The sequence below is a fragment of the Carcharodon carcharias genome, chromosome 25 (assembly GCF_017639515.1).
Source record: "Carcharodon carcharias isolate sCarCar2 chromosome 25, sCarCar2.pri, whole genome shotgun sequence".
Taxonomy (NCBI): Eukaryota; Metazoa; Chordata; class Chondrichthyes; order Lamniformes; family Lamnidae; genus Carcharodon; species Carcharodon carcharias.
The window spans coordinates 8,120-152,298 of record NC_054491.1 but is presented as its reverse complement, the minus strand read 5'-3'; the positions used below and the strand labels follow the sequence as shown (position 1 = coordinate 152,298).

Below are 144,179 nucleotides of genomic sequence, written 5' to 3'. Positions count from 1 at the left end.
CAGAATCACACAGAATCACAGAATCACACAGAATCACAGATTCACACAGAATCACACAGAATCACAGATTCACACAGAATCACACAGAATCACAGAATCACGCAATCATACAGAATCACACAGAATCACAGATTCACACAGAATCACACAGATTCACACAGAATCACTCATTCACACAGAATCACAGATTCACACAGAATCTCACAGAATCACACAGATTCACACAGATTCACACAGTATCAGACAGAATCTCAGAATCACACAGAATCACAGAATCACACAGAATCACACAGAATCACAGAATCACACAGATTCACACAGAATCACAGATTCACACAAAATCACAGAATCACAGATTCACACAGAATCACAGAATCACACAGATTCACACAGATTCACACAGAATCACAGAATCACAAAGAATCACAGAATCACACAGAATCACAGAATCAAACAGAATCACAGAATCACACAGAATCACACAGATTCACAAAGAATCACACAGATTCACACAGTATCACACAGTATCAGACAGAATCACAGAATCACGCAGAATCACACAGAATCACACAGATTCACACAGAATCACAGAATCACACAGATTCACACAGAATCACACAGATTCACACAGAATCACACAGATTCACACAGAATCACAGAATCACGCAGATTCACATAGAATCACAGAATCACACAGTATCACACAGAATCACACAGAATCACATAGATTCACACAGAATCACAGATTCACACAGAATCACAGAATCACACAGAATCACACAGAATCACAGAATCACACAGAATCACAGAATCACACAGAATCACACAGATTCACACAGAATCACAGAATCACACAGAATCACACAGAATCACAGAATCACACAGAATCACACAGATTCAAACAGGTTCACACAGAATCACACAGAATCACAGTGCAGAAGAGGCCCTTCAGCCCATCAAGTCTGCACTGACACATGAGAAACACCTGACCTACCTACTTAATCCCATTTACCAGCACTTGGCCCATAGCCTTGAATGTTATGACATGCCAAGTGCTCATGCAGTACTTTTTAAAAGGATGTGAGGCAGCCTGCCTCCACCACCCTCCCATCAGTGCATTCCAGATCAACTACACCCTCTGGGTAAAAAAGTTTTTCTTCACATCCCCCCTAAGCCTCCTGCCCCTCACCTTGACTTTATGCTCCCTTGTGACTGACCCTTCAACTAAGGGGAACAGCTGCTCCCTATCCACCCTGTCCATGCCCCTCATAATCTTGTACACCTCGATCAGGTCACCCCTCAGTCTTCTCTGCTCCAATGAAAACAACCCAAGTCTATCCAACCTCTCTTCATAACTTAAATGTTTCATCCCAGGCAACATCCTGGTGAATCTCCTCTGCACCCCCTCCAGTGCAATCACATCCTTCCTATAATGTGGCAACCAGAACTGCACACAGTGCTCCAGCTGTGGCCTCACTATGGTTCTATACAACTCCAACATGACCTCCCTACTTTTGTAATCTATGCCTCGATTGACAAAGGCATGTGTCCCATATGCCTTTTTCACCATCCCACTAACATGCCCCTGTGCCTTCAGAGACCTGTGGACACACACACCAAGGTCCTTTTGTTCCTCAGAACTTCCTGGTGTCATGCCGTTCATTGAATACTTCCTTGTCAAATTACTCCTTCCAAAGGATATCACCTTACACTTTTCAGGGTTAAATTCCATCTGCCACTTATCTGCCCGTTTGACCATCCCGTCTATACCTTTCTGTAGCCCAAGACACTCAACCTCACTGTTAACCACCCAGCCAATCTTTGTGTCATCTGCAAACTTGCTAATCCTACCCCCGACATAGTCATCTATATCGTTTACATAAATGACAAATAATAGGGGACCCAGCACAGATCCCTGTGGCACGCCACTGGACACTGGCTTCCAGTCACTAAAGCATCCTTCTGTCATCACCCTCTGTCTCCTACAACTAAGCCAATTTTGAATCCACTTTATCAAATTACCCTGTATCCCATATGCATTTGCCTTCTTTATAAGTCTCTCATATGGGACCTTGTCAAAGTCTGCTGACATCTATATAAACTACATCAACTGCACTACGCTCATCTACACAGCTGATCACCTCCTCAAAAAATTCAATCAAATTTGTTAGGCATGACCTCCCTTTGACAAAGCCATGCTGACTATCCCTGATCAAACCTTGCCTCTCCAATTGGAGATAGATTCTCTCCTTCAGAACTTTCTCCAATAGTTTCCCTGCCACTGACGTGAGACTCACTGGCCTATAGTTCCCTGGCTTATCTCTATAACCCTTCTTAAATAGCGGAACCACATTAGCTGTTCTCCAGTCCTCTGGCACTTCCCCTGTGGCCAGAGAGGAATTAAAAATTTTGGTCAGAGCCCCTGCATTCTCTGCCCTTTCCTCCCTCAGCAGTCTGGGACACAAATCATCCGGACCTGGAGATTTGTCCACTTTTATGCCTGCCAACACCTCCAATACCTTGTCACTCCCTATATCAATTTGCTTAAGAACCTCGTAGTCTCTCCTCCCGTGTTCGATATCTTCATCCTCATTCTCTTGGGTGAAGACAGACGTGAGGTACATTCAACACTCTAGCAATGTCCTATGGCTCCACCCATAGATTGCCCCCTTGGTCCCTTATGGGCCCTACTCATTCCCTGGTTATCCTCTTCCCATTGATTTCCTTATAGAATATCTTGGGATTTTCCCTACTTTTACCATCCAGAGCTTTCTCCTATCCCCTTTTTGCTCTCCTAATTGCTTTCTTAAGCTCCACCCTGCACTTTCTGTACTCTACTAATGCCTCCGCTGAGTTGCTTCCCTTGTACCTGCTAAAAGCCTCTCTTTTCCTTCTCATCGTAACCTGAATATCTCTGGTCATCCATGGTTCTCTGGGCTTGTTACTCCTTCCTATCACCCTAGAGAGAACATGTTGAGCCTGTACACTCCCCATTTCCTTTGTGAACACCCCCCACTGGTCCTCTGTAGATTTCCACACACGTAACTGTTCCCAGTCTCACTTGGCCAGATCCTGCCTTATTTTACTAAAATCTACTCTTCCCCAATCCAAAACATTTTTTTGCAACTTGTCAGTTTCTTTATCCATAACAAACTTAAACTGTACCATGTTGTGGTGGCTATCGCTAAAATGCTCACCCACCTCAGCCACCTGTCCGGCTTTATTCCCCAGAATTAGGTCCAGCACTGCACCGTCCCTTGTTGGACCCTCTACATATTGACCTAAAAATTTCTCCCATACACATTTCAAGAAATCCACTCCATCCAAGCCCTTAACACTATGTTGTCTATTCCAATTAATGTTGGGAAAGTTGAAATCACCTAATATAATTACCCTATTGTTATTGTTTTTACACACCTCCACAAATTGGGCACATATTTGCTCCTCAATTTCCTGCTGACTATCTGGGGGTCTATAATAAACACCTAATAATGTGGCTGCCCCTTTTTTATTCCTAGGTTCTACCCACAAAACTTCATTCGATGCCCCCTCCAAGATATAATCTCTCCTTACTGCAGTAATTGACTCCTTAACTAATAATGCAATGCCTCCTCCTCCCTTACCCTCTCCCCTGTCTTGCCTGAAGATTCTATATCCCGGAATGTTGAGCTGCCAATCCTGCCCTTTCCTCAACCATGTATCAGTGATGGCTACTCTATCACAATTCCACGTGTCAATCCTCACCCTTAACTCATCTGTTTTACCTGTAATAACCCTGGCATTAAAGTAGAGGCCATCCAGCCTTGCCTTACTCCCTTGAAGATTAATGTAGCTGTACTCCCTCTGACTTGATTGTTTTACTGTATTATGATGTGTCCCTATTCTGCTAACATTCTGTGTCCCCTCCCCCGCTGAGTTAGTTTAAACTCCTCCCAACAGCACTAGCAAACCCGCCCGCAAAGATGTTAGTCCCGCTCTGGTTCAGATGTAGACCGTCCCGCTTGTCCAGGTCCCACTTTCCCCAAAAACGGTCCCAGTGATTCAAGAATCTAAAACCCTCCCTCCTGCACCAACTCTTAAGCCACATATTTATATGTGCTATTCTCCTATTTCTGAGCTCACTAGCACGTGGCACTGGGAGTAATCCAGAGATTACAACCCAAGAGGTCTTGCTTTTTAGACTACTGCCTAACTCCCTGAATTCTTGATGCAAGGCCTTATCCCTCTTTCTACCTATTGGTACCAACATGTACCATGACCTCTGCCTTATCACCCTCCCCCTTCAGGATGTCCTGCAGCTGTTCAGTAACATCCTCGGCCCTGGCACCAGGGAGGCAACATACCATTCTGGAGTCATGTTGATGGCCACAGTAGCGCCTATCTGTTCCCCTGACTATAGAATCCCCTATTACTATTGCTCTTCCTCCCTTACTCCCCTCTGTACAGACAGGCTGCTTGTGATGCCAGAAGCTTGGCTCTGTCTGCACTCCCTGGAGGAACCAGCCCCCTCATCAGCTTCCAAAATGGAATACCGATTTGTGAGTGGGACCCCAGGGGACTCCTGAACTACCTTGGACTGCCTGGTGGTCACCCATCCCCTTCCTTCCTCAAGTCCCTTCAGCTGCGGTGTGACCACCTCTCTAAACGTGCTTTCTATGATGCTCTCAGACTCGCGGATGCTCCACAGTGTCCCCAGCCGCTGTTCCAGCTCTGAAACCAGAACTTCCAGAGCTGCAGCTGGACACACTTCCTGCACACATGCTGGTCCTGGGCACAGGAAATATCCCTGGCTTCCCATATGGAACATGAGGAGCACACCACGGCTTTGAATGCTACTGCCATGACTTATCCCTTTAAATTAAACCTTTTAACTCAATTGCTCTAGGGCCCTTCTTTCCTGATCCTCATTACTGTAGAATATGCAAACTGTAAACCACAAAAAGACTTTAAACTACAAGTGATTAAAATAGTAAATACCTTACACACTACTTACCAGTGATTCCTTTCCCTTATAGCCTCTACTGCTGCAGCACGCTTTAAGGATTTAAGAAGTTGGATAGCAAGGAAAAAATGCAAAGAGCATCTCGTCCCCTATGCACCGATTTCCTGCTTTGCAACAAATTGTCAGTACCCACTCTGGCTGTGCCCCACTCAGGGTGTGCTCTCTCTCCTGTTCGTGTGCAAGCACAAGCTCCTCTCAGGGTGGTTCGGGTGAGGGAAGCAGCTCCTCCGCCCCTCTGCCAGTGACCTTGTCATCCCATGAGGCTGCGGCGACTGGGGATAAGCCAGCTGTGGAACTGGCCGCTCCCTCCCCAGCAGGGCCGTCAAAGACTCCGTGGGCCAGAGGGTGACCACCAAGGTCACCGAGGCCAACAGGACATCACTGTGAGCAGGCTGTCTCAAATGCCAGTGCCAGAGAGGGGAGACCACCTATATGTAGCACCCGTAAGCGTAAATTTAAGGCACATTAGGCACACCACAGGTTTCTCACTGGTGCTTTTATATTGCCCCATAATCATTCATTTAAGACCTGGTGTGATGTGCAACACCGGTTATTTTTGATGTCTGAAGTTAATCTTTTAACCTCATCAAATTTTGACATGTTGCCATGCCTCAGGATGATTCCTTACTTCTGCAGGTGGACAGGAACCAATGATGTTATGAGTGAGTTGTTTGACATTGAGCTTTATTGACAAGGAGTTAATGTTATTATCCAGGCTGATTTAGCACTCAGCTATCGAGTGTGGACTCCGCAGCCCTGGCGTGTGTTGAAGATCCATCTGTGGTGGGCGAGCTGAAGGTTCGTTGGATGAGAGGCTCCCGGGTGTCTCTCCCTCCCTGGAGTATGCCCGGGTTGGTGTCCACCCCTTAGCATTCTCCTGTGTGTGCTCATCCTCGGACTCACTGCTGGACTCATCGTGTGCATCAGGAGCAACTGCATCTACATCTTCTTTGTCTGGCACCAGATTGTGGAGAGTGCAGCATACAACCGCTATCAGTGACACACAATCTGGAGGGCATTGTAGTGTGCCCCCTGAGCGGTCCAGGCATCGGAAGTGCATCTTGAGAAGACCGATGGTTCTCTCCACCACAGCCCTTGTGGTGCCGTGGCTCCTATTGTACCGCTGCTCAGCTTCTGTTCTTGGATGGCATAGAGGCGTCATGAGCCACCTTCTGAGGGGATAGCCCTTGTCACCCAGCAGCCATCCATCCAGCCGGGCTGGAGCACTGAAGAGCCCCGGCACCTGGGAGTGTCTCAGGAGGTAGGCATCATGGAAGCTGCCTGGGTACCTTGCACAGACTTGCAGAGTCTGCATCCTGTGATCACACACTATCTGCACGTTCAAGGAGTGAAATGTCTTCCTGTTGACGAAGGCACCGGGCTCACCCGCTGATGCCTTGATGGCCACATGTGTACAGTCGATTACATCCTGGAAGCAGGGAAAGCCAGCAATCACTGCAAAGCCTCTGGCTCATTCTGTCTGGCTGGCCTCGTCCCAGTGGTAGTAGGTGAAAGCCCATGCATACCTGAACAGACCATCTGTCACCTGCTTGACACAAGTGTGGGTAGCTGACTGGGAGACTCCGCAAAGATCATCACCCACCGACACCTGGAAAGAGCTGGAGACATAGAGGTTGAGGGCAGCCGTGAACCTTAGCGCCACTGGCCTGGGTGCCCACCCACACAATTGGCGCAGATCTCAGGATCTATCACCTGACAAATGGAGGTGACTGTCTCCCTTGAGAGACGGAGCCTCCTTCGGCATTGCACCTCAGACATATTGAGGTAGCTGCTTCACTGCCTGTAAACCCTGGCAGCAGGATATTGGCGTCTTCTGTGGCCACTACCACTTTGGACTTCCTCTCAGCCCTGCACCCCTTGTGCCATAAAAGACCACAAGACATAAGACATAGGAGCAGAAATTAGGCCATTCGGCCCATCGAGTCTGCTCCGCCATTCAATCATGACTGCTAAGTTTCTCAACCCCATTCTCCCACCTTCTCCCTGTAACCTTTGATCCCCTTAGCAATCAAGAACCTATCTATAAAAACAAAAAAGCTGCGGATGCTGGAAATCCAAAACAAAAACAGAATTACCTGGAAAAACTCAGCAGGTCTGGCAGCATCGGCGGAGAATAAAAGAGTTGCCGTTTCGAGTCCTCATGACCCTTCGACAGAACTTGAGTTCGAGTACAAGAAAGAGTTGAAATATAAGCTGGTTTAAGGTGTGTGGGGGGGGGCGCGGAGAGAGAGAGAGAGAGAGAAGTGGAGGGGGTTGGTGTGGTTGTAGGGACAAACAAGCAGTGATAGAAGCAGATCATCAAAAGATGTTATTGTTGTTGACATCTTTTGATGATCTGCTTCTATCACTGCTTGTTTGTCCCTACAACCACACCAACCCCCTCCACTTCTCTCTCTCTCTCTCTCTCCGCCCCCCGCCACGCACCTTAAACCGGCTTATATTTCAACTTTTTCTTGTACTCGAACTCAAGTTCTGTCGAAGGGTCATGAGGACTCGAAACGTCAACTCTTTTCTTCTCCGCTGATTCTGCAAGAACTTATCTATCTTGGTCTTAAATACACTCAGTGACCTGGCCTCCACAGCCTTCTGTGGCAATGAATTCCAGAGATTCACCACTCTCTGGCTAAAGAAGTTTCTCCTCATCTCTGTTCTGAAAGGTCTTCCCTTTACTCTGAGGCTGTGCCCTTGGGTCCTAGTCTCTCCTATTAATGGAAACATCTTCCCCATGTCCACTCTATCCAGGCCTTTCAGTATTCTGTAAGTTTCAATCAGATCCCTCCTCATCCTTCTAAACTCCATCGAGTATAGACCCAGAGTTCTCAAATGTTCCTCATATGTTAAGCCTTTCCTTCCTGGGATCGTTCTCGTGAACCTCCTCTGGACCCTCTCGAGGACCAGCACATCCTTCCTAAGAGATACAAGGCCCAAAATTGCTCACAATATTCTAAATGTGGTCTGACCAGAGCCTTATAAAGCCTCAGCAGCACATCCCTGCTTTTATATTCTAGTCCTCTCGAAATAAATGCCAACATTGCATTTGCCTTCCCAACTACCAACTCAACCTGCAAGTTAACCTTAAGAGAATCCTGGACTAGGACTCCCAAGTCCCTTTGCGCTCCAGATTTCTGAATTCTCTCCCCATTTAGAAAATAGTCTATGCCTCTATTCTTCCTACCAAAGTGCATGACCTCACACTTCCATCTGTCACTTCTTTGACCATTCTCCTAACCTATCCAAATCCTTCTGCAGCCTCCCCGCCTCCTCAATACTACCTGACCCTCCACCTATCTTTGTATCATCTGCAAACTTAGCCAGGATGCCCTCAGTTCCTTCATCTAGATCTCAGGGTGCCTGTGTCTATCCTCCCAAAGGTGGCTCTTCTGGAGGCTGAATGTGGACTCCTGGCCTCCTCCCCCTTCTGGCCCTCCCTTCCTCCTCAGAGGAGCTGCCTTTAGTGGATAGCACAACTCCCATTCCCAGGTGAAGTGAAGGCTTCCTCTAGCCTGCAGCCCCAAAAATGATCTTTACTGTAGAGTCCTGACCTGAAGCCTGTTACTCCTGTCCATGCAGCTGGTCTGAGTTTTAAACTATTCATGCTCACACAGCAGTAACTTTCACAATTAAATGTCTAACAGATACCATTTACAACACCACTCATTCCTCTTATCATGCCCGTCTCCTACCCGCCTGTCCATTGCGCCCGTGTGACAACCTGAAGATTGCATAGGCCCTGAAAAATTGCAGACAATTGCTGCCTCAAGGGCCTTAAGCACATGATTAATGAATGGCGGGTGTACATTCGAGAACATCACGCACCCACCCACCTAAATATCGCAGTTGTGTGCGGTGATGTCGGGACACTCGCCCAAAATCACTGTGCATCATTTTACTCGTCGGCGTTCAGGGCCCGACCCCACATGCCAATGGGAAAATTCTGGCGATGGTTACCTTTCAGGAATGCAGGTGGGAGTTTGCACTCAAATTGGAAAGGCCACATTCATGAGGAGTTAAAGCGAGGCTGAAAGATTCACCTCGCTTGCACTAAAAGAAAACTCTCTGTAGAAAATACCTCACTGTGAAAGACAATTCTGAGATTAAAAGCTTCCAAGCGGAGAAAGGAAAAGAACAGAAGCATATCCTGCTAGCAAGCTGAAATTTCATGACTTCAGTCTGACCACCCACTGCAGCATGAGGACGTTGGGGGGCTTCTGCTCATGCTGCAATGGAAGCTGAGGGATCGGCTATCAGATACTGTAGCATGGTTGGATCTGCGAGTGCTCTCATGGAGTTGGCTATCTCTTACAAACACTAGAAAGGCTAGGCTCCAAGCTCTGAGTGAACAGGCATGGGTTAATCACATACGGCGATCTTATGTCTAATAACTGACCTTATCCAATTTTACCCTCTAGGTGGTTTTGAAAGGAGTTGGTTATTGAATGGAAAGAACTATGTGTGAAAAAAAATTAAGTATCAGTTATCAGAATCTGATGAGTTCACCCAGATTATTGCATAGAATTTGTTTCCTTTTGTTCCGCCTAGGTCAGGTCTTTTATTTTACATTAAGGGATGGAGGTGAGGGACATGTTGCTTATCATTATGAATCTGTAACCTTTCTTAAATTCTCTTCATGTTCGTCAGACATTTAAAATCATCAGTAAATTTTCTGCAATCTTCACATTATGAACGCCTTGAAGAACTGAGAAAACAGCTATGAGCCAGTAAAACATTCTCTGATAATTATCATTTTCCAGCTCCTATGCTATAAGCTAAATCCTTTGCATTGTTCAAGTGATAATGATCTAAATTGAAAAAATAATGGCAATTCTTTTATTCAAAGAGTCCTTAAGTCCACCAGCCTTTTTAAATTTAAATATTTTACACACTTTGATTCAAAAATATTAGATAGAGTGATATGTGTGAGAAATGCGGTTATTTTAAAATTATTTTTGAGGAATATTGTGTTATTCTGTGAAGAAGACTGTGTGTGTGTGTGTGTGTGTGTGTGTGTGTGTGTGTGTGTAAATGATTTAATAAAACTGGGCAGAGGAAGACAGGTTGTTAGGGGATTTAAAACATGAAAGGATAGAGGCATTAGCTTTGAGGCACAAGTGAATGGGTTGGATTTTGTATTTTTAGATAAGTTGAGAGTTTGTTTGAATATCAAAGGGAAGTCAGAGGTGGAAAGAAACATGTTTGTACCTTGCAGGAGTTCCATAGGTTTACAGAAGAGGGTATATTACATTTTATTGACCCAAAAGTAAAGGCAAAATAGAAACATGAACAGTTTTATATTTGGAGGGATTTAAGTTTCAAAGGGGTGTGAGAACAATGGAACCTGAGATAAAACAGGGTGAAAAGTATTTTACAGTTGCTGTAGCTGTGAGATGTGGCTGAGATGGGAGCTGTTAGCTGTTAGCTGTGTGAGGAAGATCTCCTGGAAATAGCTCTAGGTTGGGAGAAGATATAGTTTGAATCAGCCTTCTAGTCATGCCAAAAAAGTCTTGGGCTGCAACAAGCAGCTTTGTTCTGAAGTTCTGGATTTACACAGCAGAGTGGGAGAAAGTTAATAGGTCATGCAGTATGCTACAAGTTTACCTTGGGTAATTTTACTGGATTTTTATAGTTAAATGTAAGGGAGTGTTGCCTGCGACACAGTTACTTGTGGATCTGACAAAGTAGAGAGTCTTTTTGGGGGAATGTTTTGCAAGATTAATTTTTAACTGTAACCGTAATCTTGTGTGCTTAAGTTTTCTTTTATTCTTTTTAATAAAGCTTTTATTTTTTAAAAATCCCAAGTTACTGGACTTCTTGCTGCTGAGATGAGTACATCTTCATTTCGTTTTCAGAGTACAAAAAAAAGAGTATGGCCCCTAAGCCAGGTTTCCATCTGGGATTTGGTTTGTGCAGCAATTAACATTGGCTGTGGTCATAAAAAAGTGGGAATTGACAGAGAAAGACATTCTTGGAGGAACTCCTGCAATCAAGAACTGGAGAGAAACAAAGCAGCATTAGCTAAATCAAAACTGCTACAAAATATCTAACTATAAAGCATCATAAGTTTTCAAATAAAATGCACACCAAGATATCATATGCACTCCGATTTTCATGAATGAAGAGGCAAATGTCCTCTGTCACTATGTATAATACACAATATAAATTTTTGCGATGCAATGGTCAATGTGACCCTTTATTGGCAAAAGTAGTGAGAGTACATATTAAGCTAATTCCTACATATTAAGCTAATTCCTACCCTAATTTGCTGAGCATCCGGTTTCCACACCCATGCAAAATGTGCAATACTCAAGTAGACCAAATGAATCAGCAGTGTTTATCAATCAACTAAATGTAGCACGTGACATGTAGATAAGACTTTCGGGGCAGCAAGGCAGGATTCTTTGTACTAATGTTAACATGGCAGGCAAAAGAGCAAGTTATGTGACAGCTTTCAAATCCAAGGTGATAGAAGCTGCTGATAAGAGTGGCAGCATGGAATTTTGATGTTAGTGGGGCAAATGTTAGGCTTTGCTGAAACTCAAAGGACAAGCTAACGTCCCAGCCCATCTTTTGGTAGACAGCACTGCTGAGGTAGACAACAAAGCTGCAGACAATGCCTGTGGTGATGCCACTTACAGTAATGAGGCAGTAGAGAAGCTTTTTGTGGAGAGCAATTCAGGCACAGCATTTCAAGATTTTACTGAAAATGATCCGTAGCTTTGAATATTAAAAGTAGTAATAGCTAGTTTTATTTCCAAACATTTCCAAGTGCACTTCAATTCATGCAAATAAATGTAAAATATTTCAAGGCTTAGCTTCCTGATCATTTCTTTCAAAATTAAGTTTAGAAATGCTGAAAATTAATGCAAACAAGAAAAGGCTCTCATATATGCCTTAGAATCAGGAAGAATTTGAAAGAAATGCCATTGAAATGCAACATTCCTAGTGTGTGTGCAGAATTTTTTTCTTGATAAGCTGAAAAAATCCATTGTGATTTGTTACATACCCTAATTTATAGATAATTTTTAAAGGAAAATCTAGGTTATCTTATTCTGCCAAATCCACTGGGCTAGGGTGCTTTCTAAAATGCTCTTCCAAAATCATTTTCCCTCACCATCTCCCTCCCTTATTTCAAAAGATTCCAAAGACATGTTCCTGACCCTTAAATGCAATATAATTATATACAATATACATTATTTCCTTTTCAAAGTGCTTCTCAGTCAATTTATAACTTTAACATGGAGCGTTCATTTTAACTGGACAAAAATGGCAGCCATAACGTAAACAGCAAAATCCCACAAATTATACAAATCACCAGTTAACCTATTTTAGTGGTTTTGCTTAACAAGACACCAGGCAAGAGCACCAGCAGAGCTCCCCGCTACTCATCTAAAAAAAAATTCCCATGGAGTTTTTGATATTCATCTGTACGCTGATAAAGACAACAGGGTCTCAATTTAATATTGTACCCAAAGGATGGTATCTTTGAAAATTCAACACCTGTAGATAGGCAATTAATGCTTATGTTCCCAACATACCCATATCTCAAGGACTCATTTTATATAGAACTCCTTCACTATTGTATTGAATTGTCAGCTTAAAGCCCTGGAAACAGATGACATTAGCTTTTCCATCTGTGGGAGTAGTGAATAAAATTATTGAAGGTGAAGATCTGCCAAATGGAAAACATACACACCAGGCTTAATTTCCTTGTGCCTGTAGTGACAGGCTTGGCAGTGGGGGGTGGGGGGGTCAGGGAAAATGAGGGAAGCCAGCCCGAGATGGTTCCCTAATTCATTCCCTGCACTGGGAAACTTTACTGGGAAGTAGATCTGCGGCTCATTGCATGGAGGAGTTAAGGCCTCAATTAGGGGTGATTTTGCAGCTTCACAGGCACAGAAGAATAAGGGTCCACAGGGCATGTGGCCCCCAGCATGTTTGGGAGTCTGGCAGCTCAATGGAGGCAGCCTCCCTGCAACAGGCCAGAGGGCCATCAGAGTTGGGGGCCTTGTGCCCCAAAGGTGAGAGCACGGCCAGGAAAGGCCACACCTGTGGCCCTAACAATCCAACCATAGGAGAGTTTCCCTTCAAGGGTCCTAGCAGCTTCAAAACCTGATGATTTTTCACTTACCTGAAGGTCTCCGAGAGTGCCTTCATGTTGACCTGCCGGGACTGAAAGCTTAATGGCAGTCAATTTAGAAAGTTACCCCCAAGAAGATTGTTACAGCAAGTGCTGCATCCAGGTGCCCATTTTGTTCCATCATCAGGGTCCTGTTATGAAATCAATTCATTCTGTTTCTCTGTGTGCTATGTAAGCTTGTAGTCTGTGGAGGTTGTAACATTTAAGGTATAGTATGTTCCACTGCTTGTTACATTTGTTCCTGCCTAGTAACAAGGATGGTACCCTCTTGGAATGTTGTGATAGGTCACCAGATCAGTTCAAGGGCCAGTGAACAGCAGTACTGGGAGTCAGTTTTTAGTCATTGAGTCAGTTTTTGGTCAATCAGCCACCAAAAGTCTCAGGTAAGGGATGAGGGAGGGGGCAGAAAGAGGTGCCAGTTGAATTTAAAAGCATGAAAAGAGCTGCAGTTAGCAGATTTTAAGTGAAGCGGGCTCAGGAGAAGTCCTGAAGATCCAAAAAGGTAGCCAAAGGTTGGTGACCCTGTGCTGAAGGCCATTGGGGCAAAGGTACCCCTTTTGACTAGTGGTGTTCTGCTTGGCACGGCCAAACATCTGAAGTTGTGCTTGTAAGTTGATGTTTGAGTGTACTCGGAAATCCAGGGGAACATAATCTCAGAAGACGAGATTGAAACCCTGCGAAGGTTGGTCATCGTTGAAGCCATCTGAGTTGGAGCAGCTTTTTGGAGAGAATCCCAAGGAAAGATCTTTGAAGGTGAAGATTGGAAACCCTCATGAGAAAGATGAAGTTTCAATGAGATTGGCTGGCTCACAGTGTGACGAACTTCTGGGTGAATTGTTGAGAAATCCCCTGAATCCATTTTGGTCGCATTTAGCATTTATTCAATAGTGTGATGCATGTGACCACAGATTGCCTGTTAATTCTGATCTACCTCATACTTACCCTGGGTTTTAGAGTATAAAATAGATATTGTAAGTTGTTTTATCTTTCTGAACTTGTATAGTAAAGTTAATTTTTGTTTGTTGAAAACATGTGGAATCTTGTGGCTTTATTCTATTAGCAGGTGTCTTAAATCTCAAACTTTGTTTACTTTAACCAAAATGTTATTGGTCCCCGAACTGGATCTCCCCCACAACCCAGGGTCCGGCCAAGGATTGTATCAGTCCCAAAGCCCACTGTATATGTGTGCCTACATAATACATGCATATACTTACATAGCTTGCAACACAGCCATAAGCATGGTTTCTATACTGGAAGGTGATGCTCAGAAATTTTCCACTGTGAAATAGCATTGTCCCCTGATTCAAACACCGAGAGTAGGGTTTAAACCCATAACTTGTATGGGCTTGAGTGCTACCCACTGAGTCAAGTAAATAAGAAAACCAACATTGACATTCAGCAGTCAGCAAATGGTTTGAATCATTTTTTCCACTTTATAAACTCAATGATACCCACTTAGAGGTATGAGATTAGAATCTTGTTGTGCCAAAATGTTACAAGTACCTTGTTGGTGAACAAAAACTTGATTAGCAGTGGTGTGTTTTTAACCTATTCTGTTTTCTCTTTCATATTTAAAGTTTTACAAAATTTCTTTATATATATATGTTCAAGTTTTACAATTTTTTTTTTCAAAAAATTAAAGTTAAACCATTGCTTAGAATAGATATATAACAAAATTCAGAGATAGCCCTGGTATGAACTGAAGCAAGCAGCAATAACAGATAAAGTCAGGAAGCTTCCACTATTAAGTGACGATGTCCTAGAAGACATGGGGAACACTGGGACATGTCCATGCAGTGGGGCCTAGACAGGAGAATTCTGCTTCTGCTCAGGATGTGACAGATTGAAAATGAAAACATTTTGTGAACAACTCAATATGGGCTCAAGATTTAGATGGAACTTTGCAGTGAACTTTGTGGGGAGTTGAAGTTATAATTCCAGACAGCTTGACAGGTTTTCAAGTTACTCATGCACTATAGTAACAATAGGTTATGCATCCCTGGGACTACATGCTAAAATTTGGATTAATGTAGCACATGTAACATAGTAATTGTGACTTGCTTCTCTCTATATTTGTATGTCAGTGCAGCCAAATCTAGACTGTGACACTATATCCACCCATCCTAGATTGGCTGTAAATTATCGACTTTGCTTTTTTCTCTTCCATGATAGCTTTCCTTATTGGGCATGCCAATTTTCTGTTACTGTGTAACTGTGGGAAACTGGCTCATCCATCTTTACATTTTAAACCAGTAACAGCAACGTTTCTCAAAACAATCTTATTGTGCCTTCCTGTATTCTGGTGGGGTCAATTTCTTCAACCTGATACGCTTAACCACACAGTTAGCTGAGACATTCATTTGTGGTCTGGCCTTCTCCATCTTCTCACCATCTCTGAAATAATACTACCTGCTACTTCCTTTTACATTTGTGGGGACAGCTGATGGATAGGCAGATGATGAAAAATAAAGAAAGCCTTCCATTCTGTGGCATCTCTCCTGTCCTCAAGATACAACAGGGAATGGACAGAATTTAATGCTCTGCCATGGGAAGGAACTGGGTGATGGTGGGTGCATATTGGAAGACAATGCTAGCAAGGGAACAAACTCAGAAAGTTTCCATGGTGAAATAGCATTGTGCCCTTAGATAATAATTCAAACATCTAGAGTAGGATTTAAACCCATCAGTTGCTACCCACTGAATCAAGTAAATAAGAAAACCAATATTGGGACTCAGAATTTAGTAAATGGTTTGTATCATTCTTACAAACCCACTTAAAGGTATGAGATTACAATCTTGTTGTACCTAAATGTAACCAATACCTGGTTGTTGAATATAAACTTGATTAGTGGTGGCGTATTTGTAACTTGCTCTGTTTTCTCTTTTATTTTTAAAGTTTTACAAAATCAGGGTGGAGAGTGTGATTCCTTCCCAACTCCCTCAATTAAGTAAGAGGGATGGAAGGTTGGAGTCAGCTTTCATGTCCCTAAGTCAATTGAAGCCCTTAAGTAGCCAATTAAGGACCACTTAAGGGTCTCATCCTGCTGGCACTGGTAGAACACCAGTGAGTGCCTGCTGACTTGGGAGGTGGGGCCCTCCAAATCAGGCACCCTGTCTCCACTGTAAGAGCCTTTGCTGCCTTCTGCACCTAGCATCCCCCTCCTCTGGCTGGGACCCTCCTAACAAGCCTTGGTGAGCCCATCCCACTCGCCCCTCTCCTGGGGCCTCTAGTGATGATTCTGGTCCAAGGCCTGCTGCATACCCCAGCAGTGGCCACCACTCCCAGTGGCACTACAGGGATTGAAGAGCTACTAGCATCTGATTGGTTGGCAGCTCTTAAAGGTGGGCTCTTGACCTTTAAAGTTAGGGGAACCAGGACAGCAGGCAATAGACTGTCTGATTGTCAATTAATTCCACGGACACTCATGGAATTGGATGCAGTGGGGTTGGCCCTAGCTTTCCAGCCAATGGAGGGGGTGCAATGAAATGTTTCTGAAGAATAGCCACTATTATCATATGGGTAAATACGGAAGGCAAATGGAATGTAGCAAAGTCCAAAACACAGCATTGAGATAAATGACCTATTAAACTGTTTATGGTGATGCAGTTTCATGGACAAATGTTGATCAAGATACCAGGAGAACTGCCCAACTTTTCATCAAATAGTGACATGGGATCATTTACATCTGTACGAATAAGTAAACAAGGCTTTTGGTTAATACCTCACCCAAATGACATCGCTCCCAGCAATGCAACAGCCCCTCAATTCTTCACTGCATGGTTGGTCTAGATTACATGCTCAAACCACAAAGGGGAACATGAACCCCTGACATTTGAGTTCAGAGGTTAAAGTGCAATAACAACAAGTTGCATTTTTACCTTGTTTTTAACATGGAAAAGCATCCCAAAGTGCATCACAAAACATCACAAACAAAAATGGACACCAGGGCAAAGGAAGAAATATTTAGATGGATAACTACTTCATCAACAAAATGGGTTTTAAGGAAGGCAGTAAAGGGAGAGACGGGAGAGGTTTATGGAGGACATTCACAGTGTGCAAGACCTAAACTGTTGAAGGCAAGATCTCCAATGACAGCTGAAGTATGGGAGATAGAGATGCACAAGACGGCAGAGTTGAAACAATGGATAGCTTGGGGAGATGTGGGACAATGGTGTAGGGCTGGAAGAGTTAAACAGATAGGGAGGGGTTAAACTATGAAGGGATTTAAATGAGGATGAGAATTTTGAATTGCAGGTTTGAACTTAAGTTGTGTCAGTGCCAACATAGTTCAGTTGTATGTTTAAAATGGTAAATTTTAATTGAAGAAACTACATTTTTACCAACATAGTTCAGTTGTATGTTTAAAATGGTAAATTTTAATTGAAGAAACTACATTTTTACTGAAACTGGCAGATATCCAACAGATAGAATTGAAGGAGAACGCTTAAAATCATATTGGTCAGGAGGTAATTTCCAGTATGAATTGTAGATGACTTCTTTGACAATAGCTTCCAAACCTGCAACTCCATTACGGAGAAAGCCAAGGCCAAGTCCAAGTCACTGAATATATTTCAGAAGAAAATAGATTTCTGGACTCAAAAGGTGTGAAAGAGTATGGAGAGAATGTGGGAGTACAGCGTTGGGATAGAGGATCAGCCATGATCATATTGAATGGCAGGATGGGCTCGAAGGGTTGAATGATTTACTCCTGCTCCTATTTTCTATGTTTCTATGCCTATATGGACACCATGGTTCAAGAAGGCTCACCACGACCTCCTCAATGGCAACCAGGGTTAAATAACAGTGACACCCACATCCCAAGAAAGAATTATAAAAAGTCATGTGCAATTGAGAGAATACTAAATGTGCACAGAAATTCTGAAGGGAAAGGGAGTATTTAGTAAATCCATCTTTGATGAAGCAGTTGATCACCTTTCTAAATATCTCTTTCTTTGCCCATTTTTTTGTCTTTGGGTTTTGGTAAATCCTAAGTTTTACTATCCAAGTCGCAACACGATATGGATATATTATTGTACCTATAGTTTCTTGTTCAACTGCCAGTCACAGCTTTTGTCCATGGGTTTCCATGTACAGTACCTGCAAACCCAATTTGTCACAGGACTCCATTTGAGAATAGTGGACAAGCATGTTATTTATGTGCTTTGCTATGTGGTTCATTCATACCTTTTCACACTTGTACTTGTGGAACTTTTATATAGGAAATGCCTTTCTTGCAACATAATGAAATTCAAAGGTTAATCCGTTACCTGATTAACAACTGCAGTATTGAGTGAGAATACGCCTTTTCCCATTGACTTCCACACTGCGAACAGAGCCCCGGTTTACTGTAAACACACCTAAGAAAGGGACTTTGTTTTTCCAATGATCAAAACAGCCAAAGTCTTGCTTTGGTTTCCTGTGTGTGATTGCTAAATAACATTTTAAATACCTATACTGGGTGCAAGAGGTATTCTGCAAGTTAAGTGTTTCATGCACAGCAATCAAAAAAGTTCCTTATTCTTTCAAAGTTCAGCAGAAATGTAGCTCTTGTAAGATTAAGATTAAAATAGAAAACAAATGACTAGTCTGACATTAACCAACATATTCAGATGTTCCCAGTGTACCACAGAAAGCTTTAAAATTTGCATCTTTCAGCACATTCCACATTACTCAGTAACACTTGGGGGCCCCAAGCAAAAGAGCTGGCAAAAACATTGGAAAAATATGTGAGGCAGCTCACAAAAACCAACAGGGGATGGTCGGGGGGTGTGGGGTGGAATTTGCTAGCTCCCCAAAACACATTGCAGCACAAGTAACTTCCTCAAAGGGTCAAGTGGAAAGCCAAACTGCACTCATTGTGACTTTGGATACCAATGCTCAATGTTAAACTGCACCCATTTACCATGATACAGGCAGCATGTTAAATGTGTGCTTGCTGCCTGCTATTTAAATGATTCCTGTGTGCAGGCAGTTCTACTAGCACTGTTTATTAACACACATCAACAAGAGGCCCAATATCATGAGTAGCTTGCACTACCTAAAAGCAGCCTACACCTCTTAAAGGGGATGTGCATTGTAGCTCAAATAGGTGTTGGGTGTCCTTTGTGAACTGAATCTGTGCTGATTGGTGAATGGCTAAACATGGTTATGATTGTGCACCAAGGCTTTTTGATAATGCTTTGGAGACCTTGGTAGAAGGGGTGAAATGCTGGAGAGATGCCCTCAATCTATCTGTAAGGCGGCAGAAGGGTCTCCAGATGCATATTCAGGAGATAGTGGGAAGAAATAGCAGTGGATGCCAGTGCCAGGTGTGCTACTCCTCAAACATGGAGGTACTGCAGGAAAAAGTTTAATGATCTCACATGACTTGCCAAGGTGAGTGAGTTCATCTTCAAATGGTTTATCTTACTAACTGCAACAATAACCTCATGCACTGTCCAATTCACTACACCCCCATCACTCACCCACCGATAATCTCTATCAATCAGGTTTCAACCCTAACATTCTTATGTTGCACCTCACCCTCAATATTGCAACCCTCACATCCATAATTCACAGCTCATGCACAATGGCAGCTATTTAACCATTTAATCATATTTGACGCACATTAACACATCTCAATTCATTGATTTCCGAGGTGATACATAACCATAGGCAGAAGGAAAGTACTAGAGGATGACCACTCCTGCACTTTTTTATGCTGAAGTAGGAGTCAGTACTGGCCATCATGAGAAAGGGCATCACTGAAGTCATAGTCACTGGCAGCACTGAAACGATTGATAATGAGGGTATCTGCATACCCAATCCTCATTGTCTCACTGTCCCTTCTCCCTCATCCACCAATTTCTCCTGAGTGAGAAGCTGCTGATGATGTAAGCAAACACCTCTCACTTCTTCCAACTCCTAGAACCACAAACAACTCCTGTCTCTTTTTCATTTGAAATGCCCAAGAACTGAAACCTGCCTAGTCAGCGGAGAAAGTGAAAGAAGATTTTGAAGATAAAGAAATGCCATGACTCGATCTTACACTGATAGACACCAGCTCAGATATTGAGACTGTGTTTGTTTGAGGCTAGGAGAGAGGTGTGATCTGCATGTGGCGAGACACCAGCCACAAGTGTGCAGAGCCAGGGCAGAGGGATGGGATAACACAAGAGGAAGCTCCCTGGAGGGTAAGGCTACAAAATAGATTTGCTGAAGATCGAGAACTCAAATGAGGACTCCAATGGTCCAGGCTACAGAAGAAGGTTGATGAGTATACATACCAAAATGCTTTGTGCACTGTTAAGTTTGCCAGAAAGCTTGAATTCAGTGTTTTGGAGTATTGAGGAGACAAGCACTAACTTGTCACATGGCTTTAGGCAGAGCTTTCCAATGTGTAACAGGTAGGCACCTCCATCAGCACACCCTTAGAACCCATCATGCTGCAGTGTTTTATGGCCAATTTCTCAGTTTCCATTACAACACATGTAGCTTATTTAAAGGGTTGAGGACTGTAATGGAAAGCCAGACTTCTGCCATTGTGAATTTGGAGATCAGTGTTCAAAAGAGCTTCCAAGGATCACAGCATCTGTTCCCCAACAGATTGCTAGGGTTGCTGAGTCACCACCCCAGGACAGTGGCAGTGGCTCCATGCAATATGAACCTGCTGCCTTCTCAGGATGACAATATTCATGCTCCCTCCCCTGGCATTCCACCAGTGCCCTGTCATTGCTTGTCAGCCAACCAGCCCTGACAACTACAACCCAGGTTGAGATGATGCAGTTCACAATCAGACCTTTAGGCCCAGAATGACTTGAGATTGTCCTTGAAGACCATCCAAGGTCTCTTAATTGAAGGTCAGCATTCTTCCATCACCCATACTGCAGCCATTGGGGAAGGACTTCACAGGAGCACTAAGAGTAACAAATGCACCAAGGGAATGCAGAACATTTTATTTTTGTCTGCATTATTATGTCACGACTTAATTTAGATTTGATTGGAATGTGAATATTCTTTAACACTTGTGTTGTCGGAAAGAGAACAATGTGGTGGTCCGTGACGGTGAAAAGATAAGGGTTGTGGGACTGTTGGTGAGTGGGAAGGTTATTCATTCTGTGTGGAACCCACGCATGTGTGCACACAATGAGAGCCATGTTGCCACATGGAACATTATACAGCACACCATTGGTGTCCTCAAACAATGTTTCCATCGGTTTCTGCACAAGTCTTTAAACCCGCAGAAAGGTACTTCAGCACCAGCCAGACTACTCCCTGTAGATAGTCAAGCTTCAGGCAAATACAGGAAAGCTCAAAAAAGGCAAAGGGTTACACCAGCAGTAGAAGAAATAATCCACCATCTTATCTGTAAGTAGTCCATTGTTCCATGAAGCAGTACTGGTGGGTGGTCCTTCATGCTGTTCAAAATTATGTACAGCTGTATGAGGTGAAGAGAGGGCACAGGCTGGTCCGTGACATTCAAACTTGACAGCGCTGGCATCTAATGTTGTACACCAGCTGACATCATAATTTGCCTGTCCTGCATGCTCCCAGAAGTTGTTAGGTGTGCACATTTGGAAGTGGCCTTTCAGAAATGTGCGCACACATCTTGGATCTCATATTCAAGCATTAAGAAGGCAATTAGTGCCTAAAATGTTGGATGCTATAGAGCCCAATTTCTCCCTCAATGGATCTAAAAATGAAATACAGGTTTTACACAGCTTGACCTAACAAAACACTTTTAATGTTCTCAATGCTCCCTGGAGTGGCTCAGTAACTACTCAAAATTTCCATGGTAACTAGTGATGGGCAAGAAATGCAGCCTTGTCAGATTTATCTACAAACTAAGCAAAAAATGTATATCTTTATTTCAGCACATGAAGAATGTAAACATATTATCATGTACTACGTGACAGAAATTTGCTTATCTGTGAACCATTATGAGTGGACAGTTTGCATTGTGCATATTTAAGGGACCTTCCTATTGGTCAGCCTTTTTGATTCCTTCCCATTGTATTGAATGCTACCTGCTTTTTGATTTGTTCTTACATTTACAGCCATTAGCAGCTGCTGGTAACACTGTTCAGAACAAGGATTTTTACAAGCTCAATGGTGCCACCCATTGATACTTCAATGTTCTTGCACCTGGCTTTTAAATGTCCATGGGCTATTTACTGCATGAAATAAAGTTATTTCATATTTCATGAAGGGTTTCTTTGAATTGTTAACAAGTCACTAAGAACAGGAAACACATTTTACAAAGAAAGATGCTCTCTAGCTGGGTATTTAATTTTATTATTTAGGAAAAGAGATTTTATTGATCCATTAGTTATTTAATGATGGGGTTAAATATGAAGAATAAAAATAACTGGAGTAAAGGAATGAGAAGGCTGAAATGATATAATCAGATCCTTAAAGGGCATTAATAATGGGAGGAACTAAATACATTCCTTAAAATACAGAAATCCCTCAGCAGCCCATCAGAAAAGTGACAGGATTGTATGCAATGCTGAGCTTACACTCCACTGAAACCAATGAAGGTTAACAACGGGGAGGGTAATAAGAGCACCAAGCCACCTCATCCTGTGGCTTACCATTTGAGAAATTGCAACCCCCTCCCCCAATCCCACCAACCACCATCACTACAGCATTGAACTCAAATATTTTTCCCTTTGACCTGGAAGCAGTACAGTAAGGAACATCTGTATCTTCTTTCAAATGGAATCTGGTATTGTTTTTAAGAATGTTTGTAAAGGAGTTTTATGAGGCTAAATCAATTGTAAAGGGATTGGGGGTTACCATCAACCAGAAACTAAATTGGATCAGCCACATAAATACTGGGAATCCTGCAGAGAGTACCCCACCTCCTGACTCCTCAAAGTCTGTCTACCATCGACAAGGCACACGTTAGGAGTGTGATGGAATACTCTCCAATTGCCTGGGTGAGTGCAGTTCCAACGCCACTCAAGAAGCTCAGCGCCATCCAGAACAAAATAGCCTACTTGATTGACACCCCCTCCACCAACTTCAACATTCACCCCCTCCACCACCTACGCAAAGTGGCAGCAATATGTACCATCAACAAGATGCACTGCAGCAACTTGCCATCACCTTCCAAACCTGTAACCTCTACCACCTAAAAGGACAATAGCAGCAAACACATGGGAACAGCACCACCTGCAAGTTTCCCTCCAAGCCACTCACCATCCTGACTTGGAACTATATCACAGTTTCTTCACTGTCGCTAAGTCAAAATCCTGTAACTCTCTCCCTAACAGCCTTGTGGGTGCACCTACACCATATGGATTGCAGCAGTCAAAGAAGGTGGCTTACCACCAGCCTCTCAAGGGAAATAAATGCTGGCTTAGCCAGTGATGCCCACTTCCCGTTGACAAATGAAAAAGGAATCGATTGAAATTTTTTGGAGAATAAGAAATTATGGTTAATGTGACCTGATGACTTTTGACCTGGAAACAGTACTAACTGGAAGAAGGTTAAACAAACTGTGGGGCTCCACAAAGGTAAGCTGCAGAAACAAAGGGCAGCTGCAAGCAGAGGAGCTGGAGATTGAAGGTGATCAGCACACAGATACAGGCACAAAGAGAAGACAGACAGAGATCAAAAAAGGAACACAGACAATTCTTATGAGGAGAAGAAACAAACCACCCTCAGAAAGAACTCAGGTTTTCATTTAACAGAAAAGGAAGCAGGATCGGTCTTGGAGATATTGTGTAAGCTGACTAAAAAAGTGTAAAACATATGTGAACAGTTGAGAGATGCTAAAGAGCTGGCTGTTTTCCAAGAAGTGAATCAGGCTGTTATTGCTTGGTTCATTGAAAACAAACTCTGGAGCATCTGGACTGTAATGACCCGAGGGAGAGATGCCTCATAGCAGTGTGCCTTACTGATGATACCTGTTCCTATGAAACTCAAAGGTGAAAGCTACTGTTGGTGAAACCTACATAAATAAAGAACAACATATTGTGGAACGGTGGAGCTACCTAGTGCCACATTTTGGGGGGAGTATTCAGGTGCTTATGGTCAAGTAATATCTATCTGTATTGTATTAAATATTTATAGTGAAATTAACTTTTTTTATTTGAAATATCATTCACCTGCTAAATCATGTTTAATTTACTTTGATTTTGATTCGTGTTAGAAGTTACTAAAAATGAAATCTTGTTGGTAATTTCTTCTTTTGGGGTCATTTTGTAAATCGGGTTATTTTGGTTTATGGATCCCCCATGGGGACCGGACTAAGGTGCAGTCAAGAAGTGAAAGGAGTTTTAGTAAACTATCTTGAAGAGAGCCATCCAAAATAAGAAATCCCACTGACTAAAGCCACAATGAGTAGCTAAAATAAAGTCAAACAAGGTTCAAACACCACAGATTGTGTTTGGGTACTAATTGAGTCTGAGACTGATCATAAGACCATAAGACATAGGAGCAGAAATTAGGCCTATCAGTCCACCGAGTCTGCTCTGCCATTCAATCATTGCTAATAAATTTCTCAACCCCATTCTTCTGCCTTCTCCCCATAACCTTTGATCCCCTTACCAATCAAAAACCTATCTATCTCGATCTTAAATACATTCAATGACCTGGCCTCCACTGGCTTCTGTGGCAATGGATTCCATAGATTCACCAATCTCTGGCTAAAGAAGTTTCTCCTCATCTCTGTTCTAAAAGATCTTCCCCTTACTCTGGTGTGCCCTCGGGTCCTAGTCTCTCCTACTAATGGAAACATCTTCCCCATGTCCACTCTATCCAGTATTCTGTAAGTTTCAATCAGATCCCCCCTCATCCTATTAAACTCCATCGAGTATAGACCCAGAGCCCTCAAACGTTCCTCATATGTTAAGCCTTTCATTCCTGGGATCAGGGTGTCCAAGCAGTGATGAGATTAACATCAGTATCTGACTTCATACCTCTAGCAGGAACCTTGAGTGTCAGAACTGATCAGAAATTCTGACACCCTCCGTTAACAAGTAAGATTTCCACCAGGAGTGCAAAATCACCAAACTCCCCCTGAACAAGTCAGCATGGGGTGCTTATCACTTAATCTTTGTCATTATTAGATCAAAACCTTTCACAGCAAGGGCTTTTAACTGGGAGTCAGTCTCTCTTTTCCTGAAGGTGCTAAATCTCACTTGGGTACAGTTTCTGGTCGCTTCCTGGTAACTTAGCCAATTGAGCCCTCTTCAGTGATCAACCTACAGTGATGCTAACAAACTTTTCAAAGAATAAAGAAAAGTACATCACAGGAACAGGCCCTTCGGCCCTCCAAGCTTGCGCCGATCATATTGCCCGTCAACTAAAACATTTTGCACTTCCGGGGTCCCTATCCCTCTATTCCCATCCTATTCATGTATTTGTCAAGCTGCCTCTTAAACACCACTATCGTACCTGCTTCCACTACCTCCTCTGGCAGTGAATTCCAGACACTCACTACCATCTGTGTAAAAACTTGCCCCAAACATCTCCTCTACAGTTTTCTCCTCTCACCTTAAATCTATGTTCCCTAGTAATTGACTCTTTCACCCTGGGATAAAGCTTCTGATTATCTACTCTGTCCCTGCCACTCATAATTTTGTAAACTTCTATCAAGTCGCCCCTCAATCTCCGTCACTCTAGTGAGAACAATCCGAGTTTCTCCAACCTCTCCTCATAGCTAATAACCTCCAGACCAGGCAGCATCCTGGTAAACCTCCTCTGCACCCTCTCCAACGCCTCCATATCCTTCTGGTAATGTGGCGACCAGAATCACACGCAATATTCCAAGTGTGGCCTAACCAAGGTTCTATACAGCTGCAGCATGACTTCCCAGCTTTTATACTCAATACCCCTGCCAATGAAGGTAGGGGTATTGAGTATAAATTTCAATTAGTGGGCCCTTAATTTCCTACTAGACCCTTGCTGCTGTACTGGTTAAGGTCAGCAGAGACCAGGGACTAAGGGTGGAATTTTCCGTGCCCACTGGCGTTGGGCATGCTTGGTGCTATGAGCGGTGAAGACCAGAAGTTGGTTTCACGACGATTGTCCGCTCAGCCCATCGATGGCGGGCCATGTACCTTACCTTCGGACGCTGGGAAATTCATTTTAATACATCTGCATATCATTATAAGGCCAGCCCGCCAGGATCATCACCCCTCCCTGCTGGATCATCCACCCACATCGGCATGATTACAAACTGGCGCAGAACACGTCTTGTCAAGTATGACGTGCAGAAGTCGTGAATTACCGCCAGGGCCTTACTCATTTCACGGACATCCAAGGAGAGAAGATGCTGGAGCCCAACATCAATAGCACACTGGAGGAACATCCATGGCTGACTGGATTCTCATGGGCATGCATCTGCTGTGAAGCAGCCTACGGAAGTTGGAAAGTCACTGTTGAGGGTTGGCTCACAACAGATGATGGTTGAGGGGGTGGAGAAGAAGGTCCTGCTGAGTTTGGAAGAGGAAGATGTATCGGGGGTGGGAGAGAAAGGTCTAGGATAGACTGGGAGAGGAAGAGGTGTCAGGATGGGGTGAGGTTGAGAAGGGGGGATAAAGGTGTCAGGATGGGGTGAGGTTGTGAAGTAGGGAATGAAGATATCGGGGGAAGGTTGGTGGGGAGGGAGTATGGGGGAAGGGGGGTGTAACAGGGGAGAAGACAGTAACTGGGGAGGTAGTGTAAGGGGGGTGTAAATTGTAAGGGAAAGAGTTCAGAACAGGGAAGGAGTGCGGAGACTGGAGGGAGTGTGAAGGAAGGAAGAAGACGGAGAGGGGAGGGAGTAAGGCTGGAGGAAGAAGTAAGGGTGGAGTTGGGAAGGGGGAAGGAGAAAGCCGGGATGAAGTCCGGGGGTAGAGGACCAAAGGTGGGGGACTCTGGGAGAGGGGGGAAGGGGTTCCAAGGGGAGAAGGGATTCCAAGTGGGGAAAGGGTTCTAAGATGTAAGGGGTCCGGAGGGGGGGATGTCCAGCTGAAGGTGCAAGGGAGGGCTCTGATGAGTCCATGACTGCCTCCTGAGGATGGGCATGGAACAAAGAAATGGTGAGTATGACCAAGGACAGAGTGAGACAGTAGGGTGGGAGGAGGGTTCAACGGTTACGGTAGAAGGGACGGTGTGGGTGGTTGATGGGGACTTGGAGGCAGACACAGACCATGGGGGTAGGAAGGTAGAGGTCAGGGTGGTGAATGTGGATAGGGTAGGATCTTCGGGAAGGAAGTTAACATACATGTTCACCTGGACATCCCCAAAGGAAAAGAGTTGTGGCTCGTAGGTCACGGAGGAGAGGTGGAAGGTGTTGCCGGGGAGGGGGGTGGGGTGGGGGGGGGGCATCAATGAGGGGGGAAAGGAAATGGGTGAATGTCAGGGGAGAAAGATGGGGGAGCGCATCAAAAATTGATTTAAAACCTTGCTGTCTAAATCGAAGGTCAAATAAGTCGTGGTTGGAGAGATCAGGAGCTGCATGGGAGTGTGACCAGTGGGTGGGCAGAGATGCAGGTCAGCTCAGATGGACGACTTAAAGCAAAACCTAGCAGGCAGCATTGAAAATGCTTAGGACAGTGAGACCTGTGTGTTATGGGAAGGATGTGGGAGAGTACTTGCACGAGGCTCCGAAAGGCCCTGCCACATTCTCCCTCCAGAATCACTCATTGGCCAGCTGTTCCCTCAGCGGTGACAGAGGACGAGGTTGAGGGGTTCACAGACAAAGGGTCTCGGGGGGAGTGGGCAGACTCTGAGATTCCTGAGTGAATGATCCAGGGGTGTCCAGCTGCTGCTCCTCCTCGCTTCAAGTGCCTGGGGCCCTGGCCTGTCTCCTTGAGAGGAAGGAGCATCTGGAGGGAAGTCAAGGTGCCCTGTTTCCCTCTCATGCTCCCACTGTAGGAACTCATCCATGGCTCCCGCGATGGAGTGCAGGTCTGCACACATATCCACATTCTGCTGGACCAGGGTCTCCATGGCATCTACCATCCTCCCCATGGAGACTCCCACTTGCGCATATGTGGGCACCACTTCATCAGAGATCAGGTGGATGTACTCATCTGACTTGAGTGCCAACAGCTCTGCATGATGTTCCCATGCCTCCTACAGACTCTCCACAATGAGTTGGAGGGCCAAAACCAGAGGCTCAGCATCTGACTTGGACCTCACAGATTCTCAGCAGTCCTCAGAGTCCCAGGGAGCTCAGCTGAACCCGGCTCCTCCTGCTGTGCGCACGTTCCATGAGGTGACCACCAGATTGTGAGCCTGCTCTAGATCTAGGTCCCACCGAGGTGTGTGTCTCTGTGCTGGTGCAGGGTGTGGGTAAGCGCTGTGATGGGTCTTCCAGGCTGCTTATTTGCATCTCTTCAATGGAGAAGGTGTCCTCCTGGCTGGAGGTGAGGACCTGGGTGGAACTGAGGAACTGGCTGGCTGAGGGTGTCTGACGCTTGGCGAAGCTCCTTGCAAACCAAAATAGAGATAAGTGCATGGCAGCAAAGTCAAAAACAATAGAGAGAGTACTCACATCTGCATTGAGAGAGGGAGGATGTGGTGCAGAACCTCACATGGTTGTTCGCCACCGACCTCACGGTCACCAGAGGCAGTGTCCACGTCCTCACCAGTCAGCATGATGGCACACTCCGCAAAGTGAGTGAGGGGCCTAATGTGGGCCACTCCACCCCCGGTCTGGGACCTCTCCCTGCTGTTGTGAGCAGGCTTCTGCTGTGTGGAAACAGATGAAGATCATGTGAGCGGGACACATGGCACTGCGTGGAACGTTTGCGGAGCCATGGACAGGATGAGGACACGAGCTCGTGAGGGTATGAGCCTGATGGAAATGTGAGGCTGTGTGTGAGGGCTAGCCGTATTGTCCCTTGAAATGTGAGATTCCTGTGGATGTATAATAGGTTTGTGAGTTTGTTAGTTGAGAGTGATGAGAAAAGTAAATTATGCTGGCGGAATGGATGAGACCATTCATCCTTTTGTGGCGCTGGGTGGCTGTCCTCTTTTGCAGGGTATTGGCGCTGACCACTGCTGCCTCCACCTCCCATGTTGGATTGGTGTTGCAGCTGACCCCTCCTGTGGTCAGAGCGAGGGTAGAGGGTATCATGGTGGGCCTCCATGCCAGCGTTCAAAAGGTGCTCGAGGGATGCATCACTAAAGCAGAGGGCTGCAGTCTTGTTGCCTTTTGGGGCTACCCTGTCTTCTGTGCAGCAGTTGTGGGCTGGAAGCACTGAGAGGTGTGTGCACGGCTGAACTTTAAATATGGTGCCCAGCGTGATGAAGCAGCGAGGTGATGACATGGTAGGCGAATGGCAGCCCGTGGGTTTCCTGGGAATGCATAATTAACGCAGTGTGTCTGGGACGATACGACATGAGAAGCCGCCATTGCGTCCGGCAGGTAAATCAGTGTAAATATGTGATGATTCCACTCTAAGCCAGTGCTCCATAAGGCTTGGTACCATACTAAGCAACTGGAGTATCAGAGAACAGTACAGTACACATTGCAGTCTAAAAACCACTTGATTTACTTCACACATAAATAGCAGATTTATCTTAAAGTACAAATTTTCCACTATCGGCACATCAGTGAGTAAGAAGCTAGGCGTTTAACTCTAGCTTATGGGAACTAGCACCTGGTCAAGATACCATTTACAGTGCAATAATGTGCACTTCAAGCTAACCACCCCCATTTCCTGCTCCTGTACCATTATACCAAGCCTTGTTGTTCTGGCTAGCAGCTGCTGATACACTTTACCACAGTGTGTTTAAGTTATAACTGGTGCAGGAAACTGGAGGGAATTGAAGCTTTTTTCATTGCGCTGTTTTTAAATTTCAAATTGATAAGCAGCTTGGATTGTGCTGGCCCACTTTGAATTACAAGCCTATTATAAAGTAAGTAGTCTCTAAATTTCTGATTAAGGAACATAGGGGCAGGAGGAGCCTTCAGTCGCTTGAGTCTCTTCCTGAGTCTTTACAGGTCATGGCTGATCTTTACTGCATTTGCCAACCTTTGCTCCACATTCCATGATGCTCTTTGCTTAATAAAAATCCATTGATCTCAGTCTCAAAAATTTCAACTGAACGAACATTTACAGCATTTTGGAGGAGAAAATTCCAAATTTCCCCAAACCTTTGCGTGAAAAAGTACTTCTTGAATAGAACTGGTTTTCCCTTACTCAGAGCAGAGGTCATGCACCATTAGAAAGAAGAATCAAGACATAAGTGCATCCTACAGCCGACACTCACAACATCAACTTAATGCTTGCAATACAAAAGGAAAAAATTTAAAATAGCTATTCTCTTGGATTAAAGCTGTTTTAGGGGCTTGCCCAGTTTAATAAAACAGTGTCATAAAACAGATCCTTAAAGGTTAATAGCTTGAACATTAGCATTAGAAAATGAATTCTAAAAAGGAATCATGCACAGCTTAAATACAGATAAGGATCTAGTCAGTGGGCTACAATGACCTGCAACAGAAAGAACATTTCAAATATAACAGAAAGGCAGAGGCTGAATTGTGGAGATGTTAAACTGCTGTTAAACTGGGTCAAAGTTCAATTCTCAAGGAGAGAAATTCATTCGTGTAGCACCTATATAGACTTACTGGCTCCCCTGGGTAGGCAGTGCCAAACAGGATGTTGTGGGTCTGGCCTACATGGCATTCTTAAATCATATAAATGAAGATTGTCCCATGAGCCACACAGGTAGGCAGCACTGTCTACCCCGGTGAGTGAAGGTCAGTGGGCGACTGACTTCCTCTCCCTCAGGGCCAACGATATAAAGTAATTCACCTCTTGATGGAATTTATTTATCACTCAGTAATATAAATGTAATACTCTGCTGATTTAGGTATGAAATGACCTCAACCACTTCAGGTTACCGCTATTCCGTATTTGCATCAATATTAGGAGTTTAATTTTATTTTGAACACTAAATATAAAAAAATGGCCTGTGGCTCTGCACTTTCTGGGAATTTTTTGATGTTTTGCACTAAAAATAGCTGTAATATTAATGAAACACTCACATAAATAAATGCAGAATACAAAATTCAGGCCCTCAAATTTACACACCCTCTTGTTAACATCCATAGCCAAACCAGTGAGTTTAAAAACTGATATAACCTATGTGATCCTTTTTTAAAGTCTGAAATATTTAATTTGTTTGATCGTCCAAATGTTTATTTAGTCTTGTTAATGTTAATTATACAAAAAATTGCACTGTACTTTATTTGGGTTGTTAAATATTGCCATGTATCATACAACCAGAGGACAAAATCTGTCCATGAAATCACACCTCAAGTCAACTCATTTCTCAATATGGCTTGTTCCTCAACGTGAATCACAGTGCCTGGAATCTTATAGCAGGGGAAGAGGCCATTTGGTTTTGCCTCATCTTTGAAAGAGCTACCTGATTCGTCTCACTCGCCTGTTCTCTTCCTGTAACCCTGCCGTTTTAAAAAATTTTTTTCAAGTATTCCCTTTTGAAATATATAATTGACTCTGCTTCCATTACCCTTTCACAAAGTGCATTCTAGGTCTTCACAACTTGCTGCATTCAAAAACATTTCATTTTCCCTCTGGTTCAGAGTGTCAAGAATTCTGTGTATCTCCTTCCCAACCAAATGCATGAGTGGAGATTCTTTCCTACTCTCATCATTTCATCTTGAAACCTCGGGCCAAATTTAATGCCCCCACTCCACCAATCCCACCCCCCTGCCCCCCCACCCCCCCAAAGACAAGTTCAGGGGCTGGGGGAGGGAGTGGGTGGGAGTGGGGGGTGATGAGTGTGATCAAACCGGAGGGTGTGGAATGGAGGTCTTGCTGCCTTCCTGCCTCTTTCTCATTAAGTCCGGGGTGGGAAGGCTTGCAGGTGGCCTACCCACCCAAAGGTCACTTAAGGGCCTCATTCTACCGCCCCTTGCATTCAACCAGCGGAGGAGGGGAGACTCGCCATCTGAGACCGCCCAGCAAACCCTGTCAGTTCTGCCTGTGGCCTTTCTGGAGGAAGGGAGGGGGTGGGTGGTGCTCCTCTCTCTGACAACCCCATCCCACTCTAGTTACCTGACTCCAGAGAATCCATTGCGGATCCTCTGGGTTGGCCCCACTGCAATACCATTGGTTGCCATCACTCCCAGTGGCGCTATGACATAGTAGAGCTGCTGACTTCTGATAGGATGCCAGATCTCTGGGGTGGAATATCTGCCCCAGACATGGCAGTGCAACAATTGAATGACCCTGGGCATGCCCAGAGACCCAGCAGCAGGATTTCCACTGCTAAATAGAAACATTATTCCATCAGGGCTTGCAGCGATCATGTTGGTAGAGCTGCCACGAGATTTCGTAGTGAATGATGGGTCCCCCATCCACCACATTAAATTCCACCTCTCGTCAGCAATTTTGGCCAGTAAATGACAAATGAGAATGCTTGAGACTGAGTGTGAATAACAGTCAGTGCTGACCGTCACGATCTGGCACATGCATGATGGATCAAATGGCCTCCATCTGTGCTGTATCGCCCTTTGATTCTATATATCTGATGCCATGTTGCTAGACACTCACAACTATGTATTCAAGCTCAGAGCTGACTGCCTCTTGTCAATATTATGCATGTGGAACTAGGTTTGAACAAAAGAGAACAGGGACCTCTTTTTACTAGTTAGCTGTTCTTTGGGTTCCTTTGGCAACATATCTTCCAGCATATTGACCTTTTATATCTCAATTAGGAGCTGACATTCAATCATGACATAATGTCCAAATCAAGTATTGCTCTGCTGGTTGCATATGTAAATACACAATAAAGCCTTAAACTTTGCAGAAGGTAATGGTTAAACTGTGAAACCACAGTTTTTAGTAGGTATCTAAGAGGAAGTAACAAGCTTCGAGGAGCTAACCTATGAAGTTGGAAGACCAAAATAAAACTAGTTTTTAAATATTTCCTCAGCACCAAGACTGGGGTATAGTCAGTAAATTGTTAGTAGGCACCACCTAATATTTACATAAGGCTGCATGTAACAACTTGAAGAAGAGGGCTTCAACCTAGTGGGTATCATGAACCTAAAGCTGCTTTTAGGACATTGTCCAAACAAACTCTACACTGAATTTAAATTAAAAGTATTTAATTTCAAGTATTAATTAAAATGAATTAATGAGACAGACAGGAGTTTTGATAACCGTTGAGGGCAATTTCAACTATTGTGGTTAAAACTGACTCTGCAGCTGCACATGATAAAAGTCAAATAGATTTCTACATCACAATCAAATTAATAAACATATTTGCAGATTTCACAATTTGTGGGGAACTTATTACTCGGTTCACACCATTCTGCCATATTGAAGGAAGCCTTCCGCTGGGCAGCTCAGGTGGTGACCTGAATCAAATTGCAAGCTCATTACTATATTTGACCTGGGTCCTTTGATGACCCCAGGCCCCCAATGCAATTTAGAGGGTCAACTAGACAGTGCCCTTTTTCCTTGGGCCTACCTACCTGCTTAGCTGGGTTGGTCCAATATTGTGCCAGCCCTGAGCTGGCAAGATTCAGTGGTGTGCCCTGTTGGAGTGAGCAGCTCGCTGGTGGCAAATTAATGAGACCTAACTTTGAAAGCGAATTTCCATACAGCCGGTAAGCTCTAGAGGTCAGTCTGTGCACTCTGCGCCAGGTCATCAAGAGTTAAAATCTCCCTGAATGTGACAAAACCATGACTTTCACTATATCCAATATTTTTAAGCATGAACATTAAAATACACTTTGAACCAGCTGGAAAACACTTCTAAATGTACAAACAAGTGGCATCTTTGAAAGTTAATTTTTTTTCCGTTAAGTGAATTATAAAACAGGAACTGTCAGCATCTTATATGTTCCTTAAAATACCAGGTTTACCACATCATCATAGCATCTGCAATTATCTTTATTTAGGTGAGCCAGATGCATTGCTCAACAGTTTGCAAACATATAAAAAGTTTTACTGTCATGTTGTGCAACTAACTCTCAGGAGACTTTCAAAGCAATTGTTTCTCCTATTTACTTTTGGCCCACATTAGGCTTTTTGAGATGAAGATGTGATAGTATTCTTTTTCCATTACTTTGCAGCCTTCTATTTAGTTGAGGTTTACCACTTTTTCCGTGAACATTGCCTATTTTCTCCCTCCTGTCAGCATCAACTGACACAGGCACAGAAGTAACACAGACTTTGGCAGCCCATGTGTCACTGTTCCATTGCGTGTGAATTGAGATAGTGAATATGCTAACTGATCGACAGGATCACCTCTGTTGAGGTGACTCCCACCTAAACCAAAGGTAATTGTTTGTCCCTACAACCACACCACCCCCCTCTACTTCTCTCCCCCCACCCAAACCAACCCCACCCCCCCCCCCCCACCCCCACACACACACCTTAAACTAGCTTTTTTCACCCCTTCCTTGGATTCACCTAGTTCTGTTGAAGGGTCATGAGGTCTCGAAACGTCAACTCTTTTCTTCTCCGCCGATGCTGCCAGATCTTCTGAGTTTTTCCAGGTAATTCTGTTTTTGTTTTATAATTTTAGAAGTGGCAGTTTATCTTTTGCTGGTCTCAGGGGCACTGACAAAACTCATGTAGCTACAAATGAGATCAGGCAATTCAGAACATACAGAAGGTTAATCCTGAGGCTCTCATGGTCATACTATGCATATCACTGAGCATCAAATTAAAATTGAAAGAAAATGCAATGCACATAAACAGCTTGAGGCAGGATAGTAATACACCCTTGACAAAATATTAAATATATAAAACTATAATGTATACACAATATCTTGCATCCGCAATCACTTCCTGTCTGTGCACTTTGTCTTCCTGTCATCACATCCTTCCCACTTCCCCATTATAAATTCTTCATCTATACTGATTACTGTTTTTTCCAATGTAAATTTGTCATTCAGATTATACAATCTGACCAATTCCGAAGAGCATTTTCTTTAATTTTTTTTTCCCTCTGACATTTTCCCCATAGTAACTGCAATTTCAATGTTCAAGCAAGAGGTTTAACCAAAATATAAAAATCCAAAAAGGAAAGGACACATTCCACCATATGATCAGTTTGATCAATTACATTATCTTCTGTGTCTTTCAATGCCTCCATTAAAGTTTTCATTGGAAGGTATCAGACTCCCCCGAAAGACTGGACTTGGAGCTGATATTTTTGTTGAGACCTGTGACTCTGTGAACAGAATATAGTTTATATATTCTGTTCATATGCAAAATTTCCTATAGGACATATCAGCTCCTGTCATTCAACTAATAGAGATGGAAATTGTTCTACAGTTTCTTCAACTTTCTGCTCGGTAGCTTTTCTTTACATTATTTTCAAAAAGGCAGGGGACTAATTTCAAAAGCATAAAGTAAAATTTAGAATGATTTTTTTGAAAAAAAATTGCATCAATGTACATTTGTGAGGCAAATACATTGTTGCTTTAATAATAATATAAATAAAAAACAAAAAACTGCGGATGCTGGAAATCCAAAACAAAAACAGAAATATCTGGAAAAACTCAGCAGGTCTGGCAGCATCGGCGGAGATTGTTGCTTTGTTTTGTGGATCAGAGAGTGGAATGATCCCTATATTGGTACAAATAGGCCCAGCTGAAATGGGACCTCAGGCCTCATTTAAATCAGACCAGTCATCTGCAGATGACTGCAGTTTATTCCCAAGCAGCTTGCCAGTGATATGGACATCAATATTGGGCTGCTGATAGCAGCAACACAATGAGATCAGTGGCAGATAAGAGAGCCAGCACATTTGTCTCAGTTTATGTAACAATACGGGAACTTAGCAAGTATAATATTAAAAATCTTGAGCTGGGAACATACTTCCTGTCATCAAACCTTTCTTCCTGTTGTCATGATTTTTGGTTATTCATTCATGTCAACACATACCCCAGTGCTACTTACTAGGTCAGCATTTCCTATTCAACTATGTCAAATGCTTACAGAAGGTTCAGACCACTTGATGAATCTCTGCAGTGATTTTCTGAAGTTAAATTTCTCATGATCTTTTACAATATATATTTAAATTATATTGATCAACTGGCCATGCACAATTTATTAGTGATAATAAAGATTTTAAAGTACCTAATAGAGTATTATCTTCTCCCAGCAAACTTAGTGAGCAGATGCTGAATATAAGGGGACAAAATAATTGGGAATAGGGCAAATTGGATAGTACATTTAAAGATGGGTTAAATGCCCTTTTCTGTGCTGTATCATTCCATGATTATAATGAATTAGCCAGAAAAGTCCTGCATCTGTAGCATTTTCTGCCATATAACTTACTTCCTGTAACAACCACATATTTTTTGTTACAATCACATTTTCACTATCACACTTTCACCATCTCACTTTCACTGTCACACTTCCTTGATTAAAATAACAGCAAATTCATAACCAATAACCAGTCAGAATAATCTCTAATTACATTAAATGAAAATCTTTCTTCATAAATTTTTTCAACAGGTTTTAGCAAGTTTCTTGCAAGTTACAGAAAAGGGGGTCTCTCCTGTAAGGATTTGTGAATTTCTTTGTTTGCTCAAAAGACAAATAAAACAAACTTGAAGTTGAATTTTCAAAGTTGTATTCCAATTATCAACTTTTCAGTTTCTGCCTTACTTTCGGTTAGATTAATCACACCCATGGGGCAGAATTTCAGCCACGTCGGCCGGGCATGGAGGGGGCGGGGGGACAGTCAGGAAGCCAATTCTGACCCATGAACGATGCCGAAAGGTGATTTCATGCTGGCCGGCCAGTTCAGGTCTGCTCAGCGTGAAACACGAGTGGCAGGACTCAGTGCTGCCTGTGTGGGTGGTGGGTGGTTGGGGGGTGGGGGGAGGGGATCGCGAATGCGGAGAGCGCGAACTTCATGCATGCGCATGAGGGCCATTTACAAATATTCCTGGGACACAGAGCTGCCTCAGGAAGATGAACAGATTGCAAAAAAAAATTAAAGATTTTATAAATGTTATAAAACATGTCCCCTCATGTGACTCTGTCACATGAGCAGAGAAATGTTATTAATGAAACACTGAAGCTGTTATTTTATTTTTATTTGCTTTTGGAAACCTCATTCCACCCGTGGAGGAGGTTTCCAAAAAAGTGCAAAGGCCGCTTGGCCTTTTTGCCTAAGTTTGCTGGACAGCAAAAAAATTATTATAATTAACTTTTTAATGGCCTTACTAGGCCTTTTAATTGTCGGCAGGTGTGCTGCCGATTGAAATATCACGAGTGTGCGATGACTTCGGGACCCTCGCCCGACATCATCGCACATCCATTTACGCTCGGTCGAGTTGGGTGCACACCTACCTGCTGAGCTAAAAATTTTGCCCATGGTTTATTGTGTCGATGTTTTATTGAGACTGTTTTTCTTCTTCAGTGGGAGAGTTGGAGAATTTAGGTTTGTTTTTCGAAGTGTTTTGAACCTTACTGGGAAATGATGCTGAATCATTGGATGACTGCCTGCTTGGCGACTGCCCATATCTTCCTTCTCCTCTTCATTTTAGCCCAACTCCAATTAAAATAGTTTCCTTCTGAGAAGGAGGCAAACTATTTTGGGGTCAGTTCTTTTGCATAAACAATGAACTTCTGAATATTTTAGAAGGAGAATCATGTTTATTAAAGAATTAATAAAAAAAACAGACAGAATGTATTTAGTGCTTGTAAATAGCTAGTCAATTTAGTGGTAAGTTGTGGGACAATCCAAAATCATTCACAAAGAGGTTAGCTAAGGGAGCTGACAGGCACAAACATATTGTGGTTGCCTGAAAGTTCAAAAGAATCCAAATACAGCTTGTCAATTTCCTTGGCCCCTCTCCTCCGCAGTACTGCCACCCCAATGCTCCCAGGTTTTCCTTTCCATATGGGCCTTCTCCATCACAATGCCCACAAGCCCTAGCCCATCCGCCCAATGTTTCATGATCCACGGACTACCGTCAACATTCCAGGAACATAGGGCCCTGCTCTCAAAAACTCCATTGTTCCCAAACCCTTCATGCCCTCTGATCCCAGAAGGTCTCTCCAGCTATCATCTCCCAATAAGGTTCAAAACACTTAGAAAAACAAGACAACAATGGTTGTTGTAAGCTTTGAAGATTGGATTTTATTGGTTATTGTCCATAGAGTTGTCCAAACACATTCTCAAGAGATTCTCATGTTATGTTATCAAATTGCAGCAAATAATAACTCAGCACTGTGGGGCACCAGCTAAATTCATTCTAAACTACATGAGCATTTTTGACTGTTTTCAGTGCAACTACTTTTTATTTGAAATATGACATATTTGTGTGTTAGTTGCCTGCCCCTGGATTTTGCATATATGTAAAAGAGAAACTTTGACATAAAACCATGTTTTTGCAAATAGAAGAATGTTGTAAGTGTTAAATTGTGGCCGCATTACAGAATCTACTCTGTCTTCGCATGAAAAATAGAGCAAAATATAAATGGTTGTCATTTTCATATCGTGCAATCCTGGGTGCTGAATTTCCTGTGCAAAACATTTTGCGTTAACATTTTGCATTAAAATTTCCATTAAATATTCTTTATTTCATCTGTGAATATGAACATTTTTTGTAAACCTTTAATTTTGTACATTCAAGCAGTGAAATGTTGAATTTTTAAAGTTTTTTATTAGTTACATGCTTAGAATTCTACTGCTGAAATAGCTTTTTGTTATGTTACAATTTCTCATTAGTCTTTTGATGGCTCAGTACACAGTGCAGTGTAATTCTGAACCATGCAGGAAAACTGTTCAGACTTTGACCCTTGACCTGTTCTGAGTTAGCAAAACTCAGTTCAGATGGCAATTTTGTGACCATTGCATTTGTCCTCTTGTCCATGAGTGGCCATGATCTGGGCAGAAAAGCCAGCTAAGTTCCTGACTTCTTACTGTTATCCAGTGTCTCCAGCTGTAAAATCCATGGATGATAAGTGAGAACATGTGGTAATTGACTGTGGTGCTTTCCACAGCTGGACAGCCAGGCTTCTGAGAGGCTGAATCTGGGACCTTTAATTTTAAAAATAAGTTCAAAGCTTATGCTACACATAAACAAAGGGACAGTTTGTGGAGGTACCCAGAGAGCTGCAGGTACTAATGGAACTAGATGTCGCCATGACGCTACACCTAGTAGGAGAAGGAGAGACAAATTAGATTTTGGGGGATGGGGCATATGTTTCAAAATTTTTGACCCTTTATGGATTTCCAGCACCTTAATAAAAATGACTGATAAGATCCTATCAGCATCGTAGGAGACGCTATGAAATGACACACGCCCTCCTGCAGCTCAGTTCTAGTTCATTCCATCACAGTCCTTCAGTTTGCAGATGTTTGTTCCATCAATAAAGCATCTTCACTTCAGCAAGTCTTTTTTGTGAAGACTGGTGAGCAGTTTGTTATACATGCTGCAAATATAGAAGAAAGCTAATTTCTGTTGTACAGTCAAGCAGTTCTCAAATCCTGGCGTGAAATTCGGACTGCAGAGTATTCAGAGGTATCATCAACGTGTTTGTGAGGAGATGAACTATGGATGTATTTGAAGTCATTCCTGGTATTTTTCTCTTTTACATCAGGGAGGTGCTGTAACAAGTGTGAAAAATATATGAAGAAAACACACTCAATCTTTTTACAAAGCATCTGATGTATGTAGAATAAAACTGTAAAGTGTTGGAAACACTCTGCAGATCAGGTAGCATCTGTATAGAGAATGCAGCGAAGGGTTAATTCTTCAGGTCTATGACCCTTTTCCAGAACCAAAGGGTAAGATCTGAAATGCTAATCATAATTCCTTCCCCACAGAGGCTTCCTGATTAACTGAACGTCTCCAACATTTTCTGTTTCTATTTCAGATAAACAGTATTCTGCTGGATATTTTACCTTTTGCCTCAAAGATGGAGCCATATTGTATTCCTATTCCCACCTGTTTAAAGTGTTTTGCTGTGAGTTTCCCTACAACAACAATCCAATGTATGACCTGGATGTGGTCTACAGAATTCTCAGAAGCAAAAAGAGTAAAAAAAACTCTCCCTCTCCACCCCCAGTTTCTAGGTACCTTATCAGGCCTGGAAACTTATAAACTCATTGTTTTTTGTATAATTAAAGGAGGAAGGAATAAGTTTTGCACAAATTATAATAAATGGAGATCAAATCATTCATTATTTTGAGTATTGCTGAAAAAAGATACATGCTGTCAAAGCTTTTCATCTTGCACCCATCAGGACAGATGCAAGAATGGCAAATTTCAAAAGGCACAACAATTTATACTACATAGGAAATGAGGTGTTGATTGGCTGGCAAGTCAACTCAGATTGGCAATGTCTCAACCAATTTGAGCCGACTTGCCAATCAATCAGCAACCCTTTTCTTGCAGTATTATTGTTGTTCCCTTTGAAATTTGGCATTCTTGTCCTGATGAGTGCAAGACCAGAAACTTTGACAGCATGTCTCTTTTTTCAGCAATACTCACTATTTTGAATTAATTTTGGTAATAGGCTTAAACCAAAAATTGCAAGATAACAAATTTATATAGTTGTGAAGAACAGGATGCAACAGAAACTTCATCCACTCTTATCTCTGATTTTTCTGGTAAGTCAGCCATTGCATCCATGGCCCTGTCAATGGTGCTTAGAATTGGAAACTTTTGCCTTGGGTCTCTGAAAGGGTTACTTCATAGCTGTAGAAAGTGACATGTTGTAATATATAGCACTCGTATGTTGAAAAGGGTTTATATTTTCCATCTTGTCTTGTTTCAAACTAAATAAGTTTTTTTTTCCCCTCTAAAGAATCAACCCAACCTAAAAGCGATTCTGGAAGTTGGAGATAAATTTTGCAGTAGCCACAGGGTACAGAGCTATTATTTATTGTTAGATTTCAAATGTTAGGCTAGATGAGATTTGAGATAATTATGGAGAGTTCTGTTGTGTCAGGACAAAAAGTTATTGAAAGGTTGACACTCATGTCTGAAGACACTAGCATTTAATTCCATTGAAGCCAAGGACCAAGTTTAAAAGCATCCAAGGCAAAATAATGATAGATGTTACCAAATTTTCATTCTATAGGAAGAACTGTTCGAAAAGATTGTAGAATTATTTTCTCCATACCAAGGAGTATGATTAAGAATCGCATCTTTGTGCTCTGTACTGATATAATAAAGCATATTAACTTAGTTTGGACAGGTTAGATGTGTCACTATCACATGGCCATATGAACCAAACTGCAATGTTGTATCGGAATAGGCAAACACATCGTTATAACAAGGAACAAAACACTAAGATCTCACAATAGCAGAATATCAGGTGAAAGGTTTAATTTTCGTGCCAAACTTATGCACTTTGAGCACTAAATTTAAAAACTGGTTGATTTGTCATTGGTTCAATTCCTCCCTGACCCTGTATTTAGTTTCTAGTTTCAGATGTACAACTGTGAAGGGGCACCAAGTGGACACAAATCTCATTATATTTATGGATGTAAAGTCCTGATCAAGATCAGCATTGAATCAGTGCTGGAAGAGATGTAAGACTACTGCAGCACCCTTCTCCAAATGAAATTGAGGTGCCAGATGTTATCAGAGCCATTCACTGTCTACTGATAGGTCATATACACCTCTATGTGTTCTCTCTAATTCTACATGAAGCCAACTTTCTGTATTTTACAGAATCTGTCTCCCTCTCTCTCTGATTACATTACTTTGCCTCACTTCAGACCCAATTATAAAGAGATACTGCTAGTCAATGAATCCATTCTTCCCTCAAAAACCAGTCTTTGACAAGAAAGGACTTTAATTCAGCAAAAAAAATCACAATACTTCATTGGGTATAACTCTCCTCAGAAGGCATTGACTCATTTCTGGTCCCATGCAGAACTGTGGACTTCAAGTGTAAATGAACAAGGAAGGTTGTACTGGAATAATGTCAATACCTTGGGCTGTTGATTGTGGTATTGTCGCTTTGGATTATGAATGACAATATCTGCATAAGACACTTCTTCATCTTCCTCTCCTATATTGTTGTATTCAATAACACAATCTGCTTTTGGAGATTAAAAAAAACTTCATAAAACATTCATTGTGGTATTAATATAGGAAGAATTTTAAGGTGATGAAGTTTATCTTACCTGTTGCATGTTTTGGATTATTTGGTAGATTATTTCTCCTGACTAATGCATATATTGTATCTGCAAATTGAAACAGAGTGTGCAAACATTAAAGTGAATAAATTCCAAAACTGATACATTGATATGTTAAATGAACAGAAGTGGAAGGAGAATCATGTGGAATATAAATGCTGGCACAAGCCTATTATGCTAAATGGCCTATTTCTTTTCTGTAGAGTCTATGTAAAATATTTTTCCCCTTTCCAATTTATTTTTTTCACTGCCCTTCTTAAAAACTCATCTGTGTCATGGACAGTTTCTCAGATGTTAAAAATCATGAAGGATAGATGGTCCCATTTATCTGTCATTGTTGCTCTTCAGCTAGTTACAAGGAGCTGGGTAGAAGCAGTACAAGCTGACTAACTATCAGCTTTCCCTGTCTTTTAGCTAAGAAATGCCCCTCCTTAGATCAATACATCCTCCAATGGGCTGGGTAAAATTAGCATGTGAGCAATTAGGGCAGAAATGCAGCCAATCTGCTGCATAGTGAATCAGCTCAATGCTTAAGCCCATAAGAATCTAAACTTTCCACTGTTGCTGTCTTCAAAGATGGATTGTTAATAACCCACATCATCAACAACAACTAAAACTTGTATTTATATAGTGCCTTTAACCTAATAAAACATGACACTTTATAGAAGCGTTACAAAGCAACATTTGACACCGAGTCGCATAAGCTGTTAATCGGGCAGGTGACAAAAAGTTTGGTCAACGAGGTAGGGACATCTCAAAGAGGGAAAGAGAGGCAGAGAGGCACCGAGGTTTAGGGAGGGATTTTCAGACCTAAGTGTCAAGGCTGCTGAAGGTGGAGCAATTCATAACGATAACATCGGGACGCACACCCAACGTCATCATGCATCATTTTACACGTCGGCTTGTCGGATTCGCCCCTGCACGCTGACCGGAAGATTCAGCCCTTACTGTTGGTGCTTTGTCAAAAGACTTGGGGATTTAACTTCCTGATTTTCTGTATAAAGTATCAATTTTCTAGTTTCATTGGTTTAATGGTTGCAAATCTACACCACAGGCAACTGCAAGTTTTCTGGCAATGACTTCTTGGAATACAAAGCAAGTTTGTGAGACTAAAAGAAAACCAGCCATTATGAAACACAATTTAATGTTCCTTTCATGCTTGTCATGGGATATTGGCATTTAACTAGTGTAAACATCAAATATTTTATTCAGTCAAGTGTAGAAAGTACAATTCTACATCGATGCAACAAAAACTTAGGAACAACTGTTTATTGACCAGGACATGAAATCCATAATTGGGGGCATATTTGAAAAGCACAGTGAACTTTTTGATACAGTAGAAGAGGGGCAGTTCACAAGCTTGCATCAGATACAAAGAGCTTGGCAGTTGATTATAGACCAGTGAACTTCAAGTGGAACACCGCAGTAATCTGTGATGAAATCTGGAAGAAGTGCCATAATTCAGAAGGGAGTATCAAGTTATGACAAGGCTAATATGCAGTCTTAACATGGAAGACACATGAAGAGGTTAAACAAGGTAAATACTGCAATGCAATTGTGTCACACATGCCAAGTTGGCAAAGAAAATAAGATGCTGAAATTAATTCTTATGGCTTAAATCATCCCATTTGAATTCCTATTATCCTTAAAGGTCAAAGTTACATGCAACAGAAGTCAAGGAGCAGAATTAGGAACTATCATTGCAGCAGATTAAACTTTCACCACTATTTCAAGAAAATTATTTTCACGTTTTAGCTCCTCATGCTTGACATAGATGCTTTGGTAGGGAAGTGAACAGATAGGCAGCTAGCTTGCTATCCTCTATCAATGGGGCATGCAAACAGATATATTACAGCAGCCAGTGGTGCCATTCTTTCTGTCATGTTTAATTGTTTGTGTTTAATTATGTTTACTATTGACGCTAATTGTGTTTGATTGATTATGCTTGGGTGTGGACTCAGAGGAAAGTAAATAAAGTGTGGAAGTTGCTAGAAGTTAGAACTGTAAGCATGGAGCATACATTTTGAAGCATTGTAAATAAACAAGCTAGTGTCATCTCTGCATATCTCCAAGATACAAAATATGTTATTCTTTGCAATTCACTTATTTCACATTTTGGTAGCAGCAGCTTCTGTTCTACTCTTTGCTGATAACCCAGTGTAAGAACAAATGCTATGGAGATTCGATCCCCACCACACTCCTTGAAGTGAAGTGGCACACCTATTGTTGGAGATACAAAATGACCAGTTGGATAGACTCCTCAGCAATGCTTCACTTGTTGTAATGTATCACCATCCAACACGATCACAACAATATAGGAATTGCTGAATGAAAAATGACCAAGATCCATCTCATTTGCATTCTACTGTTCTTCTTACTGCTTGATAAAATGAGAATGGCGTTGTTAACTAACCATAGCAATCAATCTCTCTCAATAAATCTACAACAGTTTCAGAACTGACACCAGGAAGACATGGCGAGATTTACAAATCATAGGTCTAAAGTCACCTCTTCCTTCTCAAATACACTACATTTACTACATGACGTGTCAAATTGTTCATATTCTTTATTTAGCACTGGCTGATATTGGGCTGAATTTTCTTGGGACAGCAGAAATCCCACCAACAGGATGAAAGTGGGAAGTGACCCTTCTTCAGAAGGCGGCAAGACACGAGTGGCATATTGCCAGCAGGCCAATCAGAGATCCTGCAGCTCAGCAGCCGCAACACTGCTACCACTAGTGGGAGCAATTGCTGAAGCTGCAGCTGCAAGCAGAGACAGTTCAATGGTTAGGAGAGAATTGGTGGAAGAGAGTTCAAGTAGTTAGGAGGAAGTGAGGGGCCAGGCAGCCAGACACAAGTAATTCGGGGTTAGTCATGGAGCATTGGTGGTGTTATACCCCTCTCTAGGCCATGAAATATCCACAGAGAGCCCCCCGGAGCCTTTTGGTAAACCTCCAGCTTTCATTGGATGGTGTCTCTATGCAGCAATGGGACTCCCAATGAGGGCAAAATGCCCGCAGAAAGGCGAAGTTCCTCTTAATTGGATCAAATAGCCAACTTCCCCACTGCTGGTAGTATGGCAGGGTGGTGGGAAGATGCCAGACACCTCCCTGCCATTTTGTCAATCCTCCCATTTCCCAGCCCATTGCCAAAAGGCCCAAAAAATTCCAGCCAATGTTATCCCAGGTTAGATTTAAATTTACCGCCCTTCAAGTACAGACCATTTCCCTGGTTCCATTGCCAAGGTTAAATAGTTTGCATTTTAGTACAAATCTACCATGCTCTGTGAGCTCTTATATTTTATAGCTATTTCGACACATGCATGAGGTTTGTTACAATGTCCATCTAACATCTGGAATACACCAATATTTACAAATGGGACTATTTTACTCATTCCAACATTTTTTTGAAAGATAATCCATTTAATTGAATAGATGGACTTTGCAGAGTTACATGATATTTCCATAGTTCTAAGGATAAATACACCCTTACAATATTTAATACATAGATATAAACAATGTACCTACCCAACTCACTGTTGCAATTTGCACTCCTGTCCATGGTTTTTGGGCTGGAACAGATGGAAATAAAAGAAAATTAATGTTATGTAAGATACTAGAGTAAGGTACTAGAGCTTCATTTTATTCTTCTGTGGTCGAGGAACGTTGTGTATAAGATATAGAGATAACAGATAGCAACTTTCAACATTTTAGTGGTGTATCACAGCTTTAAGAGCTGTTGTAAATTAGATGCTGGGTGGTTTGAATTACCTAACCTACCTTTGTAATAATGTGGCTTGAGTAAAATGGTGTTGCAAATAAAAGAAACACTGTTGCCAAGTTCACCTTTATCCATACTTCTCCACTTAGAGTAGATCAGGATACAAACATCCTTTTATGAAATATGTATTTAAATACGTAGCATTTCATCGTGGCTTTATTACTTCATTTCTGGTTTAATGAGTATTTCTACACCAAACACATTTGAAAATAAAATCTCATTGCAAGACCTTGGATCATAAGCATGGTTCCTCTATTTGTTGAAGGGGTTTGTGTTGTGATGAATCACAAACTTACCTTATTTTGAAGTCCGGAGGTTGGGAACTCCAGTTCCTGACAAACCCTGGGTCTCCCGCGGATGCACTGGCCGGGAACCGGCCGCACACGCGCAGTTCAGTTACTTTTATGTTCTTCAGGCCGGGGACTGACCCTGCGCTGAAGGGAAAAAGAGAAAATGGCAGAAAGAGGCAGGTCAAGCGCCATCTTAGTGAGTGTGTCAACGGGAAGCAGGAGATGGGATGGGGGCAGGGAGAAAGTCCCAAACCAGGGAGAGGTCCCAAAAAGTGGTCCCAGGTGAAGGATGAAGACAGGAGACAGGAATAGGTCCCATTCAGTTGTGTTAGACGAAAGGGGCAGAGAAATTGGCTCCAACTTTAAGAAAGGGCTGCAGGGAGAGACTTTGAGTGAAGTGGGCACGAGAGAAGCCCTGAAGATCCGGGGAGGCAGCCGAAGGTTGGTGACTTCATGCTGCGGGCCGTTGGGTCAAAGGTACCACTTGGAGAAGTGGCGCTCTGCTTGGCATGGCGAAGGTCTGAAACTGGGCTTGGAAGGTATAGCTTGAGTGTACTCAGAGATCCAGGAGAAAGGAATTTTGGAAGGCGAGATTGAAACCCTAGAGGTGGGCCATTGTTGAAGGTGTCTGAGTGGGAGCGACTTCTGGAAAGAATTCCAAGATGAGATCCTCAAAAGTGGAGATTGGAAACCCTCATGAGAAGGCAATGTTTCAGTGAGATTGGTTGGCTCACAATGTGAAAAATGTCTGGGTGGGGATTTGTGAAATCCATGGAATCTGTTTGGATCAGGAGGTCTGCACTGCAGTTGATGTTGGTGCATAAGCACGTGCAGAGTGTGGGGGGGGGGGGCGGGGAGGAGAGTGGCCACGCATTAATGAAACCTTTTATAAAGTGACCATTCCTCTGCAGCTGAGACAGTTCAGATGCAGCCGCATTGACATGCTTGGAGTCAGGCCTCTAGCTTATGTGCTCACTCAAGCAACGCAGAGGCATGAAAGAGCCACCAAATGCTCCAGAGCCTTTCACCTCTTGAGCACAGACTGCAAGCTAATGAGAATTTTAGTAGACTGCAGAACAATTGCATAAGTGGGCGCGTTGTACAATCTCCTTCTGAAAGCTGCCACAGAGCAGTGACTGTTGGAGGTGCTCACAGCCCTTTGCGATGTCATCATTCCAGTTTGGAACAGTCTCCCCCATGGTTCCAGCTAATAGTGCAGCCTTGCAGTGTGGGTTAGGAGAATGCCTGCGCCTGAGCTGAGGGCACAGCCTGCAGTAAAGTGAATGAAGCTGCCACCAGTTGGTCAGGGGGAGTAAGGCAGAGTTGGGTGGGGCCTTGAGCAGCCATGTAGTGCACTAACCTCTGGCCATCCAAGTGGTGACCAGCACTCTCTGGGATGCATTCAGGGGCCTTCAGACATAACTAAAGAGAGGTTCTTAGTACATGCAATTAGCCCACACATCTCTCTCTTTCATCCTGCAGGAGCACATCAGGAGCATGGAGCCTGGCGATCTAGCTGTATGACTCATGGCTTAGAGAGAGTGAAGACGAAAGAGAAGAGAGCAACAGAGGATCTAGCTGGGCAGATGGAGGAACAGCACTCTTAGGAAGAGGAGCGGCTAGGGAACCTGAACATGCTGCTGAAGAGCCACAGCAAGCTGTCGCTGGTCGGTACTAGCTGTGAAACTGTAAATGCATCTGATCCTTTGTCAGCCTTCAGTACCTGACCCCTTCAGGAGCACAGCATCACTGGTCACAGATGCTGAAGTGATGATGAGGGTGGGGGGGGCACGGGGTACTAATCCTACCTCAAAGGTGCTGAGAGCACACAGAGAGAATGACAGAACTCAATGATGCCTGCCCACAACATTCTTGCAGCAATGACAAGCACCACTGAGCTGCAGGCATCAGTAATGTGTCCAGTGCGTGTGAAATCTGACCATCAATTTAGTCTGAAGGCTGCACAAAACACAGGGAAAAGGTCCTGGACTGAGATACCTGCCTTTATCTTGTGCAGGAACCAATGTTTCACATCTGAGTGACACGAACACTGCTCATCAGAACGAGGAGACATAGGCAAGGAGACATTATTGTGGGTTTATTTATAATAGAGAACATTATGTACATGCGATTAACACCCGTACCCACACTGTGCAACCATATCTTCTTAACCTTCTTAATGCAGGTGCTATGTATTGGTGCTCCCCCGACATCCACAGCAGAGGTGGAGGCAGCCTGCAGACGGCTACCCTTTGTCTGAAATGACCTTGATGGGCATCCTCTGGTGGGCCAAAACCAGGAGGTTCCCAACTTGCTGCGGCACTCTCTTCAGCCTGTGAAACTGGAGCTGCTGAGGTCACAGGAAGAGGAGATTTGGATGGGCCAGACACTCCCAGAGTCACCTGGGTGGATGGTCTTGGGAGGTTACACCTGCTGATCCTCCTCCCTATGGGCGTCCAAGGGATCTTGGCTGACTCATTGTGGTGAAGGGTAAGCTGGGGTGAGATTGAACTGCCCCACACCCCTTTCGCGTTGACACTGTTGGAGGCCAAATATGGCGACAAAGATTAAGTTCAGCCCTCGCAGCAGTACAGGAGGAGGTCCTGGGCGAAGGTCTCTATAGAGTCCATTATCCTACAGTGTTGACCTTAGTGAGTTGATATGCTGGCACTATCACCTCAGACTGAAGCTAGGCGACTCCTCCATTGTACTTTGCAATCTGAGGAGTGCAGTGGACATCCCTTCTTGATGTTCCCGAGCTTGCCTCTGCAGCTTCAGCAACTGAGGTATGATCGAGGCCAGAGGCTTGTTATCTGACTTGTACTCAGCAGATTTCTAGCCTCCAGCTGTCCTCCGTGTGCCAGAAACCAGGGAAGTCCATGTCGCCACCTGCTGTGGATCAGAGAGTGCGATGTGCTCACCAGATTGTGAGCCCGAGGCTATACTAAAGCTATGTCCCACCGAGGTGTGTGTCTCTGCGCTGGTGGAGTGTGTGGGTGAGCGCTGTGACTGGTCTTCAATGCAGGTACCTTCAGATTCTTCTTCCAAAATGTCTTCGGGGCTTGATTGGAGGCCCGGGGTCATGGACACTCTCAGCCATTTCCCAGATGGGCCTGTGAAAGCAAGGAGAGATAATTAGTGCATGGCAGTGGCCTGTGGAACAGGATACATCACTGACAGCTGGATTCTCACTTGGTAGGGCATTGCTGACTTCACCATCAGCACAGGAATGGTCCAGACCTTCGCCGGCCAGCTGGATGATTCTACTTTCAAGTCTGTTAGGACCTTGATGTTGGGCATTCCTCTACCTTTCTGCGACCTCTCCCTCTTGTTGTGTGCCAGCTTGTCCTGCATGAATACAGATGGACAGAGTGCAAGCAGATGAGAGTATACCTGGTATGTGAGGGTGGTGAGTGGTCCCATGGATGGGATGAGGACAATGAAGGTGTGTGTGAGAGAGTGAATGGTGATGTCCCTTGAACTGGCAGTGAGTGAGATCCCTGTGGATGTGTGATGGGTTTGTGAATGGGTGAGTTGAGAGAGATGAGAAGAGTGCCTTACACCGGCGGATCGGAGAAGATCATTCATCCTCTTGTGGAACTGGGAGCTGTCCTTTTTTTGCAGGTTAATGGCGCTGCCCACTGCTGCCACAGGCTACCTTGCTGGATTGGTGATGTTGCTGTACCTCCAGCAGCTGGAGTGGGGTAAAGGACATCATGGGCCTCTATGGCATCCAAAAGGTGCTTGAGGAGCTTGTCTCCAAACCAGAGGACTACAATCATCTTGCCTTTCGGGGCCATGTCTTCTCTGTAGCAGATGGGGGCTGAGAGCACTGAGAGATTTGCACGTGGCTACATTTTAAATATGGCGCCAGCATGATGAAGCAGCGAGTGTAGGGGGCAATTTTTTTTTATTCATTCACGGGGTGTGGGCTTCGCTGGCTGGGCCAGCATTTATTGCCCATCCCTAATTACCCTTGAGAAGGTGGTGGTGAGCTGCCTTCTTGAACCGCTGCAGTCCATATGGTGTAGGTACACCCACAGTGCTGTTAGGGACGGAGTTCCAGGATTTTGACCCAGTGACAGTGAAGGGATGGCAATTTATTTCCAAGCCAGAGTGATGTGTGGCTTGTAGGGAAACTTCCACCAAATGTGGTGTTCCCATTTATCTCTAACCTGTCTTTCTTTGAACTTACTGCACTCCGTTCTCTCAGATCCAACCCTGACATTGTCATCAAACCTGCTGACAAGAGTGCTGCTGTTGTTGTCTGGCGCACTGACCTCTACCTCGCAGATGCTGAGCGTCAACTCGCAGACACTTGCTCCTACCTCTCCCTGGACCATGACCCCACCACTGAACATCAAGCCATTGTTTCCAGGATTGTTACTGACCTCATCTCCTCTGGAGACCTTTCTTCCACAGCTTCCAATCTGATAGTCTCCCAACCTCGGACGGCCCGCTTCTACCTCCTACCCAAAATCCACAAACAGAACTGTCCCGGCAGACGGATCGTGTCAGCCTGTTCTTGCTATCTTGACTCCATTCTCTCTCCCCTTGTCCAGTTCCTTCCCACCTACATCCGTGATTCCTCTGACACCCTACATCATATCAACAATTTCCAGTTCCCTGGCCCCAACCGCCTCCTCTTCACCATGGATGTCCAAACCCCCTACACCTCCATCCCCCACCAGGATGGTCTGAGGGCCTTTAGCTTCTTCCTCGAACAGAGGCCCGAACAATCCCCATCCACCACTACTCTCCTCCATTTGGCTAAACTTGTTCTCACACTGAACAATTTCTCCTTCAACTCCTCTCACTTCCTCCAAATAAATGGTGTGGCTATGGGCACCCGCATGGGCCCCAGCTATGCCTGTCTCTTTATGGGGTATGTGGAACATTCCTTGTTCCAGTCCTACTCCGGCCCCCTCCCACAACTCTTTCTCCGGTACATCAATGATTACTTTGGTGCTGCTTCATGCTCTCGTCGGGACCTGGAAAAATTTATTAATTTTGCTTCCAAATTCCACCCCTCCATCATTTTAAATGGTCCATCTCTGACACTTCCCTTCCCTTCCTTGACCTCTCTGTCTCAATTTCTGGTGATAGACTGTCCACCAATATCCATTACAAGCCTACCGACTCCCACAGCTACCTCGACTACAGCTCCTCACACCCCACTTCCTGTAAGGACTCTATCCCATTCTCTCAGTTCCTTCGCCTCCGTCGCATCTGTTCCGATGATGCCACTTTCAAAAACAGTTCCTCTGACATGTCCTCCTTCTTCCTTAATCGAGGTTTTCCACCCATGGTCGTTGACAGGGCCCTCAACCGTGTCCGGCCCATCTCCCGCGCATCCGCCCTAATGCCTTCTTCTCCCTCCCAGAAACATGATAGGGTCCCCCTTGTCCTCAATTATCACCCCACCAGCCTCCGCATTCAAAGGATCATCCTCTGCCATTTCCGCCAACTCCAGCATGATGCCACCACCAACCACATTTTCCCTTCACCCTCCCCCCCCCACCCCCCCCCCCCCCCCCGCACCCCCGCCCACCCCCCGCCACCCCGATGGCATTCCGCAGGGATCGTTCCCTCCGGGACACCCTGGTTTACTCCTCCAACACCCCCTACACCTCAACCCCCTCCCACGGGCACCTTCCCATGCAACCACAGAAGGTGCAACACCTGCCCCTTTCCTTCCCCTCTCCTCACCATCCAAGGGCCCAAACACTCCTTTCAAGTGAGGCAGTATTTCACTTGCACTTCCCTCAACTTAGTCTACTGTATTCGTTGTTCCCAATGCGGTTTCCTCTACATTGGAGAGACCAAATGCAGACTGGGTGACCGCTTTGGGTGGTGAGCTGCCTTCTTGAACTGCTGCAGCCCATGTGATGAAGGTACACCCACACTACTGTTAGGAAGGGAGTTCCAGGATTTTGACTCAGCGGCAGTGAAGGAACAGAGATATATTTCCAAGTCAGGGTGGTGAGTGACTTGAAGGGGAACCTCCAGCTGGTAGTGTTCGCATCTATCTGCTGTCCTTGGTAGTGGTTGTGGGTTTAGAAGGTGATGTCTATGGAGCCTTGGTGAATTCCTGGGCAATTTTCCACATAGCTGGGTAGATGCCAATGTTGTAGCTATGCTGGAACAGCTTGGCTAGGTACATGGCAAGTTCTGGAGCACATGTCTTCAGTACTATCGTCAGAATATTGTCAGGTCCCATTGCCATTTGCACTATCCAGTGCCTTCAGCTATTTCTTGATATCACATGGAGTGAATTGAATTGGCTGAAGACTGGCATCTGTGATGCTGGGGACCTCCAGAGGAGGCCGAGATAGATCATCCACTCGGCACTTCTGCCTGAAGATTGCAGCAAATGCTTCAGCCTTTTCTTTTGCAATGATGTGTTGGGCTCCCCCATCATTGGGAATGGGGATATTTGTGGAGCATCCTCCTCCACTGAGTTGCTTATTTGCCCACCACCATTCACGACTAGATGTGGCAGGACTACAGATCTTATATCTGATCCGCTGCTTATGGGATCACTTAGCTCTGTCTATCACTTGCTGCTTATGCTCTTTGGCACACAAGTAGTCCTGTGTTACAGGCTCACCAGGTTGACATGTCATTTTTAGGTATGCCTGGTGCTGCTCCTGGCATGCCCTCCTGCACTCTTTATTGTGCTAGGGCTGATCTCTTGGCTTGATGGTAATGGTAGAGTAGCCATGAGGTTACAGATTGTGTTCGAGGACAATTCTGCTGCTGCTGATGGCCCACAGCACCTCATGGATGCCCAGTCTTAAGTTGCTAGATCTGTTCAAAATCTATCCCATTTAGTACAGTGGTAATGCCACACAACAAAATGGAGGGTATCCTCAATGTGAAGGTGGGACTTCGTCACCACAACGACTGTGAAGTAGTCACTCCTACTAATACTGTCATGGACAGATGCATCTGTGGCAGGCAGGTTGGTGAGGACGAGGTCAAGTATGTTTTTCTCTCTTGTTGGCTCCCTCAACACCTGCCGCAGACCTAGATTAGCAGCTATGTCCTTTAGGACTCAGTCAGTGTAGTCAGTAGTGGTGCTAGCGAGCCACTTTTGATGATGGGTATTGATGTTCCCAACCCAGTGTACATTCTGTGCCCTTGCTGCCCTCAGTGCTTTCTCCAAGTGGTGTTCAACATGGAGGATCACTGATTCATTCGCTGAGGCAGGGTGGTATGTGGTAATCAGCAGGAGGTTTCCTGGCTCATGTTTGACCTGATGCCATGAGACTTCATGGGAACCAGAGTCGATATTGAGGACTCCCTCCTGACTGTATGCCACTGTGCCACCACCTGTGCTGGGCCTGTCCTGCTGGTGGGACAGGACATACTCAGGAATGGTGATGGTAGAGTCTGGGACATTATCTGTAAGGTATGATTCTGTGAGGATGATTATGTCAGGCTGTTGCTTGACTCGCTTGTGAGATAGCTCTCCCAATGTTGGCACCAGCCCCCAGATGTTTGTAGGAAGGACTTTGCAAGGCCGACAGGGCTGAGTTTACTGTTGTTGTTTCTGGTGCCTAGGCCGATGCCGGATGGTCCATCTGGTTTCTTTCCTTTTTTGAGATTTTGTAGCAGTTTGATACAACTGAGTGGGTGTTAGCCCAATGGAGATTACTGCTTACACAAAGCACAGTTTGTTGTTATAATTGCTTAATTAGTGCGTCTATATAACATCAAAGTAGGGATCTTGTGGCATAGTCGGTAGCATCCCTACCTCTGAGCCAGAAGCTCTGGGGTCAGTCCCACTCCAGGAATTGAAGGCCAAGGAAAGTGCATTCATAACACAGCCAAACAGGTTAAGTATCAACTTGCAAATCCTATCAACACAAACCAATGGCAGATGGGTAGGAGTGGGAGGGATTCCTGGTCAGCCATGTGATGGAAAGAAATTGGAGCCTCCACCATCACTATACATAGCTCTAGGCTACAACATGCATGTAAAAGTGTATGTTTCCACAGCAACCCCGACTCCTCGGGGTATGACAGTTGGTTAGATAGCCAATATGCATTAGATTGCTGCCAACAGCACAAGGTTAGATCCCTGTTCCAGCTGGGGTGGATTCAGGACCTGCCTTCTTGGCCTACCTGTGGCGGAGGTCATGGCGCTGTGGGTCCAATCTGCCTCTGGGCAGAGAACTGAAGAAGAAGATGACATCAAAGTTGTGTCAGTTTGTGGTAAAAGGCATGTTACACCACCTTCTCAAGGGAAATTGGGGATGAGCAACAAACGCTTGCCTTTTCCAGCGATGCTTACATCTCATGAAAACATTTTAGAAAGTGTTCATGTGGTTTTTTTTTAACCAAAAGAAACTGCTTGTCTTGTAGAGGTTGGGATATATTGCAGTGTGTGATAGTCAAAAGTCATGACACAGATATTTTCTACAATGGAAGCAGAGCAACAGAACAATCCACAGCAGAGCGTACGTGTCCGATGTTCATTGATCCTTTTGGGGAATGTCAGGATCTAGGCCATAGATTCTTCAGAGGTGGACCAGCAAATAGCAGTTCTTGAAACTTGCAAGGCCAAGCTTTCACCTTAGCCCAAGGGCAGCCATAACCACACTGCTGCTGAGCATACCGCTCTCACGCTATGTCAGTAGACTGCACAGAAAACTTAAAGGAAGCAAAGAGAGAGAGATGGACTACCAGCTAACAGAGGACACAGGAAAGTTCAGACACAAATCCTCCAAATTACTAAATGTGGTAATGTGTGGGTGACACAATCTTCCTTAATGTACAATCTCCACTGGTTCCATCCATTTCAGAATGGAGAGGCTACACCAGTTCTACACACTTCCTCTACAATGAAATACTGCAAATGTCAAAAGCACCCAGCTGAATCTCTCAGACTTAGTTTCCCTGCCTGCTGGCCATGCCTTGAGGGCAGTGACGACGTTGTGCAACATGTTAATATAGTTTTCACTGCAAGCAACAAGGAGACCCAGAACTGTGGTGATACACCACAAACATGCAAGTAAAGGATCTACCAGTGTGTGCCAGTCAAAGCAGATGATAACTGGCTTCTTCCTACAATGAAAAACTCCACTTAATTTAAGCCCCACCACCCCATTCCTGGAGTTCTGTACAAGGGAACACCATCCACAACCCCCCTCATCCTCCCCACAATCCTTCACCACTCCAGCAGTTCCCTTCAGGAGAATTTCAAAGGTGATATGAGGTGGTAAGGGTGTTTTTTTTTCTGACAACCCCAACTACCACAAAGCTTGCAAAGCAACTCAAACACAGTGGCAGACAGTGTTGGGTAATCTTAGAGTTCCTCATTTACAACTAATGCCACTAACAAAGCACCTTAGCCCTGACAGTTCATGCAGGTTCCTCTGCTGTCTCTTCATGCTTCCAGTGGGAAACCAATGGTACCCCTTGACAATGTAAATCACCATGTGCAGCCACTTCCCTGGGAGTTGCAGCAATCTCCTGCTGGAGCCATGGCAATAAAATTGGAGAACATGACAGAACTTCAGGCCCCAATTCCTTAAGCATGTCATATGCTAACAGAACATATTAATCTACTTACACTTGCTTTTCTCATCCCACTAACATTTCTGGTTGTATGTTGCCATGTCATATATGCAACCATGCCAGCAAAGTTAGGACTGGCCTGGAAAAATTTCCAATTTTGGTCTCTGCTTTTAATAGCTTTATGCGCTGATGCATGGAAAGTGTGCACAGGAAGACAAGTCTGGAAAGATGATTGGTAAAGAGCTGCTGGTCAACTTTAGGATGAATTGCAAAATGCGAGAGCTGGATGAAGGTGGAGGTGCAGTAAAAATTCTAAGATATTTCTAATGATAATTATGGCAGTGGATTCTTGAAATCTTATTCCAAGAGGCACAGTAAAGGAAGATGGACTTCAGTAGACCATTGGTGAGGATAAGTTTGGAGTTGTGAGCAGGTATGCTATTGTTTGGGTTTTGAAATGTAACCACTCGGATTGTCACATCTGGCTTTCCGTAGTCATGTGACTATGTCATGAGGCTGCATCTGGAGGCAGGCACCTTGCAACAGTTCAATAAAGCCTATCACGGAGAAGACACTGATAAAGCACTGCTGCTCTTATGCATGAAACTTGGAGTCAGAAATTGAAGAAAAGAATCGATGTTTGAACCTGGAAATTACGTAGGGAAGACACTGAGAACCCAGAAACACAGAAAGGTTCAAAACTGCCCATCACTACTGAAAAAATAAGAAAAAAAGCTGCAAAGAAAATATTGGCTATAGAGAAGACACAGCTAAGAAAAGCACACAGAAAGATGTAAATTTGTAGAAAGCTACTAAAAAATAGGACAAAGGAAAAGCACTGAGCTGCAGAGGCTGCAAGTAAACTACTACGTGAGTAAAATGCCTAAAGTAAATTTTCCACTCCCATATCCAGTTGAATTAAAATGTGATGCATGGAAGAACTGGCAGTTTTTCTGCTTACAATGGCAAAACTATGAGATTGCAATAGGCTTAATTAACAATAATGAACTGATAAGAGTATCACACTTTTAACACTGCTGCGGAAGGACTACTTCAAAGTGTATACCACTCTAACTCTAACAGATGAGCAAAGAAAAAAAAGACAGAGGTTTTGAATGCTTTGAACGTACATTTTGAACCCTGAGTGAATGTTACATGTGAACATTATGTATTCAACACTAAAGTTCAGAGTGAAAATGAGACCATTGAATGGTACGTAATGGCAATAATGCAGCTTGCAGAATAATGTGAATTCAGTCAGCTCAAAGATGACCTGAGATAGATTTGTCTTAGGCATGAGAGCCCCCTCGGTGAGAGCCTACTGAAAGTTGAGAAACTGATGCTAAAGAAAGTGATATATGTATGTCGAAACATGGAAGTTGTGAAATGGCAGCTAGAGCAGATGTATAGCAGAGCAGACCAGGAGGTACATTCTGCTGAGAGACTGTCTAAGCTGAAAGAGCGGAGCAATCACAGACAAAGGGCCAGGTGCAAATACTGTGGAGGACAGCAAACACAAAAGAAAGAAAAGAAAGATTGTCCAGCAAGGGGATAGCAGTGTTATAACTGCAAGAAAAAGAATCATTTCGCAAACAAGTGTTTGGCTAGAAAGAAACAAAACAAGTCTATGCAGATTCTATGGCATGAACCAACACGTTAGTTCAGTCAAGTCTATGGGCGACAAATGGTTTGTGACTGTTACCTTGCATCACGCACCATAATGACTTTCACAGATCTGTGTGAAGTGGTTCAGCATGGCAATCTAAAAATGAAGCCCTCAAAAGTAAGATTGAGGCTTATGATGGCACAATACTCATACTGAGAGGACAAATTAGTCTGACAACCCAATGCAATGGCAAGAAGGGAGATTTGGTGCTCCAGATCATAGATTGGATGCAACAGCCACTCACCTCAGCTGAAGCAACTAGGGATGGGCAATAAATGCCCAGCCAGCAAAGCCCGCATCCTGTGAATGAATAAAAAAAAGCAAATCGGAAGCTTGGACTGATAATCCTAAATGTTCCAACAGAGGAAGGGAAACAAAATTCCAGAGCGAGGGAGACAATATGTAAATAAAGCACAAGATGGTTGCCCACCACATCAGCACAAGGAAATGCACGATCCCAAGGTAAATGAAGCAGTTCTACAGGAAAATGCACACATCAAAGCTGAATTGGAAGTTTTGAAGGGCAAAATTCCAGCTGAGTATATACTGTTGAAAATGCACGATAAACTGAAGTCTTCAATGGACCAGGCTGTGCGTGATCAGAACAAATACATTTCAGAGACAACACAAAGATACCAGGAGGAAAGAATGACCTACATTTCCACAGTTGGCAACTCAAAACAGGAGTTGAAAAAACTCAACCAGATGTGTAGCCAGGCACAACAGCAGACAGGAAAGGCACACAAAGAAGTTGCAACCTTGAAAGGCTCCTTGAATCAATATGTAGCCATGTAAAAACATGAGGAGCCAGTCAGGGTACAAACTCTCAACAGGAGTCAGCCCACGTGTAAACTTGGCAGTGAAGCTGTTCCTTCATTGCAATTAACTAACAGGGATCTCACTGGCTGTACTGAGTATAGAGCTACCATCAATACCTGACGTCCACATGTCCTTGACAGCCCAGAACAACAACAGTCTCCAAGGCTTCAAGGGCCGCAGGAACAACAATCTCCAGACATAGAACAGCACCCAGACAAACAGCCAATGTCAATGTGCTTGCCAGACCATTAAGCCTGCATGATTTAAAGACTGTGTGCAATGCATGTGCAGTTACTGACTAATAGAACAAACAGTGGTTAATGCATGAGAAAATTCAGTGTATAGTGGGTAACTTGGTTAACTCACAGTCACACATGATCTTGCATGCAAAGGTGTCTCTTGTTTGCTAGGAAAAGGGGGATGTTTGTATCTTTTGTTCAATATGAAACGGGGAAGGACTTCTAGAATATTGGTGAGGATAAATTTGGAGTTGTGAGCAGGTATGCTATTTTTTGGGTTTTGAAATGTAACCAGTCTGATTATCACATCTAGGCTTTCTGTAGGCATGTGACTATGCCATGAGGCTACCTCTGGAAGCAGACATCCTACAGAAGTTCATTAAAGCCTCTCACTGAGAAGACACTGATGAAGCACCACTGCATTTATGCACGAAACAGATATAATCCTCATCTTGTGATTCCACTTCAAAATCCTGCTTTCAGAGACTGTTTGTTAGCTACATGATATACTAAAGTTTTACGGTCTAACTTGTCTTATAGGTTATTATCGAGGTTCCCAGTGTAAAACAAACTTTTTTTTTTGCAGATTTTCCCAAAGCCTAGGAAATGGCTGTCCTTTCCAAGCACACATTCCCTGTGGTATTGTAACCTAATCCATACAATTTGTCATTGAGGAACAAGTAGAAGTGGCAGCAGTGAAAGATGTAAAATCTTATATTTTTGTGAGCAATTTGCCAAGTGCAAAGACAAGGGATCATATTCTACTTGGTTTGTCTTTAAAAAGGTTTTTAGGAAAGCAAGATGCATTTGCAACCTCCTTTGTGTCTGCCATGAACAAACCTCAGCAGCCACCAGGGAATATTCAGTGATGCACCACTGACATGACCGCAGTGAGATACTAGGAATGTTTTAACATCAAAAGGACCATGGAGCAAGTGATATCCTTGTAATCCTTTGTAAGGAAGCTCCAAAGCAGTGAAGGAGCAAACCACAGGAGATATCTAGCATGACTGCTGTGACTGGCACTATTTAAGATTTTAGGTCTCAGTTACAGCAGTCTATCATTTTGCCATTGACTGCCATAGACCGGGGTGAGCATTTGGACAGAGATTTACACACAGTGGGGGACAGGCTCCTCTCATGCAGACCACAGTGGACCAGCTGAGAGGTTCAGTGCTAAGACCGTGGCAGGAGAATGCTTTTTATTGCACAAAGTCTAGCACAGTTTATTGGGTCATGTTGCTGATACAAGTCAGAAAGAGGGAATGCAGACTAAGGGATACAAATAAAAGAATGAAGAAAAGCAGAAACTTATGTTCAGGATATCCCAGCACATAATAGCCAATGAGTTGCTATGTATGTTTGTGAGGCTTACAATTTGTTTGCTCTTAGAGAGTAACAAAAACCAGGCAGAGACAGAAGGTGTCCATTATTAAACACAATAGTTGACCAGTTTTACTCTGTGCCTACTCACACAATAGTTCCCTCTGTGAAGGCCTCCTCTTCCTGGGGGTGACAAAGTTTCCTTTGGGCTGCTGTTTGACCATTCTTTTTTTGAGAGCTAAACTTGAAGGATGTCCAAACTACAGAAGCATTTATTGAGATCTAATAATTGTAGTGACATGGCATAGGCTACCTTGTATCACTGCCTTGCTGGTAAATTGAGGTGTTCCTGATGGGCAGTCAGTCAGTGTAGCCCTTGTGTCCCAAGAGCTCATAAAACCCCTCAAACATTTGTAACATTGTTAGCAATTTCCAGTTGGTGGTTCATCTGTGGAGTCCTGATGGTCATCTGAATTCCATCTCCAGTGCTCCGAACTCTTGGATAATATACTAATTGGAAAAAAAGGTTCTGTGCCCTCCAATTGTTGAATGCATTCCACTGGGAGCATCATGAAGATTGGCACAGCAAGATGGCCAAGTTCTGAGCCCAACCTTTTTCAATAAGCTAGTAAATTATTCAAGCTAGAAGGAATTTCATCCCAAAATGTGGCATGACATGACATGGTGTGGTCTTACCTTTAAGCTGATGATGCAGGTCACCAGCGCAATACCATTTTTGTCAATCTTACAAAATAGGAGCTGTCACGGGACCGAGTGAGAGCTACCTACAACTTCACCAGCTAATGATAGACATGCTTAACTGTTTAAAGAAGAACTGTTTTTAAAAAATTACAAAAATACTGACCAAAGATGGATACTAGCAGTCACCTGGTGGCTGATACTGTAAAGTTGACCACTTCTCTAGAAAGTCTATATGAATTGCACTGCAGACCTGTTACATGAAAGTTCACATATCGGGGATGTCAAGGCCCATTTTAAATAAGGGATCTTAAAGGGAAGGCATTAAAAATGTAAAGTACTGTACTCTTAATCCACTGTCTTCCTGTGATGACAATGGGACTCGCTACCCAGACAGTTACACCCCCACCAGACACTCAAAACCCACTGTGGAGGATGAACTAACACCATCTCCTGTTGATTTATATCTCAAAAATATGTCAGAGATGTGTCTGAGATGAAAGGTAAAAAAAAAACTGGGATTACTGCAACAAAAGATGCAAGGCATGCTAATTGAATTCCCTTCTGGGAATATACAGACATTAGTTCGAACTGGCTCTGACAAACAGAGAAAGGAGGACAAGCAGGGGTGACATAAACAAAGAGATAAAAATAAAAAAACTGCGGATGCTGGAAATCCAAAACAAAAACAGAATTACCTGGAAAAACTCAGCAGGTCTGGCAGCATCGGCGGAGAAGAAAAGAGTTGACGTTTCGAGTCCTCTTGACCCTTCAACAGAACTGAGTGAATCTGAGAGGGGTGAAATATAAGCTGGTTTAAGGTGGGGGAGGGGGGGTGGAGGGGGGTTGGGTGGGGGGATAGAAGTTGGGGGGTGGTGTGGTTGTAAGGACAAGCAAGCAGTGATACGAGCAGATAATCAAAAGACTACGGGGGAAATTAATTTTTAAAACCATTGCTGCAACCAACCGAGGGGGGCGGAATAAAAGGGTAGCCAGCTCATGCCTCCTTACCCACTTGTAACAGAGCTTAGGAGTTTATCAGAGTTGAGTTAAGATTTCTCGCTTATTCCAATAAACACCAACACCTTCAAAAATAAGGCATTGCTAAAAATAAAAGACAAATGATGACTGGGAGATGCAGAATTTAGGAATCCATTCCCACTGGATTGCGGTGGTACTCTAGTGAATCGAATAATAATCATACAGCAGCTCTCTGTTAAGGGTGTCAAGGTTAGCATATAGTGAGGAGGAAAGGCAAGGCATCAATAGTCAAACCACAAATTATATAAATCTTAGTCATGGTGAATAACCATCTCATTATCACTAAGCAAAGATCTGTACATTTATGAAACCCACTGATGCTTGCAAGCACTTGCAGTCATAATTGATAGTGTACCAGCTATTGTCAACTGCATGACCATGGTAGCACTTTACTTCATTTAGCAAATATGGTCAGGCAATCATTTATTGTGGTTTCAATAAGAGTTCTGTGTCACATTAGGCCACTGAATGTCATGAGAATAACACACAATACTGCTCTGCTCTGAAATGCTTAACTATTTGAGATTAATGCAGCACCCTGCATCTCAGTCAAAAACATAACAAGGACCAAACTCATTCTTCAATACTGTTAATTAAAAGTTCCAGGATTCTGTACAATTCTTTAGTTCTGCATTTTAATTTTCACCACAAGAGCTCTGTAATTATGCCATGTGAATCATAGAATGGTTACAGCACTGAAGGAGGACATTTGGCCCATTCTTTCCATGCTAGCTCTCTGTAGCTTACCCTGCTCCCCTGCGTTTTCCGTCAGCCTTGCAATTTTTTTTCAGATAATTTTCCAATTCACTTTTGAAAGCCACAACTGAATTAAGCTCCACCACACTCTCAGGCAGTTCATTCTAGACCCTAAGCGCTGTCTGCATAAATAAACTTTTCTTCATATCACCATTGCTTTTGCCAAGCACCTTAAATCAGTGTCAACTGGTACTTGACCCTTCTGCCAATGGGAATGGTTTCTCCCTATCTATTCTGTCCATGCTTTTGAACACCTCTATCAAATCTCCTCTTAACCTTCACTTCTCTAAAGAGAACAGCCCCAGCTTCATCAATCTATCTTCATAACTGAAGCCTCTCATCCCCAGAACCATTCTTGTTAATCTTTTCTGCACCCTCTATTATGCCTTCACATCTTTCCTAAAGTGTGGTGTTTAGGATTGGACTCTATACCCCATTTGAGGCTGAGCCAGTGTTTTATAAAGGTTCATCATTGTTTTTATCCTCCTTCCCTCTATAAAGTTAAAGTTATAAAGCCTAGGATCCTGTATACCTGACTGGGAAACCGCATAAAGTCCATTGAACACATCTGTCCATAATTTCACTGTCTCAATCCAACTGAAGTATATGCTAGATTTAAAACTTTATGGTGTTAGCAAGGACTCTCTCATAGCAAAAAACAAGGCCTTTCAGTCCATCATATCTGTGCTAATTCTTTACTACAGCAAACCTAAATGAACCCCAATGCTCTGGTCTTGTTATCCATCAGTCTGTATCTTCCTCTATTTTAATCCTCTTTTCCTTTTAGAAGTACAATTCTCTCTCTCTCACAACTATTTCTTGCAGCAAAGTATTCCAAGTTTTAACAACCCTCTGCATATAGAAATTGCGAATCTCTTGGTAAATATTTTAAATTGGTGATCTTTTGTCACAAATTTTCCCCTTCAGAGAAAATAGTCTTTTGTCATTCTCCCTTACAATACCCTTCATATTTTTAATAACCTCCATGTAAGTACCTTTTAGCCTCCTCTGCTCCAGTGAAACTAGTTCTAATATCTGAAATATCCCATTAGTACTTTGCTAAGGTTAAACATACAGCTGGCATTTAAATGCTGAGCAATCAAAGTCTTTGCGCTCCTCTGAACCCTTATGTTCAAAGGTCCAACGTGCTGCTGAGCCTATGATATTATTCTGTTCTGCCGTGCAGGATATTAAAGAAAGTACCAATGTCAAAGAGTACTACAAAACATTTCTATTGCAAAACAGTAGAGGCTTATTAAAAGTATCTATAGATAAGCCAAATAGTGACCTTGACTCAACGATATGGAATGAATTACAAGTCTATGCATGTGTATTTATTGAGGTTAAAATCTCATCCATACATAGCTAAAATCCCCTTCCATAAAAATGAGCTGTAAGTTTTGAGCTTCTAAATTATTTTTGACAAGGGTGCAAATCAAGGTTTGAAAGGAAACAAAATCACTGCACCTTAAAATATATTTTATTCAGAAGAGTAGACAATAGAATGGCAATTCAGCCATTAACTGAAAGCATTCATCTCACTATCGCATACATGGCAAACTGGTAATACTTTTTTATTTAAGCATTGAGCATTAGATGAACTCTTATTAATTGAGGAAAACGTTCAACAATTGCATTTTCTTGTATGTTAAGCGTCAAATGTGCATAAATGATGTTTGACAGATTCAGATATTAATTTTAATGCACACAGGGAGACTTGAAGGAGGAATATGGTTCTAAATTTGCTGCTTTCTTCAGGGGAAGAATTTTCTGCATGTCGGGTGGGCTGGTCAGGAGCAGGCGCAGAGCTGAACACCGCCCGCGATCAGCTGTGTGCCGTCATTTTACATCAGTAGGCCTTACTGTAAAACGCATTCCGTAGCACTCAGTGCTACCTGAGCCAGCCGAGGGACGAGGGAGAGTCATGGCCTGTACTATTTCGTGCATGCTCGCCTAAGAGCGCAGAAATCTCTCTGAGGCATGGTGCTGCCTCACGGAGATTAAGTACGTGATAAAAGTTCATAAATAATAAAGTTAAAATTTATTTAGATGTGTCTGCGTCAGAGCAGTGGGACTCATTCAAGAAGGAAATAGGGAGAGTACAGGGCCAATGTATTCCTAAAGATAAAGGGTAGAACCAACAAATCCAGGAACCCTGGATGTCGAAGGATATACAGGATTGGATAAAGAGAAAAAGGGAGGCTTATGGCAGGTACCGAGGGCTCAAAACCCTGGAGGAGTATCGAATGTGTTGAGGGGAACTTTAAAAAGAAATTAGGAGAGCAAAAAAGGAGCTTGAAAAAACATTGGTAGATAAAATAAAGGAAAACCCAAAGTTATATTACAAGTACATTAAGAGTACGAGGATAACTCATGAAAGGGCAAAAAGGGAGCATGAAAAACATTGGCAGGTGAAAATAAAGGAAAATCCAAAACTATTTTACTAGTACATTAAGAGTATGAGGACAACTAGGGAAAGAGTAGGGCCCATTAAGGACCGTAGTGGTAATTTCTGTGTGGAGCCGGAAGACGTAGGTAGGGTTCTAAATGAATACTTTGTGTCGGTGTTCACAAGTGAGAGGGACGACGTGGGTATGGAAATCAGGCAGAAGGACTGTGATATAATTAAAGAAATTAGCATAGAAATGGAGGAGGTTCTAAGTGGTCTGGCAGGCTTAAAAATAGAAAAATCTACAGGCCCAGATGAGATGTATCCCTGGCTGTTGAGTGAGGCAAGGGAGGAGATAGCAGGGGCACTGGCAATAATTTTCAATACCTCTCTAATCACAGGAGAGGTGCCAGAGGACTGGAGGACAGCCAATGTGCTACCGTTATTCAAGAAGGGAAGAAGGGATAAACCAAGGAACTACAAGCCAGTCAGTCTAACCTCAATGGTGGGGAAACTATTGGAAGCAATTCTGAGGGACATAATTAACCTACACTTGGAGAGGCAGGGATTAATTAAGGACAGTCAGCATTGTTTTGTTAAGGGGAGGTCATGTCTGACCAAGTTGATTGAATTTTTTGAAGAGGTGACCAAGTGTGTAGATGAAGGCAATGCATTTTATGTAGTCTATTTGGACTTCAGCAAAGCTTTTGATAAGGTCCCACATGGGAGACTGGTAACGAAGGTAAGAGCCCATGGGATCCAATGCAATTTGGCATATTGGATTCAGAATTGGCTGAGTGGCAGGAAGCAGAGGGTGACGGTGGAGGGATGTTTTTGTGACTGGATGCCTGTGTCCAGTGGGGTTCCACAGGGATCGGTGTTGGGTCCCTTGCTGTCTGTGGTAAACATAAATGATTTAGACTTGGATGTAGGAGGGTTGATCAGTAAGTTTGTGGATGACACGAACATTGGTGGGGTGGTAAATAGTGAGGAGGATAGTCTTAGATTACAGGAGATCATAGATGGACTGGTCAGATGGGCTGATCAGTGGCAAATGGAATTTAATCCAGGTAAGTGTGAGGTGATGCACTTGGGCAGGTCAAACAAATCACAGGAATACATGATGAATGGGAGGACCCTGGGAAGTACCGAGGATCAGGGGGACATTGATGTACATGTCCACTGGTCCCATAAGGTAGCGGGGCAGGTAGATAAGGTAGTTAAGAAGGCATATGGGATACTTGCCTTTATTAGCCGAGGCATAGAATATAAGAGCAGGGAGGTTATATAAGAGCTGGAACTGTATAAAACACTGGTTAGGCCACAGCTAGAGTATTGCATGCAGTTTTGGAATCCGCATTATAGGAAGGATGTGATTGCACTGGAGAGAGTGCAGAGGAGATTTACCAGGATGTTGCCTGGGCTGGAGAGTTTTAGTTATGAGCAGAGATTGGATAGACTGGGGTTATTTTCCTGGAGCAGACGACATTGAGGGGGTACATGATTGAGGTGTATAAAATTATGAGGGGCATAGATAGGGTAGACAGGAAGGAAATTTTCCTCTTGGTACCAGGGGGCATAGATTTAAGGTAAGGGGCAGGAGGTTTAGAGGGGATGTGAGGAAGAATTTTTTCACCCAGAGGGTGGTGGGAATCTGGAACTCACTGCCTGAAAGGGTGGTAGAGGCAGAAACCCTCATAACATTTATGAAGTATTTGGATTGCACTTGTGATGCCATGGCATAACAGCCTACAGGCCTAGTGCTGGAAAATGGGATTAGAATAGTTAGGCACTTGTTTGATCAGCACAAACTCGATGGGCCGAAGGGCCTTTTTCTGTGCTGTAGACCTCTATGACTCTATGTCCCCTCATATGATAGTGTCATATGAGCTGGGGCATGTTCATGAATTGTGCAAAAAAGCTTTATTTATGTAATAAAACCTTCAGGAAATCTCATCCTGCCCATGGATGAAGCTTCCTGAAAAATGCGAAGGCCGCTTGGGCTCTTCACTTGCCGGGCAGCACTGTTAATTATCTAAACGACTTCCCTAATAGGCTTAATAGGTCTTTGACAGTTCGGCGGGCGTGCAGCTGCCTCCGGTGCATGCTCGCCAAACAAAAGATCTAAATGACACGCGATGACGTGGGGACGCATGCCCGATGACATCTGGCGTCATTTTGCACATCAGCGTATTGGGCCTGTCCCCACACGCCCACGTCAAAATTCTGGCCCATGCCTCTGTTGCTTACATCGATTTCCTATTGTTTTTCACCAGTTTGAATATTCCAGGGAATGCTAATGAGTTTCCCAGGAAATTTTGGTGTATCTCGCTGAGACAAAGGCCAGTGTAACCTGCTAGTCATGCTATTTCAGGAAATTCTATGCGACTGTGATCGATATATTTGGTGGTGTGAGCTGAATGAGAGAATCATGTGACCTGGCTGTCGAATGTCAGGCTCTTGAAATTACATAAATTCAATGGAGCTGGTCTCTACAAGAGCTGACACAATATGAAATAAATGCATCTCATTAAAAATATACACATTTTAGTTAAAACACATAACTTCTTGTCATGTTAAAAGCACTATTTAGCATGAAAGTGGCTGCAGAAAAAGTTAATGAGCAACTTCAAAAATGGTTCTTACCTTAGTTCCATGGATACATTAACTGCATCTGGAAAAATAAATACAAGATATTTTAATACTTAATATTTGCTGGTAACCCCTAACTTCTGTATGAGTCTTCTCAGTTATGATGCTAGGACAGTCCACTCACAGGGTATCAGCAACGTTAGTCCTTTAGAAAATATGCTTCATTAGATAGACTATTTGGCTCACCACAGCACAATTCACAATCTTCCATCATAGCATTCAACCATTTCTAAAAAGACTCCATTTACCGAAGAAAGTCAATGGACAAATTAAAATTCTCTTTAACTGGGAATAGAGGAGTTAAACGTAGCTAATGTCAATTACTCCAACAATGCACTGACCTATCTTCAGCGGTGATACCCTTTAATGAAACCTGTCCACCTGTTTAAATATTGCCCCCAACAATAAACTTTAATGGCTAAAGCTAAGTTTATTTTAGTTCCTTAGCTGTATAAAAATAATCTCAAGGAAAATCCTAAAGTGGTCATCAGAGAAAGATATCAAGGCATTTAAAGGGACCACATTTCTAACAAACATCAACTCCTGTGGAAGCGAAGGAGTAAAAAGAAAGGCCGGCATTTATACAGCACTGTTCATGACCACGGAATTCCTCAACACGCTTTGCAGCCAATGAAATACTGTTGAATATTTAATTACTGTTTAGCGTAGAAACACGGCAGCTAATTTGCGCAAATCAAGCTCCCACAAACAGCAAAGTGATGATGACCAGAAAATGTGTTTTTCTGAGTTTACTAAGAAATACATTTTGGCCAGGACACTGGGACTGCTCCCCTGCTCTTCTTCAAAATAATGCTGTGGATTACATCCAATGGAACAGGCCGATGGGGCTCAGTTTAGCGTTTCATCTGAAAGATGGCACTTCAGACAGTGCAGCACTCCTTCAGTACTGCACTTGAGTGTCAGCCTTGATGTTTGTGCTCAAGCCATGGACTGCACCTTTAGCTCTTCATATCATAACAGATCAAAGATATGTGTGATGGTTTGAGCACAGCTCGCTTCAAAAATAAGCTTAATTAAAAATTATAATGAATCAATTTATAAAAAAATGCTATGACTGACACTAACTGACTAGATCATCCATACCTTCCTGCGGCCTAAAGCTTTCTTCCTTCCTGTCAACCATACAGCCAATTTCTGTATCATCTTGAAGCTCTTTATCATGAGTCTTACATTGGAATCTAAATCATTAATATAAACTACAAGAAGTAAGAAACTGATTAATGAATCCTGTGGGGCGTGACTGATAACAGCTTTCCAGTCACAAAAGCACTCTTGAACCATTATCCTTTGCTTCCTGCCATTAAGCCAATTTTGGATCAAATTTGCCATACTGCCTTGAATCTAAAGGAAGCCTGCCATGTGGAACCTTGTCAAAACCCTTGCTAAAATTGAAGTAAAGCACAACCATGGCAGCAGTAGATAGAACCAACAGCATAGGTAAGTTGATGATCTTATCAATTCAACACTGTGTTACTCTCAGTTACTCTTTCCAATCACTCCCCAAATGGTATTATCAGCAGTCATGCTTTAAAAATGTAATTATTCATTGGCCTGAATCTTCTGGTCAGAGTGCAAGGCGGGGCCTGCTTGCTGACGCATAAAATGACGCACAGTGACATCAGGCATGCGTCTCGATATCACCGCGCGTCATTCAGATCTTCAGTTCAGCGGGTACGCACTGGAGTCAGCTGTGCGCCCACCGAACTGTCAAAGGCCTATTAAAGCCATTTAAATATCAATTAAAACAATTAACAGAGTTGCCCACCAACCTTAAGGTTTGGGCAGGCGAAGAGCCCAGGCGGCCTTCACATTTTTCATGGACCCTCAACCACGGGCGGGATGAAGTTTCATGAAGGTTTTTAAACTTTAATAAAAAATTTTCATAAAATTCATAGACATGTCCCAGCTCATGTGACAGTGTCACATGAGGGGATAGGTTTGAATAATTATTTGAAATTTTTTTTCAGTTTTTGATCATGAAATTAAACTCCCTAAGGCAGCTCTGTGCTTCAGGGAGATTTCTGTGTTCTTCAGCGCATATGCACGAAAGAGCGCAGACCCTGACTCTCCCTCCTCCCCTCCGCCCGCACAGGCAGCGCTCAGCGCTTCTGGGTGCGCGTCACGTTGGGCAGGCCTTAATTGGCCCACCTAAGTAAAATGGTGGCACGCAGCCAATCACGGGCGCCAATTGGCTGCGCACCAGCCTGCACCCGCTCCCACTCAGGAAGAAAATACTCCTCATTAATTTTTAAATAATTAAATTAAATTATAAGTAATTAAACCACTTTTATAGGTGAATTGGGTTAATTCTCAATGTGCAATATAATGTATACCATTGGGGCAAGAACAGGGGGGTACAGGATTAATTGGATAGCTAATTCCAAGAGCCACCAAATCGAGAGTAATAGCCTCCAGCTATACTGTGCCATTCATAAGAAAATAACGATATAAAAAACAGGAGCAGGAGTAAGTTATTTTCCCCCCCAAGCTTGCTCTGCCATTCAATAAGATCAAGGTTGAACTTTTACATCAACTTCACTTTCCCACCCTATCCCCATATCCCTTGATTTCCATCATGCCCCAAAATTCTATCAATCACAGACTTGAACACACGCATTGACTGAGTATCATCAATCCTCAAGGGTAGAGAATTCCAAAAATCCTTAATCCTCTGACTGAAGAAATTTCTCCACATTTCAACTCTAAATGGCCAACCCCTCATGCTGAGACTATGTCCCCGAGCCCTAAACTCTCCAGCCAGGGGAATCAGCCTCTCAGCATCTAAGAATTTTATATGTTCTAGTGAGATCACCTCTAATTCTTCCACACAACAGAGAATATAAAATAATTCTATTAAACCTGTCCATGTAGGACAGTTCTCATATCTCAACAATCAATCTGGTGGATCGATATTGCACCCCTTCTATGGCAAGTATAACCTCCCTTAGGTAAGGAGATCAAAGTTGTACACAGTACCCAAAGTGTGGTCTCACAAAAACTCTATGGGCAGGGTTTAATTCTGTGACAGGGTCGCGTCTCCCCTGTGGCCAATAGCAGGCCTTCCCTGGGATCCAGGTTGAATACCAATGGTGGTATCGGCGGCATCAATTTCCACTTAAGGGCCTCAATTGGTGGTTGGCAGGAAGGCTGTCCATGATTCTTTCTGCCCCAGCTTTAATCAGGGCAGAGATGGGTAGTTGGTAGGGTCCCCATTTGGCATCCTCCCACCTGATTCAATGCCCTCCCATTTCCAAACACACCTCTGGGGAAGGCATTAAATTGCACCCAATATATTTACAGCAGACCCACCTTACTCTTATACTCCAATGCCCTTGCAATTCGGGCTAACATATCAATTGTCATCCTAATTGTGTGCTCTGCCTGAAAGATAATTTTCTGCGATTCATGCACAAGGACATCCAAATCCAGTTGAATATCAACATTAAAAATATTCCGTATTTAAAAGCCATTTTTCGATAATTTGAAATATTGTTAAATTGTCCTCCAACAGTGTGAGTCTTCTCTAATGTCCCAGGTATTTAAAAATGTGACAGTGACACAGGGACTGATGATGCTGTGCTAGTAATGAATCTTTCAGGACTTTAATAATAAGTGAACAACACAGCATTGGTAGTATCTGATTTAGAATGAAAAGATAACAGTTTGTGTTTGTATCACTCAGCCCGACTGAACAGGGAGACAGGATGGGATAATTGGGGCAGTAATTTTAAACAGTTATCTCAAGCATGGCATAGCATTGAAAGCGCAGAATCATTTAAACCAGAAATCTGGCAATAAACCAGGAAAATAGGATACCATTCAGAAGGTACAGTTTTCCACCTACCCATTTCTACATTTTAGACTCTTAGGTACTGGTATTACAAACATTGGCTTTAGTCTTCTGCAGGTATTTTCATCTATAATGGCAATCATATACCTGTTTATTCAACTCATGGTCTCTCACAAGAATCTGCCTGAGTCCAATCTATAGGATTTGTTTAGTTCAGGACCACACTCTTCAAAAGAACATCTCCTAGCTTTGTTGTACCTCCTAAAAGTGCTCATACTGTGTTTAAACGACCATGCTGCTATTCCCTCCAGAAAATTTTATTCCTAGTATTCTCTACTCTTCTATCCTGACTGATACATAACGTCAGGTTCACGGTTAGATTCTGGTGCTGCATCCAAATGGCCAATCTTCATATCTAAGCCGAGAGAGTAAATGGCAGGCTATTTGACTCATTGTGGGAGTTACAGACCTCACTCTGAGTCACACACAATTATGTCCCTCCCGCTAGTCCGAAAGTAAATGATTGGGTTTGACATGCAGAGTCCCATGTACATTGCTTGTGGTCCTCCCAATCTCTTACTCAAATCAGCGCTTAAGAGTGCTCATTGGATAAAGGAAGAACTGAGTCAGGCAACATGGTCAAGTGTGACGACAAAGCCAAGGAGGAAACAATGAAGGACATGAGGTAGAAGAGGTTGCTATTTTCAAACTGGTGAACTACGTTTGGGGCAAATTTTCCGAGGATATCTCCTGCTGCAAACTGTATCTTTGCTGGAAATGTGGCAATATTATAGCAGTGCAGCAGCAGTCTAATGAATTTCAAGACCTTTGTTTTTTAACTGACAGACAATGAATTATAACTTACATTGTGGTGAATTCTCAAGTCAGATTGTCTAGTCCAACCTTGGGACATTATTAATAAACCCATGTATATATCTTGAAGCAAATGAGAGAAACAATTCTACATTACTGTCGTACACAGATTAATTAAAATATGGGGAACCTCATATAGGAAGTGGGTAATAATGAATGTAACTTTATTCATAGTGCAATAAAAGGCAGTTTGATGAGAGTTATGGCTTTCTCAATGCACTAAGAGGAATAAATATGTTTCCTCAATGTGTCAAAGGAATTGAAGGATGTGTCACTTCATCATGGAATAAAAGGGACAGTAGCAACGTGGATACAAAATTGGCTGAGTGATAGGAAACAGAGGGTAATGGTCAATGGATATTTTTCAGGCTGGAGGAAGGTTTGTAGTGGAGCTCCCCAGGAGTCAGTATTGAGACCCTTGCTTTTCCTGGTGTGCAGGGGATAATTTCAAAATTTGCGGATGATACAAAACTTGGAAGCATTGAAAACTGTGAGGAGGACAGTATAAAACTTCAAAAGGATATAGACAAATTGGTGGCTGGGCAGATAGGTAGCGGCAATGAAGTTCAATGCAGAGGAGTGTGGGGTGATGCATTTTGATCAGAAGAACATGGAGAGACAATATAAAATAAGGGGTACAATTCTTAAGGGGATGCAGGAACAGAGGGACCTGGGTGCATATATGCACAGGTCACTGAAGGTGGCAGGACAGGTGGGGAGACCAGTTAATAAAGCATACAGTATCCTGGGCTTTATTAATAGGGGCATAGTCTACAAGAGCAGGGAGGGTATGCTGAGCTTATATAAGACACTAGCTAGACTTCAGATGGAGTATTGTGTACAGTTTGGAGCCACACTATAGGAAGGATGTGAACGCATTGGAGAGAGTGCAAAAGAGGTTTACAAGAATGGTTCCAGGGATGGGAAACTGCAGTTATAAAGAAAGATTGGAGAGGTTGAGACTGTTCTCCTTGGAGAGGAGAAGGCTAAGAGGAGATTTGATAAAGGTGTTCAAATCATGAGGGGGCTGGATAAAGTGGATAGGGAGAAACTGTTCCTGCTCGTAAAAGGATCAAGAATGAGAGGGCACAGATTTAATGTGATTTGCCAAAGGAACAAATGTGATGTGGGAAAAAACTTCTTCACACAGCAAGTGGTTTGAGTCTGGAATGCGCTGCCTGGAAGTGTAGTGGAGACAGGTTCATTCAAGGCATTCAAGAAGGCATTAGATAATTATTTGAATAGAAATAATGTGCAAGGGTTCAGGGAAAAGGCAGAAGAATGGCACTAAATCAAAATGTTCATTCAGAGAGCCAGTGCAGACACAATGGGCTGAATGGCCGCCTTTGGCACCATAACAATTCTGTTATTCTGTGATCAGTAAATAATCAATTTAACCAGCATGGAAGTGATTGTTCAGAGCGTAAATATGATCTCCACCATCTGTTACATCTAATTGGGAATTAGTGAAGAGAGGCAACTTAAACTATCACGCTGACTGTGACTTTGTGTTAGCTGTGGCTCATTTGGTAGTACTTTCACCTCTGAGTCAGAAAGTTGTAGGTTCCAGCCATGCAGGAGGGACTTAAATGAACTCTAAGCTGATTTTCTGGTACTATACTAAGGAAATGCTGCACTGATGAATGTGTTTTCTTTCAGATGAGACACTAAACTAAAGCTCCACCTGCCCTCTCTGATGGGTGTAAAAGGTTTAATGCCACTATTTCGAAGGGGAGGCCTTGGCCAATATTTGTCCCTCATCCAACACTTAACCTGGTAATTATCACATTACCGTTTGAGAGACCTTGATATGTACAAATTAGCTGCCACATTTTCCACTACAGTGAATACATTTCCAAAGTACCTAATAGGCTATGAAGCATTTTGAGGTGTCCTGAAGTCTTTCCTCTCATGTGGGTATAATTACATCACTCTAAACCTCTCTTGACAGAAGTGGCTGGCACCCATGTTTGTCCAAATACCTTCACAAAAGCTACTATGAGCCCAAATTTGTACATTAACATTTTGGAAGTACAGCATAAAAGAGAGACAGTAAGGATATCTCATACATATTTCAACAGACTACAGAAAGTATTTGTGCAAGTTGGCAAATGATGCATATTATTCAGTAATATCCTCATTATGAGTTAGACCTATAAATATTGATGTAATACTCTTCTAACTGAAGTTTACAAGATTTTTTATTCCAATTTGCCCATAAGGAAATTTCAAGATACAGACTGCTGTGCCGTCTTCCCCTATTTTCAATATTAGTTATCAGTTAACAAGGCTAGTTTTATATCACCTTTTACTCAAACAATTAGGTATGGCAGTTTTTATAGCCAAGTTTAGGTAATAGAATCATAACGCCTGTATTTATGAAAAAGAACTGCAGTGTTCAAAACAAAGCCAATTTTTTTTTTAACTCATAGTGTGCTAATCAGCATCACGGAAAAGACAAGTTAATCTTTTGTAACCCGACATCTTAACTGTAAACTGACAGATAAGTGAAAAAACAACCATTAACCTCATGGTAATAGACTTTAGTGTTAAATACAAACTACTTACCACAAAAATGTCCAGTGTTGCAAATGATCATCACAATGAGGCATTAAAAAAGCAAAGGAAGGCCAAATAAATAAGGTGGGGAAATTATACCATGAAAGAGTCAAGAAAATGGAGGCAACTGGAGGAACAGAAGACCACAGATGCAGCGATCTTGTGACCCCCACACTGCAGCCTTGCAAAAAAATACCACAGAAGTTGAAAATGCTGGTTTCTCAATTGATTGGAGCACTAAAAACGTACTTGCCCTAAATCTGTTAACAATTAAAATCTGAACATTATTCTACCATAAGTCACCAGGATAAGTTCAAGTATTAACAAATCTAACACATTACAACCTCTTCAACATTAATATTCACAACAACTGATCAGGTGATAGTCTGCTATAGATTAACTTTATTTCACCTGCCTATTTTATATTTATAAATGGATATAAATGTATATGTTTATATTTAGCATTGAACGCTACATCTCCAATTGTTCGGTATTTTTTCCTTCAATTAAACTTGCTTTTAATTCTGTTAAATTGCAGCATCTTATTTCACCACAGTAATCGCTCCATATTCATTGTCCTGCTGGTTAAACAGGAACTCCACGGAACTACAGCAACACATTTTGCTGCTACCACCAGCTTAGTAGAAATATAAATATGTTGCTGTGAAAGCTGTGGTGTGGCAAATATATAAGGTAGAGCTCAAACAGTGAGAACCACAGACCAGCATAGGCAACTCCTGTGCAAACTGTAGAGAATACAAATGATATGGGCTTCTTAAAATGTGGCAAGAATAAATAGCATTATAACATTTGAAGTATCATTCAAAATCCTTTAATAATGAGTTTAAGAGAGATGAAACATCCCATGTCCTTTCCTCTTTGAAAACTGGACAGGGTTGAAATTGTTGTCTAATATTTGCAATAAAACATGTAAATGTACTTTCACAAAGCTGCAGTAATCATTAATTTAACAAAAGTGTTGATGTGATTAATGATTTGGGCAAAATATAAACGGGTGAACATTATCGAATTAAAAGCACCTATTCATTTCATTTGCTCAAGCTATTTTTTAAAAATGAGAACCATTTCTATCATATTTTTAATGGTCTCAACCCTTTGCCTCTAGGATTGGTTGTTGCTGGAAAGTACATCATGATATATCAGAGAAAACAGCTTACTTCTGCAGGCCTGTAGCTTTTAAAGAAATCATGTGTTCCTAATATTACAACTTGACCATGTAGCCTGTTTTTAAAATAACTGTTTGTCGCAACCTTCACTCTAAGCATACCTTTATAAAAGTAAAGTTACAAAGAATTCTGAAATATCAGGTGGAGTTTTACAACCCCTCCTGCCAGCAGGATTTTCAGATACAGCAAAAAGCAACAGACGTTTGAACGGCTTGCGGCATTTTTCGAACCCCACCCTTGCCACGACAGGGCTGTAAAATCCCGCCCATCATTTCAGTTTTTGACTATCTATTTTTGTATATTCTTGTTTTTTTAAAAATAGCTTTCACAAAATAATTTGGGGAAATTTGCTTGGTGGAGGTGCTAAGATTGATAGTATGAGGGAGATGAATTGACATTTATAGAGACATTAATACAGACATTAGTGATAGTGCTTCAGCAATTATGCAATAATTCGATCAGACATCATGCTGGGTTTGGAAATAGTTACCAGAAAGGTAGAATTAAAAAGCAATAAGTTATGTTAAACTTGTATAAGAGCTTGGTAAAACACTTGGAGTCCTGTAAATAGTTCTGACACTCAAATTACAAAAAAAATTGAGGTGCTGAAGAAGGTGAAAAATATATTTATCAGTATGAGACCAAAACCGAGAGGTTAATGATTGACCAAGCTAAAACTCTTTTCTTGAGAAACAAGAAAACTGAGAGGTGATCTGAAATAGGGCAAATCTAGAGAAGATGTTTCCACTTGTGAACAAGGCCAGAACTCCCAGCCATAAATATAAGAGTCATTCATAAATGCAATAGGGAATTCAGGAGAAGCTTCCTTACAGAGAGTGCTTAGAATATGGAACTGACTACCAGAGATTGAGGTGGATAGCACAGTTGCATTGAAGAGGAAGCTAGATAAGTGCATGAATTGATATTTAAAAATATAGAGACATTAGTGATAGTGCTTCAGCCAAGGAATAAAAATTAAAGCACATCCCAAAAAAAATAGAAAAATGTGTTGAATGGGTAGATGAAGAAGGGTGGGAGCAGGCTGGTGTGGACCAGAAACACTGGCATGGACTGACTGGGCCAAATGGCCTGTTTCTATACTATAAATACTTTGAAAATATTTAGAGCATCAACAGCAAAAAGAATGTTAGTTAAAATTTTTTTTTAATGATGCACTAGTTGAAGCCTGCACTGTGAGTGTTCATTGTAAATGCAATGGCACACAACTGTTCAACTGAGTCATTCATTGTTTCAGAGATTTTACATTTATTCTCATCATCTACTCTGATCTTAACTGTATTGCTTCTTTTATAATTCAATACCTCAGTCATGTCCTCTGTCTCCACAAGAAGATTTCTTCCTTGTCCTTAATTGGCCCCATCATTCCTTTAACTATCCTTATTATGTATTTATAAACTAGTTTTGGATTCCATTTCACAAGATTTGCTAATCTTTTCTTATACTCGCTTTGCCCTTCCTGTTTCAATTACCCCTTCTCCCTGTGTTCTGCCTGAGTTTAAATCAGCTACCTAATTATTCTGTGCCTGGTGTTTGTCATAAACCTCTTTTTCCAGCTTTATACTGGCCCCTAGTTTCTTGGTCATCCAGGGAACTCGAGTTTTGCATACCACAGCTTTTTTCCTTTTGGGAATATGCTAGATTCATACCTGAATTATCTTTGCCTTAAAGGCCTGCCTTATTCATGTACTATTTCCCTGACCATTTTTTTTATTCCAGTCTACCTGTGCTAGATCCTTACTCAAAGCACTGACATTGGCTCCGTTCCAGTTGCATGTTTTTACATTTGATGTTTCTTTGTTCATAACCTAATTATATTATGATCACTACTCCCAAGATGTTCTCACACTGAAACATTCCATTCATCCTACTTATCCAAAGATGCCACAACCTGACATGAGACTTTAGTCAATGAATAATTGAAGATTGAGAGTGTCATGGTGCTGGACTTAACAACCCAGAGATTTTGAGTTCAAATCTTATATTTGTAGAGGAGCACCAAAAGAAAAATGACAATGGAAGTCAGAACCTTGCTATAAAGCAACAACTGGCTTAACTAATGCCATTTAGTGAAGGAAATCTGCCAGCTCGATCTGGTTTGATTAAAATGTGACTTTAATCCGCATAGTGTGGTTAGTTCTTCATATCCTCTGAGGTGCACAAACAATTGCTTGTATAAGGCCCAACAGCACCACTGCCTACTCAGAATAACCTAGAGATGCCCATATAGAGCATCCTTGCCAGTTTCACATGAGGAGAACAAAAGATTAATTCACTGAAAGGGCAGATAACAAATTAAAACAAGCTTTCAATAGCCAAAGAGAGTTATCATGATTTTTAACAATTGCAATTTGAATAAAAGTACAGTAAAATATATTTGCTCCATTTAAAATTAATTAAGTGTATTTTCATGTAAGTTCAATTGGTGGAACCTGATCAGCCACATGGAGGGAGCTTTGGAGGCAGGCGGCTGGGGAAATTTTGAAATTTGTGTATTCCTGCCTCTGAATGATCTTGATGAGGTGGGATGAAAGTAGCATCAGCTACCTGCCTGGGATGAAAGTAACATCAGCTACCTGCCTGGGATGAAAGTAGCATCATCTACCTGCCTGGGATGAAAGTAGCATAAGCTACCTGCCTGGGATGAAAGTAGCATCATCTACCTGCCTGGGATGAAAGTAGCATCAGCTACCTGCCTGGGATGAAAGTAGCATCAGCTACCTGCCTGGGATGAAAGTAGCATCAGCTACCTGCTTGGGATGAAAGTAGCATCAGCTATCTGCCTGGGATGAAAGTAGCATCATCTACCTGCCTGGGATGAAAGTAGCATCAGCTACCTGCCTGGGATGAAAGTAGCATAAGCTACCTGCCTGGGATGAAAGAAGCATCAGCTACCTGCCTGGGATGAAAATAGCATCAGCTACCTGCCTGGGATGAAAGTAGCATCAGCTATCTGCCTGGGATGAAAGTAGCATCAGCTACCTGCCTGGGATGAAAGTAGCATAAGCTACCTGCCTGGGATGAAAGTAGCATCAGCTACCTGCCTGGGATGAAAGTAGCATCAGCTACCTGCCTGGGATGAAAGTAGCATCATCTACCTGCCTGGGATGAAAGTAGCATCAGCTACCTGCCTGGGATGAAAGTAGCATCAGCTACCTGCCTGGGATAAAAATAGCATCAGCTACCTGCCTGGGATGAAAATAGCATCAGCTACCTGCCTGGGATGAAAATAGCATCAGATACCTGCCTGGGATGAAAATAGCATCAGCTACCTGCCTGGGGTGAAAATAGCATCAGCTACCTGCCAGGGATGAAAGTAGCATTAGCTACCTGCCTGGGATGAAAGTAGCATCAGCTACCTGCCTGGGATGAAAGTAGCATCATCTACCTGCCTGGGATGAAAGTAGCATCAGCTACCTGCCTGGGATGAAAGTAGCATCAGCTACCTGCCTGGGATGAAAGTAGCATCATCTACCTGCCTGGGATGAAAGTAGCATCAGCTACTTGTCTGGAATGAAAATAGCATCAGCTACCTGCCTGGGATGAAAGTAGCATCAGCTACCTGCCTGGGATAAAAATAGCATCAGCTACCTGCCAGGGATGAAAGTAGCATCAGCTACCTGCCTGGGATGAAAGTAGCATCAGCTACCTGCCTGGGATGAAAGTAGCATCAGCTACCTGCCTGGGATGAAGGTAGCATCAGCTACCTGCCTGGGATGAAAATAGCATCAGCTACCTGCCTGGGATGAAAGTAGCATCAGCTACCTGCCTGGGATGAAAATAGCATCATCTACCTGCCTGGGATGAAAACTGCATCAGCTACCTGCCTGGGATGAAAGTAGCATCAGCTACCTGCCAGGGATGAAAGTAGCATCATCTACCTGCCTGGGATGAAAGTAGCATCAGCTACTTGTCTGGGATGAAAGTAGCATCAGCTACCTGCCTGGGATGAAAGTAGCATCAGCTACCTGCCTGGCAGCTGCAAGTAGTTAACTATCATCAATTAATTGGCCATTTAGGGGCAGATTGGTGACACTGCCGGGATCATCCCAATGTCAAACCAGCTCCTTGCTAAGGCCGAAGATGGACAGGTGACCAGAAGTACCCCATGACAAGCTGGGGTTCCAATACGTATTCCTTTAATTTCCCCCCCACCCCCACCCCAGACCCATAGGCACCAGGGAACCACAGCTGGGGCCACAGCTCATTCTGTGAAAGGGTTCACCATCCAGGATGATGGCTTGGCGTTGTGATCACACTTATTTATACTGATGTTTGAAGTCTTCAGAAGGCACCTCCTGCTTGAGATGCACTCATGGGTTCCCTCCTAACTCAGCAGCGTCTACCCCTTCCAGTGGGGCTACATGCTGCCCACAGCTTCAGGTACTCTGTTTGGTCCTCCTGCCTACACAGCCTGTCTACTATCCCTGAGTAGCTGGGGCTTGTGGAGAGGTCCAGTTAATTGGCTTCCTTCAGTAAGATTGCACAAACAGATGGACTTCAGAAACCATTGTGTTTGGTCCCTAAAATGGTCCTGGACCATGTTTAAAAATGGAGGCAGTAAGATTTCTCTCAAGGTCACCAGCACATTTTAGCATGTGATTGATTGAATACAGAAGCATTATTAATTTAATATGCATACTTCCATTTTCTTTGTACTTTCATACATTATTTGTGCTGATAAAAGCAGGTTTCAACCACATTTAATTGAACATTAGGTCAGACTATGTGGGGGTGGGGGTGTGGGGTTCAAAGATAAGGAAGTCGAAATGAAGAGGCAAAATAAACCTGTATCTCACAAAACGAATGCTGACCTGACTTGTGGCTATGTAGAGACAAGCGGAATCAAGGGGGAAGATATCAATTCATAGATAAATCAAGAATGCAGAGCAAATATAAATGAGGAACAAGTGAATTGTCAGAGAGGCTTACAGAAATGGAGATAAAAACAAAAAACTGTGGATGCTGGAAATCCAAAACAAAAACAGAATTACCTGGAAAAACTCAGCAGGTCTGGCAGAATCAGCAGAGAAGAAAAGAGTTGACGTTTCGAGTCCTCATGACCCTTCGACAGAACTAAGTAGAAATAGGAAAGGGGTGAAATATAAGCTCGTTTAAGGTGTGTGTGTGTGTGTGTGTGTGTGTTGGGGGGGGGCGGTGGATTGGGTGGGGGGAGAGAAGTGGAGGGGGTTGGTGTGGTTGTAGGGACAAGCAAGCAGTGATAGAAGCAGATCATCAAAAGATGTCACAGACAACAGAACAAAAGAACACATAGGTGTTGAAGTTGGTGATATTATCTAAACGAATGTGCTAATTAAGAATGGATGGTAGGGCACTCAAGGTATAGCTCTAGTGGGGGTGGGGGGAGCATAAAAGATTTAAAAATATTTAAAAATAATGGAAATAGGTGGGAAAAAGAAAAATCTATATAATTTATTGGAAAAAAAAAGGAAGGGGGAAGAAACAGAAAGGGGGTGGGGATGGAGGAGGGAGTTCAGGACCTAAAGTTGTTGAATTCAATATTCCGTCCGGAAGGCTGTAAAGTGCCTAGTCGGAAGAATAGGTGTTGTTCCTCCAGTTTGCGTTGGGCTTCACTGGAACAATGCAGCAAGCCAAGGACAGACATGTGGGCAAGAGAGCAGGGTGGAGTATTGAAATGGCAAGTGACAGGGAGGTTTGGGTCATTCTTGCGGACAGACCGCAGGTGTTCTGCAAAGCGGTCGCCCAGTTTACGTTTGGTCTCTCCAATGTAGAGGAGACCGCATTGGGAGCAACGAATGCAGTAGACTAAGTTGGGGGAAACGCAAGTGAAATGTTGCTTCACTTGAAAGGAGTGTTTGGGCCCTTAGACGGTGAGCAGAGAGGAAGTGAAGGGGCAGGTGTTACATCTTTTGCGTGGGCATGGGGTGGTGCCATAGGAGGGGGTTGAGGAGTAGGGGGTGATGGAGGAGGGGACCAGGGCGTCCCGGAGGGAACGATCCCTACAGAATGCCGACAGGGGGGTGAAGGGAAGATGTGTTTGGTGGTGGCATCATGCTGGAGTTGGCGGAAATGGCGGAGGATGATCCTTTGAATGCGGAGGATGGTGGGGTGATAAGTGAGGACAAGGGGGACCCTATCATGTTTCTGGGAGGGAGGAGAAGGCGTGAGGGCGGATGCACGGGAGATGGGCCGGACACGGTTGAGGGCCCTGTCAACGACCGTGGGTGGAAAACCTCGGTTAAGGAAGAAGAAGGACATGTCAGAGAAACTGTTTTTGAAGGTAGCATCATCGGAACAGATGCGACTCCAGTCCACGCATCCCCACCCCCTTTCTGTTTCTTCCCCCTTCCTTTTGTTTTTTTTCCAATAAATTATATAGATTTTTCTTTTTCCCACCTAGTTCCATTATTTTTAAATATTATTAAATCTTTTATGCTCCCCCCACCCCCACTAGAGCTATACCTTGAGTGCCCTACCATCCATTCTTAATTAGCACATTCGTTTAGATATATATCACCAACTTCAACACCTATGTGTTCTTTTGTTCTGTTGTCTGTGACATCTTTTGATGATCTGCTTCTATCACTGCTTGTTTGTCTCTACAACCACACCAACCCCCTCCACTTCTCTCCCCCCACCCAACCCACCACCCCCCTCGCCCCCCCCCCCCCCCCCCTCCACACACACACACACACACACACCTTAAACGAGCTTATATTTCACCCCTTTCCTATTTCTACTTAGTTCTGTCGAAGGGTCACGAGGACTCGAAACGTCAACTCTTTTCTTCTCCGCCGATGCTGCCAGACCTGCTGAGTTTTTCCAGGTAATTCTGTTTTTGTTACAGAAATGGAGCAGGACTGGGGAAAGAAGGTAAAATGATACAGCATCAGCAGTTGATAGGAAGCAGGCAGCTACATATAAAATAGCTGCGTATCACTGTCTGCAACCTTCATGTCTAACATCAGCCTTTAAAAAAGTAGGGATTACTTTGGCCCGTAACTTCAGGAGCTTCCAAGAGTCGTAACTGGGCAACCACCACCCTGAAAGTCCCCAGCTAAGGACTGCTGGGCAATTACACAGGAAATTCAAACTTCCGTTGGGCAATTGCCCTGTGGTCGGAACTATCCGAAAGTACGATTTAAATCGCAAACCTTGGATGGTTCAGAGTGCCTTACAATAATAGTTACCCAGGAAAAGTTAGAAGGATTAAAACCACTTCTAACTCTTGGGTAACTATAACACTCAAAAGAATGATAACATGTACCATACCTCCCTAAAATCAGACCAGTCTAGCATGGAGCCCACTCTATTAATAACATACTGCTGAACTGCCAGCAAGAATTTTTTTATTAAAAATAATTAATCTGCTGTATTTTAGCAACCATTGATTATTCTACACAATTGAATTATTTCTGAATTGGTACCTTCTCCCTTGATTTTGCCTGTTTTTGCATGTCCACAGCTGCTGATTGTTCAACAAGAATAAAGATGAAAGCTGCTGTAAAAAGTTTGGTAGGAAAGTGCTCCAAGCAGTGTGGTGCTGAGCCCATTTGTAATTACCTTTTGGAGCTGATCTCTCCTGACTTAGCAGCTGATATTTTACAAATGCTTTTTTCCTTCTAGGCAGGGGGTAAAAGGTTGGGTCGGGGTAAGATCAACCAAATTTCTTTTTTTGTTATTGTGCAGTAACCCCTGGATAGGATTATACCGGATTACTGATTAATGAAACATTTTGCTTTTGAAGTGCTCTCACTGTTGTAATATAGCAATACTATAGCATCATAGTATGTAAACACTCACAATCCTGGCTCACACCAGAAGGATGACCATTTGGACTAGGTTCAGAGGGACACAGTCACCTCAAGAACTCCAATGGAAAAATAGACATTGCAGATAATGATACTGTCCTGTGAGGTGGATAGTGATATGACATTGGACTAGCAACCCAGAAGTCAAGAGATTAAATCCCACTACATTGTGGAAATTAGTGTAATAAATCTAGTTATTAGTTGGTCAACATCAAGAAAAATGCCTTTGAAAGCTTTGATTTTTGTGTCATAATAACACATCTGGTTTGCTAATATCATTCAGGGCACAGGACCTGCTGCCCTTAACTGGTCTCATCCACACAACACTGGTCCACATTGATTCTGAAATGGCCCTAGTTAGTCAATATTTGCATAAATAGGGTCTTGTCAGTATTGTACACAATCCAAGATTAGACAAAAAGTGCTTAATGTGTTAGCACCAAATTTCTCTCTGCTTTAATAGGGACATTAACCTGTTTATTGTAAACATGTTAAATTGCTTGTTGATCTGGCAGAGCAGAATTTGCCATAAATGTGTTTAATCACTAACATTAGAAAACCTAACTTGCAAAAAAGTTCCTTTTCCTGTTTCCCTGAAAGAAGCAAGCAATGCCTCTAATATTTATATAGTCGCAATAGCTCCACAGATACACCCCGCCCCCCACTACAAGTCCCAGCACCAACCCCACCACAGCCAGTTCTTCTCCTTAACACACTTTATCCATCAGTTAATGATAATGATGATCACTTTCTATTTTGCCAGAACTTGCATTGCATTGCATATGCCTCATTAACAAGCTGGTTGGCAGGTTGTAAAAAGTTACTAGTTAAATGGTGACAGTGGCCTAGTGGCAATGTCACTGGACTCGGAATCCAGTGACTCAGGTTAATGCTCTGGAGGTATGGGTTCAAATCCCACCATGACAGCTGGTGGAATTTAAATTCAATTAATCGAGTCTGGAACTGAACACTGGTCTTAGTAATGGTGGCCATGAAACTATTATCAACTGTTGGGAAAAACCCATCTGGTTCACCATGCCCTTTAGGGGGGTAAATCTACCGTCCTTACCTGGTCTGGTCCATATGTAACTCCAGACCCAAATCACCTGTCCTCTGAAATGGCCTAGCAAGCCATTCAGTTCAAGTGCAATTAGGGATGGGTTTGCCAGCATCATCCACATCCTATCAAAGAATAATAAAGAAAGATGAAGCTAACAACAGAACCGGAAATATTGGTTCATGCTGCCAAACTTCAGTTTCCTCAAACCAAATATAGGTCTGTGCTGGTGACTAGGTCACAAAATAATAGATCCTTTCAGATTAATAACTCCCACTAGTTCACTTTATTTTTGTGACTTTTAGTGTTTTTAGGGGTGTTATGAGTCTGGTCCTATTTGCGTACTGTTGCTGTCAATTAAAGACGTGGAAGATGTGTTTTTTTTATAAATTCATATGAACATAAATTAATTGTTCAGAGGAAGGCGGCACAACTGTGCTCATGACTTATCTGAAATCATTAGAGTCAGCAACAGTGCAGGAAGGGCAAGGGAGGAGCCATCTGTTGATTTGTGTTCAGACTGAGGGAGATGTGTTCCTTTCAGCATTAAGTTGAATGGAAAAAAGGTGTGTAAGTCTGTTCGAAAGTGTTAACATAGCACTACCAGAACTCAGAACCTCATTCCCATCTTAAATGGTGGCAGCACAAAGCAGAAACAAAATGTGGTGTGAAAAATTAGAAAATATATTTTATCTCTATTACAAAATATTAAGAATGTCACTATTTAAAAAAAAAAATCATGGTGCAGCAGAGATAGATCAACAGATTAGCTCAGGATTCTGATTCTGATTCAAGATAGTCTGCTAGCTGGTGCAGGTCACTCTGAGAAAACACAGAAGTAAAACCTACAAATTCAATTATCTATTAATAAAGGCCTTGGTAAAAGCAATTCATGGGAAGGAAGTCCAGAACTGCACAGAGGGCAACAGAAACAGAACTGGATTTAATCAGCTAAACCGGCTTGAACAGGCACAGTTCTAAATACCAACACAGGGCAGGATTTCCCTGTCAGTGAGTGGGGGTGGGGGTGGGGCCCAAGGGGGTGGGGCCCGCTCGCTGATGCGTAAAATGACACGCAGTGACATCGGGCGGAACTCCCAATGCCACCGCGCCCCATTTCAATTTTCAGTAGGCAGGGGCTCAACAAAATCAGCGCCCCCCGACCTGTTGGTGGCCAACTGAGGCCATTGACAGAGCAATTAAACTAATTAATGGACCTGCCTGTCCACCCTTAAGGTTGGCGACAGGCCAGGAGCCCTGGCTGGCTTCTGAAAATGCATGAAACCTCATCCACAGGCGGGATGAGGTTTCATGTAGGTTTTAAAAAATTGAATTAGAGTTTTTTAAAAATTTATGGAAATGTTCCAACAGTGTCACATGAGGGGACATGTCGGGGAATTTTTTTTTCTATTTTTAATAATTTGTACATTAGAGGCGATCTCCCTGAGGCAGCACTTAGCCTCAGGGAGATGAGTGTGTTCCTTCGTGCGCATGCGCAAAACAGAACACTCTCGGGTTTAGGGATTCCCCCCACCGGATAGCTCTTCTGTGCGGATGTCACGCCCACGTAAAATAGCGGTGCGCCCCTGATCGGAGGCGCTGATTGGAGGTGCATCCCTGCACACCCGTACTTCAACTTCCTCCCCGACGGGGGGGTGATATCCTACCCAGTCTTTCCTACAACCTTGTCTTGAGATCTACAACATAATTTACCATTTTATATGAATGAAAAAATATGCTTTACTCTGTTAACCAGCAATATTTTCACTCACATACAAAATTTTGCCTATCAATTGAACTGGTGATCAGCCTCCAATAATTTTATCCAAGAGTTGATCTGCAGACACCAGTTCACATGTTTAAACAGTTCTAGTTTAATTCTTGCTTAGTTAGTGAAGATGGGCTAAACTAAAGATGCATCGATACAGGAACATAAAATCTAATTTGCATATCAGGTTTCACAAACTTTGCATCAGTTGAACCTTTTTAGCATTTAGTTGCTTGGGATATGTGAAAGGAATATTATTACAGATCTATTATTCTCAGTCACTTCACTAACTGGTGAACTAGCATGGCATGAAATTCCCTGTAAACAGCATTGATACAATGTTTTGATATCTGACTGTTAAAATCTATGAAAGTAGTTATTTCACTACAAGATAACAGCACGCTCTGTAATGTTCTTGTTGTGATACTTTATATCCGTCTTTTTGCAGCTATTTTGAGATCATCAAGAATTAACCAACTATATTACAAGTGGGTGAAATGGAACTTTAAAATAATGTGCGCATTAACTTTTGTTAATATGAATCCCTTTTAAAGTTCTTTTTCATGGAATTTTACCTCTGTATGAATCTTTCAATTTTTACTAATGAAAAGATTCATTTTTGTTATTTCCTTCCCTCAGTGTCAGCTGTATCTCAGTTGGTAGCACTCTCACCTCTGGGCCAGAAGGTTGAACTCCAGGAGTTGAGCACAACAACTTAGGCTGGCACTCAAGTGCAGTGCCTAAGGGAAAGCTGCACTGTTGGAGGTGCCATTTTTTGAATGGGCTATTAAGCTGGGGCTCTGCTTGTCTAGCTCTTAGGTGACATAACATATGATTCCATACCACAATTTCAAAGAAGAGCATGGGAGTCATCGTAGTGTCCTAGCCAATATTTATCCCTCAATCAACATCATAAAATGAATTCAGCAGGTCTGACAGCATCTGCGGAGAGGAACACAGTTAACATTTCGAGTCCGCATGACTCTTCAACAGAACTAAGGAAAAATAGAAAAGGGGTGAAATATAAACTGGTTTGGGTTTGGGGGGGGGGGGCGGTGGGACAAGAAGAGCTGGATAGAGGGCCAGTGATAGGTGGAGATAACCAAAAGATGTCACAGACAAAAGGACAAAGAGCTGTTGAATGTGGTGATATTATCTAAAGGAATGTGCTAATTAAGGGTAGAGAGCAGGACGAGCAAGGTACAGATAGCCCTAGTGGGGGTGGGGTGGGGTGGGGTGAAGGAATCGAAAAAGGCTCCACCCCTACTAGGGCTATCTGTACCTTGCTCATCCTGCTTTCTACCCTTAATTAGCACATTCCTTTAGATAATATCACCACCTTCAACACCTCTTTGTCCTTTTGTCTGTGACATCTTTTGGTTATCTCCACCTATCACTGGCCCTCTAACCAGCTCTTCTTGTCCCACCCCCCTCCAACCCCCTTAAACCAGCTTATATTTCACCCCTTTTCTATTTTTCCTTAGTTCTGTTGAAGAGTCATGCGGACTCGAAACGTTAACTGTGTCCCTCTCCGCAGATGCTGGCAGACCTGCTGAGTTTTTCCAGGTATTTTTGTTTTTGTTTTGGATTTCCAGCATCCGCAGTTTTTTGCCTTTATCATAAAATGAATTATCTGGTCATTACGATGTTCCTGTTTATGGGAGTTTGCTGTGGGCAAATTGGTTTCCCACAGCAGTGACTACACTTCAAAATGTACTTCATTCGCTGTAAAGCACTTTGAGATGTCTGGTGCTTGTGAAAAGCGTGATATAGATGCAAGTCTTTCTTTTATTTTTCTCTTTAGTTGTGAGACTTTCTTTAGAATTATTGGTTGGTTACTTTCAAAACAATTTTATTCATGGAACAGTTCAGCAAATTGTTGTGATAAGAGACACCAACAATCATGTAAAAATATTAACATACATAGGATCGGCTACCCTTAATCATTGGAAGTGAAGCTGATCATCTTAATTTGTATATCACACATATTCATTTATCTGATTCTGAAAAATAATTAGCACATCCGATGTCAATGGATACAATCTACCACTTTCTCTGATCATTGCTCCCACTCCAGTCATTTCCCTGATGTAAACATCTTCACATACATAGGAACATTTTAAAAGAAAGATAGGTTTATGTTATTTTTAAACTACTAAGATCTGCAGCTGGATAGATCACTCTTGGGGGTTTGTGGATTTCTAATGTACTGTGCTGAAGGCAAATCTAATCTTGTACTGCACACTGCTTCTCACTTACAAAGCTTGCAGTAAACCACGTTTCCGAAAATTATAGAATGGTTGCTCTGAGCATAACAAGCAGAAGAAATGCAACAGCAAAACTACTGACCTTTTCAATCTTTGCAGAGTTAATTTTCAGTGGTTTCAAGAAACCGTTCATTGCAAAGAATTACAAATGTAACTGAATGTACTGTAGGCATTATTTTAGAGTGTCCTGTTTATCACCACCATGCTTTGGAACCAAGGGCACTTTATTGTGTGCAATACCACAAGTTTTCAAATACAGCCCTGTTTTACCTTTTAAGAAAATTCTGGATGAAAAAAATGTATTCGGAAACTATTTGCAATTTAATATGTGACTAATAATGCTCCCTATTTGCCTCAGTACTTGAAAATGGTGTTTGGGTATCCTTAAAGTTTATATCTCTGAATCTGCTGTTGTGGGATTTTTTTTCATCAGAAATCAATAAGTTATAGTGCATTCCTTGCTTGTTTTGAAATGACCCTTCCAAATTCTAATGTAGAAGTATTAAATTATATGATTCACTCCTTTTTTTGAATGTTCTATAAATCTCTTAGCTAACAAATCTGGGACGTGAATGTTAGTGTTATTAAATATGGAGTTTTAATTCCCACTTATATTGTATAGGGCAGAATTCTCTGGTCGGTGAGCAGGGGTCCTCCCCACTCGCTGATGTGTAAAATAACGTGCGGGAGATCGGGCAGGCATACCAATGTCAACGCATCATTTGGATTTTCAGTTTGGCGGGCACACAGCCGAATTGGCTGTGCAACCGCCGAACTAGCAAAGGCTTATTAAGGCCATTTAATTAGTAATTAATTCAATTTGCTGAGCTGCCTGTCTAACCTTAAGGTTGGCGGTGGGCAGGCGAAAAGCCCAGGCAGCCTTCGCATTTTTCGTGAAACCTCACCCACAGGCGGGATGAGGATTCATGAAGTGTTTTAAAAGTCAATAAAAATGTTAAAAATAACTATTTCACATGTCCCTGCTCAAGTGACAGTGCCACATGAGGGGACATGTTGTAAAAGTTTTTATTTCCCTTTAATTAAATTTACACATGTCAAACTGATCTCCCTGAGGCACCTCCGTGTCTCAGGGAGATGTTTGGGATCTGTTAAGCACATGCTCGAAACAGCGCAGATCCCGCCTCAAGGAATAGCCCCCTCCCCCCCCACTGCCCGCACAGGGAGCACTCAGCGCTTCTGGGCGGGGGTCATGCTGGGCGGGCCTTAATTGGCCCGCCACATAAAATGGATGCGTGGACCCGATCGGGGGCACTCGCTCCCGCCTGCCCCTGCACAACCCCCCTAACCGGGGGGGGGGAAATTCAGCCCATAGTTTATTTCCTCTGAGTTGAGGAGGTATTGGGACAGGAATTCATCTTGGTTAGGGCGAGTGTAAAATGAGTGATGTATCAGCCACCAGTTATTTGTCCTGTCCAATATTCAGTACATGGGTGGGCAATGCAATAACTTTTGTTTGCCAATACGTTCAGGATTATTTTCTTGCCCAATTGGTTTTCTATACAACAAATATATTTAAAAAGTGTCTAATTGAGAAAGAGGTGAGTCAAACACTGCTGTGACTCTGATAGAGAGGAAGGGCAGCCAGAAATCCCTTGCATTCAGCAGTGGTTTGGTAGGATAGAGTGCCTCATCAGAAAGGAATGACACCAGAGAGATCATAATCAGAAGGCAAACAATCAATGAAATTTTGGGCGAGAGGATCGGAGAGCCAAAGATTCCACATTTTAAAACTCCAGAACAAAATTCTGAGGTTGAGACAATGGGTGAGGAGGGAAACTGGTCCACTAAATTGGAAAGTCCCATTGAATAAGAACAATAGTGAACCAGAACTAATATAAGAATTCCTTTGACTTTTCTTGAAAGAAACAAGAAGTTTTATGAAATAAGCCTCTATTCGCTTTGTGGCAGCAGTGCAGCAAGCAAACATTGAATAAAAGGAAACAAAAACACAAGAAGCAAATATGGTTTACATATTAAACTTGAAACGTTTAACAAATATATTCTCTAAGTCTCTTTCAAACAACCTCTTGTATGCTGCACATCTAAGCCCATGACAGATTGGCATGGATGCAGTTTCCTCCCACATCCATATATTTTCAGTAGATGTAACTCAGGCACAATTTCCCCTAACCTTGGCCTTTTGTACAGCAAAAGTAGGAGGAAACTCTGTCTACAGTAATTACCACTTAAACAACTTCCTCCAGCTTCAAAGGTTAACAGGGTGAAATCAATAACATTTTAATTAAAATAACAGCTCGCACTTTCGGTTCAGGTACAATAAATAACTACTGATAGCAATCCAGGAATTACCGCATCAGTGTAACACTGTCACCCACCCAAGGATTCACACTAATTATAACCTCTTTACTGAAAGTTTCCAGTTTCTTTGAAAAATATTTTTTATCTGAGTGAGTACATTACAAAGGGAAACAAATCACCATTTGAAATTAATTGATGTTAAGAATATCCTAATGTCCCTTCTTTACATTAATGGCTTAACAAAATGAATTAATGGCAAGAAGTAACAATTAATTATAATTTTTATCCTAATTTATTAGCTTTATTGAGGAATCATGAAATTTGATATTTCTGAATTAATAAAGTCTAATAAAGCTACTGGTGTGGAGAATTTTGCAAGTTGTTGTAGTGCATCCTGTAGATGGTACATATTGCAACCATAGCACATCGATGGTGGAGGGAGTGAATGTTTGATGGTGGATGGGGTGCCAATCAAACAAGTTACTTTCCCCGGGTCACTAGGCACAGAATACACAGCCCCTGACCTGTTCTAGAAGCCATGGCATCTATTTGGTCTAATGGTGTTTCTGGTCAGTATGATGACCTCCCAGGATATTGATCGGGGGGAGTTGGTGATGGTAAAGACTTTAATTGTCATGAGAAAGCCATTAGACTTTCTCTTCTTGATCATTGCCTGGTCCTTCTGTGGCCTTAATGTAATGTAGCTCTTATAAGCACAAGTCTGAATGTTGTCCAGGCCTTGCTATACATGTGTATGGACTGCTTCAGTATCTGACTAATTTCATATGGAACTCTATAATCATCAATGAGCTGCCCTACTGCTGACCTTGTGGTGGAGGGAAGGTCATTCATGAAGCATCTGAAGATTGTTGGGTCTAGGACTCTGACCTGAGCAACTCCCACAGTGATATCCTGGAACTTAGATGCTTGGCCTTCAACAACCATAACCACCTTCCTTTGTGACAGATAGGATTCCAGTCACCTGAGAGCTCCCCCACAATTCCTATTGACTTCACTTTTACTAGGTCTCCCTGATGCCACATTCAGGCAAACATCTTGATATCAAAAACAGTCACTCTCACCACACCTCTAGAATTCAGATATCATGCCCAAGTTTGGATCCAGGCTGTGGCAAGGTATGGAGCCAAATAGCTCTGGTAGAATCCATATATTCAATAGTAACACACATATTCAATAGTAACACACATAGTCAATGGTAACACACATATTCAATGATAACACATTCTATGTGCAGAGATATTAAAGTTGTAGTATACATGCAACATTACATAATGGAAAACAGATCTTATAAGACGGAACTTAGATTCAGATTTGCAGTAATATTCCCTTAACTGTGCCATTAGAAGCTCAACTCTGCCATCAGATACTCCCAGCTCTGTGGCACCCACAACAACTCACTGCTTGGAATATTCCCCTAATCTGTGTCACCATGCATTCTATGTTCTCTGCCATCAGAAACAGCCAGAACTATGCTAATCGACATTTTCAGCTCTGTGACATTGACAAACACTCATTGTGCTGTATCATCAAATATTCTTGGCTTTTTCACCACAAATCACATTTCTTCCCATAAACTTCACTCTTCACAACAGCTGCTCCAAGCCTCAGTGAAATATGAAAACCATTGAATGCATGTGTTAAAGATGCAGCCGTAAAAAATACTAGTGAAAAGAATCTACTGGTGAATAACTTTTACCACATGATTTCCATTGCTCTTTCACTTTGAGCCGATGAGTCAATGTGTATAAGTAACAAGTGCATCAACAGTTTCTGTTAACCCTGTTAACACCCAGTTAATTTTCAGTAAATGTGAGTCACAAATCCTTTAATAATTTCAACTGTTAACAATATTTTTATATTCTGCTGAATATAACATAAGTTAAAAAGGATAGAAATGAATGCAAGAGCTTTTGTCGAATTCAGGTGATTGATTCTTATTATTACAGTCAGTGCAGCTGTTGTCCATCACTTAACAGATATAAACCTAGAACCAAATCATCCCAGATTTGCTTTAAGTGCCATTGTGGGCGGGAAAAACGCTGTTCTACCCAACAACCACAATGGCGGCTTCTCACGCTGTATCAACCCAAACCTGCTGCATTCATTATGCATTCCTGGGGAAACACGCCGTTTCCATGGTGGACAGGCTCTCATTCACCTGTCAGGCCATCATGTCGCTGCTTCATCACACCGGGTGCCATATTTAAAGTGCAGCCACGCACACACCTCTCAGTGATGCCTGCCCAGAGTTGCAGAGAAGACAGGTTGGCCCTGAACGGAAAGAAGACTGCAGCCCTCAGGTTTAGTGATGAGCCCTTGAGCACATTTGGAGGCCTGCCATGATGTCCCCTAACCCCGCTCTGGCTATAGGAGGTGCAGCTACATTACCTCTCCGGCTTGGCAGACGATGGCAGTGGTGATCAGTGCCAATGCTTCACAGAAGAGGTTGGCCATCCAATGCAGATAGAGGACATATGATCTCAACTGTTCTGCCAGGGTAAGACAACCATCTCATCACTCTAAACTCATACACTCAAGCCCATCACATAGTAACTGGCATCTCACTCACTGCCAGCTCAAGGGATCTCACAACTCATTCTTTCACACACACCCTCAAACCTCCATCTGGCCTCAGCTGCTCTAGAGACTGCCTCCCCAGCCCTCACCATCTTGCGGCCACTTGGACAGATCAACTTGTGCCCCACACAGACCATGGGATACCCCCATTTCCCAGTGCAGACCTCACCTTGTAACCTCTTCCCTTGCCTGAGGCCACTTCTCCCCATTCCCCAAGCAAGCCTTCACCCCGCAGTCGTACAAAGCCACCCCTGCATTAAGGCTGGTCTGGTAGGTAGAAACTAGCCCGTGAGCCCCCTCCTAAAAGTGACATGGCATTGTCTGCGAAGCCTGGCGCTGATGACTGCGAGTGTTGACTGAACTAAACAAACCTCAAAATCTGAGCTAGGTGCACCTTGCCAGGTGCATGTCGCATATGCGTTGGAGTGAAACGGGTGGATGATCCAGCTCGAGGGGATGAGTCCAGTGGGCTAGCCTTACAACGATATGCAGATGTAATACAATGAGGTTCCCGATGTCCGATGACCTGCCATTGATGGGCCGAGCGGACGATGGCAACGGTTTTTGGCCTTCTCATGCTGCCAAACATGCCCGATGCCAATGGGCATGGAAAATTCCACCCCTAGACATTGAAATTTGTGGACAAACGCTTAGCACGTTTACGTGATATTTCTTTGTCTACTGCTTTCATTGGTGTTATACCATTTAAAGCACAAAAGGTTAATACTTTCATTGAAGCAGTTGACAAAGGAATGCCATCCAAATATGTTACATGTTTGACTATAAATTGCCAATAAACTTTGTGTTGAGGCTATTAGTTCTGGTGACATTTTGGGCATCTATACTTTTTTGAGAGAGTCGTGATATTAATGTTGAAGGAGCCTAAAGAAAGGATGAGAAATAGCAAGAATTCGTGGTCAGATGACATCACACTTTGGTTATAAGGGCCTGTAAATGGCTGGAGAAAGGAAACACAGAGGGAGGCAAGGCATTCCACATTTTAGAGGTTTTGAGGTGATAAGTTTTGATTTCGATACACTTTCTATTCTCAGCACTGATGGTGTATGTAGGACAGTGTATTTGGATCTTAAGAAGACCAAGAGGGCAAAGTTGAGTTTGGTACCAGTAACAAAATGATAAGCAATCACAACACATGTAAAGTTAAATAGTTTCTGCTGTACAACAACAAAAAGCTCCAGCAGCATTGCTGCAATTTAAACTTTAATTCCACTGCAGGGATTTATTAGTCTGAGAGACTGATAAAGCTGTTTTTACATAGGATCACATGTTACAATATAGCAAAAGGCTATTTTCCCCAATTAATTTTGTTCCAGTGTTTTTCTCCATATGACCTATTCCCACTCTTCTGCTCATTCTCCATGTTCTTTAATATCCCTCTTTTTCAAGCAATTATATAATTTATTTTTAAAATAATTCAAGGGTTCTATTCCAAAATGGTTTTGGGAGGGAGTTCCACATCTGAAGCAGCCACTATGAAAAACTAATTTTTTCTGAGAACTTCCCCTTCAACTTTTTGTGCCTAAATTAAACTTTGTCATCTCAATACTGCCTCAGTGAACAGGTGAGACAATCTCTCATTATTTAGCTTACCATAATCCTCTTTCAGAACAATCTTAATCTCCTCAGCTTCAGTTAAAAAAGCCCTTTCTTCTTAAGCTTCCTCATATTTGTAACTCTTCATTCTGATAACATTCCAGTGATTCTGGATTGCACCTTCACCACCACTTTTTTTTTCCCCACTTCCTGTAATAGCAGCTCAAATCTACACACAATGCTCTAACTTCAGCCAACAGTTCAACATTACCTTTTTTCTATTCTATGATTCTGGATACAAAAACAAGGGTTTATTTACAGTTCTTTGGCCTGTTTGTGAATTAAATTACTTGTGATCTGCTTTGTTCTGCTCCGCTAATCTAAAATACTTCCATTAAACTACTCTAATTTTTACTTCAAAAATGTTTGAACTCAATTTGTTTCTGCATTGAATTGCATCTGCTCTCTACATCCCAATCCTGTTAAACCTATATTTTGCAATATTTCATAATTCTGATCACAATTTTCCATATCTTTCAACATCAGGTGATCAATCAATTTTGACATTCTTTCTTCAATTCCCGTAAACAGATCATTTATAAATATAGTATTACTAATAATGACCCAATATCGATCTCTATGGAATACCAGTCAATTCGAGTCCAAGAAATTTCCTTTTATCTTGACCCTTTGCTTTCTGCTCTCTGATGTTTCCTGGAGCTAATTATAAAAGTCATTGCCTTTTGGATGAAGCTCTTTATGACAGCTTAATAAATGTATTTTGAAAATCCAAATAACTTGCATCCATTGCAACTCCTCTCTGTTGTTAAAGAATACTATGAGCTGGTTCAAGCATAACCTGTCTCTTAGAAATCCGTGTCAACTGGCCCTGGTTAACTCCTCCTGTAATGTAGATTCCAGTAGTTTACTAATATGTGCAACACTAAATTACAGCTTTATCTTCATTTTGAAGAAGGGTATTGATTTTGTCACCTTCCAGTCATCTGGCATAATTCTCTTGACCAATGAGTTAGAAAATTGTCAAAACCTTTAACACTACTTTTGCAGCTTCCCTCAGTATTCTGTTACGTGCTCCTTTCTGTTCCTTTGATTTGTTTGTCTTTAGTTTGAATACAGTGCTATTTCTAATTGCATATTGGAGAACATTACAGGGATAGAAATATTAGAGTACAGTCACTTTTACCTCCTGTATCATAGTCCAACCATGACTACTAAATATTTCCTATTCAGGAATTAATAGAAAATGTTGGTTTCACAATTGCTGCAAAATAATATAACAATCCACTTTATTACCTAATTTTCTGGTATAGCAAAGAATCACTCTGGTATAACATCTAGGATACAAGTGATGAAAGTGTTTTAAAAGATTTTTTATAAAGCCCTAGCTTGGTATGAGCAGCCTACATAACAGTGAGAGACTGGGACATGAAAAATAACCTGATAAGCAAGAACATTTACAAACACATTGCAAAAGGCTAGAGTCACACCGGCTAGTGAAAACCACATCATTTTACAGTTTGCTATTGATGTCAATGGTAAGGTTAACACCTACAACCAAAGACTTATTTTAAGTTTTACCTTTCATTTGCCTCTTGCAGATCAGACATAAGCATATTGTTACCACAACGCTGAACCCAATAACAGAAATGGCTGGAACTAGAATGAGAAGCAATGGATCAACTGTAAAAGAGATAATAAATCGAAATGAAATCACAATTATTGACAAGAATCACAACACATAAACAGAATTTGAAGCGCTTGGGTATATTACTGAAAGGCATGAATAAATGGTATATAAATGCAATTCTTAATTTTCTTCCTTTGACAACAGCATAACCATTTTCTTCACAAATCACAAGGTTTGTGCCTAACACATATTGCAGTTAATAGATAAAACTGCAGCATCTTTACTTTCTATTTGCTTTACCCAACATTAAAAAACACTGTAGGAAAGCAAAGTGTTGATGTTATGGCTAAAAACAAATATGCATTAATCCATAAGCAGTTAATCATTGATCAAGGCCAGAATTTTCTACTCCAGGCCTAAGACCAGTGGCGAGACTGGGGAGTTGGAGTGAATTCTGCGGGAGAGCAGGGCAGGTGTACATGCCAAATCGTACACTGTTTACTTAATTAATTATGCAGCCACAAGGTTCACATCGAGTCTCGTAGGAGGGCAGGCAGGAAGTTGCGTGCCCCACCATTATGTCCAGATGGCATATTTAAAAGGCACCTAGACAGCCATTCAGTCACCACACCAAGACCTTTGGATTTTGGCATGTCATCTATGAGAAGGCAACAAGCTCCAGCCCCAAACTTCAGTGATGCCTCCCTGGAGATTATCCTCCAGGTCATCGAGGAAAGGCAGGGGATCCTCCTTCCGAGGGATATCAGCAGGAGGACCTCCCATCTGACTGCAGCAGCCTGGGAGGAGCTCACCAGGGTGGCCAGCGCCTGTGGGGTTCACAAGAGGACAAGCCTTGCAGTACAGGAAATGGGTGAATGATCTCACCCGCTCTGCTAGGGTAGGTGAACTATCTACTCTCCAAACTTACATCGGAAATGATTTTTTTCTCATCTTTCATGGGACATGGGCATTGCTGGCTAGGCCAGCATTTTCATTGCACATCCCTAATTGCCTTGGAGAAGATGGTGGTGAGCTACCTTCTTGAACTGCTGCCATCCATGTGGCATAGGTACACCCACAGTGATGTTTGGGAGGGTCTTCCAGGATTGTGACCCACCAGCAGTGAAGGGACAACAGTGCAGCTCCAAGCCATGATGGTGTGTGGCTGGGAGGGGAGCTTGCATGGTGTTCCCTCGTTCCCTGTGCTTCTAGGTGATAGAGGTTGCAGGTTTAGAAGGTGCTATGAAAGGGACCTAGGTGTATTGCTGCAGTGCAGCTTGTATCTGGTACACACTGCTGCCGCTGCATCGGTGGCAAAGCAAGTTAATGTTGAAGGTGGTGTATGGGGTGCCAATCAAGCAGGATACTTGGTCCTGGATGGTGTCCAGCTTCCTCATTGTTGTTGGAGCTGACTCATCCTGGCAAGTGGAGAGTATTCCATCACACTCCTGATGTGTGCCTTGTAGATGCTACATATGCTTTGATGAGTCAGGAGGTGAGGTATTCTCCACAGGATTTCCAGCCTCCGGCTGCTCTTCCATCCAACATGTTAATGCTCAATCCATCTATCGTTATGCAGGACAAGATGGGGCAAACATGAGAGAGAGAGACGGGAGGTGGAATAATAGAGCTATTCATTCACGCAATTTGAGCAGAGGCTCCAGAGCTGGCAGGGAAGAAAGAGACTGTGTCTGCACCGATGGCGAGTTTGGCTACCCCCAACAATCCAATGAGAAAGCAGAGACTTAGGACAAGAGAGTGTGATGTCTGTAATGTCTGAGCCAGCTTATGCAGCCACTCATTCCAGGTGACAGTAGGAAGAGGGGGAGACCAGGGTCCTCCAGTGAAGAAAGCCCCAGCCTCACTGCCCACCCGACCACTGGCCACCTCAGGGGATAAAGCAGACCCTTTCACACCTGTCACAGCATCCACCAGCACAGAGAAACACACATCGGTGGGACATTGCTCAAGAGTAGGCTCAGGGTCACTCACTATTGGTCACTCACTGACACGTCTTCAGGCGGAGCAGTGAGAGCCAAAGTCTCTGGTGCCTCGAGGTCTCCACAGAAAGGTTGGCGGCCGCCTTGGAGACCCAGGCCCAGCAGAATGCAAAGTTTCTGCTGGATATGTGCTCAGACCTGCATTCCATCACTCTAGCCATGGCTATGTTTCAGCAATGCCTAGGTGAGAGGGGAATGAGGCACCTCGACCTTCCTCCAGGTGCTCCTTCTTCTCAAGGAGTCAGGAAGGGCCCTTGGGCGCTTAAAGGGAGGAGCAGAAGACCCTTAGCAGGTCAGGGCCCTCCAGGTCTTGGGCTTCCAGAGGACACCCGCCCAAGTCATATGAGACAACAGGGCATAGCAGTCAGCAGGCAGCTTCCACCTCTGCTGTGGATGTACCTAGATGTCGTTGTAGAGTTAGAAAAATTAATAAGTTTGGAATGCACAACAGGGTACACACTCATTGTATACAATTTTGGCACTTGTAAATATATGTTAGCTTGCATCAATTGGAAGTCTCCTGGATTCATTCTTGCTGCCAGTTTTTTCAAAGGCTGCGCGCACTCCAGGTGAAGGACATCCTGAGGGGCCAAGAGTGTGTGTTCCTCCCCCTAATACATGCCTGCAGATAGAGACATCGTTCTTTGACAAGGGTGGTGAGAGCCTTGTGTGAGAAGCCTCCGACTCACACTATTCCACTCTTCTCCACTGCCCTCGAGATTCTGCAGAGAGACTTTTGCCTTGTTATAACCAAAAGGCTAATCACATGAGCCCTTGTCAGGCAAGTACATTCCCTCGGAAGCTGGAGGTTTGCAGTTGCCAGTTGGCTGTCCTTCAGCTGCATGTCCCTTGTAGGCATCCCCCTCCATCGCACCCTTCATCTCTAACTCTGGCTGGAGCTGATGGAAAATGGTTCAGAGCGAATGGCAGCTCTACATCTTGCTGGGATCTCATTGTAATGAGAACCCTCAGGGTCAGACCTGCTGCCGTGTGAGCTTCACCAAACAGTGAGGATTTCAGAAGAACAAAGCTCTCATGCAGTCGCCCCACGATTATTAGAGTTTCCCATTAGTTGTCCAGTTCTGCTGACCTTCATCTCCACCCACCTGAGAACACCCTCCTCCCATCTCAATTTTTTTGACAGTTGGACATTGAGGACACAGCCTTTCTGGTGAGCTTCCTTGGTTCCATGATGGTGCATGTAACCTTTCAAATTCTCTCCACAACCCTTTACCCTCCCCCTGTCACCTGCCAACTTCCTCCCCCATCACCATTGACCCCACCATACCACAATGTGACCTTTACTCTCCCTTTTGTTACCCTTGAACATCCCCCTACATCACCTTGGACCTTATAACCATTAACCTGGAAATGCCTTCCCTCCCCGGTGAGCGCATATCGGTCACAATGCCCATCCTGATTCTGCGTACTCCCATTATCCACCATTCTTGTCCCCATTAAAGACCCTCCCGATGAGAACTATACATGCCATGCCCACACCATGACCCTCCCTACTGCATCCCACTTCCCCCTTTCACTGTCACCATCCCTCCGTTCCATCAACACTCTCAGTTCATCCCCAGGACTCCGCTAATGACTCCACTGAGCCCTATCTATAAAACACTCCCTCCTTCCCCACTCGCACCCTCCCTTCCCCGCTCACATTCAGAATCACAGAATCACACATCTGCACCGACACATTGTCCCTTCCCTGTACATACCTCCCTTCCCCACTCACACACCTCTTCCCCACTCAAACCCCTCTTCCCCGCTCACAACCCCTTCCCCTGCTCACACCCACTTCTCCACTCACACCCCCTTTCCCACTCACACCTCCCACCACTCATACCCCTTCTCTGCTCACACCCACTTCCCCACTTACACACTCCTTCCCCATTCACAGCCCCTTCTCCCTTCACACACCCCTTCCCCGCTCAAACCCATCCCTGCTCATATCCTCCTTCCTTGCTCACACTCCCTTACCCACTCACACCCACTTCGCCTCTCACACCCCTTCCCCACTCACACAGCCCTTTCCCCACTCAAACCCCCTTCCCCGCCCACACCCCACTTCCCTGCCCATATCCCCCCTTCCTCGCTTGCACCTCCCTTCCCCGCCCTCATACTTACTCACACCCCCTCTTCCCCACTCATACCCCTCCTTCCTCCCTCAGACTCGCCCTCTCTTTTAGCCTTCAACATCCCCCTCCCCCATCCCCCCACCACATTGCATATCATCATCTGTGGTCCTCACCAATGGTGCAGACTGACCGGTAAGTCCTATAAGTTTCCTTTGCCGGGTGCATGCCATGTTTGTTAAGTCAGATAACTGGATGGCATAATTTCCTACTGGGCAGAAGATTTGATGGGGTCACAAGATTCCTGTCTGTTGGCCTGGTAATGAGCATTCACGAGATGCAAAATGGACTCCCGATGATCTTCAGCGAGAAAGTAGACCTGCCATTCACGCACCATGAAAGTTGAGAGAACACAATTCTGACCTGATTTCCTGATGCCAGGAAACTGATTGTTGGATTTTCACCACATCTCCTCCCCCATTCACCACGATTCCCACTAATGGTGAGAGGGGAAGATTCTGCCCCATCTTTTTGGGAATGGGATGTGCTATTTATTATACAAGTTCAGTTTAAAATAAAATACATATTACAACCCTACTAATTCTGAGACCAAGAAAGAAGATACTTGACATAATCAATCTATGCTCTCATTTTCTAAAAGCAGTTTTTCTTTAACAGACATTGAGATCTTTACACATGCATTATTACACCTATGTTTACCTTTCTCATTGGCTTTTATCCAAACGCTTGCATTTCTCCAGCCGTAGCTATTGTTTGCCATACACCAGTAGACTTCTCCATCTGTAGACTGGTAATTTGTTATCTTCACTTTGGAACTATTTAATTCAGCTGTGGATTGTAACATCTCAGTGTAGTTTTCACTGTTCTTCCCCCAGATCACAATGGAGGCTGGATGACTATCTACAGAGCATCTCAGTTCCAGGAAGGAGTCCATAGGGACAGTGATGGGGCTATTGTTCCAAGGCTGGTAACTATCACTGTTGTTCAACCTGTACATTATTGTGAGATTTTGTGGTCCATCTAACAGTAAAGATAATGTACACTTAATTTTATATAGAAACCACATATAATTAATACATATGTAGATGCAGCTAGTTAACAAGGACCTGCATTTACGTGGCATTTCTGACATCACAAGGTGATTCACAAGAGTGTAATCAGACAAAAATAAACATCGAGTTGAAGTTGAAAGTATTTGGAAGAGTAAATAAAAGCTGAGTCACAAAGGAAGATTTTTGGAATTGTCTTTAAGGAGCAGAGATTAGTTTAGGGAGAGAATTGCAGAACATAAGGCCTAGAAAGCTGAGGTGATGGCTAGCAATGGTGGGGCGAAGAGGGTGGTGGATATACAAGGTCAGAGTTGGAGAAATGTGGAGTTCTTACAGGATTGTATGGCTGGAAGAGGTTACAAAGATGGGTTGGAGCAAGACCATGGGGTCAATTGAACATGAGAATGAGAATTATAAAATTGAGCTATTGATGGACTGGGAATGAATACAGGCTAATGAGCACAGTGAGTGTGAGGGTGGAACTCAGTATAGGTTAGGGTACATACAGCAGAGTTTTGAATGTCCTCAAGTTTACGAGGAGGTGAAAAGTGGGGAGCTGGCTGGCCAGGACAACACTGGAATAGTCGAGTCTGGAGGTAACAAAAAAATGAGGGTTTCTGTAGCAGATGAGCTGAGGAAGAGGCAGAGACAGGCAATATTATGAGGCTGGAAGTAAGGGGTCATTGTGATGGAGGGGATATGGGGTTGGTAGCTCAGCTCAGCATCAAATAGAATGGCAACATGCAAAATGTCTGCTTCAGCCTTAGACAGTAACAAGGGAGGAGGATGTAATTGGTGAAGAAGGAACAGAAATTTTGACAGGGGTCTAAAACAATGGTATCAGTCTTTCAAATGTTTAGTTGGAAGAAGTTGCAGCTCCTCTAGAGCTGGATCTCAAACATGCAATCTCATATTAAAGAGGTGGTGGGGGAATCAGGTGATAGGATGGTAAATTCAAGCTGGGTGTTGTTAGCATGCAAGTGGAACCTGATACCATTTCTTCAGCTAATGTCAGCAATGTAGGTGAGAGATAGGAAGATTTCAAGGATAGATCAATGCGGATACCAGATATAATTGTGTAGAGTAGTTAAGAGTGGGACCAGATGAGTACAGTCCCAATGGATGAGTGGTTTTTGAGGAGTCTGATGTGGTTCACTGTGTCACAGGTTGTGCAAAGGTTGAAAAGAATGAGAAGGGATAGTGCACCAGGGTTACAGTTATAGAGAGTGTCATTTGTGACTTTGATTTAGCCCATTCCAGTGCTCTGGAACCCAAATGGAGAACTTCAAAGATGCAGTTGGTTATGGTTATGGGAAGCAATATATTTAAAGACTTTGGAGAGGAAAGGAAGGTTGGAAACATGGTCATGGGTGGATTTTTGAGGAGTGGTGACCAGATCAGAATTGGTAATGCATGGTTAACCCAGTTGTGCATCATATACATTTGCACCTATTGGACTTGAAGCACTGAAGATAGTCACTATACCAGGAGAACAATCAAGTTGGGAGAGACTATTTTGGACAAGAGCATAGCTGAGGGTGTGATTGATCAGATCTATTGCTGAAGAAATAGTGTGGCTAATGCAGGGGCAAAGGCTGGACAGTTAGGAATTTGAAAGTGCCATTGTAATGAGTTAAGGGGAAGTTTTTCCACAAGTGGACATAGAAGTAGGTGGGGTTAGAAGTGAAAGGAGGATGTGAGCGGTATAGGATACATGGAAGTAATTAGAGATGACCTTGGCTGTGTTTGGGATAGTGAGAATGGGGAGGCTGCATGAGATGGCAATATTGAGTAGTAGTTGTTATTATGAAAGAATATATGGAAGGAGAAGTTAAAGGAAGATAGGAGGACAGTAAACTCAGAGGAATAAGATCAAGATAGATTAGTGAGACAAAAATTGAAGTCACTGAGGATGAGAAGCTACTGCAAAAGTTGAAGGAGGAAAGGAGTGGGGCTTTAGGAGGTGGCAGATTGTGAAGATTTTAAAGAGGAGGCATGAGGCTAGAACAAGGAAAGGCTTCAGTAGGGGGCAAGGAATCATCCAAATTTTCATCAAGGGCATGAGGTCAATGCAATCGTACATAATATGGTCATGGGCAGCAAGGGCTTTGTTTACAAATGAAAATATGTTTTGAGGGAGTTGTGGAGAGGGACGGGGATAATTGAACTGCTTGAAGAGTTCACAAAGTCAGTACAGGACAGGAAAGAGGTTGGCAGCATTAGCCCTCAGCAGGTGCACTGGGTGAGAAGATAGGCAAAGAGAATGAGGCACAGCAGTTGAGTTTGTGGTTCATAAAGAGGCAGTAATTTGTCTAGATATGGCCTGCACAGATTATTGAAAGGCAAAGAGGGAAGCTATGGGTTTGCCTAAGAAGGACTTAAGCCTGGGAGAGCAACAGGAGAGTAAGAAGAAAGAGGAATAGTGGAAGGTTGGTGTTGGGAGTTGGATGAATAAAAGCACCCAGGAGATGAGAAATGAAAGGATGTATGACTGAATAACAGGAAGAATGAGAGACAGGAGAAGAGGGCCCAAGAGAGGTAAAGAAAAGAGAAAGAAAAAGGAAGATAGAAATAACAGGTCTGGGTCTGGAACGACGGACAAAATGAACACAGAGGAAATCCCATTCCTGACATGAAGCACTTATCCTATGAAGAAATGGCAAACAGGTTGGGCCTATACTTATTGGAGTTTAGAAGGATGAGAGGTGATCGTACTGAAACATAGAAGAACTTGAAGGGACTTGACAAGGTAGATACCTGGAAGCTGGTTCCTCTTGTCGGGGAGACAAAGGGGCTTAGTTTAAGGATAAGAGGTCTACCTTTTAAGACAGAGATGAGGAGAATTTCTTTCTTTCAGAGGATCATTAGACTGTGGAATTCTCTTCATCAGAAAGTAGTGTGGGCTGGATCTTTAAACTTATTCAAGGCTGAGTTCAATAGATTTCTGATAGACAAGGGGGCCAAGGGTTATGGGGGCAGGCAGGAAAGTGGAGTTGAGATCACAACCAGATCAGCCACGATCATATTGAATGGTAGAGCAGGCTCGAAGGGCTGAATGGCCTACTTCTGCTCCTATAATCCTATGTTCCTATGTTCCTATGAAATTCAGATTACAAAAGCATGGGACACATACATATGTCCTGGTTGAAAATGGAGAATAGGGAGGAGACAATAAGAGGGAGTCCAAAGTTAAAGTAAGCATTAGAATTACAGAGAATAATACAAAATATTCAAAATGTTAAAGATCATACTCACACATAACATGTAGTTTGATTTTATTTGTCACTGGCTGTCTAAAAGTCACATGGTTTATCTGACATGTACAGACAGTTCCATGGTCAGTCACTTTAGGGATGAACTCAAGCTGGCTGGTAGCAACAGATGTACCATTAACAGTTATTTTTGAAGTCGGTGTAGTGTTGTTTGCAAAGCCATTTATTCCATAACATGCCCACGTAAAGGAGATATCCCCAGAATTCAACCTCTTGATAGAGCAGGTCAGACTGGACTTCTGTCCAGCAACCAAAGTGCCATCCACAGTGGAAACTTCAGGGGGTTCTGAGAGAGAGGAAAAACATAATTTGTTAATTCGGTAAAATGGAGTCACATCAGTATTTAAGTAACCTACCCTTTAGATTAAAGGAATCAAGGAACAAAATGTGTCTTGGAGAATTCCATTAATGTTACTCTAGATCACTGCCCAATTAGGATCTTATATTGTAATTTGTAAATAGCAATCATTTGATCAGAGTAACTTACAAACCATAGTCCTATGCTCTACTTTACCTACTGAGCAACATTAAAGCCACACTAAGACTACTTAATGGTGGATTAATGGCAGCACAAGCTTGAGCTACAAGATTGTTTGTTGATATTGGGATTCTTCTCTGCGACTAACACCAAATTAATATAAGGTACTTTCAATAATGTAGATGGTATATTCCATTACTTCAAGCTTACCCTGTGAACAGTTATTTTGTGTGCAATTCCCCTGATGTGACATTCTGTAGTTCCATTCCAGTGACATCAAGAATGGGCACATAAAGGGAGGTGGTGGTGTAGTGGTATTGTTACTTGACTGGCATTCTAGAAACCCAGGGTAATGCTCTGGGGACCCAGGTTTAAATCCCACCTCGGCAGATGGTGAAATTTAAATTCAATAAAAACCTAGAGTTGAAAGTCGGATAATAACCACGCAACCATTGCCGATTGCCATAAAACCCATCTGGTTCACTAATGTCCTTTACAGGAGGAAATCAGCTGCCTTTACCTGGTCTGTCCTACATGTGACTCCAGACCCACAGCAATGTGGTTGGCTCTTAAAATACCCTCTGAACAAGGGTAATTAGGGATGGGCAATGAACGCTGGCCTAGCCAACGACACCCGCATCCCATGAATGAATAAAAAAAAATGCAGGGATATCCAGGAGCCTTTTGCAAAAGATAGAGCCTAACACAACGGAAGCTTATTGGAAAACTTCAGCACACTGCCACTGACTTCCATCCGTTAATGTCACAGGACAGAAATCAGGTGTAATTTGCAATTTTCCATGTTGCATGGAAGGCCCCCTCAAGGCGACTTGGCTTTAGAAAATTCTGTCCTTTTAGCTTTCAACTTTGATGACATGACTGCAAATTTAGTAGCATTCACCTCCTATCAATGATCTTTTTTATCATAAAATAAACCTAGCATGTTCACTATTTATAAATAGAATTGCTTGGCATCTTGGATTTTAAAGCTTGAGAGAATATTTTTTCGTGCAAAATATTTATGGATGTGTTGACCATCTGTTAAATAGTTTCTTTGAACATGAGCTCTTATACATCAATAGAGATCAATTTCATAAACGCATGGGGCCATATTTTTAAATGGTCGCAGAGGTGATACCAGAGGCAAACAGGCCCTTCACCAGGAGGCAGGCCAGTTTGTCAGCATGCTTTGCCTCTAGGCAATTTTTAAACATGCCGGTTCGGTGTGGGGGTGCAGGGGGAGGGGGGAGATGCTGGGGGTGTCTGCTACCTGCCTGAAAGTGTCAGGTTGTTAATTAAGTCCCTTAAGATGCCTTTTTGGGCCACTGTGCAATCAGGAATACAGCAATTTTCCAATTGGCTCTTGGGGCCCATGTTGAGGCCAAATACCAGCTGATGAATGTGCACAGACTCCTGGTGACAGAGCAGGGGTTCAGCCTCCATCTTTCCTCTGAACACCCCCTTCCCCCAAGGCCACAAGTGGAAGAGGACCATCATGGCCACAGGCATCTCCTCCACAATTGCAGCCTGGAAGCTGTGGCCTCTTCTTACTTTTAAGTCATTAAGAACTCTTTAGAGGGCATCTTAGCCACTAATTGATCTGCACTTCAAAAATTGGATCAGGCATTGGACACATGCAGCGAGGGGCCAGGACGCAAAAATGTACCCGTGTCGGGGTCCCGAACTCAAACAAAAATTCAGCCCATGATGTGTGAGTTTATGTTCTTTTTTCCTAGTCACATGCCACAGTTGTGAATCAAACATTGTGGGCACGGAATTTCTTTAATTGATTTCAATAGGTGCTTTTATAATGTATTACACTTGCATTAGTATAAAACTTTTAATATAGCAAAACCTCCCACGTGCTTCACAGAACAATATTGAACAATATTTGACGCTGAGTCATGTAAGCAGATATTAGGACAGGTGATCAAAAGCATCACAAAAAAGGCATGTTTTAAGAATTGTTTTAAAGGAGGAAAGATAAAAGAAATTTCTAGAACTTAGACCCTAGGCAATGAACAACACAGCAGCCAATGTTGAGGCAAAGCAACTGAGGATGGACAAATGGTTAGAACTGAAAAAACACAGAGTCCTGAATCTTCTGGTCAGCGTGCAGGAGCAGGCCCCACTCACCGACAAGCAAAATGGCATGTGGGGATGTGAGCTGGACATTCCGACATTGCTGTGTGTCATTCTGATCTTCAGTTCGGCGGGCGCACACAGGAGTTAGCTGCGCACCCGCTGAACTGTCAAAGGCCTATTAAGGCCATTATTAAACTAAGTGAAGTAGTTGTCTGGGCTGCTCATCCAACTCTAAGGTTGGTGGGCAGGTGAAGAGCCCAGGCACCTTCGCATTTATCATGAAATCTCATCCACGGGTGGGATGAGGTTTCATGAATTGTTTGAAAATCCAATAAAATTTTTTAAATAAAATTCATTGATATGTCCCAGTTCATGTGACACTGTCACATGAGGGGACATGTCAGAATATTTTTTTTTCTTTATTTTAATTTTTCAAAATCAACGTAATCCCCCGAGGCAGCTCCGTGCCTCAGGGAGATTTCTGTGCTCTTTCGCACGCATGCCTTAATTGGCCCACCCACATAAAATGATGGTGGGCAGCCGATCGCAGGCGCTGATTGGCTGTTTGCCTGCCCGCGCCTGCTCCCACTCAGCACCCCCCCAATGGGGAAAAAATTCTCCCCAGAGTTTTCAGATTGTTGTTGGGCTGGAGTAGGTTACAGAGATTGGGACGGGTAAGGGCACGGATGGATTTGAAGAAAAGGATGAAATTTGGAATTCAAGCATTGGTGAATTAGGAGCCTACATTGGTCAGCAAGCACAAGGGCGATGGGGAAACGATATTTGGTGTGAATTAAGTTACGCATTGCACAAGATCCCTCACGATAGATGCGGGCATTTTTAAGCTACAAATGTGCACAATTTAACCAATAAAATAAAAAAAGCTCTCATAGAATCAATGAATAATTAACAGAAAATGATACATAGTCCAAATGTATGCTGCAAGATATGAAACTCAAAAGGAAATAATTATCCCAAACTATTATAGAGATCTATGAATAACTACAAATGGCATCAGCAAAGCTATTTTGAAGAACTGCACAAGCTTCTTGCCAGTGCAGCTAAAATTGATTGTCTTCACTGAGAATTGAGTTTCAGATCTGCATGTGTAACACGCATATTACCACATTAATTAATTATTATTCATTAGGGTATTACTTCTCCTGTATCCAGATCTGCATTTTATGTTGCCATAAACATTGTGAACAGGTTGTGATTCCTGAAATGACTATTTTAGCCTGAAGCTGTACTCTTTACATGGCAAGTCTCATATTTGCTATCTGAAATTCCCTGCCTGATGTTTCCTTATAACTGGCAATTTATCTTACATTTGTCCAATTTCATTGGAGTTTTTTGATTATATAAGAACATATAGGAGCAGGAATAGGCCATTCAGCCCCTCAAGCCTGCCCAGCCATTCAATAAGATCATGGCTGATCTGCCCCAAGCCTCAATTCCTCTTTTGTGCCAGCTCCTCTTAGCCCTCAACTCCCCAATATTTCAAAAATCTATCTAGCTCCTCTTTAAATACTTGCATTGATCTAGCCTCCACAACTCTCTGGGGTAGAGAACTCCAGACATTCACTACCCTCTGAGAGAAGAAATTTCTTCACATCTTAATTTTAAATAGCGTCCACATATTCTGTCACTATGTCCCCTAGTTCGAGATTTCCCCACTAGTGGAAACATCTTCTCAACCTCTACCCTGTCAAGCCCCCTTAGAATCTTCTACGTTTCAATATGATCACCCCTCATTCTTCTAAACTCAAATGATTAAAGGCCTAACCTGTTAAAGCATTCTTGATAAGTCAATCCCTTCATCCCAGGAATCATCCTAGTGAATCTCTTTTGAACTGCCTCCAATGCCAGTAAATCCTTTGTTAAACATGGGGACCAATACTGTACACAGTACTCCAGGTGCAGCCTCACCAACACCCTGTACAGTTGTGAAAAGACTTCCCTATTTTTAAACTCCAACCCCCCCCCCCCCCCCCAGCAATACAGGCCAAAATTACATTTACCTTCTTAATTACTTGCTGCATCTTCATGCTAACTTTCTGTGTTTCATGCACAAGAACACCCAGATCCCTCTGTGCTGCACTTTTTTGGAGTCTCTCTCCATTTAAATTATAGTCTGCCTTTTGATTTTTCCTACCAAAGTGTGTGACCTCACAATTTCCTACATTAAACTCCATCTGCCAAGCAAAAAGCCCACTCATTCAACCTGTCTATATCCACTTGTAGATTCCTTATGTCCTCATCACACCATGCCCTCCTACCTATTTTTGTAACATCAGCAAATTAGGATACATTACACCCTGCCCCCTCCTTCAAGTCATTAATATAGATAGTAAATAATTGTAGATAGTAAATAGGACTGATCCTTGTGGCACTCCACTAGTTACATCTTTCCAAACTGAAAAAGGTCCATTAATCCCAACTCTCTGTCTTCTGTCAATCCATGCTAACACATTTTCCCCAATATCTTGAGCAATCTTGTGCAATAACTTTTATGTGGCATCTTATTGAATGCATTATGGAAATTCAAATACACTGCATCTACTGGTTCCCCTTTATCAAATCTGCTTGTTATATCCTCAAAGAACTCTAGCAAATTTGTCAAATATGATTTTCTGTAATGAAACCATGTCGACTCTGTTTGATTGTGTTAATATTTTCTAAGTGTCCTGCTATTTATTCCTTAATAATGGACTCTAGCATTTTCCCAACGACAGATGTTAGGATCACTGGCCTATAGTTTCCTGCTTTTTGTCTCCCTCCCTTCTTAAACAGGGGCGTCACATTAGTGGTTTTCCAATCTGCTAGGACCCTCCTGGAATCTGAAGGGTTCTGGAATATTTCGACCAATGCCTCCACTATCTCTGCAGCCACTTCCTTTAAACCCTTGGATGCAGGTTATCAGGTCCTGGCGACTTGTCTGCCTTTAGTCCCATTGGTTTGTCAAATACTTTGTCCCTCATGATAGAGACTGTTACAAGATCTTTCCTCGCATTAGCTCCTTGGTTATCTGATATCTTTGGAATGTTAATAGTATCCTCCACCGTGAAGACCGATGCAAAATATTGATTTAAATTTCTTTTTATTCATTTGTGGGATGTGGGTGTCACTGGCTAGGCCAGCATTTATTTCCCATCCCTAGTTGCCCTTGTTCAATGGGCATTTTTAAGAGTCAACCACATTGCTGTGGGTCTGGAGTCACATGTAGGCCAGACCAGGTAAGGATAGCAGATTTCTTTCCATTAAGGACATTAGTGAATCTGATGGGTTTTTACAACAATCAGCAATGGTTTCATGGTCATCATTAGGCTTCTAATTCCAGATCTTTATTGAATTCAAATTTCACTATCAACTGTGGTGGAATTCAAACCTGGGTCTCCAGAGCATTACCCTGGGTCACTGGGTTACCAGTCTAGTGACAACGCCACTAGGTCACTGCCTCGCCCCCCATTTCTCTGTTCCCCCTTATCAGTTCTCCAGTCGCGTCCTCCAAGGGTCCCACGTTCACTTTACTACTCTCTTTCATTTTATATACCCATCGAAGCTCTTGCTGTTTGCTTTTAATATGTCTTGCCAACTTAATTTCATAATCATAATTCATATGACTTGACTTTGATGAAGGGTTTGGACCAAAACATTGACCTAACTCTTCTCTTTACAAATGCTGACTGACCTGCTGTGTATTTTCAACGTTTCCAGGCTTTCTTTTTTTCATTTTATCAGTATATTGATTTTATATTATTGATCATATATGGAATAATGGAATATCTTTTGATATTTAGAATATTAACTGGCAATTGCAAGGCATTAGAGGACAATGTCTTGAAAAGCAGTTAAGGTAAGCAAGTGTGAAAATATACCCAATCCAGTAATCTTAAAAGAGTAGGCTTGAACAATTTTAAAACTAATATCTTGTGGTATGAATAGCATAGGACCATTGACAATGAAAAATACAAAATTCATTTCAGTGTTGGCCTTCATACCTCACCACTGACTCTACAGTGGTAAGTCATCATAAACTTGGTTTAGAAAACATTATTCAAAATAATAACACTGATTTATTCCTGATATTCTTCTAGGTAGCAATGCAATTTGCTTGGATAACCGGGTCCTTCATTGAGTGTGCTTGTTAATAATGAATGATTCCATAAATAGTTTGGTGAAAATGTCGCTGTATCCATAATTAATATAACCTCGGTACTGTAAATCCATAAATCATCACTTTCTACTTATTACAAAATATGCAAATACTTTACCATAAATCTGTATCCATGTTCCTTGCCCTGACCTCTCTAATGGTGGCTTGATATTCGGTACCTTCACAATACAGGTATAATTATAATCAGAGAGATCAGAAGAAAAGTTTTCAGTCTTCAGTGATGAAATACAGTGATTCAAACCACCCGGAGTAACATTAGGAATACAGGTCGAGTTGGTTCTTCCCATGGAAATATTAGACGCCCCTGGAGATCTCTTGTACCAGATTACATGGATCCAGTCACTATCAGTTCCAGCAAACATAAACGTACAGTTTATTGTGACTGACTCTCCTCTTAGGACACTGACCAGGCGCGGCTGAGTCACCTCCCAGATTTGGCCACCTGATGGAATAAGTAAGTTTGTCATTTTCAGTTTGGGTTTAGTTAATCATTCTTTCAAAATAAATGGGAAACATTAAAACATTATTAAACAATGCTGAATTGTTCACCTTTCTATTGGATCTAATGTAAAACAAAACACTGTTAAAAACACTTGCCTTTTCCCCGATTTCATTCTAAACTATGCAACGCTTTGTGACCTGGCACTGTGCAGTAATATTTTCTTCCTGTTTTGAACTTGTTTCATTTTATAAAACCAGGCGGATGTCACCATTATAATCTATGGGAGATCTCTGCTTCCAGATCTGTGAAGTAGCTGCTCTCCATCTGTTCAATGAATGAGCCACTTTTACTGAAGATCTACATTACTTTCAATAATCCGACTCTTATCACAGTGTGAAGATTGACAATCATTATACAAAGCATCATCTCAACCGAAATATAAATTGTACAAAGAGGCATTTAACCCAAACACCCTGATGTGGGCCTTGAACAGTGATCTTAATCGAATCATCTAAGTGGCATTCTCTGCCTGCAGCTCCACACTCTATAAAAATGCTGAAATATTCTAAACATAGGGAATCAAATGCTTCCAATATCCATACCGCAACTTCACGTTCATGTACAAATCTTTGAGAGCTTGGCCTAAATAGCCAAGTGGTTATGGTACTGGGTTTATAACCCTAAGATCAAAGAGTTCAAATCTCACAATGGCAAAACTATGAAACAATGTAACTTCATCTGAAACAGATGGAAACGTGTTTGTACTCGAAAGAGTTACATCTACTCGAAAGAGTTACAAATCTGAGCAGAGCAGCTTACCTCCTGTTTGTAAAATCAAAAGCAGCTTCAGCAAGAGTTGCATCTTTCAGAGTTTCTGAATGTTCCTAAAGCTGTTTAAACTCTGGACTAGGAACGAGTTATTCTGTGTTGGAGACATCAATGCGGACGCTCCGCCCAGTAATTAATTTGCATTTCAACCTGAAACCGGCAGAAACTGCGAAATGCCATGGGTTTTTGCGACCGTAAGGAAGGAAGTTACGTGGGAAGCGAACGAAGATTTTTTTTGTCTGTCTAACGGCTCTATTAAGTTCTACGTTGACGAGGATCTATACAAAAGAAAATTGAAGACCTACAGTCCGGGTCAAAGAATCCCGCCATCGTACTTCTGCTCCATAGTAGCTGATTCAGAGCTCTGAATACTGCTTGTACTACTTTTAACACCAATTAAAATACAGATGTGTTACAAGATTTAAAAACATGGTTTACATTGATTAAAATTACCATTCCGCCAATGAACACAGTTATTTTCTACCTGCAAACGCTTTTATAGAACGATTGTAAAAACAAAAAACTGCGGATGCTGGAAATCCAAAACAAAAACAGAATTACCTGGAAAAACTCAGCAGGTCTGGCAGCATCGGCGGAGAAGAAAAGAGTTGACTTTCGAGTCCTCATGACCCTTCGACAGAACTAAGTAGAAATAGGAAAGGGGGGAAATACAAGCTAGTTTAAGGTGTGTGTGTGGGGGGGGGGGGGGTGGGTTGGGTGGGGGGAGAGAAGTGGAGGAGGGTGTGGTTGTAGGGACAAGCAAGCAATGATAGAAGCAGATCATCAAAAGATGTCACAGACAACAGAACAAAAGAACATAAAGGTGTTGAAGTTGGTGATATTATCTAAACGAATGTGCTAATTAAGAATGGATGGTAGGGCACTCAAGGTATAGCTCTAGTGGGGGTGGGGGGAGCATAAAAGATTTAAAACTATTTAAAAATAATGGAAATAGGTGGGAAAAAGAAAAATCTATATAATTTATTGGAAAAAAAACAAAAGGAAGGGGGAAGAAACAGAAAGGGGGTGGGGACCTAAAGTTGTTGAATTCAACATTCAGTCCGGAAGGCTGTAAAGTGCCTAGTCGGAAGATGAGGTGTTGTTCCTCCAGTTTGCGTTGGGCTTCACTGGTGAAAAACCAACCAGAAATGCATCTCACACTCTTTGCATTCACTCAAACCGCATGGTAAGAAGCCAACATGAAGCCCAGTGAAGCCCAAAGCAAACTGGAGGAACAACACATCATCTTCCGACTAGGCACTTTACAGCCTTCCGGACTGAATATTGAATTCAACAACTTTAGGTCCTGAACTCCCTCCTCCATCCCCACCCCCTTTCTGTTTCTTCCCCCTTCCTTTTGTATTTTCCCAATAAATTATATAGATTTTTCTTTTTCCCACCTATTTCCATTATTTTTAAATATTATTAAATCTTTTATGCTCCCCCCACCCCCACTAGAGCTATACCTTGAGTGCCCTACCATCCATTCTTAATTAGCACATTCATTTAGATATATATCACCAACTTCAACACCTATGTGTTCTTTTGTTCTGTTGTCTGTGACATCTTTTGATGATCTGCTTCTATCACTGCTTGCTTGTCCCTACAACCACACACCCCCTCCACTTCTCTCCCCGCACCCAATCCAGCCCCCCCCCCACCCCCCCCCCCCCCCCCCACACACACACACACACACACCTTAAACGAGCTTATATTTCACCCCTTTCCTATTTCTACTTAGTTCTGTTGAAGGGTCATGAGGACTCGAAACGTCAACTCTTTTCTTCTCCACCGATGCTGCCAGACCTGCTGAGTTTTTCCAGTAATTCTGTTTTTGTTTATAGAATGATTCCCTCACTTGTTCGAAATTTATCAGTTAAATTGATCAGAAGGCTATTTTCTCCCTTCCTGAAGATGCAAATACATGGCACTTCCCGTCCCAACTTGTGCTCTTGTGCCCAAGCACCAAGGTTGATCATGCAGGTAACTATTTCAGGCCAGTGCCTGTTGTGATGAGCAGCCTACAGATTGGAGAAGCTCTGATCTATGCTTAGAACCCCACTCTCTGGTGGTTCATTTTGAATCTTATCAGGTGAGGCTGAAAACATTGATTTCCTCATGATACTAAGGAGTTAATAAAGTTTTCACACTGGTTATAGAATGGTGCTTCATGTTGGCTTCTTACCATGCGGTTTGATTGAACACGAAGAGTGTGAGATGCATTTCTGGTTGGTTTTTCACCAGTCTTTAGTGCTCTCTGGGGTCAGATTGTGAGCTGACCCCTTGCATTGTTACATTGACATCAAAAAACACCTGAAACTGCTTTCTCATGGCACATCACAATATAACTGCAGCCTAATGTCACTGTAGCCACTATCCCATTGTTAACTACCAGTGCTCCACCTTGTGCATACATGTAATATAGCATTGTAAGGTTTCTGATGAATTCATAGGGCTCACTTGTAATGTCCCTCGTGCTAAATTAGCCCATTGGCACTCAGTCTGTGCTCATTCTTCAGTAAGGGCCATGAAAACATGTGATAAAGTAGTCTGACAAAAAAACACTGAAGGAGAGAAAAAGATGGGTGAAAGTAGGCAAGAAAGACAGATCCTGATTTGGCAAAACAAGGGAATTTCAAATAAGAACCTGTTAACTCTCCTGTAATAAACAACGTGAACAGTTATCCACAAGTCCAGAGTTAAGATTAGGGCTCAGGGGTTATATATTGTAATGATTTGCGGATTGGTTAATGGATAAAACAACAGAATAGGAATACATGGGTCCTTTTTGGGATGGCAGCAAATAGTGTCCCATGGATCAGTGCATTGGGCTCATCTATTTACAATATTTATCAATGATTTTGATGGGAGGACTGAGTATAATACATCCAAGTTTACTGGCAGTACAAAGCTAGGTGGGAAAGTAAGCTATGAGGATGAGGCAAAGGGGCAGCAAAGGGATATGACCCTCCATTCTAGGGTCATAACGCTAGCCAAGGTTCCTCTCAGTATCAATGTTTGAATAATTTTACATGTTTCAATGAAATCACTTTCCAAATTCTGGGTAAAATACAGTTAATTGTTTGAGCAAGGAAGTGGAGATAGAGTATAATGCGGGGATATATGAGTCAGAGACACATTCAGTGGATCCTGGGGAGCAGAGGAATTGCTTATCGGAAGTTCAAGCTTCCTGGGCAAATCCCACAGAATCCTTGCGTTGGAACTTTCAAGGGGTCCCATAGCACATCCTCTGGGGGTACATCCAACCTCCAATCACCCAGAGACCGGAAGATCTGGACCAGAATATTATTTTTTAAAATGAGAGATGAGTAAAAAACCTTTGTTGGGAGTGTTTTGAATCTTTGGGATTCTCCACTCTATATGGCTGATGAATATATTAAAGACTGAGATCAATAGATATTTGGGTACTTAAGGGAATTAAGAGTTATGGGAATAGGATGTAAAAGTGGAGCTGATTTAGACTTTCAGCCATGATCTTATTGAATAGCAGGCTCGATGAATCATACTGACTACTCCTGTTCCTATTTTTAATATTCTAAAGCTCTTCATGGCCTTCTCCATATGCAATATTTGACATAAATTTTTATGTCCATGTTGTTTCACTCCAACATGAGTTGTGTAGTCACTTGCTCAGATAATTGGTTGAAAAGGTGAGTGAGCAGAAACATAGGATTATGACTGATATGGAGAAAACCCTTGGCAGGGAATTACTTTCTTCCTTTGCCTTGTAGTCATTAACCTAACATTTAGTTTTTTGGTTGTACAAAACTTGAGTATTGCTGAAAAAAGACACATGTTGAAGCTTTTTGTCCTGCACTCATCAGTCAATTTGCAAGAATACCAAATGTAAAGGGAACAAGAGGAGAGAGTGCTGATTGGTTGGCAAATGAACTCTGATTGGTAGAGACATTGCCATGGAGGATGCAACAGTTAACTGTCAAGCTTTGTTTAAGAGCACTCTCTTCTCATGCAGTATAAATTATTGTTCCTTTTACATTTGGTATTCATGCACATTGTCCTGATGACTGCATGACAAAAAGCTTTGGAAACATGCATTTTTGTTCAGCCATACTCAAACCTTACATTATCAAATTACCAACATGTATTTCAGGTTTTTGCATTAAAGGTGAATAAACATATTTAACTTATCTCACAGATTCACACTGAGAGAAAATAATTTTTTTTAAAAGATTCAGTCAGGCAGTAAGCACTGTTTTAAATATTCAGACTATGCTTTTGGTAAATCCACAATAGCAGAACCAGGGTGGAAAACAATACAGATGAGAGTACCTGACTGACACCATCCGACAAGTCAGTGGAATTGATCTGCATGATAGATATAACACCAACTTATGAGAGCCTCATTTATATAGAGGCCAATGTCCTGTTGTCACATTTACATTGATTTTTCTTCTTTAAACATGTGCCTGCAGATCCCACACTTCTATTCATTATGTTCAATAAATGAAAGTTTGTAAATTTGGAGACAAGATAACCCCCAAAAAGAAAATTGATTGTTGAGCACAATTTTAAAAAAAGATTTTGCGTCATTCTGAATATGCCACTGCATGTTTCTGGTGGAAACTATTTACCACAGAAAATGATCAGTTTCACTAACTAAGGGAACAGCTTCAATTGGCTTTAGGCTTGTGATTACCATCACTTCAGCCATCTCCCATGTGTTGTCTCTTATTTTCTCTCCTCACACATCAGTTTCCCACTCACAAATGGCAAAACCAACCACTGGCTCCCTTTTTACAAAACAACTAAATGCCTGCTTACTTAAATCTCCATTGTAGGCCCCATACCAGCTGGCATCAATTGTCACCTTTTCGCTTTAAAATACCAATGACGAGCCACCTATCCTCTCCAAAAGAATGTGTCCTGTTTATCATCAGCCAATCAGTGCAGCTCCAGAATATCACTGCAGGAATTCCTCAGGGAAATGTCTTCAGGCCAACCATCTAAAGCTGCTATATCAATGACCTTTCAGGATATAGGTTGTTCACTTCCCACTTACAGTGTTCAGCTCCATACACATCTCCAACAATGAAATAGCCCCTGTCACCCTTAAGCAGGACCTTGATTGGGTCATCAAGGGGAAGGTAACATTCGTGTTGCTAAAACATGCCAGAAAATTGCCACTTGAGTAAGAGAAAGACCAGTCATCTCCCCTTTAATTCTCGTGGTACCACCACCAAGCCGTCCACCATCAGTATCATGAGTGTCATCGCTAACTAGGAGCTTAGGCCAGTGATTGAAATAACATGACCATAACAATAAAGCAGAAACTAGATACTCTGTCACCCTGAATACCCCCCCACCCCAGTCCACTACTATCCACAAGACTCGAGGCAGGAGTATGGTGGAATATTTACCACTCACCTGGATATGTGCAGCTGTGGCTCAGTGATAGCTTTCTTGCCTGTATTGGAGGAAAATAAACTTCCCCACATGAAATACTGAGGGATAACTATTAATGTTAAAAGTGTTGAAAGTCCACTTTTGCCTCATCACTTCCGTTCAGGGTGGCCCTGCTTCTACTTTGATGCCAGCCACAGTAAACATTTCCCTGTTTTCATGAGAATTCCTGACACAGCTTGCAAAAGACATTAGCAATGGAACTTGGCACTGGGGAGAGATGGCTCCAATCAATGCTGATTTTTGCCTGCAGATCAGACTCTCAAAACATGAATGGTCAGGAGATATTGGCCCAGATCTTCCAGTTTCCAGTTTGTCAGTGACTGGACATACCCGGAAAATGCTCCACGGCACCCTTGGATGTGCCAATGCGCAAGCTCCATGGGAATTACCCAGGAAGTTTGAGCTTCTTTGGACAATTCCCTTACTCTCTGGGACAGTCTGAAAAAGTCTCCCTGCACCCAACCCACCCCTCCACCCCCCAACACACACACACCTTAAACCAGCTTATATTTCACCCCTTTCCTATTTCTACTTAGTTCTGTTGAAGGGTCATGAGGACTCGAAACGTCAACTCTTTTCTTCTCCACCGATGCTGCCAGACCTGCTGAGTTTTTCCAGTAATTCTGTTTTTGTTTATAGAATGATTCCCTCACTTGTTTGAAATTTATCAGTTAAATTGATCAAAGGGCTATTTTCTCCCTTCCTGAAGATGCAAATACATGGCACTTCCCATCCCAACTCGTGCCCTTGTGCCCAAGCACCAAGGTTGATCATGCAGGTAACTATTTCAGGCCAGTGCCTGTTGTGATGAGCAGCCTACAGATTGGAGAAGCTCTGATCTATACTTAGAACCCCACTCTCTGGTGGTTCATTTTGAATCTTATTAGGTGAGGCTGAAAACATTGATTTCCTCATAGCACTAAGGAGTTAATAAAGTTTTCGCACTGTTTATAGAATGATGCTTCATGTTGGCTTCTTACCATGCGGTTTGATTGAACACGAAGAGTGTGAGATGCATTTCTGGTTGGTTTTTCACCAGTCATTAGTGCTCTCTGGGGTCAGATTGTGAGCTGACCCCTTGCATTGCTACATTGACATCAAAAAACACCTGAAACTGCTTTCTCATGGCACATCACAATATAACTGCAGCCTAATGTCACTGTAGCCACTATCCCATTGTTAACTACCAGTGCTCCACCTTGTGCATACATGTAATATAGCATTGTAAGGTTTCTGATGAATTCATGGGGCTCACTTGTAATGTCCCTCGTGCTAAATTAGCCCATTGGCACTCAGTCTGTGCTCATTCTTCAGTAAGGGCCATGAAAACATGTGATAAAGTAGTCTGACAAAAAAACACTGAAGGAGAGAAAAAGATGGGTGAAAGTAGGCAAGAAAGACAGATCCTGATTTGGCAGAAGAAGGGAAAAAATCTCCAGCCCTGAGCTAGAGTTGCAAACTTCGTACAGTTCCGGCTTTTTATTAATTTGCAGGATGTGAGTGTGGTTGGCTTGGGCTAGCATTTATTACCTATCCCTAACTGCCCTTGAGAAAGTGGTGCTGAGCTGCCTTCTTGAACCACTATAGTTCATGTGGCATAGGCACATTCACAGTGCTGTTAGGGAGGGAATTCCAGGCTTTTGCCTCAGTGACAGTGAAGAAATGGTGATATATTTCAAAGTCAGGATGATGAGTGACTTGGAGGGGAACTTTCAGATGGTGGTGTTCCCATGTATCTACTGCCCTTGTTCTTCTAGGTGGTAGTGGTCATGAGTTTGGAAGGTACTGTAATAAGGAGTCTTGGTGAGTTTCTGCAGTGCATCTTGTAGATGGTACACACTGCTGCTACTGTTCATCAGTGGTGGAGGGAGTGAATGTTTGTGGAAGGGGTGCCTATCAAGTGGGCTGCTTTGACCTCAAGCTTCTGGAATGTTGTTGGAGCTGCACTCCAAGCAAGTGGAGAGTTTTCCATCACACTCCTGACTTGTGCCTTGCAAATTGAGGACAGCCTTTGGGGAGTCAGGAGGTGAGCTTCTCGCCGCAGGATTCCTAGCCTCTGACATGTTCTTGTAGCTACAGTATTCATATGGCTAGTCCAATGCAGTTTCTGGTCAATGTTAACCCCCAGGATGTTGCTAGTGGGTGATTCAGCAATGGTAATGCCATTGAATGTCAAGGGGTGATGAATAGATTCTCTCTTGCTGGAGATGGTCATTGCCTGGTGTGGTAGCCTAGATAACTATAAGGAGCCCACTTAATACTGAAAGGGTTAAAGGAGAAATTGAATTAAATGCTTAGGTCTAAGAGAAAAATACTGCAACTTTGAAGAACAATACCATCTTGTCTGACCACTGTTGTAGGATGAGCCCTGAGACATTCCATGTTGTTCTTTCTCAGGTCAAATGTAATCAAAGTTGTGATAACCAAGTGCGTAGGCACCGGATCTGTTGTGGTGGGAATGGAAATTAACTCTGTTTAAATCTGTTAACAGTTTCTAGAGGTCCCACCGAGATGACTAACCCCTAGGGTTGGGTTACAGAGCATCAGCATTAGGACCTCGCAGTTCAAGGACTCCTCAGTCTGCGGCAGCCCCATTTGGGCTTCTGAGGTTCGTTGACCTGCGATCTGCCTTCGCCTGCCTGTGGCTGACTCTTAGGGTAAGTCATCTATTAAAGTATTTAGGAGATTAGTCTGGCCAGTAATTTAGTGTACCCAGGGGTTCGAATCCCCGGAGTTGAAAAGTAGCATTAGTGTACCCAGGGGTTTGAGTCCCCTGGTGTTGAAGATTTAGTTTCTGTGTGTATTTTTGTGTATATTATTAAATAAAAATGGGAAATATGGCATCAAAGAAACCCCAGATTCCCCCTTTGAAGGCAACACCAAATGCTTATTTGTATGTCCATTACGGTCCTGAAATTGTCCAATATGTTTCTGATTGGGTTAAATGGACTCAAGGTAAAGGAGAGAACTTCCCACCAGATGGAACTTTTAATCGGGACAGAATTGAGCACTTATAATATGTCTTAAGGGAGGTAGATAGTTCATAACTGCATTTTCTGTAACTTAAAAAAAAATGAATTGATTGTGCTGAAGAGAGAGAGAGAAAGTGTACCCCTAGGGGGTTAATGAGCAATTGACAAGCAGCAGCAGAGAAAATGTGAGCTATTGTCAGTGTGTAGGTCCCTATAGGTGGAGCCTTCAAGATCCCTTTATTCTCCCAGTGCTACTTGAAGCTTCATTTAGAGTTAAATTCAATATTATAGGAATATCGATACATACCTTTATCTATGTGTTTGTTTAAGCAAGTGTTTGTGTATTCTGCTTTGAGACGGTACAATAGCTCTCGTTGTATTGTCGTCCCTTGTGCGCAAGTAATAAATGGGGTTTCTATGCATTAATGATGCCTTGTTGTGATTTGTCTCCAGACACTGGCACTAGTGTGGCACGAATGTTATTTGCCACGTGTCAATCTGTGGAGGAATAAAATACGTGTATAATTGTGAATTAAATAAAATACATGTATAATTGTGAATGAAATAAACTATATGTATAATTGGGAAAGAAAATTAAAATACATGTATAATGAAATTACTGTAGAATGTCCCCAAACAGTCACGCAGCCAACACATAAATTAGCAAATCAAAGGGCCAGTGCTACCTTCCCAGACTAAGGGTCTCCAGATGTCAGATACAGTTGCAAAATCCAAGAGAGAAAAAAACTATTGTGTGTGCATTGCCCAAGATATGTAGCCATTAACACTATCTATATGCTGAACCATCGACATTGTCCTGTCTATTTGCTAAACCATTGATATTGTCCTGTCTAATCGTTAAATCATTTACACTGATCGCTATCCTTTGAAGCTATTTGAAACTATTGTAATTGTCCAAGTTTCTGTCACGAACCTTTTGCTATATCTATGTGTGTAAAGAGGTGTTAGGGAGAGACTGGTTCGCTCCTTTGTATGCGACTAGGCTCTCTGTGATATCACGATTTTAATAAAGACTTCCTAGACAAACCTCCACGGTCTGAGTGTTCACTCTGTTTTTCCGCAACACAATCCAAGCCTGGCTATTGTCCAGATCTTGTTGCATTTGGACATGGACTGCTTCAGTATCTGAGGAGTCGTGAAGGATGCTGAACATTGTGCAATTATCAGCGAACATCCCCACTTCTGACCTTATGATGGAAGGAAGGTCATTGATGAAGCAGCTGAAAATGGCTATGCCGAGGACACTACCCCAAGGAACTCCTGCAGTGATGTCCTGGAACTGAGATGTTTGGCCTCCAACAACCAGAACCATCTTTCTTTGTGCCAGGCATGACGACAACTAACGGAGGGCTTTCTCCTATTTTCCCATGGACCCCAGTTTTCCTCAGGGTCTTTGATGTCACATTCAATCAAATGATGCCTTGATGTCAAGGACGTTCACTCTCATTTCACCTCGGGAGTTCAGCTCTTTTGTCCATGTTTGAACTAAGGCTGTAATGAGGTCAGAATCTGAGTGACCCTGGCAGAACCCAAACTGGCCGTCAGTGAGCAGGTTATTGCTAAGCACGTGCCATTTGATAGCACTGCTAATGACTCCTTTTATCACTTAACTGATGATGGAGAGTAGACTGGTGGGGTGTTAATTGGTCGGGTTGGATTTGTCCTGCTTTTTGTGTACAGGATATATTGGCCAATTTTCCACATTGCTGGGTAGTTGCCAGTGTTGTAGCTGTGCTGGAACAGCTTAGCTAGTGGTTTGGCAAGTTTTGGAGCACAAGTCTTCAGTATCATTGCCAGAATATTCTGGGGCTCATAGCCTTTGCACTATCCAGAGCCTTCAGCCATTTCTTGATATCACATAGAGTGAATCGAGTTGGCTGAAGACTGGCATCTGTGATGCTGGGGACCTTCGGAGGAGGCTGAGATGGATCATCCATTCAGCATTTCTGACTGGAGATTGTTGCGAATGCTTCAGCCTTATCTTTTGCACTGATGCCTCAGCTCTTCCATCATTGAGGATGGGGATATTTGTGGAGCCTCCTCCTCTAGTGAGTTGTTCAGTTGTCCACCACCATTCACGACTGGATGTGGCAGGACTGCAGAGCTTAGATCTAATCCATTGGTTGTGGGATCGCTTAGCTCTGTCTATCACTTGCTGCTAATGCTGTTCGTCAGTCAAGTAGTCTTGTGTTATACCTTCACCATGTTGACACCTCATTTTTAGGTATGCCTGGTGCTGCTCCTGGCTTGCTCTCCTGCACTCTTCATTGAACCAGGATTGATCCCCTGGCTTGGTGGTAATGGCTGAGTGGGGAAATGCCAGACCATGAAGTTACATGTTGTGGCTGAGTACAATTCTGCTGTTGATGATGGCCCACAGTGCCTCATGAATGCCCAGTCTTGAGTTGTTAGAATTGTTTGAAATCTATCCTATTTAGCATGGTGGTGATGCCACACAACATGATAGAATGTGAATGTGAAGACGGGACTTTGTCTCCTCAAGGACCGCACAGTGGTCACTCCTACTAATACTGTCATGGACAGATGCATCCATGAGGATGAGGTAAAGTATGTGTTTTTCCTCTTGTTGGTTCCCTCACAACCTGCCGCAGATTCAGTTTAGCAGCTATGTCCTTTAGGACTCTGCCAGCTCAGCCTGTGGTGATGCTACCGAGCCACTCTTGGTGATTGTCACGAAGCTATTAATATATATAATATTTTGGAAAATATTTTTCTTTTAAAATAGAGGTGTAGTCTGCAAGCCTGTCTTGATTGGATTAAAGGCAGCTAGTCTAGGTGCTTTAATATGTACTAGTTTTGGTATGTAAGAGAGATAGCATGCATTAGCATTTTTTTAATAGAGTCTTCAAGAAGTGGGGTGAAAATTGATGCCTTTTTAGCAGTAACTAAGCAATATGTTTATATTACTAATAAAATTGGTATTATGAAGGGGGTTTAATTGTTAAAAAGTGAAATTCAAAGAGGCTGTTGAGACAATGAGAATTTGAATTCAATCAGTGGTGGTAGGTATAATTTCAGTAGTTTTCGGGTGTGTAGAGCAGAGACAATGTGAGATCAAAAGGCAGCTGCAAACCTCCAACTGGCTCCACAGTGAACAGAAGCTCATTTTGAATTTGTAAGGTGAAAATGCTTTTGCTGGTGTTTAGTTATGTCTGTTGCCTTAATGGAGATTAATTTGGGAGTTTATTATAAGCTATGATAGTAGTAATTTGTAGCCATGTGTATATATATTAACCTGTGTAAATTAATAAAATGTTTCAATTACTTTACTGTAAAACTTCAAGAAATGATAGTCTGAATCCTGAATTTAGAGTTGCATCTCAAACATAACACTTAAAGTTATAGGTTATGACAGTTGTTTAAAGTTTCACTCAGGGATTTTTAAAAACTCTACTTTACCAATGGCATCAGTGATAACAACAATGCACATTGTAGTCCCCCTCCCAGAGTATATTCTGTGCCCTTTCCACCCTCAGTTCCTCCTCCAAGTGGTGTTCAGCATGGAGGAACACTGATTCATCAGTCAAGGGAGGGGTAGCAGGAGGTTTCCTTGCCCATGTTTGATCTGATGTCATGAAGCTTAATGGGATTTGGAGTTGATGTTGAGCACTCCCAGGGCAACTCTCTCCCAACTATAGAGCACTGTGTTCCCACCTCTGCTCGGTCTGTCCTGCCAGAGGGACAGGACATACCTAGGGATGGTGATGTTGGTGGTTTAAGTTTACTTCTGTAAGTATGACTATGTCAGGCTCTCCCAATTTTGGCACAAGCCTGGGCACAAAGAAAAGAAAATCTTCATGCAAGCTGTTTGCCATGGATATATTTCATATATTGATATTACTGGACTCAAAATTTGTGCAAAATACATTACGACATCAATTGATTAGACATACAGGGGAGAATGTGAGGACTAAACCTTATTTAAGCAGTGAGTGGAACTTGCTGCCTACGAGGCTGGTGGATGCCTAGGCGAACAGTTTCAAAACAAAATTGGATGGGCCAGATATTAGTAAGGAGGACTTTGCAGGGTTGACAGGGGTGGTTTTCCCCATTGTTGTTTTTGTTGATGTCCTAGGGCAATTCTGGGTGGTTTGTCCAGTTTTATTCACTTTTTAGTGGTTTGATACAACAGAGTGGTATTACTACAGATTTAGAGTCACATGTAGGCCGGACCAGTGACCCAGATGAGTTTTTACAACAAATTCCACCATCTGCCGTGGCGCGTTTTGAATCTGGGACCTAAATTCTAAACTCTTGGATTACCAGCCCAGTGACAATCCTGCGACGCCACCACTTCCCCTGGAAAATCCCTGGCTACATCCTGAGCCCTGACTACACCCTCTGACCTCCTGACTACCTCTTAACCCACCAACTCTCCCCAACCCCCCATCTCCATGCCTGAGCCCCCAACATCCCTGATGGGAGCTGACTAGCCCCTGACAGACAGCCCCTCCCAATGCAACCCGACTACCCGCTAACCCCCCTCGCCATTCACCCATCTGCCACCCTACCCCCTACTACCCTACCCCCTCACCTACCAGCCATCCTGCCACCCTACACACATACCACCCAAGCTAGCTGGCATCCTGCCATGCAACAATCTGGCATCCTACTCACCTGGCACACCACTCACCTGGCACCATACTTGCCTGCTGCTCTATCACCTGCCACCCTACCCGGCTGCCACCCTACCCTTTTAGCTACTTATCTCACTCACTCTATCCCCTTATCCACTTACCCCACCCACTCTACCCCCTTACACACTTACCTTCTATCTGTAGCTTTACAAAGAAGCTTTGGGGCATCTAAACTCTTTACTTACCAGATTATGGCAACTAGTGCCGTAAAAAGGGGGTGTGGCTTCTGCGGGGATTGCCTTCGTTGGTTTCCAAGGTTCCCTGCACTGACTGAGTTCTGCAGGATCCTACCTTATGAGATTGCCCAGAAAAATCGGAGGAAGGTAAGTGGGTTTTTTGTGCAATCAGGGTGAGTAATGGACATTCCAATCCTGATTTGGGCCATGATTTACCCAGAATCAGATCACACACTCCGTGAGTAAATAGAGTTTGTCCAGCTGACCTTGATGTGGTTGAGGCACATCAATTAAGATAAGGGGCAGAATCTTTTGTTCTCGCTGGTGGCAACCTTGGAGGTGGGAAGGGCATGTCATTAGTAAGGATGGTAGCATACCGAAACCCCCACCGCCTTCCCACCTCTGCCAGCATTAAGTTCTGGGTGGGAAGGCCCATGGTCGACATTCCCTCCCGGCGACCTATTGAGGCCCTTAAGTGGCCAATCAGTGACCGCTTAAGGACCTCATCCCACCACTGCTGGTCAACATGCCACATGCAAGACAGGTAAAATTTTGTGGCCAGCTCATCACCTCCGGGGTTGGGGGGGTGCTCAATCAAAGGCACTCAGTGCCTGATTGAGCGACTCAACATTGGTAAGGGATTGTGGTGGGGTTCACTCAGAGACAGGCATCAAGTTCAGTCCCCTGGAAACATTGGATCATCATTGTGCCGATGGGTTTCTGTGACATCACTCCTGGTGACATCTCTCAGAATAAGTCCAGCCAGAGTTGGCAACCCAGGTATAGGTCCAATAGAGGCCCATACAAAAGGCCTCAAGAAACCTGGAAATATAATTAATTGCTCCCACATTCCACTGCTCCCCAAGGGGAAATGAAAATAAATTGCAGCCAATTTTTGTTGGCCTCTTCCAGAAGAATCCCACATTGGACAATGAGGTGTCACTTTATCAGGGCAGATGCTTCTGTTGCACCTCTCATAGAAGCAGGTCACTGCCCCTGAATGTGTAAATTGCCCCATCCCCACAATTGGAGCAGGGCTAATGGCTGCTCAAAACACAAGTGAAAGCTGTACTCTGATACATTTCAAATTTATGGTCTATAAATAACATGAGATTTCCCATGCTACGTTTCATTCAATAAGGATCTTAATAAAACCTATGAACACTGCAAAAGATGTTGACAGGGATGGGAAAGATGTTGAACAGGGTGTCTTCATTCTTTGAACTTTAGCAGGAGTAATGAACAACTATAAATAACAAGAAATGACCTTTATGTTGAAGTTCAGCTAATCAGAATTGTGCACCCAAGTTTCTCTCATTCTCTGACAATAATGGTTATACTGTAAGCTGTAACCTTCCATGCCTGACATGTTATTCTACTGTTCAGACATGAGAATTATGAGAAATAATGAGAAAACTCTCAAAGCTCAAATGAAACACTGATGGCCAGACCTTCTGGACAGTGTCTGAGAGGGTGTGTCTGACATTGACTGTGATTTAATCTACCCACTTACCATCTTACACTGGAGCCTTTGCACCTTCTGATACCGCCTCGAGCAGGGAGGCAGAGACAAACATGGTCGGGCGGCTAGTGGGTGAGTATAATTCCAGCACAGACATGCCCCTTTTTCTAATCATGGACTGAAGATACGGCCCTTAAGGTTTGGCTTCAATTTACTGGTTTACTTTGGCCCAGAACTTCCAATCTCCAGGGTGGTCAGTCCCTGGAGTTACTCCAAAAGATGCACAAAGGTTATCAGAGGTAGATGGGAATGTGGAATTTGAAACACAATTGGATTTTACAGTTAAGAGTCTATTAGGACTGTTACCAAAAAGATAGTCTCATTGTCTACCTTTGGTAAAACATTTTTGGGGTTAATTTGTGAGATCTTTTCTGTGTGTCTTTTATCTTGTCTGTTCATGTTTTATCTTTTCTTCTAATAAACATGTTTTAATTCTTCAAGTTTTAAAGGTTATCAGTAAAGTTTCATACTTTTAAGTCATCCCTTCTCGTTTCTACAATACAGAAAAACAGATTACAGTCAGCTGAGGCAGAGTTCAATCTGAGGTCTGGCTTGCTCTGTGTTAGCATCAACTGCAGTCATAAAACATCTTACAAGATACATGCGATCACCCAATGAGCAGCCAAAATCCCTGTCCAATGTACCCTTGAGTAGCTGACCAAGTGAATCATATTTGCAATAATTTTTATACCTTTTTTCCCAAGGTGGACAGAATGTTACATTGACAAGATTGTACTGTCCTATCCAAATCCACCTTAAGCTACAATTATCCAATGAAACATGTAATTCTTTGTTCAGACTATGATATAGGAGATTCCTTGACAATGGGAATATGTTTAAATTCCTTCAGTAATTCCATCGCTCCTCATTGATGTTGCATATGGCTTCAAGATCTTCACCAGTATACATAACAGCAGCTCTCTTTTCTGTTCACAAATGCATCGTATGCAGCCATTTAAATAATCCAAGTCACTTCAGTTATTGACTTCATTCAAAATGTTACTTAGAGAATTAAAGACAGGCTTTATCGGACAAAGCGTATAAACTAAACAGGTCTCGTAGCTTCTCTGTATTTCAAAGGAAGGCAATCACTGACATTGTCGAACAACATCAGTTTGTGTCACTCTCTTGCAGCTTTCAAAGTGCTTAAGTTTAGCTAAACAGACATTTAAGCTCCGTTTATTTATGTATGTGAAGCTTTTCCAAAGTTCTAACAAGGCATCAAAGCAAAACAAAGCTTTGAAGTATGTCTGTTTCTTGGTTTTGAGTCATTTTACAATGTTTGTGTTTATTGCTGAACATTCCATATCCTGGAAGTATTACAGATTATGGATGGAATCATTCAAGATTTGCACTAAGTGCGGTAGCAGGCAGGTAAAACAGCATTTTACCCATCGGGTCACAATGGTGGATTTTCACGCTGTATCATCCCAAACCATGCATTAATTATGCATTCCTGGGAAACGTGCCATTTCCATGACGAGCAGGTTCTCATTCATCCACCATGCCATCACCTCGCTGCTTCATCACGCTGGGCACCATATTTAAAGTCCAGCTGCGTGCATAGATCTCAGTGCTTCCAGCCCAGGACAACTGCAGGGAGGATGTCCACGAAAGGCAAAAAGAATGCAGTCCTCCGTTTTAATGGCTTGTCACTAGAACACCTTTTGGACACCGTGGAGGCCTGATGTGTTGTCCACTTCCCCCACTCTGGCTATAGGATGGGCAGTGGTGTGACCAACCAGGCTCAGGAGGCAGCGGCAGGGGTGGTCAGCACCAATTCCCTTCAAAAAAAGACAGTCACCTAGTGCCGCAAGAGACTGAATGATCTCCTCCGACCAGTCGGGGTAAGTCACTCTTCTCATCGGTCTCATCTCACACACTCACAAACCCATCACACATCCACAGCGATCTCACTCATTGCTGCTTTAAGGGACATCACCATTCACTCTCTCAAACACACCTTCATTGTCCTCATCCCATCCATGGGACAACTCACCGCCCACACATGCCAGAAATACTTATCATCTGACCTGGCAGGCGTCCTGCTTACACTCTCTCCATCTCTGTTCATGCAGGACAAGCTGGCACAGGGAGAACAGGGAGAGGTCATAAACTGGTGGAGAAGTGCCTGATATCAAGGTCCTCACGGACTATGGAAACAGAGCCATCCAGCTGGGCAGCAATGATCAGGACCGGTCCTGTGCTGACAGTGAGGTCGGCGCTGCTCTACCGAGTGAGGATCCAGCAATGCAACGTCCATCAGACAAACATACTGCGAGTGATGTGTCCTCTTTCACAGGCCACTGCCAGGCACTAATTAACCCCTTTGCTTCTGCAGGCACATCTGAGAAACAGCCGATGGATTCCATGACCCAGGACCTCCACACAAGCCCTCAAGAAAGCTCTGAAGAGGAATCTGACGGTACCCTCCCTGAAGTCCTATCACAGCACTCACCCAGCATCAGCACAGAGACACACACCTCAGTGGGACCTAGCTCTAGAGTAGCCTCAGGATCACAATCTGGTGAGCGCATCGCAGCGTTTGATCCAGAGAAGGCGGAGACAGGGATTTCCCTGGTGCCTGGCATCGGAGGACTGCTGGAGGCCAGAAATTTGCTGAGTCTGAGTCAGATGACAAACCTCTGCATTCAGTAATCTCGCAGTTGCTGGAACTGCAAAGGCAAGCTCGGAAATATCAGGAATGGATATCTGCTGCGCTCCTGAGATTGCAACGTATGATGGAGGAGTCCATCCATCTTCAGGCTGAAGTGTTAGCATTGGCATGCCAACACACCAAGGTCAACATTGGCAGGATGGCGGCCACCATGGAGAACTTGGTCCAGGAGTTCACTCCTGCACTGCCGCGAGGGCTCAACTCCATCATTGATGCCATAGTTGGCCTCCAACAGTGTGCACGCGAAAGGGGTGCTGGGCAGCTTGGTCTCACTCCAGCTACACGTTCTCCTCAAGGAGTCATCCAGGGGCCCTTGGGCACCGATAGGGAGGAGGATCATCAGGTGTACCCTCTGAGGCCATCCGAACAGGTGACTCCAGGAGTGTCCAGCCCATCCAAATCCCGTGTTTTTGTGATCTCAGCAGCTCCACCTCCACAGGTTGAGGAAGGTTCCACTGCCACACAGCAGCACCCCAAAAGCAGGCTGGGGCTGTGCAGGTCTCATCCCTCCAGAGGGCACCTGCCAGGGGCATCACAGACAGGGCGTAGTAATCAGCAGGCTGCCTCCATCTCTGCTGTGGGAGCACCAAGACGTAGCGGCAGGTTTAAAGAAGTTAAGAAGCTGTAGCTGCACAGTCTGGGCATGGGTGTTAATCACTTGCACCTATTGTTCACTTTTGTCAATAAACTCCAAGAATGTCTCCCTGCCTATGTCTCCTTGTTCTGATGAGCATTGTTCATGTCACTTAGATGTGAAACCTTTCTGCACAAGATAAAGGCAGGTGTCTTAGTCCAGGGCATCTTTCCTGTGCTTTATGCAGCCTTCAGACCAAAGTGATGGTCCAGCCTCACATTCCCTGGACACATTACTGATGCCTTGACAGTGCTTGTCGTTGATGCTAGAATGTTGTGGGCAGGCATCATAGAGTACTATCATTCTTTCTGTGTACTCACAGCACCTTTAAGGTGGGGCTGGCCCCCATCTTTTCAGCATCTGTGACCAGTGATGCTGTGCTCCTGAAGGGCTCAGGTACTGAAGCCGGACAAAGGATCAGATGCTCCTAAAGTTTTATGGCTGTGTCTCTCTGTTATGACACTGATCACAGAGCAAGCGAGCTGCCCTCAGCCAGACAGGAGTCAGACACTCTCAAAGGCTATGTGAAGATCTATGGAGTGTTCTCACCGCATGTCATCATCATCCTCCTGTAACTGAGTGACTATTAGGGCCTCCACCGTGTCTCCATAACAGGAGCATTATTACAGAGGGTATTCACAATCATAAGCTAAACTGGAGTCAAGCGATCATAGATGCAATGTGAGTATCTATGGTGTCTCCTCACTGCATGTCGTCATCATCTTCCACAAATCTAGCAGCTATAAGGGCCTCCTAAGCATGCCTGCCTCATCTGGCCAGTGCGAGGGCCTTATCCCCATGATTGTTGCCTTCAAGGACCTCCTCATCCTCATCCCCATTGGTGTCCTCCTCATGCGAGGAGACCTCCAACTCCTCCTCAGCCAGTTCCTCTCCCCATTTCAGCACCAGATTATAAAGGCGCAGCGCAGGTGACGATGATGCATGACACCCTCCTATATTACAGGCTCCACGACTGGTCCAGGCACTGGATCCTCATATTCAGCATTCCGATGGTCTGCTCCACCAAGTTGTGAGTTGCAGCATGAGCCGCGTTTTACCTTCACTCTGCTGCAGTCTGAGGCCGCCGCACGGGTGTCTCAGCCTCGGCCTCTGTGGCTTCTGTGGACCCTGGTTGACTTCAGGGATCTGTGACCAACTGAGAATATAGGAGTTGTGCACACTCCCTGGAAACCATGGGCAGACCTGCAGGATGCATTTGGGATGGTTGCACACCAGCTGCAAATTCAGAAAATGGAATCCCTTGCAGTTGACATAGTTGAGAAGTGTCGTGATGGGGAACTGAGCACCATGTGAGTACAGTCAATGGCACCCTGCACCTGTGGAAAACCCGAGATCTGGGAAAATCCAACAGCACTTGCATCTTGGCTGTCCTGGTCCCCGGCGAAATGCACAAAGTTGTTTGCCCTCACAGAGATGGCATCCCTGACCTAATGTGTGCATTTGTGGGTGGAGGCTTGTGAGATTCCACAGAGGTCACCTGTGTAGAAATTGAGCACTGCTGTCGTTTTCATGGCCACTGGCAGTGGATACCCTCCATGCCCCATGGAGTGCTGTAGCTGGAAGATGTGACCGACCATTTCCTTAGACATGCACAATCTTTGGTGACACTGGCTCTTGGTCACCTGCAGGAATGAAATGTGACGTCTATAGACCCTGGGTCTAGCTAGGTGTCGACCAACGACAGCTCACTGTGGGTCTTCAGTGGCGTGTGTGGGAGCCCCAACTGTCCCTTCTTCTTGAGGGTGCTGTTCCTCCCTCTGTGCAGCTATGCGCCTCGATCGGTCTCTTCTCAGCTGTCTTCACTCTCTGTAAGCCACGAGGCATACAGTTAGGTCACCAGGCTTCATGTTCCTGATGTACTCCTCCTGCAGGATGAAAGAGAGAGCCGTGTGGGTTAGCCTGGGTGTACTGAGAACCTGTCTTGGTTAAGCCTGAAGGCCCCTTACCGCATCCTGGAGAGCGCTGGGCACCACTTGGATAGCCAGAGTTTAGTGCGCTGCATTACTGCTCGAAACCCCACCTACCTCTGCTCCTCTCCACCTAACCAATTGGCAGCAGCTTTGCCCATTGGGCTGCAGATTGTGGTCTCAGCTCAGGCGCAGACATTTTCCTAACCCACATTGCACGGCTGCCCTGTTAGCCTGAACCATGGGGGAGACTGGTCCAAACATTGCAAGGGGCTATGAGCGCCTCCACCAGTGACTGCTCTATGGCCAGTTTTAGCAAGGTGCCCAGTCATTCAACTATTTTGCAGTCCACTTAAACACTCATTAGTTTGCAGTCTGTGCCCGGAGGAAAAGCTCTGGACCATTGGTGGCACTTTGATGCCTCTGCGTTGCTTGAGTGGACAGATAAGCTAGAGGCCCAGCTCCAATCATATCAATGAGGCAGCACTTGAACTGTCTCAGCTGCAGAGGAATGGTCACTTTATACAAGGTACCCCTAATGTGTGGCCGCTTCCTTCACCCAACCACCCCCTCACCCCACACGTGTTTGTGCGCTACCTTCAACCACAGGGCAGCCCTTTCCCCCCACCCCAAGTTGTCTCACCCACAGGGAAGCCTTTGCACCCCCTCCCAAGTTGCCTCAAATGCAAGGCAACGCTTGCGCTGCTGCCATCCCACCCCTCCACCCCCAAATTGCCTCAACTGCAGAACAGCCCTGGCCACTCCCCCTGCCCCCCCACCCCCACCCCCACCCCCACCCCCACCAATGTGCCTCAACCTTGATTCCAATGGGCGAACTCTCCACAACGTCACTGTGTACTCACCTCCAAGCTCCCCTGCAGCCCACCAAGTGCGCGCCTTTTATATGCTGTTATGAAACACATCAGCGTGCAATCATGGTGTTGTGGGCGAACAATCCAGCATGGTGGTGGGTAAGGAAAGATTCTGCCAGGCTGGCCTTATAATAATATGCTGATGTATTACAATGAGGTTCCCAATGTCCGACGGTGGGAAATGTGTCTCACCATCAGTGGTCAAACTGGTTTCACAACTCCCCCCACCCCACCCCCACCCCTCCAGTTGAATAGCTCCTGCAAATTTCAACCACAAATTTTGGTTAAAAGTACAATTAAGTCAGTCAAAAATATTATAGCTTCTTACAATATGTTACTTTGCTTTTCTTTGAGTTGAATCGCAGCCGCATTTTTTCCAGTGTGACTGATGAATTTGTATCGTATTTAGTACTAGTTACGGGTATTTTACTGTGTAAATTCAAATATGTCTGATATCCCTTTTTCTGCTGTTTCAGTTTGTGAGGCAGTTTCACAAACAGAGAAGTGCAAAGTGGCCGTCATTCCCTGACTAATTTAATTTCTTTAAACATGACTTTTCTTTTATCCGTTAAATGAAAATCTTAAAGCTATCTGCACAAGTACATAAATACACTCACATGCCGAAGCAATTTAATAGAAAGTTATATAAGATTGGGAAATGAATGATACACTCCAGAGCAATTTGTCTAGTGAGGTTTATTTCTAAAAAACTACAATGACTACATTAGGCCTGAAAGCTGAATTATTTTACCATTATTGATTTAAAGGAAAACATCAAAACCATAATGTTTCTTGGTGATTTAAGCTTCACATCATTACCCGTTATTCAGCAAATAGTCAAGCAGCTCAATGTAGTTAAAATCAAAACGAATACAGCCATAGCAATGGACCGGCTAACAAAAACCCCAAAACACTTATCACCTGTAAGAAGTTTGTCAAAGATCGGCGTGGCATTTTTAAACAAGGCAGCTTTGGATCATGTAGATCCTAAAGATTCCATCTAATTTATTGCATGGCAAATCAAAGATGTTCAAACTGGTGGGCAGAAACACAGCATTTCAATCTCCCACGGCTCTTGGAAAGGGGGAGGGTTTAATTTTCTCCCCAAGGTCTTTTATAATTTCTGGCTGGACATTGGCCCAAAATGCGCTAAAAATTAACAGTGTTTGAACAATACCCAATATTATTAATGTGCAAATTGGCCAGCAGTGTGTGGTGAGGAAGACATACCCCATTACTTGCAGATGACACAGGTCGATGACTCTTTTGTAATATTCTGCCATTACCTTTGCAAAAATTCCAATATGTCCCTAACCTTTCTATGATTCTCATTAAGTTATTGTATTTTCACATTAAATGCCAATTGAACAGGTCACAGAAACTTACTCTTGTAACTAACATCATAATTACTCTATTAATGTCAGGTTAGTTCTTAATAACTGCCAATCTACCTATCTTGCTCAGAAAGTGAACAATTAAGTGTGGACTCTTATTCCTTCTAGTAGTCAATTGTTGGAGATTTTATACATGTCCCAAATTTTAAATTCTCAATCATTTTTTTCCCTCCTTGGTTCAGAAGAAACACTGTTGGTGCCATTGATCACCAAGATTCCAGACTCCCTGTTACCCTCATTGCGCTAATATCAACTCACACTTTCATCAACTTTACAGGTAGACAATTTCAAAACTTAAATATGTGCAAACAAATCTATCCAACAGGGTATGCTAGGAGATGCGCTGCTAGCTCAAAATCTGGGCCAGTGACCTCCATTCTTTTCACAATAGCTAACATGCCGGCAGTATCATCTCACAAACTAGAAGTATTAATCACTAATCTTAACCTGCTTTGTTTATAAGCAATAATTTGTAGAAAGGTAAGTCACTTCCTCTTAATCAGATATTCTATTAACCCAGCAATTATTCTCCACCTCATTATGAGTTTTGTCTTCAAAAGAAAGTAAATTTCTTTAAAGCAACTGATTGAACTCCAGTGTGAACTCAGAACAATATCTGAGCTATGATTTTATATGAACATGATATGAAATGGAAATATGTTACCTGTGATGCAGGATGTAGCCCCACACCTATCACATCTATAATCATGGTAAGATTTGCAAAGTTAATTGCTGGAGAGGGAGCTTTTTGTATTCCATGTCACAGAGTGATTTTTTAAAAGTTATCTCATGGAATTATAGGTGTTGCTGCCCTGACCAACATTTATTGCCCATCCCTAATTGCCCTTGAGAAAGTGATGATGAGCCACTTTGAACCAGTGCAGCCTATGTAGTGTAGGTACATCCATGGTGCTGTTAGGAAAGGTGTTCCAGGATTTTGATCTAGCGACAGTGAAGGACAGCGATATAGCTCCAAGTTCAGATGGTGAGTGGCTTGGAGGAACTTGCAGGAGCTGGTGTTCCCATGTGTCTGCTGCCTTTGTCCTCTTAGGTGGTAGAGGTTACAAGTTTGGAAGGTGTTGTCAAAGTAGCCTTGCTACAGTGCATCATGCAGATGGTACAAACTGTTGCCACTATGCGTCAGTGGTGGAGACAGTGGATATTGGAGACGGTGGATGGGGTGCCAATAAAGTGGGCTGCTTTGTCTTGGAAGGTGTTGAGCTTCTTGAGTGTTGTCGAAGCTGCACTTATCCAGGAACGTGGAGACCCTCCTGACTTATGACTTGTAGATGGCGGACAGGGTTTGGGGAAAATGCTACTGTAGTAATTTGTATGTTAAATTAATCATTTATTAAAATTTTATTTACCTTCATTTTCAGCTTTTATCCAAACACCTGCATTTCTCCAGCCATAGACATTGTTTGCCATACACAAGTAGAATCCTCCATCTTCAGACTGGAAATTTGTTATCTTTACTTTTGAACTATTTAATCCAGTTGCAATTTGTAACATCTCAGTGTAGCTTTCACTGTCCTTCATCCAGATCACAGTGGAGGCTGGGTTACTATCTACAGAGCATCTCAGTTCCAGAAATTAGTGAGTAGCGACAGTGATGGGGGTCTCTGGTCCCTCGATGGTAACTTCCATTGTTGTTAAACCTAAACGTTATTGTGGGATGCTATGGCCCATCTAATAGTAAAATGGAACAAAAAAACTTTGTACAAGGATGTTTGTACAGAAAATAATCAGAATTTACAAAAAGTGTATATACATACATATATATATATATATAGTAACTACAAATTAGTGCTTAAATATACATTATAGGTCAACACTTCTATCTTATATGTAAAATCTGGTTGAAGGGTCAAAGGCCCTGGTCCAGAGCATGAGCAAATTTGAAAAGTGTAGACAAGGTTACTCAGGTACTAGTTGTTAGGTGAGGCCCAGTTTTGTTTTTAAAAGGCTAAAGATTGTGAGTGGAAAAAAGGCTGAGATGTTATACAATTTGGAGATCTTGGCAGAGGCTGAGTTAGAGCAGGGGACAGTATGATAAGGTTTGATTCCAAACTGAAGATACGTGTCAATGGAAGTGTTTGCAAAATGCTATATTTTCAGCTTAAGTGAACAATGAATGATGCTTTTAGAAAATTGTGGCTGCTTTTATCTAGTTGAATGCAGCACCCATTCTACACCAGAATGGCCCAAACTATCCAGGAGATGAATAAATGGTTAATTTGTTTTCATGATATTTGCTGCTTGGCCGATTAGCACATTGGATAACTCATTGCTTATCCCAAATAGAGCCAAAGCATCTTCAAAATTCACCTGAATCAGCAGGCAAGACCTTGTTTTAGTATACTCAATGGAGGGCATCTCTAGCAATGTAGCACATTCTCAGTATTGCATGCAAGCTCAGTCTAGGTTATGAGTTCATGTCCTGGTGTGAAGTTAAAACTTCAACTTTCTAATGAAGTGCTAAACTAAACAAAGCCTGCAGAGTTGTAAATCACAGGCTAAAGAGGAATTGCGAATTGGACAGGAAACATTTTTCTTATACATCATGCACACCACCATTACTGAAAAGTACTTACACATAACATGCAGTTAGATCTCATTTGTTTTTGGCTGCCTGAAAGTCACATGATCTATCTGACTTGTACAGGCAGTTCCATGGTAGGCCCATTTAGGAATGATTTCAAGCTGGCAGGTGGCAACAGGTGTATCATTGACTGTTCTTTTGAGCTCGCTGTAGTGATGTTTGCGAAGCTGCTTATTCCATGGCATGATCACGCAAAAGAGATGTTCTCAGAGTACAACCCCTTGGCACAGCAGGTCCGGCTGGACCTCTGTCCAGCAACCAAAGCGCCATCCACAGTGGAAACCACGGGGGGTTCTGAGAAAGGAGAAAATATGATGGATGAATCTATTAGGTACATGTCCTGTCCTGTGAATATTTAATAACATCAAGTGCATTGAAGATAATTTTTAGAGACTCTTAGTGACAGTATTCTGAAGATGTACTTGTTATCAAAATGTAAAATCGTTTACAGCTAAATGAATAGTTTACTCAACATTTTAAAACACTTTGCTGTACATATTGCCCGGATAGGGATTTTCCACAAAAAGCAAGACGAATCTAACATGGCCATTTCCCACCCCATCAGTCTACTCTCGATCATCAGCAAAGTGATGGGCGGTGTCGTCAACAGTGCTCCCAGGTGGAACTCACACAGCAATGCATGTGCGACAGCTCCTGTAGAGGCCAAAAGCTTTTAAAAGAGATGTAATTCCCGGCTACTGACAGTAAGAATTGCAGTACAGGAATCCACATTTACTGTAACATAGATTAAACACTACTTAACAGGCAACTAATATACCAACCTACAGAAAATGTATTTCGCCACTAACTAACAAACATAACTGAAAAACTTCATAGCATATTTTTAAAATCACGCCACACTCCATGCAGATCTGTAGCCTCGAAGATTAAGTTACAAGCTCCTGCTGGCTTTTCAGCAAACTCTCTTCTCTCTGCCATGCCACAGCAAGTCTTCCAGTGTCCTTTGAATATCGTTCCACTCAGTCCACGGAGTAACCATGAACCAAGTTCCAGCTGCAAGAACCAGTCCAGTGGCTCTTTGATGCTTAAAATTCAAAAAGCCTCATCAGTCCACTTCCCTTACTTTCAAACAGAAGACCAACTACTACAAGAATTCTGCTTATTTATTAACACAAGATCAGTTTAACATGCTCTTCACAGCAGGAGAGGCTGCTTCTCCCCACAACAGTAAAACCCTTCTTTTTATCTCTGTGTCACTGTGCTTTTCAAAGCAGCTGCCCCAGGTGTGAAACCTATCACTTGATTTTCTATAGGTTTCAGTTACAGATTACATGGGTTTGTCTCCAGGCAGAGTTAAGTATGATTCACCTTAAATTAAACAGTTTAAAACAGAACCATCTTATAAAGTTTTTGCATTCGTAACAACCTGCTCACTGACACTCAGTTTGGTTTCTGCTAGAGGTGTTTGGCTCCTGAACTCATGACAGCACTGGTCCAAACATGAACAAAATGGCTGAACTCAAGAGGCGGGGTAAGAGTGACTACTCTTGACATCACGGCAGCATTTGACCAAGTATGGCATCAAGGAGCCTTAACACAATTGGGAATCAGGAGGAAAGCTGGTTGGAGTCACACCTAGCACAAAGGAAGATGGCTGTCATTGTTGGAGGCCAATCATCTAAGTCCCAGGACATTACTGCAGGGGTTTCTTACAATGGTGTCCTAGGCCTAACCACCTTTAGCTGCTTCATCAATGACCTTCCCTCCAACATAAAGTCAGAAGTGGGAATGTTTGCTGCTGATTGCATTCCGCCATTTGCGACTCCTCAGATATTGAAGCACATGGAGTAAGACTTGGATAACATTCAGATTTCAGGCTGAAAAGCGGCAGGTAACATTCACGTCACACAAGTGCCGGGTAATGATGATCTCCAGCAAGAGGAGAATCTAACCATTTCCCCTTCACATTCAAGAGTGTTACTATTGTTGAATCCCCCTCTACCAAGGGGGTAACCATTGACCAGAAGTTGAACTAGACCAAATAAATACAGTGGTTACAAGAGCAGGTGAGAGACTGTGAATTCTACAGCAAGTAACTTACCTCCTGACTCCCCAAAGACTGTTCACCATCAACAAGGTACAAGTCAGGAGTGTGATGGAATATTCTCCACTTACCTGGATGAGTGCAGCTCCACCAACACTCAAAATGCTCAACACCATCCAGGACAAAGCAGCCCATTTGATCGGCACCCCATCTACCACCTTAAATATTCACTCCCTTGCCCACTGACATACAGTGGCAACAGTGTGTACCATCATAAAATATGCACTGCAGCAACTCTCCAAGGCTCCTTCAACAGCACCTCCCAAACCTACAACCTCTACCATCTAGAATGGCAAGGGCATCGGATACATGGGAACACCACCACCCGAGAGTTCCGCTGTAAGGCACACACCATCCTGACCTGGAAATATATCGCCATTCATTTACTGTCACGGGGTTTAATTTGTAGAACTCCTTTCTAACAGCACTGTGGGTACACCACATGGAAAGCAGCAGATCAAGAAGGCAGCTCGCCACCATTTTCTCAAAGTCAGTTACAGCAACAACTGTTAGTCTAGCCAAAGATGCTGACATTCCATGAAAGAATACATTTTAAAAAGTACGTAGATTGTGGTGTGGGGAGTGGGATTTGGATGGGGAAGGTGAAGACATGCACTGGTGGCCATTATTGTCTGACAAAAGGGTTGAGATTATGATGTAAGACTATAGGGAAGATGGGATGAAGTATGCACATGAAGGGATTTGTAATTAAGGGCAGAGGTTCTGTGGATAATGTTTCAGTACTTGAAGCAATGGCTGCAGGTCAACTTCAGAGCCACAATGATGAAACTTGTGAAAAATGCCTGGATATCAGAGTCTTTAAATTTTGCCGAAGGTTTCCCTTGTAAATATTCCCAGTAAATCAGCTGAAAAACTGGCCAAAATTTTCCGTTTGGCGGGCAGGCGGAGCAGGTGCTGATACGGATGCCGCGGACCTGATTGCCGTCTGTGATCGGGTCCGCGTCACCATCTTGCACGGGCGGTCCATTTACAACCTGCCCAGCACATTTCCGACTCCAGTGGAGAACGGGAGTCTGACGTTTGCAGCGGGGTGTACAGACCGCCAAGTCCAATGGTGACCCGGCTGTCTGTTTACAAAAAGACCTGGCAGCCTCCTGTAGGCTGTTCTCTATGGCCAGTTGCAGGGGTTACTGCAGGGGGTCTGCACAGCTGGCCAATATTGAGGGAAGGCCAAAGGAGCAGGGCAGGCTGCAGGGTAGGCCAATGTGCCCCTCGCTTTTCTGATGACTGCCTTGCTGCCCTCCTAGAGGAGGTGGCAGCACAGTGGGGGGTTTTGGTCCCTGCAGGATGGGAGGAGGAGGAGGACCTCCCACATGACCAACCATGCCTGGGAGGTCGCAGAGGTGGTGAGCTCCCATGATGTGGTGCAGCTCACCTGGACCCAGTGCCATAAGCGCTTCAACGATTTGTTGCACTCTGGAAGGGTGAGTACCATGTTGGTGTTGGGCATTTAACCCAGCAGGTAGCCTTAGCCTTTGAGGACTCCACCCCTCCCCAAGTCTTACTGTCGTGACTGCATTGACTCATGTTGGGCATTTGTCGCATGCTGGGTGGGCAAGCAGATAGTGACCATGTTTATGTCAGCCTCAGCAGTCCATGAGAAGATAAGTTCTGCCCCGCATCATGTGTTGATCATGACTAGTCTGGAGGCAACCTGCAGGAGATGCAGCTAGGCGCATACTCAATACTCCAACACGTGTCCTATTCACAGTGATGAGATGGTGGAAGGGGAGGCTCAAGGTCTCGTGGCCAAGACCCATCTGCTGGGCTCAACGCTGCACCTAGTTGCGCCTCCTTGGGAGCTAAGACCGTGTATTTCTGAAAGTGATGGATGCAGACTGTGGCCAAGGTGGCTGTTCGGGTCGGTGGGGGGGGTGGTTGGTTGGGAGCAGTCATACTATATTTTTGTGACCGCAGTAACATGGAAAGGAGGCGCTGGAGGCCTGAGATGGGCCACTGTGGTTGGGGTGCTGTGTGCATGTGCAGAGTACATGAACGATCAGCCTCATGAATGGTCTTCTCTGTTTTACAGGAGAAAAATGCGCACAATGATTATGAGCATTTGCACACTGGAGGCAGCCAGGCCCAGTTGGTGATATTGAGTCATTTTGTACATGAGGTCCTGGAGATGGAAAGGTGCCATGGGCCCAGGTCCACAGGTGTTGGTGAGGCTGGGGTGGAGCGGCCAGGTATTTGTGGTCCACAGTCACATTCGCTCTGTCTTCCCACCATCCAAAGCACTGGTGATTGTTGGAATCTTTAATGTAGCAACACTGCTCATTCACAGACTGATAGAGTCAGAGGTCTGGGTCATAGGTCTCTTGGCCCTTCAAAGATGCACATGTCCAGCACCTTCCAAAGTCACCTTATCCCATTTCTGACCACTATCCCCATGGCCTTGTATGCCATGGCATTGCAACCGCACGTCCAAATACTTATTAAATGTTAGGAGGGTGTCTGGCTCCAACACACTTTCAGGCAGTGCGTCCCACATTACTGTGTGCAAAAGTTCCTCATGACCTCACCTGTCAACTCATGCCCCTTACCTCAAATAAATGCCACCAGGTTAGTCATCTCTCCGCCAAGGGGAAAAGTTGCTTTCTGTCCACCCTAACTATGCCCCCCATAATGTTATGAAGCTCAATAATGTCACCCCTCAATCTCCTGTGCTCCATGGCAAATATCCCCAGTGTATGCGATGTCCCCTCATATCTCCAACTCTCCAGGCCATCATGCATCCTGGTCAGCGACCTCTCCACTCTCTCCATTCCAATCACATCCCTCCCATGAAGTGCTGATCATAACTGAATGCAGAAGTATTGCTGTGATCTCAGCTGTGTTTTTTGCATTTGCAACATGACCTCCCTGTTCCTACATTCTATTTCTCAGCTAATAAAAGCAAGTGTGGCATTTACCTTCTTAAACACCTTATGGACCTGTCCCGCTACCTTAATGGGCCTGTCGACATGCCCAGCATGGTCCCTCTAATTGTCCGTACTTTCCACGGTCCTACCATTTCTCGTGTACCTTGTTTGCCCTGCCCAAGTGCATCACCTCACACTTATACACATAACATTCCATTTGGCATTCCTGAGGCCATCTGACCAGCCCATCTGTATCCACCTTAATGTTTGGGCCTCCTCCTGACCATTTGCCACCCACCAATGTTCGTTTCCTTAGGTTCTGGAAGGTTGAGTGCATTATGAGCCTGCGGGAAAGGGATGAAATGTGTCACTGTGTGGATGCCAACTGATCCACTGTCCTTGTTGTTATTTTCAGCATCATCAGAGGCTGGTGACCAGGCTCATTACAGATGCCCCCTCTCACAACTTAGGGCCCTCAGCTGTCACCTGCATCACACCATTTCTGTGAGGCAGCCACTAGCACAGATACTAGCACATTGGTGGGAATTGTAACATCGGCAAGTGTCCTGGGGCACAGTGGAGAGGGCACTTCATGATCGCTGGAGGAAATGACGGAGACAGAGAGTGCCGATGGCGCCAGCAGCTGGAGGGCTGCAGGGGACCAGAAACAAGTGGAGTCAGGGCGTGATGATGAGCCTCTGGAGTCATCCACGACACAGCAGCTGCAGGAAATGCGACCGGGTGTGTGGGAGCATCTGGGAGTGTTGCATGAGACTGTGCTTCACTTGGTGTCTGTGGTGGAGGACCCCACGTGGAGCATGAGTGATGCCGTGAGCCTCATATCAGAGCAACATTCTTCCTCCATGGAGAGACTGGCAACTCTCCTGGAGACGGGCTTCTCCTGGGGTTACGCTCCGACCTGCAAGCCCTCACAGTGCCAGTGGCCATAGCTGGTCATTGGCAATGTGGGAGATGGTCTGGGCACCAAGTGTCCCAGCTCGGTGCCCATCCATCTATGCTGAGCATGGAGGTCCAAAGTGACCTCACGTTGGTGCAGC

At 43.2% G+C, this 144,179-nt stretch overlaps 1 protein-coding gene across 2 annotated transcripts; it reads right to left on the bottom strand.

Annotated features, from left to right (window-relative positions):
* Positions 1–38,497: 38,497 nt before the first annotated feature.
* On the bottom strand, positions 38,498–113,383 carry LOC121269657 (sialic acid-binding Ig-like lectin 12). Of its 2 annotated transcripts, none has more exons than XM_041174433.1 (10): positions 113,262–113,383; positions 112,098–112,442; positions 105,244–105,546; positions 101,639–101,959; positions 96,792–96,893; positions 67,422–67,449; positions 45,776–45,819; positions 42,235–42,294; positions 42,040–42,149; positions 38,498–39,702 (listed from the first exon to the last, which is right to left on the bottom strand). In XM_041174433.1, exons 1-10 carry the CDS (start codon positions 113,302–113,304, stop codon positions 39,565–39,567), a joined length of 1,494 nt encoding a protein of 497 aa, XP_041030367.1. In that variant the 5' UTR covers positions 113,305–113,383; the 3' UTR covers positions 38,498–39,564. The 2 variants fall into 2 exon arrangements, with proteins under 2 accessions (XP_041030367.1, XP_041030368.1); XM_041174434.1 differs by having other exon boundaries at positions 42,040–42,146.
* Positions 113,384–144,179: the final 30,796 nt, after the last annotated feature.

Coding starts and splice junctions, on each gene's coding strand:
- LOC121269657 (XM_041174433.1), bottom strand. CDS start 113,304: ATGCAACTCTTGCTGAAGCTGCTTTTGATTTTACAAACAGGAG. Junction 67,450..96,791: donor CTGCAAGAGGCAAATGAAAG/GTAAAACTTAAA, acceptor TTATTTTTCCAG/ATGCAGTTAATGTATCCATG. Junction 39,703..42,039: donor ACCACAATCAACAGCCCAAG/GTATTGACATTA, acceptor CACTTGTTACAG/CACCTCCCTGATGTAAAAGA.